Genomic DNA, 144,179 nt, shown 5'->3' with positions numbered 1-144,179 from the left:
TTTAAAATTGCACATAGCTTGTACGAAATTTTGTTCGTATGCACATTAAAGCAGGAATTTATAGATAATTTCCTATTCATGCTAACTCTGAAACAGATGACGAAGCAATACAGTTCCTGAAAGACCTGGATGACTTCTTACAACGGGCTGCTTCTTACATGACATTTCCACTTCTTACAATACCCGAGAATCATTTTTGTATAGGCCTATACATTCCGTACAGTTAATAACACTTACCAAGCATACATATATTTTTTGCATGGAGTATATTTTTGTATTTCGCACTTAGTTTGATAAGTAACGTCACTGCCGCGTTAGGTTCTGTATTCAACTAGTATTCCGTTTAAGTGTTATTATTTGCAACTAAATCCTCCTTTTTGAGGTGATGGCCATTAACGTATATACTTGGAAAACCAGGTTGGGATTTGATATTTTTATCTTTGACAGAAGTAGGCAGTATCATCTCTGATGTATGTGGAGACGTCATTCAAAGAAAAATTTTGTTGTTCATTAAATACGCCCAAGCCGGTGAACTACCTTGACAGAAAAGTATGTCTTGTTGTTTTCATCATTTTTGAAGTTACGTGATTTTGTAGATACATGCTCTGAGAAATTCTCATTAAATTGGAAGTTCGATTGTGATTTTTGTATCCCTGATAACACCTGGGACATTTTTGATAATCAAAAATTATAACTTCACAATGTATGTAGTAATGGATGAAGCAGATGAAGTTAGTATTTCCTATCTCACAACAATTCCCTTTCTACATTCTCCAGTAGGGAATGAATTACTTGATATTGATGTTTCTTTGGATGAGAGTATTCCATTGGCCTCTTCTCAGTACAAATTTCATTTTGACCTCCTGCCTGATATTTTTCCATTCCCGCTATCAGTATGAATAACTGACAATGTGGATATATAACTATTATTCGTTCCACCAACCTACGATGGTGAAGTAGTTACCCTCCTCTACAATTTCCTAGTCTCTGATTTTCGCATGATGTTTGTTGCACCTCGCAACCCCTACACGCGCGAAGGATTTGACTTGTTATATGTAGTCTTACATCCAGGAACCCCTTTATACTTTTTTCTCATTTGTGACCTAATCATGTTTTTGAGACTTGAATTAGCACGCCTCCTCTCTTTCCTTGAGTGAGAACTGGCTTCGAAACTTTTCACTGTCTTTTGACGAAGAATTCGCCGAATTAACAAGTATGCAGGTGACCAATGGACTCTACACACTCACTTAGAATTAAGGGATGGTATTTCCATGTTTTGCCCTTATATCTAGAGGTCTCTGTAGGACTTTATGAGGAATATACATTTGATATCTATCCATTATAAGGTAAATTCCTTAGGTTAAGTTTATTACTACACAATTACATGTGCTACTGTTTTATCTGAATCTATTGTTATTTTCTATATTTAGTATATGTTAATCAATTTTCCTCAGTATTTTTTTTTTTTTTTGCTTCGGTACGATGCAATACCTTCTATGGGGTGTGATTCATAGTGGGAAATGTGTCACGCAAACATTTTTTAGTTCCAGAAATGTCCACGCTGTTACAATTTCTGTTACTTTTTATTTTAGGCGTGGCCCAGGCCGACCAAAAAACCGATGCCTGGATCATACTGGTAGCAGCTCCTGTAGTTTACTTTATACGACGGTAGTGTCCCTCTGACATACGCCGAAGATTTAATGCCGCCTATAGTTATCAGCCGAACAATACTGGACCTCACCAAAGGGGTACAAATATATCAGTTAGACTCATATCAAGGTATGCAGGTATTCTATATGCTGGATAAATTGATAAGTGAATATCAATCTTTAATGTTAATGCATCTAAATACCTCAAGAATAATATTCACCAGTCCTGCAAATGATTTTGGAAGAATTAAAAGAGGCTTAGGTCTAAAATTTATTGGAAACTTTGCAAATTGGTGTTGTGACATCATCAGTGAACACCAATTCGAAAATCTCTAAGTTAACGAACAAAACCATCAATTCACTGCTTCATAAAAATTCTTCAAGCTTATAAGGAGAACACCAAAAATTGCATGTCATAAAACTCAGATTCGTGAATGCATCTGTCAGACAAATGATACAATTATAATCATAAAAAGCAAATAAATTTCCTACTAGACTTTAGGATGTATCTTCAGAACTAATTAGATATGAAAATGTTACTACATATACATATTACTGTCTTGCCTTGCAGTTAGTCATTTTGCACTAACTAATTATAAAACTCCAGAAATTCAGAATTAGGACAAATAAGAACCTCATATTTTGCTAATAAAATTCCTTAAAAAAAGGTAAAGTGCTCCCCTGTGCTTAGCACAACGCAAGAAAAGTAAACGAATTAATTAATTATTTTTTTTTATTCCCAAGGGAAACGTTTTATCGATGCATATGTACTTTTGGTATTATGTGTTGGTACCTGCGAAGATTGCAATCCCGCAGAACGATTTTCATTTGTTTCCATTGTGTGAGAGGACGTGTTGTAAGTTGTGTATACTCGGAGCACAACGTCTTCCAACAAAAGGTATGTATGTGTATTTGTTTTTGCTATTGTTTTCCTCATTGTGATATATCAGTTCCATATATTAAGTTTACCTCTTTTATGAGGTATATGTAGCAACTAACTAAAAAAGTTAACAAAGTTTCTACAGAATGTAAATGGTTGACCCCCCAAAAATAAGGCAGTGGGAACGTACGGGACGGGGTTTCCCAGTAGAAGTTGCTCGAGTATGGAAGCAGTGAAATGTGTATTATGAGTATAATAAAACGCATTCCCATGTAAATAATGCATGATATTTTAATAAAATCATAATAAGGGTGCCAGGCACCCCATATATCTACTTTCTCCCCATATCCAACACCCTCTCTGTCTGCTAAATTCAGTATCAATGCATGTATTCTTACCATGTTTTTGTTTTATTTTTCAGGCTTACTGTTGATGAAATAGCAGCTATTTTGGTAGCTGAAGAGCAACTAGTTGATGCCACGGTATACATAACGCCGCCTGACAACAATGATGCAAGCGATGAGGATAGTGGGGATCAGGAATGTGTAAATGCAACTGTAAATAATATTTCAGGGAATCAGCTTCTTGCAGATGCTGAGCTTATAATGAGAAAAAATACAAATGTTAGTGTGGAAGAGGATAGAACAGTAGCAGAAAGTGAAATTGTTATTGAGGATTCCAGTACGAAAGTAAGCCTCCCGGATGTGTCGGCAAAGAAAAGTAAAACAACTCAACCATTGGTTAGAAAGTGGGAAAAGTTTGAAATTTCTCCACCACCGAAAACATGCTTCAGACAAAAATTTCTGAAAGAGAATATGTGTCCAGTTGATTTTTTTGAACGTTTTTGGGATGACGACATAATTTTACACTTTGTGAACTGTTCGAAACTGTACGCTCTTCAAAAAGACGGTAAATCTTTTGATGTCACTCCAGCAGAAATGTGAATATTCATTGCCATACTTTTGGTAAGTGGCTATTGTAGGTATTCAAGGTATCGTTTGTACTGACATAACGGTAGCGACACACACTCTCCTGGAGTGTCCCAGGCAATGTCTAAAAACCGTTTCAAGAAAATACTTCGTTATCTTCTCGTATGTGATAATTCCAATCTTGATGCTAGTGATAAATTTTGCAAAGTGCTCCCCCTGTGGAAGAAAATGAACGAATGATGGCTACAATTCTTCCCAAGCAACGCAAATGTCAGTGTTAATGAATCTATGATCCCTTACTTTGGTCACCACAGTAGTAAACAACACATACAGGGAAAACCAAAAAGATTCGGTTATAAAGTTTGGGCCATGTGTACACATTATACAGAGTTATAGGCTTATCTGGAAGGCAGTTGCAATTGTTCAGCAGACTTTCTCAGCCCAAAAGTGTCCACTATGAAGCCACCAATACTCATGTTACACTTAGCACTATGCGGAGTTTGAAGTGAGAAGGTCATCTCACGGTATTTTGAAATATTGAAAGTCTTTTTGAGGTGTTTAGGGACATTTTTATCATAAGAGTCATCGCTCAGACGTTTTTTTTGTAATATTCACGCCACCAGGATCTGTAGTCATTTGACCCTTGTGTTTTAGCCAGTACGATTTGCCCTTTCCAATTGACTTGCACTTTCCCTGAAACTTTTCCTTCAATAATTACATTCCTTCTATACATTTGTAAGTTCAAGACTCCTTTCCTTTTCTTAACTACTTTTCCTTCGTCAGCAGAGGTGCTCATTTTCTGAAATCACAATATGATTCACAATCAACGAAGAGAAAACACTGCAATCAACGTCCACACCGAGGGTTTGTGCTGTACTGTCAATGAACAGAGCGTAGTTCGTAAACTGGCCACCTTAGGGCCACTACGAAATCTCATTTACTGTAGACAGGGAAATATTGCGGGACAAGTTCCCTTTCTGTAGCAAACGGAAAATCGAAGGCGTTGCCATGCCCATTGTTAACGAACGGACAGGTGACATTTCTGTGGTAAACGATCCATTGATTTATTTATCTAGTTGACTTTCTGCAGTAAGCGCATATGGGTTAGATACAGCGTGGTCAGAAATATTACTTTCCTAAAAATTACAACTCAAACTGAACCCATAACAAATGACATAAATAATTTAGAAAACTTATAATACATGCTAAATCTTCCTTGCTCTGGAAGCAGTAAAATTAAAACTTCACCTATAGTAATATGGAATATAAATTGAACTAATTTGATTGCATGGACTATATATAAATTTCGACTATTATCCACTCAAATGGTTGATCTTAATCAAATTAACAATGTTGAAGCCCTACGTTTTGGTCTAAACACATTAGATGATATTCTTATCTATGTAATAGACTCACCAATTCTTATTTTGTTTGGTATAATACTTTATTGGATAGAAAAACAGTACAAGAAATATTGCTGCAAGGAAACTTCAACTTTTTAGACTTCACCTATAGTAATATGGAATATAAATTGAACTAATTTGATTGCATGGACTATATATAAATTTCGACTATTATCCACTCAAATGGTTGATCTTAATCAAATTAACAATGTTGAAGCCCTACGTTTTGGTCTAAACACATTAGATGATATTCTTATCTATGTAATAGACTCACCAATTCTTATTTTGTTTGGTATAATACTTTATTGGATAGAAAAACAGTACAAGAAATATTGCTGCAAGGAAACTTCAACTTTTTAGACTTCACCTATAGTAATATGGAATATAAATTGAACTAATTTGATTGCATGGACTATATATAAATTTCGACTATTATCCACTCACTTGGTTGATCTTAATCAAATTAACAATGTTGAAGCCCTACGTTTTAGTCTAAACACATTAGATGATATTCTTATCTATGTAATAGACTCACCAATTCTTATTTTGTTTGGTATAATACTTTATTGGATAGAAAAACAGTACAAGAAATATTGCTGCAAGGAAACTTCAACTTTTTAGACGAATTAATCACTCTCCATTTAATACTATCTTCTTCAAGAACGACGAAATTCCTAGACTCTATATTCCACTAGGAATAGACAAATACCTAAATATACGTCATGTAGACACAATCCTGGACGTATTTCACCACACCACATTTAACCATGACAGCATGACTGATCGTACGTTTACTCCTTATGATGTCCCTATTAACGTACTGACCAGGAGAACTTTTATATATAGTAGCCGATATAAAATCAAGTAAACTCTCCATTCTATACGAAACTAATATATCGATTGCAGTATACTCCTATCACTTCAATCTATCTAAATTGGAACATTTACCCGCTTCACTTGGATCTACTTCCATTTTAACCGACCCAACAGTACAAAGTTGGAGTTATTTTAGAGTGACCAAAACACATAAAATGACTTCATTCTTAACAAACAGAGATATTAATGAGATTTACAACTGCACTTAATACTTTTCAGCTCAAAACTGGATTACAGTTCAGAAATTTGTAGCATATCCGTTCGATTAAGAAATATTGACCCTGACAGACCTTGTCAGCTCCTGCTCAGAAATGTGTAGGGTAAGCCTTTCACAGGAAATTGTAAGAACACTGGCCTTTGGCTAGAGGTGACGAGAGGCCAAGGAGGGTTTAAAAGGTGCGCATGAGAGCGACACGGGGTATTTTAATCTGGAATCATCGGAGAAGCAGGAGCTACTGGTCTTATTTCTAAACCGAACAGGGTAAGCTTATCTGCCATTTGCATTGCTCACTTCAGTCTAAACTGAATCATGAGTTTATTTTAATGATAAGTTAGATATTTGTACCCGCCCGTTCAGGGTTGGCTGTACCACCAATAGTGATAATCGGGAGGTGCAAGTTACATCTCTATTTAAGGTCCCCGCGATCATGTTGGAACGCTACGTGGTGGATTGATGCGGTACTTTTCATTTTCTTTTGGAAAAAAGCGTCATGCCTTGTTTTCTTGAACAGACATGAAAATTGAAAGGTTAGGCATCGCGGTTGGAGTTGCGAAATTTTTCATTTATTTCACTCTGAAATAAATGAAAATTGAAATTCGTTAATATCATGTTAGACTTGTTTTTCGCGGAATTTTTTACTAATGGGGGGTTATTTTCTTTTTAAATAAGGAACATCACCATTGTTTGTAATGCCTTATGTCATTTATTGAGTTGGAGGACGAGCTTGATACCACATTTGATAGGCTCATCATTCTCGCCAATAATGCTGATGGTCCGTCTCTTGATGTGGAGGGCCTACCTTGTGCCTCATCCACCACAATCAGAAGTCTTCCATTAACTAGAAGTCGCGCACGAGCGCAGGCTAACTTTCAAATTGATAATCGTCCCACAGTTCTTGTGGACCCACCCACCATAGCTCAAATACCTTTTGTTCATCCCCTCCTTTTCGAGAGCATTCAGTTTCAGTGTGCCTCGGGGGATGATGTTACTAAATTCATAGATCGTTTCGAAAGTGCGGCGATTTTGAATAATTGCGGGAAGACGAAAAAACGACAAATGTTCCCGGCGTTGTTAGGTGGGGCAGCCCTCCGTTGGTTTAATGCAATTAGGCAGCAACCAGGCGTCAATTTAGTCAGCTATGAGGACGTCAAGAAAAAGCTCATTGAAGAATTCACAGTCTCCCTTGATCAGCTGCAGATCGAGGAGCAGATCAGATATCGGTTTCACAGGGACGATGAACCGGAATCATCTTACGTTAGGGATAAGCAGACCCTCTTGTTTAAGATGGACCCTAACATGGCTGTGAATAAGCAGCTTAAATATATAAACACAGGTCTTCAACCGGAATATATCAGGGAGATATACAAAAAAACAATATAATTCAGTTCCGGAGCTATTGAAAGACCTTAAGGAGTATGAAAAAGTAAAGTTCCTTATGCGCCATAGAACGGTGCAAGACCTCTTGCATACGGCACAGAAGGAAACTCTTTTTCAATCTCCTGCTGAGTTGCGCATTCCTCCCCAGAACCCTGTAGTTAGCACTACGGCGGTTGTTCCGGAACCAGCACCTCGGGCTAATCAAGACATGAGTAATCAGCTGCAAGCCTTGCATGCTGAATTGGACCTTGTCAAACGACAACAAACGTCTCTCCCAACTTCAGAACCGTCCACTGTAGAAGCTTTGGCTAAGCGTTAAAAGTCGAGGAAGTTATACACTCACATGATCATGAAAATTTTCAAACTGTAGGCTAAAATTATCAAAGGAGAAATTTTAATCACAATCGTGGTTCAACCTTTTGCCGCCCAAGGCCTTTTCCACAAGTAAGCCTCTATTGCCCGAGCCAATTTTGAGTATAATACTGAGTTTCAATTAAATGAGAGTAGATCGGAGACTAATTGCCCCAGAGAGATAAGTGATATACCGCTGTACGCGGAATGAACCAGAGATTCAGACTATATGAACTTTTTGAAAATTCGGCGTATATGTGACGAGGGGGAGGGGACTAACTCTCAAAATTCCAAAATTTCGGATAAAAAATTTGGTTCCCCCACCCTCACACAAGAGAAAAGTACGTGACAGTGTCGACATGCACATGGAAATGATCGCTGACATGTAAGGAACACAAAAATATTTTTGTTATTATCATATGGCCAATGTAACTCGAGTTATTCCTCCAAAAGCAATGGTCGGCACGCCACTGATTCAAGCTTCAAAATGCAGCGGTACATTGAAATGACTATAGCTCAGAAACTAAATGCCCTACAGATATGAAAGATATACCGTTGTACGCAGAATTAATCACAGATTTCGACGATGTATAATTGTTGCACATTCGGCGTATATATGGAGGGGGAGAGGGGGGAAATCCCCTGAAAATACTTTTTTATAAAAAACAATGGGGTTTCGCCCCCCCGCCCCCCGAGAAAAGGATATGAAAAGTTCAAAATGACAATAGAAATTATCGCTGGCATGTAAGAAACAGAAAAAATATTTGCATCATTGTCGTATGACCAATGTAACTTGAGTTGTACCCCCAAAAGGAATGTCCACTGATTCAAGCTTCAAAATGCAGCGGTACCTTGAAATGACTATAGCTCAGAAACTAAATGCCCTAAAGATATGAATGATATACCGTTGTACGCAGAATGAATCACACATTCAAGCGATATATAATTAATGTACATCCAGCCTACATATGGAGGGGGAAAGGGGATATCCCCTCAAAAATACTTTTCTTAAAAAAATGGTGTTTACCCCCTCCCCCCTCGCCCCGGGAAAAAAATGTCAAAATGCACAAAATGCAAAATTTATGCAAATTTGGTTTATATATGGAGGGGGAAGGGAGAAAACCCCCAAAAAATATTTTTAAAAATTGTCACATCACCCAAAATATTTCCTTGAGTTGGGCACCAAACGACACCTACGCACAACATTCACGGACGAAAAGCTAGAACGTAGTGACAAATGAGCGCCAATTTTTGCAGCTGCTTGAAATTATATTTTTAGACAATACTGGGTAACCCCTGTTGCCACTTGTGCTAAAAAAACAAAGGTTTCCTTCAGCGCGCTTCGAAATTCCATTCTCACAACGCAGATTCAACAACCAGTCTTCCCTCTCCCCCTCCCCCCTGCTTGCGCCCTCACGGAAAACTTTCATTTTGACATTGGATACTGATAAACAAGCTTCCTTTGAATGCACTTAGAAGCAGGGAGTGAAAAGCATTGCTTTAGAACAACCCGGTCTTCCTTTGTCGGCAAAAAATTGACATTGAAAAGAGACGCAAAAGAGAAGTCCCTTTTCCCGCCTTTCCCCCTCCATTTTCATGAAGACAAGAAAAATGCAAAAAACAATTTCTGTTAAATACATGTGTTAGGAACAATATAAAAAAATAAAATCGAAATTCTAGCCAAAAATAGAAAAGTTATAACGTAAAATCTACGACCCTGACACAGCGTCTCGATCGAGACGCTTGGTCCCCTGAGGGTTACTTTTGGGTATCTAGTCCGAGACGCTTGGGCAGCAAAAGGTAAAACAACAGAAGAGGCTTTCAGGGCAGGGAAAGTAGAGGTGATTGTTCAAGCAACAGCCGGTTTAAGAACCGTTCCAATTTTCAGAATCGCCGGGGGCGAGTGTTACCAGCCCCCCGCTGTCGTCATGATCAAGGTGACCGGCGTGGCCCACAATTTTGTTATAAATGTGGTTTTCCTAATCAATACCAAGAATTTTGTCTTCAAAATCCAGAAGATTTAAATGCCAATTAACCGCAAGTAATGGAGACATACCTGCGGGTAGTAAAAACATTATAGTCTCTACTTTCCCATATGAAGACCTCATTTATGTACATGCCATTTTAAATGTGGAACGTCAAATGTTTATTGTCGATTGTGGGAGCCAAATAAGTGTAACAAGTGACAAGGGTATTCCTGCCCATGCTAGGAGGTTTAAAATCAACACTATAGTTAAAGGTGTCATCGAATAATTGTTTAACAATTAAAGAAATTGTACTTTTAGATTTTTCTCTAAATGGATTTAGAAATAGGCACCCCTTCAGGTTGGAACAAGATTTTGGTCATCATAAAATCCTTGGTAATAACTTTCTCAAACCCAAAATGCAACTTTAGATTTTGAAAGCAATAAATTGGCTTTTAGCAGATTTGGCATTACCCACGCAACCGCATTCGGTTTGATTCGAAGAAAGCTTTTGATGTTTCCGTTAAATTGGCAGGTTTGCTTTTACATACTGTAGAACCTGAATATGTGGCCTCTAAACGAATTGTTGTGAAACCAAGATGACATGTGTGCATCCCTTTAAAACTAGTCAATACAAAAAATTTGAATTTAACTTTATTTGAGCAGGATGCAAATTTTCAGGCTAAATCTGGCATAATGGTACCAAGGTCGACACTCAACCCTGCCACACAACTCGTTTGGGTATACAACCCTTTGAATTATAGAATTGTAATTCGCAAAGGTACTCGGATCGGTGGCGCAGATTCTTGTGAGTTGGCAACGGCGGATCAGGAAAATAGTTCTGTAACAATTATTTTAACTAAGGAAGAATCAGAAAACGACGATATCCCACAAGTGGATATATCCAAATTTGACATTAATCCTCAATTCGAGGAATTTGAGAAAAATCAACTATTAGAGATTTTGTTAAACTAACTAACTAACCTCCCTAGCCTTCTTAAACACGAAGGTTCATGGCTGCAGCAACACAGGCCTTCCATCTTTTCTATCTTGAGCAAGTTCTATATACTCTTTTCCATTCCTTACCGATTTCCCTTAGGTCCGTCTCAACGTTGTCCCTCCATCTTCGTCCTGGCCTTCCTACAGGTCTCTTACCATCAGGTTTCCCAACAAGATTCTTGTAAACTCCCCTTTCCTCTCCCATTCGTGCCACATGGCCTGCCCACCTAAGTCTACTTGATTTTATTATTCTAATAATATCTGGACATGAATACAAATTGTGTAGTTCTAAATTATGTAACCTTCTCCACTCACCTGTCTCCTCATCCCTTTTAGGTCCAAATACTTTCCTAAGGATCTTATTTTCAAATAATCTCAATTTGTGTTCCTCTTTCAATATAAGGGACCAAGTCTCACACCCATATAATACTACAGGCAAAATTACTGTTTTGTATATTTTAACTTTTCATTTCTTAGATATTAAGCGAGAAGACAAAAGTTTATGAAGAGAGAAGTAACATGCATTTCCTGAATTGAGCCTACTTTTTATTTCCTCTTTAATATAATTTTCATTTGTTAATATTACTCCTAAGTATTTGAATTTGGAAACTGATTCAAACGAGTTGTTATCAATAATTAGATTTTGATTATTACCTAACACTTGGTTTCGGCCTGTAAGCATATATTTAGTTTTCTCTTTGTTAACTTCCAAACCTATTTCTTTAGCAGTTTTGAAAAATATTTTAGCATTATTCTTAATTGTATTCACATCATCCTCCAGTAAGTCTACATCATCAGCATATGCTAACAACTGAGTCACACCATTTAATTTTATTCCCTCTTTAGATTCTATTACCTTCCTAACAGCATATTCTAAGGCAAAATTCAAGAGCAATGGAGATAATGCATCTCCTTTTTTTAACCCATCATGAATTGTAAATTTGTCAGACATATTAATACCTACACGAATTTTACTTCCTGTTTCACTGGTGCATATTTTTATCATACTAACAAGCTTCTTAGGTATTCCAAACTCTACTAATATATTATATAATTTCTCTCTTTTGACCGAATCATATGCTTTTTTGAAATCGATGACTAGCTGATGGACATTTTGATTATATTCCCACTTTTTTTCAAGCGTCTGTCTGATGTAAAAAATTTGATCTGTAGTTGATCTGCTACGTTTAAATCCACATTGATAATCACCTATAATTTCATTAGCATATGGGGTTAGTCTTGTTAAAAGAATGTTAGATAATATTTTATATGTTGTTGAGAGTAGACAAATTCCACGGTAATTAATGCAGTTCATTTTATCACCTTTTTTAAAAACAGGAACAATTATGGATTCTTTCCACTGTTGAGGGATTTCTTCTTTATTCCATATTAAACAAATTAATTTATGAATTTGACATATTAATGAATTTCCACCATATATAATTAACTCAGCTGGTATTAAATCACTGCCAGATGCTTTGTTATTCTTTAGCCTTTTAATAGCATCTTTAACTTCAGTCAAGTTAGGTTCTGGAACTAAAGGTTCTGAGTAGTTGTATTGGTGATATTATTGGCGCAACAAATGAAGAGGTCATTTGATTAAACAGCCCGATTTGGCTACACTAAAAACTATGCCAAGATGCCCATATGCCCCAATTGCCCAAGTGTGATATGCTCTCAATCCCAAGAATCCTGAATCCTAGTGTACAAATGAAGAACCCTAACAGACAGATTTGGCTACACTTAAACCTAAGCCAAGTACCCATATGATCTTATTGCTTAGAGTGTGCTACTCTGTCAAAATCCCAAGAATCCTGAATTCTAGTGTACAAATGAAGAAGCTTCAACAGATTGATTTGGCCATGTGTGCAAAGGCTGAAACTGTGAGATTGTTGTCCATAAGTTTGTCAAAAATATGCCCCTCTTGATATTGTTATGGCTACACTTAAAACTAAGCCAAGATTGCTCATATCCTCATGCTCTAACAACTTACAGATCTACTTCAATACAGGATTACCTTGGACAAAGGCAGCTGCAAATTGAACTGTCACCTGTTTTCTTCCTAATCTTTGATCAGTTTTATGCCCGGGGCAGTAATTACTTAGCTCAGAAATGCATTAGTCTGTCAGAAAGTTTCGATCGGGAAGATGGATGTATTTCTGAGCTAAGTAATTACTGCCACGGGCAATAAATTATGCACGCATAGGGGCTTTCGTATTCCATTATTGTTGGCACACATGAGGGGGGAATCTACACGGAAAAATAGGCTAAAAGGTCGCATTATTGATATTTCTGTGTAATTCTAGAGAAAATTTCTTTTGCATGCTCTTATGCAGACCTTGACACATGCCATTGACTCCAATTCACTGGAAGGGCAAGAAACTTCAATTAATATTTCTGAGTAATAGGGGAAATTCTTACTTCTTTGCATAACAGCATGCAAGCCTGAGTCCAATTCTAAAAGGCTTTGCTCTGAAATAATATATACACAAGTGAGACTTTGAAAATATTCACTGCTAGCTGATATCCATCTCAGAGCTCCCGGGTCTGAAGACCAGTAGAGAGTGTGGGCATAGCCCCATAGCTTATATGCTTTGTAATGAAGAGGCTTCTGGGTTTGAGTCCTCCCCATGGAGAAGTGTTAATATTGCTGCCTTGTAATCAAGAGGCTCCGAGGTCTGAAACCTGGTAAAATGTGTAGGCCTCCCTGATGGCAAAGTGTTGGTATTATTGCCTTGTAATCAAGAGGCTCCCGGGTTTGAGACCTGGTAAAATGTGTGAGATTGAAATACATGTTGCAGAATAATATCGCCCCACGTGAGACTTTGAGAATATTCACTGTTAGCTGATATCCAGCTGATAGCTTCCAGGTTTGATACCTGGTAAAGTGTGTTATACAACAGCATAATACAGCAAAACTATTTTATATTGGGATCACCAGAGCCTAGTTACTGCTGTTGTCTGGGTATAAAAGCACCAGCTCAGCCACTAACTGCTGTTATAATTGTGTTGGGCATACTATCCATAGTTCTGTTTTTTTCGAGCAAGAAATTTTATATAAACAAACAATATAAATGCCAAACTTGAAATATTGCAATCAATGTAAAAAAAATATTTCTAGTTCTAATTGGGCTAGGCACTGGCATAATTGTGATCCCGAAAAATGCAGAACAGCCACAAAAATATGCCCAAAATGCCATAGAATATTAAGCAAAGCATATTACAATAGGCATAATTGTACTTGTTATGTACAGTCACCAATATTGCCCTTACAGCCATCTACATCTGGTCTGAAAAGGAAGCATGAAACACCTGTTAATGCTAGAGCAGCAAAGCAGCCACGCTATGCACCACCTATCCATAGCAGTTTTAATGGCCAACTTAGGGACCACTGTTTTGAATCAGAGCCAAGATGTGATATTAAGAATTTTTTGAACAGAATAAATCCTGATGTGCAGGCAATTCTAAATGCACAAAATGGCTCTTATAAGCTATCCCTCAAATTGTTTACACAATATAAGAAATCAAATGGCACAAAATTTACACAGCCCCACATAACAGAAACTGTAGCTGTATATTCAAATACAAATTTAGACAAAATAATAAGCAGTTTGATAGAGCAATTGAATATTAAACACTCTGAATTTGCTGGAAAAGAATCAGGATGGAGCCTATGTGGATCTCCACACAAGCTCTATGTTATTATTTCTGAATTCAGCCCATTACAAGGATCTACATATCTGCTATTACCTGCCAATATCAAAAACAAAAAAGCCGTGGTTCACATAGAAAATAATGATGAGAAATGTTTTCTGTGGTATATTTTAGCTGCTTTGTATCCAGTTTTAAGGGATCCACAAAGAAACACTTATTATAAACAATATGAACATGATTTTGATGATGCTATGGAGGGCTTAGAATATCCAATGTCTGTTCAGAATATTGATAAATTTGAAAAAAAAGGCCAGTGATATCAATGGTAAAAAATTATCTATTAATGTTTTTATTTGTTCTACTGGCCGTAGCAATTGTTTGATAGCACCTCTCAGAATCAGTACACTTGATGATGATGATGCTGTTCCGATTGATCTGCTCTTAATTGAAAGGGATGACAAATACCATTACTCTCTGATACACAGTCTTGAAGCTTTAGTCAGAAAACAACAAGGCAAATCCAATACAATATTTAAGTTGTGCAGAAGATGTTTGACTGTATTTCCTGGTAGAAAAATAATAAATGGTGTTCTGGAACAAAATGCAGAAATTCCTAAAAACAAGTTAATTGAACATTTAAAATACTGTGGCAACCATAAACCTATTCATATGGTGATGCCTAGTCCAAGTGAAAATGCCAAATTCAAAAAATTTGAAGCCTTCTTGGAACACCCAGCATATATAGTATGTGATTTTGAATCAAATCTCAAACCCCTTGCATTCTGCAGCCCAGATCCTGATGAATCTTCAATTACATCATACCAGTTACATGAACCTTCTAGTTTGTATTATGTTGTTGTACAGGATGGTGTTGTTAGTGAAGAATATTTATACATGGGATCAGATGCCATCAAAAAATTTGCACATAGAATAGAAAATAAATGCCATGACATAATCTAATATCTAATTAAAATCAAAACCTATGTTGCCTTTAACAGAGGATCAGATTGAAGATTTCAACAATGCAGAAAAATACCCGGTATGTGATTCTGAATTTTCAGATACAAATATCAAGGTGCATCACCATTCCTATACAGATGGTAAATTCTTAATGGCCCTGTGTAATAGCTGCAATATTAAGATCCTGAGACCAGATTTTATCCCTATATTTTGCCATTGTGAATCTAATTATGATTTTCTTCATTTGATCAAATATGAGTGGTTTGACAAGCAGAATCTAAATATTTTAGCAGAAAATAATGAGAAATATATTGCTATTAGCAAAATAATTAAAATTAATGGTGTTCCCATTCACTTAAGATTTCTTGATTCCTACAGAATTCTGTCTGCTAGCCTGGCTACACTGGCCAGTCAATTCTCTGATGAGCAATTCAAAATCACATGTGCTATGTTTCCAAATCAGGACTTGAAATTAATTAGGCGGAAGGGTGTATACCCATATGACTATGTTACATTTTTTTCTAAATTTGATGAGTGTTCTCTGCCACCACAACAAGAGTTCTACAGCAAACTCAGGTCATCTGGAATCACTGATGATGATTATCACCATGCCCAGTTGATGTGGAACAATTCAAAATGCCAGACATTTGGTGATTATCACAAGGTATATTTAAAACTTGATGTGACTCTCTTAGCTGATATACTTCAGGCATTTGGAAAATCATCGATGGAAAATTATATACTGGATCCAATGTATTTCTACAGTGCACCAGGCCTAGCATGGTCTGCAATGTTTTAAACACTAAAATGCAGTTGGATCTGATCCAAGATCAAGATATGTATCTGTCTATGGAACAACGTATAAGAGGAAGCATGGTGCAATGTTCTCAGAGATAAGCCAGAGCCAACAACAAATATATTCCTGATTATGATCCAGCCCTGCCATCAAATTTTATACTTTATGTGGATGCCAACAGCTTGTATGGTTATGCTATGATGGATAAATTGCCATATGCAGGGCTTGAGTGGGTTGAAGATTTCAATATTGGGGATCTTTAGGATTTTGTTGACAGTAAATACGGCCTGTTCTTAGAAGTTGATCTGACAATTCCTGATGATTTACACAACACATTTTCTGATCTGCCCCCAATTCCTGAGGTTGGGTGTTCACCTGGCTCTAAACAGAAGAAGCTAATGATGACTCTAGAGTCAAAACAAGGCTATGTCATATATTACAAAAACCTCCAGTTCCTGATGCATCATGGTGTTCAAGTGACCAAAGTTGGCAAAGTTTTGAGGTTCAGGCACTCAAGATGGTTGAAGCCATATATTGATACAAACACAGATCTTCGAACATCTGCAATGAGCCAATTTGATAAAACTTTGTTTAATTTGATGGTAAATTCAGTGTATGGCAAAACCATAGAAAATGTCAGAAAACATATTGATGTTAAATTAATTACTGACCCCAGCTTGAGCAAAAAACTGATTGCAAAGCCTAATTTCAATTATAGAAGAATTTATGATGAAAATATGGCACTCTTCAAAATGAAAAAACAAAGATTAAGTTTGATAAGCCTATTTTTGTAGGGGCTGTGATATTAGAATTGGCCAAATTACACATGCTGGAGCTCTATTATGATGTATTGAAACCTTTGTATGGTGATTGTTTAAAACTGATGTACATGGACACAGATAGCTTTATTCTTGATATTCAGACAGAAGATGTTTATCAAGATATGTCACAGGCTGCATTGCTTGAATATTTTGATACCAGTGAACATACAAAGATTCAACCCCACAGCAAAAAGGTGCCTGTCAAGTTAAAAGATGAGACACTTGGTGATGTTATTGTGGCATTTGCTGGGTTAAGGGCCAAGATGTACAGCTTTGAAACATGTAGTGGTGTTGTTGCCAAAAAAGCCAAGGGCATTGGCAGAGTAACTGTTGACAAACAGTTCCAATTTAAAGGTTATGAAGAATGTCTCAAAACCTAGAGATTATTCAGAACATCAGAATGCAGAATTCAGAGTGAGGATCACTTGTTGACTACAAATATTGTAAGAAAAGTGGCTCTGGACCCACATGATGATAAGAGATGCATTTTATCATGAGGCATACATACTGTACCATGGGGTCATTGTGATTTGAAAAGTGGCAAACAATGCCCAATTACAGAGCATGATTTGAAATAAACAAACATGCCTATGAACTTATTTGGGTTCAAAAACAGGCTATTATGGACCTGCCAACACCATCACCCTCTTCTGATATACAATCTGTAATATCTAAACTAAAGTGCTTTGTTAATTATTCATCTGAACAGCATATTTACAGATGTTGATGATGAAACAGGTAAAACATTGTGCATATTTAACAATAATTTAAATCACTACCAGTTACCTGTAGGTGGTCAATTAAAATTTATTACAACCCCCGAGGGTAATGTCAAGATTTCAATAGGGAGAATTATTTATAGAATTAAGCACTCAAACATGATTTCTGGCACAGTATATACTGTTTCTGCTGGTGACTGCTTATATATTGAGATCCCGGGATCCTATGACAAGCTTATACCTTTTTTTATAGAATTAAGAATTAGATATTCAATAATAAATAACCACTAAATCAAAATGCCTAATGATATATTTGGCCATACAAGGCATGAAGATCACAGTGATGAGATTCTGATACTTGATGTCAGAGTCAAAAAATTAAGAAGTGATTTACAAGCTTGACAAACCACACTCAATGGGACCCTCTTCTTAAAATTAACTCAGAACTCAAATTGCTGCTTCAAAAATATACTGACTTGGCTACATTAAATAATTTTCAAAATTTAGAGGAGGCTGTAGCAGCTCTTCAAGCAAAATTTAAGACTCAGGCTACCAACTCTGAGCAATTGAAGCAACAATTGGAAGAGCAGATAAATAATGTCCAGACACAGCTCCAAACAATTGTCAAAAGCATAAAGTCACAAGAAGATTTTGATCTAGTGATTTCCACTCTAAAGGAACAGATTCAATCACTACAGATACCTAATCTGGACTCTCTGAACAATGCCATAGCCGAGGTTAAACAAAAAATTGAGACACTTGAAAATTTTATGAACAACTCGCCATCTTCTGATGCTTTGAGTGCTATAACTCGGAGTGTTGCCAACATTAAGCTGCAACTTGAAACATATGAAGATTTTGGAAAAATTCAGAGTACCATAACCCATCTTGAAGGTACCATAGCAGCAGTGCAAAGTGATCTGACAAATGTACAAGAATCTCTAGAATCCCGCTTGCCTGGTATTGTAGACACCCTTGTCAGTGTCCAGCAACAGACCACAAAACTTGAAAACCTCAACGCTGAATCTGAGCTATCTCATTTTATTCACTTGATCGATGATATCCAAACAAAGCTTGAAATTTTACAACAATCAACACCTACTCAGGCAGACATAACCCTGCTCCAAGATGCTATGCAAAGTGTGGCCGATGCTTCTGAACTGAATAATGTGAAATTGGCACTTGAATCTTTGCAGAACACTGTATCAAATCTGCCTACATCACAGGAACTTAAAAATATTAAGAGAGCTGTGAATCGCATATTGTAATCAGAAGATATCAAGAATATCCAAACAGAGATCAAACAACTTACTCAGACAGTGGACACTCTACCAACTAATCAACATATTAATGAACTGCATGCCCTGTTTGAGGATATCAGAAGACAAGTCCATGATCTTACTGCTCAAAATTCAAAATTGGCAGTTTTTGAAAATTTACAGCAAATTGTAGCTAATATCAAGCAACAGCTAGGAAGCATGGAATCCAACGAAGCGAATGCTCTGTCTGTTTTTGCCACCCAGCTACAAGAAATTGTGCAGCAATACAAAAAGCTTGTTGTGGACATAAAGATCAAGCCAGGCCATGATGATGTTGTTAGGACTATCAATGAGCACCTTGAATCTGTAACAAGTAGATTAATTACAGCAGAAAAAGAAATAACTCGCATAATCGAGAATCCTAAACATACAGTAATTCTTGAATTATACAGTATCCCCAACAAAGAATAAGTTTCACCATTTACACCAGCTGGCAAAATATATATGCTGTCCCCTGCACAATTTTATTACCAGTTTTTTGTTGGGGGCACACTTAGACCAATCAAGATCAAATATTGGCTACAACCACAGGCACACCACTACCCTACCTTATCAATAACAAATGCTGATAACAAAGCAAAGGTCACCAGTGTAGAATTAGAGGATTTTACAGACCCCAACACATTAGAGACATCTTATGCTGAAGATGATGGCTCTCTGGAATTTAATATACAATAGGAGACAAACTGTATTTAGAAAACCCTGTAGTATCAGATGCTGAACACCCTATAGTTGCAATATTCTTGTTTACATACTATGTCTAGACAAATTATTGTTGATGAATTACACGCACAAGCCAGACATAATTATAAGAGACTGCCAGTGGTTACAAAAGGCATTGATGATTTATGGCAATGTGACTTGGTTGAGATGGCAAGTGGACAGTTGATAATCTTAGACAAGATCAACAAGCGCTACAAGTATCTACTCACTGTCATAGATACATTTTCAAAATTTGCCTGGGCTGTGCCACTCAAATCAAAGACTGGATCATGTGTTACAGAAGCCTTCAGGACAATCATCAATCAGAGTGGAAGGTCACCGCGCTATTTGCAAACAGATAATTGCAAAGAATTCTATAATTCTGTGTTCCAACAATTTATTAAAAGCCAGTCAATACAACATTACTCGAGTTACAGTGATCTCAAGGCCTCTATTGTTGAAAGATTGAACAAAACCCTAAAAAATCATATGTATAAACAATTTACATTGCAAGGTAATTATAAATGGCTCAGTATCCTACCAGAACTTCTACATAAATATAACAACTCTGTTCATTCCACAATCAACATGAAGCCCTCTAAGGTAACTTCATCTGATGAGCAAAAATTGATCAGCACTGTTTATTATCCTAGATACCAGCCAACAACAAGAAAAGCCAAATACGAGGTGGGTGATCAAGTAAGAATCAGCAAATATAAGCACTTATTCAAAAGAGGCTTTACCAGAAACTGAAGCACTGAATTATTGACAGTGGTTCAAGTTAAACCTGGGACCCGATACACATATATGATAAAAGACCACCGAGGAGAAATTCTCAAAGGCAGGTTCTATGAAGAAGAACTCAGCAAAACTAAACAGCCTGACACATATCTCATAGAAAAAATCATCCGCAGAAAAGGCAACAAGATACTTGTCAAATGGCTAGGACTCCCAGAACACAGCTGGATCGAGGCAAACAAAGTGACACTATGAACACCTGGGATGATATAAAGAGGCTGCCAGAGCCTGAACAGCAGATTAAGAGAAATGGCAAGCTGTTGCCTGATAATATTAGATGTCTTATTGTTGGGCCATCGGCTTGTGGTAAAACTACATTAATGATTGATAATTTTTTATTGGCACCCAACTGGTTAGACTGGAAAAACAGGCATTTGTGTGTCTTCTCTAAGAGCTTGGAACAATTAAAATATCAGCAGCTGATGAAGCTATATGATGGACTGGATATAGCCACTTTTGAACCAGATGTTAAGCCACTCCATGAATGTCTTGATAACTCTGTTGTTGTGTTTGATGACATTATACTGGATAATCAAAACATGGTTAGACATTTTTTTACACACGGCCGACACAAAAACATATTGCTTCTACCTGGCACAGACTTTTTCTACAATTCCAAAGCAGCTGATTAGAGACAACAGCAATTTTTTATGTGTTTCATCAAGATCATACCAACCTCAAACACATACATGATGAATATGTAGGTGGGGACTTGAGCTACAATGATTTTCCCAAGTTTTGCAGTAGGTGCTGGAACCAGGACAGCTATGGGTTTGTCACAATTGATATGACAAGGAAACCCAATAGTGGCAAATACAGAAATAAAATCAACAATTTTCTAGACATTGAAACATATATAAATAACCATGAAAAGGCCAATCATTGATAATCTTAAATTAAGAGATTATCTTGTAAAAAGATTTAAGGGATGGAAATCAGAGAACCGAGGAATCTGTGAACAACACAAGCAAACAGAACAGCCTATTATTGATGCTATTAGTGAATTAGGTAAAAATATCAAAACTGTTACAGAGCAAAATCAAAATTTGATCACAGAGCTTGTACCTGTAGCTGCTAGGAACATATTATATTATCCTATCACCCCACTTTCTAGTATTCATACACCTAGTCCTGTTGCTCCTCGAAGAATTGAAGCTACTCAGGATTCTATTGATTTGGGTCTTCTTGCTCAAAAATATTTAAGCACACCTAAAAACAACAAAGATGAGGTCTTTGGCTTATATGTTGTCACAGAGCGTTATGGTAGCATCATACATAGAATTGGCAATTTCAGAGTAACATTGATGGGAGATCATCTGATTGTATATTCAGAATCTCATCTTGGAGAAAGAGGTGCTTTTGTTAAGTACCCTGGCACACCTGGATTGTGGTAACTGATGACTAGGAAAAGGCCTGGCAGCTATACAGATCAAGATTATGATCATTACAAAGAAGTATTAATAAAATCAGATGCTCTATACCAGAACAATGATCCCACACAAAAAAGAGTCAAGTCCAGCAGTGGAGCAAAATACAACAACTTAATCAAGCCCATATGGTCACAGATCAAGACAGGTAGTGGAATCAAACAATACAACACCCTGCCTAAAGAATTTGTGTGGGTTGATGATGTCAGGAAACTTGTAGATAGGTTGCTGGTGATAGCTGGGGAAGAAAATGCTGGCAACCACAATTTTTACAATGAAAAGGTTGGAATTATGGACATGATAAGCACCAGATTGTCTAATTTTATAGTTAATGACACCAAGGGCATTGGATATCTTATAAAAAATATTAATAATCTACCACCTAAATTTTGCAATATCTCTGAGGGTCGGGGGCTGGTTAATAAACAAGCTGCCATTTGAACTACACATTCCAGGCTATCAGTATTGTGGTCCCGGTACAAATTTGGACCATAGATTAAACAGAGGTGACCCTGGTGTTAATCCTCTAGATGCTGCTTGTAGAGACCATGACATAGCATACAACACACATGCTGATCTTGAGAAGAGACATGTGGCAGACGAAAAATTAGAAGAGGCTGCATTTGGTATATTTGTAAGCAAAGATACTTCTTTAAGTGAGAGAATAGCAGCATTGGGGACCACCATAGCTATGAACACTAAACAAAAACTGGGGTGGGGGTTGTGATAAATTAAATAAATTTAAGCCACTTAATTAAGCTATGTAAACCCAGAATATATATATATATAATAAACCTAGGATGAAGGCCAAGGGTGTTATGTATCAGATACCTTATGCACGTCTTAAATCTCTTAAAACTATTGAAGGTCTTTTAACCAAAAAACAGCGCAAGAAAAAAAGCTCTTGTCTTGCCAAGGGCCATGGTATTAAATTATTACTTAGTACCCCTCAATTAAAAAAAAATACAGCAATCTAGAAAACAAATATCATACAGGTGGCTTCATGTTTACTATCCCGGCCATCTTAGCAGCTTTGGGGGCTGTGGGGAGCTTGGCCGGGGGATCAGCTGCTATAGCAAAAACAGTAATAGATGCCAAGAAGAATAAGGCAGAATTAGATGAAATCAAGCGCCATAACCTGGCCATGGAAAAACAAGGCAAAGGTGTTAAGAGAGCCATGAATAAGTTTAAAAAAAACAAGAGCCGCTTACAAACCAAGATATTGAAGCTATAATCAAGCCACTGGGCATCAAAAATTTCAGAGGTGTGTACATGTCTGATTCTTTACGAGAACAACCACTCAACAAAGAGTGTGGCATAGTTAATTTGGATAAGTACAAAAATCAGGGCACTCACTGGATTTGTTATCTTAAATATTTAAAAGATGAGGCATTTATGTTTGATTCATTTGGAGGTGTTCCACCTGAAAATTTAGTAAAATATCTAAAATCAACTAATCTTTATTACAATAATGCCCGGGTTCAAAATTTAAAAGATGTTAATTGTGGACATCTGTGTTTATCTGTTCTTAGATATCTGTCTCAAATAAATAAACCATCAATTGAAGATTTTCAAAAGGCCCTGTGGTATCTGAAGCATCATGGGAGTATTCCATCTCACCAGCCAAAATTCAATATTGAAACTTAGATTACATGATGATATAGTGTATCCCAAAACAATAGCTCTCAGAGCATTTTATGGCAAGTACTTGATCCCCAATATTACGCACCACAACAACAAGATTGCAGTTCGGTATCAAAAAATTGTTATCACTCCAGGGCAGTATAATCTGTCCACTCTAAATGCTCAGTTACCTAGAGGTATAGTGTTAACTCAAAATTCTGTTACTCACATAGTAGAGATTGTGTCTGCTACAGAAACAGTGGATCTGGGTACTATAGGAGAGCTGTTAGGCTTTGAGAACAACACAAAACTTGAAGCAGCCATCAAACACACTGCTATTAATATACCTAAATTCTTAGCCATAGAAACTCTGAATATTCACTCTAATGTGGCCGAGGGTATGATCACCAAATCAAATGGCATAGGCACTCACAAACAAACTGGCATCATTGCAAATTTCAAACCTAACTCTGAATTCATGGAACCGATCATCTACACTCCATCACCAACATTATATTTTCCTGTGTGCCATAATAGAATAGATTACATTGAGTTGATGGTCACTAATGAAAAAGAAGAATTAGTTCATTTTGTTGGAGCCACAACAACTGCTATCATAGAGATTAATATTTAAATAAAAATACATACAAAAAAATGGAAAATATTGAGAGTTATGAGCTACAATCATTCCCCCCAAACAGGAGGACATTTGCAAATTTAAATCAACCCAACACAGAGATTGAGGTTGATCTTGATGTAGGGGATGGTTCTATACACCCCCACAGAGCAGAACTATACATCAAATTTGATGTTGTAAAGCTCGATGGTACAAATTATACGGCAAAATTAAAATATAAGATTGGTAGACAATTTTCTGCCAGATCTGTTCTCTGAAATTGAGATCAGAAAACATGGTGTTGTTATAAACAGAGTAGATTACCCTGGCATTACCTCTACAGCTTTGGCCACACTAAAATTATCCAAGACCGAGGCTTCTTACTACAAAATAGGTGGATTTGAGGCTGGTGATAAAATAATATCTAAGAGCCACAGATTATTGTTCCCCAAACGCCTGTTGCCAGGATTCTTCTCAGATTACAAAGATATTATGTGGAAGGGTGGTTTAAGAATTACATTTAGAAGAGCTGCCAATGATAATAATGCTTTTATGAGCTAGAGTACATTAAACTCTACAGGGGAAGCTCTGCCTAATACCCTACCTGATGAGGGCAAGTGCCTTATTCAGACTATGGAGCTAAGAATGCCAGTAGTTGAATATGAAGCCAGCTATGCTCTTAAATACAAAGCACATACCCTAAAAAATCCACAGGTGCCTTTACAATTTAATACTATCAATGTGTGCAGAAGCCTGCCACTGGTAGCTATTATGAATTTGATGCTACAAACTCATTCTCCAGTATACAATATGACATGCCAGATTTTGTGGTTGTACTCTTTCAGACTGGAAAACACAATAATCAGGAAAAAAATTCAAGTAAATTTGATAACTGCAACATCAAGAACATATATCTTAAAAATGGCAGAAATGAGGTGTTTCCTAGAGAAAATTATAATTTAAACATGTCCAAGGATGATTTCCTCAAATTATATGAAGCATTTACAGCATACAAAAGGGTCACCACTGGCAATACCGACATGTATTACACAACAGATGAATTCAAAGCACAGAGACCCACGTTTGTCATCAACACTTCAAGAAGAAAACAAGTTGTCGTTAATGACAGGACAAACATTAAAATTATCTGTGAATTCCATGATACACTCCCTGATTACACCATATGTAGTGTCATTCTTATAGGTGAAAAATCATATGTTTATGATGTAAGAAATGAGAGAGTCACAGAGCAATTCTAGAAGGCCTCTGCATATTGCATTTTCTTAGTACTAGATATGCAAGTAGAGGCTGGTTTCCAATTAAAATATTCGGGTTAACACATTAATACTCTAAACTGAATGTCAAGTATTTAAGCACACTTGACAGAGTATTACACTAGAGGCAATAAGCTCTTATGAGCAATCTTGGCTTAGTTTTAAGTGTAGCCATAACAATATCAAGAGGGGCATATTATTGACAAGCTTATGGACAACAATCTCACAGTTTCAGCCTTTGCACACATGGCCAAATCAATCTGTTGAGGCTTCTTCATTTGTACACTAGAATTCAGGATTCTTGGGATTTTGACAGAGTAGCACACTCTAAGCAATAAGATCATATGGGTACTTTCCTTAGTTTTAAGTGTAGCCAAATCTGTCTGTTAGGGTCCTTCATTTGTACACTAGGATTCAGGATTCTTGGGATTGTGAGCATATCACACTTGGGCAATTGGGGCATATGGGCATCTTGGCATAGTTTTTAGTGTAGCCAAATCGGGCTGTTTAATCAAATGACCTCTTCATTTGTTGCGCCAATAATATCACCAATACAACTACTGTTCTGCTGTGTGGACTTCATTTACATCTGATTTATCTCCTACATGGACATTTAAAAGATCATTAAAGTAGTTCTTCCATATATTTAGAATATCGCTAGGGTCAGGTAGAAAATCACCGTCTTTATCTTTTATCAAGTTTACTTTAGGTTGCCACCCTTTCTAAACTCATTTACACCTTTATATAAATCTCAGATATTTTTATTTTTGCTGTTTTTTTCAATTTCGTCAATTTTGATTTTCAAGTAATCTCTTTTTTTACTTCTAAACGTGCGGTTAACTTCTCGCCTTATTCTATTATAATTGTTTAGATTTGTATCATCAGAGTTATTTAACCACCTAAGTCTAGCCTGATTTCTTATTTCTATTAGAATATGACATTCACTATCAAACCATGCCTTACTTTTTCTCGGTTTATGGTATCCTCTACTTTCTTTAGCTGCTGATTCTATTGCATTACGTATGTGCTCCCAATTCTTAATTACGTCTGTTTCATTTATATTTTCATCATCATTTAAATCCTGCAAAACATGAAATCTATTTGACAGTTTAATTTGGTAATCTTTCTTAATTCTTTCATTAGTAAACTTTCCTGTATCAAATTTTAGAACTTTTAGATTTTGTTGCTTACGATTTATCGCTGAGAGTCTTTCTCTTAATTTAGCAATTACAAAAAAAATGGTCACTGGCACAGTCAGCACATCTATGTGTACGAACGTGAATTATACTAGTATGCCTTCTCTTATTCTCTTATCAATGAGAATATCATCTATCTGATTATGAGTTCTACCATCTGGAGAAGACCAGGTATATTTATGGATATCTTTATGTTTAAAAGTGGTACTTTTCACAATTAAATTCTTTGAGGTTGCAAAAGTAATCAATCTTATACCATTATCATTAATTAAATGATGAGCACTTTCTTTACCAATCGTGGGTTTAAATGTATCTTCTTTGCCAATCTGTGCATTACAGTTACCTAACAGAATTTTCATATCATACTGAGAACGTTTATCAAAAACCTGTTCTAACTCTGTATAAAATTCATCTTATTATTATCTTCTTTATCTTCCGTTGGTGCATGTATGTTTATTAAAATAATTTTACACCACCTACCCTGTAAAACTGCATATGATATCCTACTGTTTTAAAAGCCGAGATAATTCTATTATTTATGAAAAAGCCTGTTCCAAAATTATGATTTTCAGTAGCACCATAGAAAAAAGTATAATTTTTAGTTTTACAATTCCCTTCTCCTGGCCACCTAACTTCCTGGACAGCTACTACATCTAATTTATACTTAACTACCTCATTAACTGTACACTGAAATGACCCAGGCCGGTAAAGGCTCAGAATATTCCAGGTGCCTAATTTAATATCCTTATTCGTAATGTAGATCTTATCCTTAGTCCAGGGACCTCCCAGAGTAGTCCCCACCCGGAGATCCGAACGGGGGACTATTTTACCTCCGGAATATTTTACCTGGGGAACATGCATGGCCTTATATTGATGATTCTTGACATGGCTTTTTACAGTGCAGAATTGTCAGCTCTACGCCTAACCCCTAATATGAGTGGAGGAACTACTACACAAGGCAAACACAAACACATTAGACAGCACAACTAATACACAAGACATACACAAAAACACACACACACACACACAGAATTGTGTGTATATATATATATATATATATATACACACACACACACACACACACACACACACACATAGGAAATTTAAAGCGTAATATTGTAATACCGAAAACTTGACGAAATTTGAATTGCAAAGTTCAAACTTAGTGCATCCAACCTACCTACAACTTTCTTGTGAGCACTGTAGTACAAATATATATATATATATATATATATATATATATATATATATATATATATATATATATTTAAAAAGGGAAATCTGAATGGAACCAGAAGACCATATGACAGATTAGTATTTCTATATTAGTGGCATAGACAGGAAGAACAAAGCATCACTGAAGTATCCAAAAATAGCTTTGAGTTATCATATGTTGACAAATGGGCACAAGATCAAGAAAGCACAAATGAAGGTGAAGAGGAAAATGTAATAGAGAGAAAAGTAGCAGAGACAAAGCACATATACATAAACAGGGGAGAGAAAAACAAAGGTGAAATTGGTGTGAAATGGGTGGAACCGATAAAAAAGCATGTGGAAAGTCAGTTAGTTAAGAGCTTTTGTTAAAATACAAAAATGTTTTCAGTTGGTCCGAGAATGACATGGGCCTTGCCACCAATTATAAACATAGGATAAAGCTTTCTGATCCTACGCCGTTCCATAAACAGATTTATCCGATCCCGGTATATTTGCGAACAGAGATGAAGAAACAAATTGAGACTTTGAAAAAACAGTAAATAATCCGGGATAGTACAAGTCCATATAACTCGCCAGTTATTCTTGTGAAAAAGCGTGACGGAAGTTACCGCTTTATTCAAGACGGTCGCTTTTTAAACAAACGTTCTGTGTTCGATGAGATGGCCATGCCTTCCATTCAGTCTATCTTGCACGATATGGGTGGAAAGCAGTATTATTCTAGCGCAGATTTACGTTCAGGATTCTTTCAGAAATCCCTAACGGAAGACAGTAAACAGTACACAGCCTTCTCTATTCCCAACCTAGGTCATTTTGAATTTAATGTTTTAAGTCAGGGTCATATTACTTCTCCAGCAGCGATGAACAGAACAGTTAAATTGTCGTGTAGCGGAATGCAAAGTGATAACTTTGCCTTTTATATGGATGATTTTTTTACCTGGGGCCATACCTTTAATGAAATGTTGACAACACTGGAACAATTGTTTCAGTGTCTACAATACTCTGGCTTGAAAATTTCTACACACAAATGTAAATTTGGTTATTTTGAGATAATCACCCTTGGACATTTGGTGAGGCGTTATGGCCTACGCTTGAGTGACCGTATTATTTCTTCTATTAAGACTTACCGCACCCCCCCCCCCACAACAAAACAAGTTAAACGATTTTAGGTTTATGTTCATATGTCCGTGGATACGTCCCATCCTTTTCAGAGAAGGCCCAACCTCTCCAGTCCCTCTTGGGCAAAGGCAAAAAAAATGGTATGGGTTTAAGACCAAGAAACAGCTTTTACAATCTTAAAACACTCTTTAATAACTGTCCCAGTTTTGCTACCCTATGACCCTTCTAGACACGCGTCTACTGTGACGCAAGTCTGAAAGGCCTTGATGCTACTTTAACACAGCCTAATACACATAATGATTTCCTTCCTGTAGCATATGCAATTCGAACACTCAAAAAAGAGGAAGAAAAACTGTCCATCATGGAACTAGAACTATCAGCGGTTCTGTATGCCCTCAAAACCTTTAGGTTTTATTTAATTGGGAAACAATTCGAAATTGTAACACATAATAAAGAAGTCAGTTATTTGCGTACTACCCGTAATTTGAGTTCGAAGCTCTCGAGGTGAAGTGCAGAGCTTGATTCATACGATTTCACGGTCGTTCATTGTAAATCTACACAAAATATTTCCGATGCTATTAGCAGGGAATCAACCAAACCCCCGGACGACGAATCGCCAGAATTGGGCGAACCTCGTATATTTCTTCTCCAGGATGAATCAATAGATGTGGGATAAGACCAGCGTGAGGCCTCACTTTTTTTTCAAAAATCATAAAAGTTTTGGAGGGGGCAGATGACGCCCAACCCCCGTTAGAAAGACAGGCTTTTTATTATGTGCTGGAAAATGGTATTTTATACAGGAACCATAAGATGGGTGGGGGAAGTAAGAAATTACTTTGTATACCTAAGTCTTTTCGTCATACTGTAGTAGAACAATTACATTCTCACCCGTGTGGTGGTGGTCATTTAGGGTTTACTAAAACATATTACAATGCGCTCAATCGCATATATTTTCCATATATGAAACGCTTTATACAGGACAAATGTCGCCAGTGCCTATCTTGTCAAACAAACAAGCGCCCTACAGGGTTGCCACAAGGCGAGCTCCAGACCTTTCCAAGCTGTCGCCCTTTTGAACGCCTAGCTATAGATTTCGCGGGACCTTTCCCTCCAAGTGGCCCAAATAAATGTAAATGCATTTTATCATGCATGGACTTTTGTACCCGCTATATGATTTCTGCTCCGGTTGTCGATACCACTGCTCAAACGGCTGCTAACTTTCTCTACGATCACATAATATTAAGATTTGGATGTCCAAAAATTGTCAACTCTAACAGTGGGTGGTTCATTTAATTCCTCTGTATTTGAAGAACTTAGTGCTAAACTTGGTATTCAGTTAAAATTTGTTACTGCGTATCATCATAACACTTTCGGCTTAGAGGAACGAGGTCACGGTATTTAACAGAGTATAATTAAGCATTTTGTAACCCCAAAACATGATGACTGTATTACCTATCTTCAACCAGCAGTGTTTACGTATTATGTTACACGCGGCGAATCATGTCGATTTAGTCCGTTTTACCTCATGCATGGGTTCGAAGCCCGTTTGCACTGGGAAAGTATGCTTCACGCAGATCCCTGCAAAAATAGTGCAAACACTGACAAACTTGAAAGGCTAAACAAGACGGGGCTCATGAAAATTTACGGAAACGATTTGAGTCTCAAAACAAATATTATGACAGGCGTCATCAAGCAACCAGTTACGCTCCTGGAGAATTGGTTCTATTATATAACCCCAGGCAAATACGTCTAAGTGCTTTTCAGGTGTTTATTCTAGGCCCGCGGTAGTAGTAAGAAAGGAAAATATCAATTCCTATTTAGTGGAATACGAAAACAAACGAGGCAAGATTGTGTCCGATTCAGTCGCGGTACATAGGTTGAAACGCTATCACAGCCCTTCAGGGGGTGAGGAAGAAACGAATATTGTATCTCTTCAAGAGGAAGATTTCGAACCAGTAAACGCCAATACGTAGCCCAAAGCACATGTCGTAATTCTTTACTTTCTGTGTGGACCTTATTTTTATAATTTTTTATATATTTTATTTTAATTTTATTTTTCGTTCCATTTCCCTAAATTATCAATACGTCAATTCGTTTTCTCACCAAACGTATAAAACCTAATGTACGCACCATTGCTGTTTTCTCGTACATGTAAAACTATTTTGTTAGAAAAGTGCATGTTTTTATATATGAAGTTATTTAAAAACACGCTCTGAAATATGTGTGAATTTTTCCATCCATGCAAGAGTTATAAAAAGAATTAAATATGTTGTCAGTGAGCGCACTTAGTTAATTAAAGCAACGAAAGTGCGGCACAAGTGTTATTTAGTGTATATTTGTCTTTTCTTTGTAAATATTAAACCTACCGATAGTGTGTGAAAAGACCCGTTATTATAGTTAATAACATAAGAAATGTTAAAGTCCCCATGACATTATCCTTCAATAATGAAAGAAGTCTGCGTAAGCCGACTAAAATGAAGCAGAGAACCAAGTTCTCATTTAGACCATCTAATTTGTGCTAATGATAAGCAAGGTGTGAAGTTTCATACATTTGACGAGATATTTTATTTTTATCTATTTTCAGTTAAAATTAGTCCTGGTCGACAGTTTGACTTTTATCTTCTTGACCATCCTTGTATAATTACTATTTGCATTGCACTAATTCCGTTGTTTTTAAAAGCTAACTAAAATACCCGAGAAAATTTTAATTTAAATTTATTTTGTGTAAGAATATGTGATTTATCAAATTTATTGATTTGACATTTATTGGCCGAAAAGTAATTCATTTTTTCAATAATAACTAAAAATAACAGTTGTGGAAATTTAAGCTAGTTTAGTTTCAATAATTGCTACCTAATTCAACAAGATGCAGTTGTTCCTATATTTATTAATTTTAATTCCATTTATGTCTCACGTTAATTCCCTATCCTTCAAGGAAGTGGTCATAAGATCCTTCCAATACCCGTACATCATTTGTTCAGTAATTACGTTAAAACTAGTTTTTATTTGTATGTTAATTATTGCCTTCATTTGTTGTTAGCGAAGATGTAAAAAGTTGAAATTTTGGAAAATAATTGCCCAAAGGGAAATGGAATATGTTTTCAAATATACAATTTTTAAATATATCCCAGTCGGATAGCGACTCTTGGAATAGTGGTCCCACCCAATCCGTTACTTGTCGAAATCTTGCGTCAGTTTTTACCTTTCAAGACCCCTTTTATGTCCAAGCAGGTACTCGAATCGAAATTTTCCCACTTGAAATTCCCCCCGTCCGTCTAGATACATTTAATTTTGCATGTCAAACTCTTAATCCATTAAAGTTAGATGTTGACACCTCATCTCGTTCCATTCATACTAATCCTGTTAAACTAAAAAGAGTTAAAGGAGTTAAGGTTAAAACACAAAACGTAGATGTGTCTCGAACCGACGAACCCCAGCCCCACTCTGAACCAATTGTCCCTTTCATTCAAAACATGTTTTATGACGACATATAATCAAGCTGCTTTTCCACGCACTCCCCTAGCAGTTATGCAACCGAGTTCGTAGCAGCCTGGGGCGCCGAGCAAACTTATCCCCCTTTTTTTATTTCTCTCCGCTCTATATCTGGCGGAACTCCAGGTACATCAAAAAACAAAAGTTCATGAAAGGTACTCTCTTCCTCTTCCTATTTGGTCCTTGGCACTGCCTGCCTCGTTACCAGTCCTAAGTTTCTATCGTCGTGTTCCTCGCAGAGGAAGAACACGTTCCTGTTATTGGTCATCACTCACGGGAGCTCCGCCAATCCAGAACGGCCGCCATGTACCTTTCCCCCTCCCCCCTTTTCCCCCCGACTCAGATCACACCTCCAGCAGAGTTAAAAGATGTATTTAGCTAGACTCCTCAAGTTCATGTTTTATGCTGAATTACACTTCCCTCGCAGTTATCATCGTCGAGGCCACTTCGGTGCTAAGTTTCTACTCCAGATTTGAGTTAGCAGAAGAAACATATCCTATTTCGGTCTCCGAGAGAGAGAATTTGATGACACTTTTCTTTTCGTCAAGTGTCGGGATGGATGCGGAATTTGTTGTAGATGAATTTACACTCAGGTGGTTTCTACACTGAAAGCCCTAGCCTCCAACCGAGGTGTTAATAAGAGCCTCTTCAAGGGCGCTTATTTATGCGATTTTTTTCTAGTTCCTTCAGAATTTTCAAAAGTTTACCTAATGAAATTTAATTACTTCTTACAGATAAATTTCGTGTTAATCTTCGTAAAGTAGGTAATAGCGAGTAGTTGTGTTTATATTTTAATCTCCCACACGTCATAGACTTTAGTTTAACTAATATCATACGAAAGGAACGTGATTCCCAGGTTTTTTGTATGGTTGAGGAAATTGTAGCACAACATCAACCCCGCTAATTGTGACTGCCCATGCCAAATCTTATTCCTTTCTCCCGGCCCGGCGTCAGATGTTTCGTCTATGGTTCCGTTTCAATTTTTTTTCTTAAGGCGACCATAAAAAAGTAGTATTTTTTTGTTTACCTTATTAGGCTAAAACTCAAAAGAGTGGATTTAGACGCCTACAATTGTCATGGGTCAAGTGTAATCTCTTACGCGGCGAGCATTTATGCAAAGTGACAAAGAAAATACACGGCGGGCTATAGCATGACGTAGAGTAGTTTTTCCTCTTTTCTGTTTAACGCAATGCCTTATCTTTTTTCCTTTATTCTCAGAACCGTAAATTACTTCACAGATAGCCAAGAAATGTTTTCTAAATCGATAACCCAGTTTAGTTTTAGTTTTGAATTTACATTTTACCTAAGAGAGACAAATGCGCCCCCCTATTTTGTCAACGGTTTTAAGACCAGCCAAGGCAATCTCCTAGGTTTACACACCCGGAATGTTTAGTTTTGCTTTATGCAATTTTCATTTAATTTTCTGTCTGTTTTGTTATTATTTTCTTATTATTTTTTCCTCACTTTCTCCACACTCCTTTTTACATTTTATTCCAATTATTTACAAATTCACACCTCCAATACACCATTTTTTACGCTGCGGTACCGCACGCCCGATACCCACATTAATAGTTCAAGTTTTTCGTCCATTAGACGCGTTAGTTCCCGATAGGACTCGCAATAGCGCGACCCATAGCCCGCTCGGGCATCGCATGCTATGGCCGCAACTTCAGAGTCTGCTGCACAAATTCCGTCCATATCCTTAAGGGTGCGAACGACTCTGAGGGTAGCCTTCTACATAACCCTTCTCGTTCAGGTCTCCAGGACCTCCCGCCAACCAGAGGATACTCCTGCCAGGTGGAGATATTGGTGGAGGGCTATCTCCACATCTGGAATCCAGCATAGAATGGCCAGACAAATCTCCATGGGCATAATTTGCATCAGGTTGCTTGTTGGAGTTTAGAGCAAATGATACAAAACGTACATTTATTTCTTTTAGATACCTCACTAAATTGCCGTGGTTTCAGTTTTGAGCTTCTCACCGGCAGAATTCATATAGCACAAAATGCTCATCAATTTTGAAAATGTTTTGCTGATTTTACCCTTTTGGACCCCTGATTTTGTCACTCTGTATTTTATTGGTTTACTAGTGAATTTACATATTTTACATTTGGAGCACCTTTTGTTTACGTCACCAACTTTTCTCTCACTTCCAGATACCAAGCATGGCCGACATCGTGCAATTTTATTGGAGGTGTCTCTTTCTATTCCTGACGACCCTTACCACCTTTCAATATACAGTGGCAACTGAAAATGAGGATATTTTTGTCAGTGGATTAGGTTTAATTTACGAACAACAAGGTCTTATGGTTAACAGTTCCGATTACATACATACAACTGCCAATATTAGTAGTGTATAATACCCTATTATAAACCCGAGAAAGTATGAGCCCCCCCTCAGGCAGATTTGGCTACACTTAAAACTAGCTCAAGATGTGCATATGAGCTTATTGCCCAAGTGTAGTACTCTGTCTAACCCAAGATTTTTGTAAAAATGCCATCGGGAATTTCCCGGGAAAGTATGACCCCCTCAGATTGATTTGCCTACACTTACAAAAGCTACATCTGCCAGATTGTTGTCCATAAGCTTATCAAAAATATGCCCTCTTGATATTGTTTTGGCCACACTTATAACTAAGCCAAGATGCTCATATGAACTTATTGCCTCTAGTGTAATACTCTGTCAAGTGTTAGTCAGTTCAGAGTATTAATATGTTAACCCGAATATTTTAATTGGACACCAGGCCCAACTTGCATATCTAGTACTAAGACAATGCATTGTGCAGAGGCTTTCTAGAATTGCTCTGTGACTCTCTCATTTCTTACATCATAAACATATGATTTTTCACCTATAAGAATAACACTACATATGGTGTCATCAGGGAGTGTATCATGGAATTCACAGATAATTTTAATGTTTGTCCTGTCATTAACCACAACTTGTTTTCTTTTTGAGGTGTTGATGACAAACATGGGTCTCTGTGCTTTGAATTCATCTGGTGAGTAATACATGTCGGTATTGCCAGTAGTGAACATTTTGTATGCTGTAAATGCTTCATATAATTTAAGAAAATCATCCTTGGACATGTTTAAATTATAATTTTCTCTAGGAAACACCTAATTTCTGCCATTTTTAAGATATATGTTCTTGATGTTGCAGTTATCAAATTTACTTGAATTTTTTTCCTGGTTATTGTGTCTTCCAGTTTGAAACAGTACCACCACAAAATCTGGCATGTCATATTGTATACTGGAGAATGAGTTTGTAGCATCAAATTCATAATAGCTACCAGTGGCAGGCTTCTGCACACATTGATATGTATAAAATTGTAAAGGCACCTGAAGATCTTTTAGGATATCTGCTTTGTATTTAAGAGCATAACTAGCTTCATATACAACTACTGGCATTCTTAGCTCCATAGTCTGAATAAGGCACTTGCCCTCATCAGGTAGGGTATTAGGCAGAGCTTCCCCTGTAGAGTTTAATGTACTGTACCTCATCAAAGCATTATTATCATTGGCAGCTCTTCTAAATGTAATTTTTAAACCACCCTTCCACATAATATCTTTGTAATCTGAGGAAAATCCTGGCAACAGGCGCATAGGAAAGAGCACTGTGTGGCTCTTATATATTATTTTATCACCAGCCTCAAATCCACCCATTTTTTAGTATGATGCCTCGGTCTTGGATAATTTTAGTGTGGCCAAAGCTGTAGAGGTAATACCAGGGTAATCTACTCTGTTTATAACAACACCATGTTTTCTGATCTCAATTTCAGAGAACAGATGTGGCACAAAATTGTCTACCAATCTTACATTTGAATTTGCCGTATAATCTGTACCATCGAGCTTTACAACATCAAATTTGATGTATAGATCTGCTCTGTGTGGGTGTATAAAGCCATCTCCTACACCAAGATCAACCTCAATCTCTGTGTTGGGTTGATTTAAATTTGCAAAGGTCCTCCGGTTTGGGGGGAATGATTATGGCTCATAACTCTCAATATTTTCCATTTTTTTGTATGTATTTTTATTTAAATATTAATTTATATGATTGCAGTTGTTGTGGCTCCAGCAAAATCAACTAATTCTTCTTTTTCATTAGTGACCATCAACTCAATGTAATCTATTCTATTATGGCACACAGGAAAATATAATGTTGGTGATGGAGTGTAGATGATCGGTTCCATAAATTCAGAGTTAGGTTTGAATTTTGCAATGATGCCAGTTTGTTTGTGAGTGCCTATGCCATCTGATTTTGTGATCATACCCTCGGCCACATTACAGTGAATATTTAGAGTCTCTATGGCTAAGAATTTAGGTATATTAATAGCAGTGTGTTTAATGGCTGGTTCAAGTTTTGTGTTGTTCTCAAAGCCTCCTATAGTACCCAGATCCACTGTTTCTGTAGCAGACACAATCTCTACTCTGTGAGTGACAGAATTTTGAGTTAACACTATACCTCTGGGTAACTGAGCATTTAGAGTAGATAGATTATATTGCCCTGCAGTGATGACAATTTTTTGATCACCAACTGCAATTGTGTTGTTGTGGTGTGTAATATTAGGGATCAAGTACATGCCATAAAATGCTCTGAGAGCTATTGTTTTGGGATACACTATATCATCATGTAATCTAAGTTTCAATATTGAATTTTGGCTGGTGAGATGGAATACTCCCATGATGCCTCAGATACCACAGGGCCTTTTGAAAATCTTCAATTGATGGTTTATTTATTTGAGACAGATATCTAAGAACAGATAAACACAGATGTCCACAATTAACATATTTTAAATTTTGAACCCGGGCATTATTGTAATAAAGATTAGTTGATTTTAGATATTTTACTAAATTTTCAGGTGGAATACCTCCAAATGAATCAAACACAAATGCCTCATCTTTTAAATATTTTGATAACAAATCCAGTAGGGTGCCCTGATTTTTGTACTTATCCAAATTAACTATGCCACACTCTTTGTTGAGTGGTTGTTCTGGTAAAGAATCAGACATGTACACACCTCTGAAATTTTTGATGCCCAGTGGTTTGTTTAAACCTTCAATATCTTGGTTTGTAAGCGGCTCTTGTTTTTTTAAACTTATTCATGGCTCTCTTAACACCTTTGCCTTGTTTTTCCATGGCCAGTTTATGGCGCTTCAATTCATCTAATTCTGCCTTATTCTTCTTGGCATCTATTACTGTTTTTGCTATAGCAGCTGATCCCCCAGCCAAGTTGTCAACAGCCCCCAAAGCTGCTAAGATGGCCGGGATAGTAAATATGAAGCCACCTGTATGCAATTTTTTTCTAGATTGCTGTAATTTTTTGGGGGGTACTAAGTAATAATTTCATACCATGGCCCTTGGCAAGACAATAATTTTTTTCTTGCGCTTCTTTTTGGTTAAAAGACCATCAATAGTTTTACGAGATTTAAGACCTGCATAAGGTATCTGATACACAACACCCTTGGCCTTCATCCTAAGTTTATTATATATATATATATATATATATATATATTCTGGGTTTACATAGCTTAATTAAGTGGCTTAAATTTATTTAATTTATCACAATCCCCACCCCAGTTTTTGTTTGGTGTTCATAGCTATGGTGGTCCCCAATGCTGCTATTCTTTCACCAAAGAAGCATCTTTGCATACAAATCTACCAAATGCAGCATCTTCTAATTTTTTGTCTGCCACATGTCTCTTCTCAAGATCAGAATGTGTGTTGTATGCTATGTCATGGTCTCTACAAGCAGCATCTAGAGGTTTAACACCAGGATCACCTCTGTTTAGTCTATGATCTATTTTTTCCCTGGACCACAATACTGATAGCCTGGTATGTGTTGTTCAAATGGCAGCTTCTTTATGATGTCATTAACAAATCCCCGACCCTCAGAGATATTCCAATATTTAGGTGGTAGTGTATTAATAATTTATATAAGATATCCAATCCCCTTAGTGTCATTCACTATAAAATTAGACAATTTGGTGCTTATCATGTACATAATTCCAAACTTTTCATTGTAAAAATTGTGGTTGCCAGCATTTTCCTCCCCAGCTATCACCACCAACCTATCTACAAGTTTCCTGACATCATCAACCCACACAAATTCTTTAGGCAGGGTGTTGTATTGTTTGATTCCACTACCAGTCTTGATCTGTGACCATATGGGCTTGATTAAGTTGTTGTATTTTGCTCCACTGCTAGACTTGACTCTTTTTTGTGTGGGATCATTGTTCTGGTATAGAGCATCTGATTTTATTAATATTTCTTTGTAATGCTCATAATCTTGATCTGTATAGCTGCCAGGTCTCTTCCTAGTCATCAGTTCCCACAATCCAGGTGTTCCAGGATACTTAACAAAACCACCTCTTTCTCCAAGATGAGATTCTGAATATACAATTAGATCATCTCCCATAAATGTTACTCTAAAATTGCCAATTCTATGTATGATGCTACCATCACGCTCTGTGTCAGCATATAAGCCAAAGACCTCATCTTTGTTGTCTTTGGGTTTGCTTTAATATTTTTGAGCAAGAAGACACAATTCAATAGGATCCTGAGTAGCCTCAATTCTTCGAGGAGGAACAGGACTAGGTGTATGAATACTAGAAAGTGGGGTGATTGGATAATCTAGTATGTTCCTAGCAGCTACAGGTACAAGCTCTGTGATCAAATTTTGATTTTGCTCTAACAGTTTTGATATTTTTACCTAATTCACTAATAGCATCAATAATAGATTGTTCTGTTTGCTTGTGTTGTTCACAGATTCCTCGGTTCTCTGATTTCCATCCCTTAAATCTTTTTACAAGATAATCTCTTAATTTAAGATCATCAATAATTGGCCTTTTCATGGTTATTTATATATGTTTCAATGTCTAGAAAAATGTTGATTTTATTTCTGTATTTGCCACTATTGGGTTTCCTTGTCATATCAATTGTGAAAAACCCATAGCTGTCCTGGTTCCAGCACCTACTGCAAAACTTGGAAAAATCATTGTAGCTCAAGTCACCACCTACATATTCATCATGTATGTGTTTGAGGTTGGTATGATCTTGATGAAACACACATATAAAATTGCTGTTGTCTCGGATCAGCTGCTTCGGTATTTTAGAAAAAGTCTGTGCCAGGTAGAAGCAATCTATGTTTTTGTGTCGGCCCTGTGTAAAAAAAATTCTAACCTTGTTTTGATTATCCAGTATAATGTCATCAAACACAACAACAGTATTATCGAAACATTCATGAAGTGGCTTAACATCTGATTCAAAAGTGGCTATATCCAGTCCATCATATAGCTTCATCAGCTGCTGTTTTTTTAATTGTTCTAAGCTCTTAGAGAAGACATACAAATGCCTGTTTTCCCAGTCTAACCAGTTGGGTGCCAATAAAAAATTTTCAATCATTAGTGTAGTTTTACCATAAGCCGCTGGCCCAACAATAAGACATCTAATATTATCAGGCAGCAGCTTGCCATTTCTCTTAATCTGCTCTTCAGGCTATGGCAGTCTTTTTATAAGATCCCAGGTGTTCATAGTATCACTTTGTCTGCCTCGATCCAGCTGTGTTCTGGGAGACCTAGCCATTTGACCAGTATCTTGTTGCCTTTTCTGCGGATGATTTTTTCTATGAGATATGTGTCAGGCTGTTTAGTTTTGCTGAGTTCTTCTTCATAAAACCTGCCTTTGAGAATTTCTCCTCAGTGATCTTTTATTATATATGTGTTAGGGGTCCCAGGTTTAACTTGAACCACTGTTAATAATTCAGTGCTCCAGTTTCTGGTAAAGGCTCTTCGAATATGTGCTTATATTTGCTGATTCTTACTTGATCACCTACCTTGTATTTGGCTTTTCTTGTTGTTGGCTGGTATCTAGGATAATAAACAGTACTGATCAATTTTTGCTCATCAGATGAAGTTACCTCAGAGGATTTCATGTTGATTGTGGAATGGACGGAGTTGTTAATCTATCTAAAAGTTCTGGTAGGATACTGAGCCATTTATAATTACCTTGAAGGGTAAATTGTTTATACATATGATTTTTTAGGGTTTTGTTCAATCTTTCTACAATAGAGGCCTTGAGATCACTGTATCTCGAGTAATGTTGTATTCACTGGCTTTTAATAAATTGTTGGAACACCGAATTATAAAATTCTTTCCATTATCTGTTTGTAGATAGCGCGGTGATCTTCCACTCTGGTTGATGATTGTCCTGAAGGCTTCTGTAACACATGATCCAGTCTTGGATTTGAGTGGCACAGCTCAGGCAAATTTTGAAAATATATATATGACAGTGAGTAGATACTTGTAGCCCTTGTTGATCTTGTCTAAGTTTTTCAGCTGTCCACTTGCCATCTCAACCAAGTCACACTGCCATAAATCATCTATGCCTTTTGTAACCACTGGCAGTCTCTTATAATTAGGTCTGGCTTGTCTGTGTAATTCATCAACATAATTTGTCTAGACATAGTATGTAAACAAGAATATTGCAACTATTAGATGTTCAGCAGCTGATACTACAGGATTTTCTAAATATAATTTGTCTCCTACTTGTATATTAAATTCAAGAGAACCATCATCTTCAGCATAAGATGTCTCCAATGTACTGGGGTCTGTAAAATCTTCTAACTCTACACTGGTGATTTTTGCTTTGTTGTCAGCTATTGTTATTGATAAGGTAGGGTAGTGGTGTGCCTGTGGTTGTAGCCAATATTTGATCTTGATTGGTCTAAGTGTGCCCCCAACAAAAAACCGGTAATAAAATTGCGCAGGGGACAGCATATATTTTTTGCCACCTGGTGTAAATGGTGAATCATATTCTTTGTTGGGGATATTGTACAATTCATGGATTACTGTATGCTTAGGATTCTCGATTAGGTCAGTTATTTCTTTTTCTGCTGTAAGCAATCTACTTGTTACAGATTCAAGGTGCTCATTGATAGTCCTAACAACATCATCATGGCCTGGCTTGATCTTTATGTCCACAGCAAGTTTCTTGAATTGTTGCACAATCTCTTGAAGCTGTGTGGTAAGAACAGACAGAGCATTCGCTTGGTTGGATTCCATGGTCCCTAGCTGTTGCTTGATGTTGGCTACAATTTGCTGTAGATTTTCAACAACTGCCAATTTTGAATTTTGAGCAGTAAGATCATGGACTCGTCTTCTGATATCTTCAAACAAAGCATGCAGTTCATTAATATGTTGATTGGTTGGTAGAGTGGCCACTGTCTGAGTAAGTTGTTTGATCTCTGTCTGGATATTCATGATATCTTCTGATTTCAATATGCGATTCACAGCTCTCTTAATATTTTTAAGTTCTTGGAATGTAGGCAGATTTGATACAGTATTCTGCAAAGATTCAAGTTCCAATTTCACATCATTTAATTCAGAAGCATCAGCCACACCTCGCATAGCATCTTGAAGCAGGGTTATGATGCCTGAGTAGTTGTTGATTGTTGTAAAATTTCAAGTTTTGTTTGGATATCATCGATCAACTGATGAAAATGAGATAGCTCAGATTCAATGTTGAGGTTTTCAAGTTTTGTGATCTGTTGCTGGACACTGACAAGCGAGTCTACAATACCAGGCAGGCGAGATTCTAGAGATTCTTGTACATTTGTCAGATCACTTTGCACTGCTGCTATTGTACCCTCAAGATGGCTTATGGTACTCTGAATTTTTCCAAAATCTTCATAAGTTTCAAGTTGCAGCTTGATGTTGGCAACACTAGGAGTTATAGCACTCAAAGCATCAGAAGATGGCAAGTTGTTCATAAAATTTTCAAGTGTCTCAATTTTTTCTTTAACCTCAGCTATGGCATTGTTCAAGGGGTCCAGATTAGGTATCTCTAGTGATTGAATCTGTTCCTTTAGAGTGGAAATTACTAGATCAAAATCTTCTTGTGATTTTATGATTTTGACAATTGTTTGGAGCTGTGTCTGGACATTATTAATCTGTTCTTCTAATTGTTGTTTCAATTGCTCAGAGTTGGTAGCCTGGGTCTTAAATTTGGCTTCAAGAGCTGCTACAGCTTCCTCTAAATTTTGAAAATTATTTAATGTAGCCAAGTCAGTATATTTTTGAAGCAGCAATTTTAGTTCTGAGTCTATTTTAAGAAGAGGGTCCATGCATTGTGATTGTAAATTTGTAATTTCTAGTTGAAGACTGGCATTGAGTGTGGTTTGTAAAGCTTGTAAATCACTTCTTAATTTTTTGACACTGACATCAAGCATCAGAATCTCATCACTGTGATCTTCATGCCTTGTAAGGCCAAATATATCATTAGGCATTTTTGTTTTAGTGGTTATTTATTATAAAATATCTAATTCTTAATTCTATAAAAAGGTATAAGCTTGTCATAGGATCCTGGGACCTCAATATATAAGCAGTCACCAGCAGAAACAGTATATACAGTGCCAGAAACCATGTTTGAGTGCTTAATTCTATAAATATTTCTCCCTACTGAAACCTTGATATTACCCTCGGGAGTTGTAATAAATTGTAATATGTATAATGTTTTATCATCAACATCTGTAAGTATGCTGTTCAGATGAATAATTAACAAACCACTTAGTTTACATATCACAGATTGTATATCAGAAGAGGGTGCTGGTGTTGGCAGGTCCATAATAGCCTGTTTTTTGAACCCAAATAAGTTCGTAGGCATGTTTATTTATTTCAAATCATGCTCTGTAATTGGGCATTGATTACCACTTTTCAAATCACAATGACCCCATGGTAAAGTATGAATGCCACATGATAAAATGCATCTCTCATCATCATGTGGGTCCAGAGCCACTTTTCTTACAATATTTGTAGTCAAAAAGTGATCCACACTCTGAATTCTGCATTCTGATGTTCTCATTAAACTCTGGGTTTTGAGACAATTTTTGTAATCTTCAAATTCAAGCTCTTTGTCCACAGTTACTCTGCCAATGCCCTTGGCCTTTTTGGCAACAACACCACTACGTGTTTCAAAGCTGTACATCTTGGCCCTTAACCCAGCAAATGCCACAATAACATCACCAAGTGTCTCATCTTTTAACTTGCCAGGCAACTTTTTGTTGTAGGGTTGAATCTTTGTATGTTCACTGGTATCAAAATATTCAAGCATTGCAGGCTGTGATATATCTTGATAAACATCTTCTGTCTGAATATCAAGAATAAAGTTATCTGTGTCCATGTACATCAGTTTTACACAATCACCATAAATAGGCTTCAGCACATCATAATAGAGCTCTAGCATGTGTAATTTGGCCAAATCCAATATCACAGCCAATACATAAATAGGCTTATCAAACTAAATCTTTGTTTTTTTCATATTAAAAGTGCCACATTCTCATCATAAATTCTTCTATAATTAAAAATTAGGCTTTGCAATCAATTTTTTGCTCCGGCTGGGGTCAGTAATTAATTTAACATCAATATGTTTTCTGACATTTTCTATGGTTTTGCCATACACTGAATTTACCATCAATTTAAACAAGGTCTTATCAAATTGGCTCATTGCAGATGTTCGAAGCTCTGCGTTTGTATCAATATATAGCTTCAACCATCTTGCGTGCCTGAACCTCAAAACTTTGCCAACTTTGGTCACTTGAACACCATGATTCATTAGGAACTGGAGGTTTTTGTAATATATGACATTATCCTGTTTTGGTTCTAGAGTCATCATGAGCTTCTTCAGTTCAGAGGCAGGTGAACACTTAACCTCAGGAATTGGGGCAGATCAGAAAATGTGTTGTGTAAATCATCAGGAATTGTCAGATCAACTTCTAAGATCAGGCCACGGTCACTGTCATCAAAATCCTGAAGATCTTCAATATTGAAATCTTCAACCCACTCAAGCCCTGCATGTGACAATTTATCCATCATAGCATAACCATACAGGCTGTTGGCATATAATTTGATGGCAGTGCAGGATCATAATTGGGAATATACTTGTTATTTGCTCTGGCATATCTCTGAGAACATTGAACCTTGCCTCCTCTTATACATTGCTCCAAAAACAGATACATATCTTGATCTTGGATCAGATCCAATTGAATTTTAGTGTTTAAAAACATTGCAGACCATGCTGGCCTGGAGCACTGTAGAAATAAATTGGATCCAGTTTATAATTTTCCATCGATGATTTTCTAAATGCCTGAAGTATATCAGCTAAGAGAGTCACATCAAGATTTAAATATGCCTTATGATAATCACCAAATGTCTGGCATTTTAAGTTGGTCCACATCAACTGGGCATGGTGATAATCATCATCAGTGATTCCGGATGCCCTGAGTTTACTGTATAATGCTTGTTGTGGTGGTATAGAACACTTATCAAATTTAGAAAAATCTGTAACATAGTCATATGGGTATACACCCTTCCGCCTAATTAATTTTAGGTCCTGATTTGGAAATAAAGCACATGTGATTTTGAATTGATCATCAGATAATTGACTGGCCAGTGTAGCCAGGCTAGCGGACAGAATTCTGTAGGAATCAAGAAATCTTAAGTGAATGGGAGCACCATTAACTTTAATTATGTTGCTAATAGCAATATATTTCTCATCATTTTCTGCTAAAATATTTAAATTCTGCTTGTCAAACCCCTCGTACCTAATTAGATGATGAAAATCATAATTGGATGCACCATGGCAAAATATGGGGACTAATTTTGGTCTCTGGATCTTAATATTACAGCTATTACACAGGGCCATTTTGAATTTACCATCTGTATGGGAATGGTGACGCACCTTGATATTTGTATCTGAAAATTCAGAATCACATACCGGGCATTTTTCTGCATTGTTGAAATCTTCAATCTGATCCTCTGTTAAAGGCAACATAGGTTTTGATTTTAATAAGATATTAGATGCTATGTCATGGCATTTATTTTCTATTCTATGTGCAAATTCTTTGATGGCATCTGGTCCCATGTATAAATATTCTTCACTAACAACACCATCCTGTACAACAACATAATAAAAACTAGAAGGTTCATGTAACTGGTATGATGTAATTGAAGATTCATCAGGATCTGGGCTGCATAATGCAAGGGGTTTGAGGTTTGATTCAAAATCACAGACTATATATGCTGGGTGTTCCAACAAGGCTTCAAATTTTTTTTAATTTGGCATTTTCACTTGGACTAGGCTTTGAACAGGTTTATTGTTGCCACAGTATTTTAAATGTTCAATTAACTTGTTTTTAGCAATTTCTGCATTTTTTTCCCGAACCCCGTTTATTATTTTTTGACCATCAAAACAGTTAAACATCTTCTACACAACTTGAATATTGTATTGGATTTGCCTTGTTGTTTTCTGGCTAAAGCTTCAAGACTGTGTATCAGAGTGTAATGGTATGTGTCATCCCATTCAATTAAGAGCAGATCAATCGGGACAGCAGAATCATCATCAAGTGTACTGATTCTGAGAGGTGCTATCAAGCAATTGCCACGGCCAGTAGAACAAATAAATACATTAATATATAATTGTTTACCATTGATATCCCTGGCCTTTTTTTCAAATGTATCAATATTCTGAACATACATTGGATATTCTAAGCCCTCCATAGCATCATCAAAATCATGTTCATGTTGTTTATAATAAGATATTCTCTCAGGATCCCTTAAAACTGGAAACAAAGCAGCTAAAATACACCACAAAAAGCATTTCTCATCATTATTTTCTATGTTAACCACGGATCTTTTGTTTTTAATATTGGCAGGTATTGGCAGATATGTAGATCCTTGTAATGGGCTGAATTCAGAAATATTAACATAGAGCTTGTGTGGAGTTCCGCCTAGGCTCCATCCTGATTCTTTTGCAGCAAATTCAGAGTGTTTAATATTCAGTTGATCTATCAAACTGCTTATTATTTTGTCTGAATTTGTATTTGAATATATAGCTACAGTTTCTGTTATGTGGGGCTGTGTAAATTTTTTGCCATTTGGTTTCTTATATTGTGTAAACAATTTGAGGTACAGCTTATAAGAGCCATTTTGTGCATTTAGAATTGCCTGCACATCAGAATTTACACTGTTCAAAAAATTCTTAATATCACATCTTGGCTCTGATACAAAACGGTGATCCCTAAGTTGGCCAGCAAAACTGCTATGGATGAGTTCATAGCGTGGCTGCTTTGCCGGTCTAGCATTAACAGGTGTTTCAAGCTTCCTTTTCAGACCAGATGTAGATGGTTGTGGGGGCAATGTTGATGACTGTGCAGAACAAGTACCCATATGTTTATATGTGAAGTATTCCATGCTAAATTTTCTATGGCATTTTGGGCATATTTTTGTGGGAGTTCTGCATTTGTCTGGATTACAATTCTTTTGTTGCTTAGCCCAATTGGGGCTGGATATATTCTTATTGCATTGATTACAATATTTTTGATTTGGCATTTTTGTTGTTGGTTTATTATATAAAATTTCTTGGGGTTCAAATCAAAATTCTATGCTTAATAAAAAATATCAGTTTGGTTCAGAAGTGTGATTTGTATACTTAGTGTGTGTATATATGTGTGTGTGTTAATATTTTTGGCATTGGTATTTTTCTTGTTGGTTTATTATATAAAATTTCTTGGGGTCCAAATCAAAACTCTATACCTAATAAAACTATGACAGGTTGTATAAAGCTGATAGCCTACATGCACAAAGGTAGAATAAGTATTAATCTACAGAAGCACTAAGCCACCACAGATACATATCTACACAGGCATGTCCTAGAAATGAAATGACCTAATACCATGTGTCATGTATAACAAACTGGGGCAGATATAAACCCTTTGTTCAATATATTAGAAATATGTTTGATATGAATAATAAAAAATTCTGTATATTAAATCAAACAAACCTATAATTCAATTTATACAAATCTGCTATATTTTTGTGTTTTTTTTTAAAAAAAATATGAGGAGCACTGCAACAACATACCCATACTCTTCAGCCACTCTCACAATACTAGCTGATATGTAATGCAATATCTCTTTATATAGCCTAAGCACGGCCCGTATTGAAAACATCTGAAACAATAAGCCAATCAGAATATACCACATCATCACATTATGTCATAACCTACCAATCAGAAAACAACACATGCCTAATAATTTATTGCATAATATTGGATAATAATTTGTTGCACAACATGATGCAATAGAAATAAACCAGAAGTGGGTCACAAGTGGGCCGGAAGTGGACCGGAAGTGACCGGAAGTGACCGGAAGTGGACCGGAAGTAGACCGGAAGTGGACCGGAAGTGGACCGGAAGTGACCGGAAGTGGACCGGAACTAAATATGTGTGGGTGTGGTTGGGTGTGGGTGGTTCTTATGAGCATTTTTGGCTTAGTTTTAAGTGTGACCAAAACAATATGAAGAGGGGCATATTTTTGACAAGCTTATGGACAACAATCTGGCAGATGTAGCTTTTGTAAGTGTAGGCAAATCAATCTGAGGGGGTCATACTTTCCCGGGAAATTCCCGATGGCATTTTTACAAAAATCTTGGGTTAGACAGAGTACTACACTTGGGCAATAAGCTCATATGCACATCTTGAGCTAGTTTTAAGTGTAGCCAAATCTGCCTGAGGGGGGCTCATACTTTCTCGGGTTTATAATAGGGTATTTTACACTACTAATATTCATATTGATATTTACATTCGGACCGATAACCACTCAGGCTGTGTTAAGTGGTTAGCTCAGGGCTGTTTCAGTATTATCAGAGATTGGTTGACCGTAGTTAGTATTCAGTGTTTCTACTGTTCCTCGCGAACCGGCTGAAGTCAAATTCGTGTCCATATTCACGAACCATTTCTTGTACTAAATTTTATTGCGAGAATGTGAGTAGAATACGTGTAATATTTACAAATAGCACCAGCAATGTACGTATTCTACAACTCTTTCATTTACACAATATTTAGTTTCTAATTTGTATAAGTAGCTTTATCCGGCCGACCAGTCTGCTTAAGTTTTGAAATTGTGTCGTCTGGTTCTTGTCATTAGAATAATATTTTGGGGATGCGGTAAGTGTTGCCTAATGTACTTAATGAAATCGTAATTTAACATTGCATGAAATCACTGCGTACTAAGTATCAAAGCTTTTCCAAAGTGATAAAGAAGTATAGCCAAACGAGAACCAAATTCCGTTAATTTCATACATCAGTACAGGCTTGCATACAGTATCGAAATCAAACTTTCTGATTGTAATTGTGTATAATTTGTTGTGTAAAATTAAAACTCAGGAATTTTAATGAAATTATAATAATATTATATACTGTTCTATAAGGGCCAAGTTCCATGTGTATAACTTTATCTGTGATGTTATGCTTCTGCAATAACTTATTTTTTAAATTCCTCGCGTATTTGCTTGCTTGCTTGAGTGGTTTAGATGCACCAGGTTTGGTTCTCTTACTTTTATAATTATACACACGCGCGAAAATAATCAGATAATTAAACAAAATGATCCTAACCTACTTATGTTATGATTCCGGTAATTATTGTGCTAGTGAAAATAACCCTACATGCTATTCTCACCACCTGGTGAAAATAGTCGCAGCCTTTTTTTATTTGTATGTAGCTAATCCTTAGGATCATTTGAGGTAAATGCAACTTTGTATTGAAAGCAGCATATTTTCTCCAAGTGGTCAACCTCGTTTTTGAGCTATTTTCACCTAAATTCATGATTCCTCACAATGTGGGATTTATTTTATAAAACATTCACGTTCTCTTGAAATATTTTGTTTTGCATTGCTTGTTAGGTTCTATGTCTCAAAAAATAATAAATAATCAGCATTTTTAATTTGTGTTAAGCTCTATGGTTAGTTGAGTGATTTAACTTGCAAAAATTGACAATGTGTGAAATATAATAGCATCTCTACTTAATAATAAAGGTACCAGTTTCATAGATCGGAGACACATTAAAATCAGATATTTTGTGTTTTGCATGGTTCGTACCAAATGTGTATTGCGGAACATAGCTCAAGGTGCCATTATGCTTTTTACACAAAAACAAACACTTTTCCTACGCATTTATCTAAGTGCTATCGAATGCACGTAACGGTGCGATATCGCTTCTTTTGTTTTCCAATATCAGTGTTTTCAAACCTTCTTCACCGAAAAATACCTACTATCGTGTTAGTCACGTGTGCAAATTGTACATTGCTGACAAATAGCCCCACGAACCATTCCTATAAAGTTAGGTTTGGTCCGATAAGGTTAGGTTTGGTTAGGTTAGGCAAGCATAGTTAAAAAAAAGGGGGGTTTGGGAACACTGACATGATTTCCCGGTCATATAGATACCACGATGAAAGAAATTACCTTGACTAACGTTGGAAACCTTAGAGAAACTCATTTTCGTAAGTAGTTTCTTCTGTAAAAATGAAGAAATGTGTCTCCGATGGATGAAACTGTTACCATAATAAAAAAAAAACTGCTGAAAATAACTTGTTCTGCTAGTCCCAACACCTCATGAATGTAGTTGCACATTTTTTTTTTCAGAATAATTACTGAAAATCATGGTTACCATTGTGTGAAGTTTTTTAGAAGCTATACAAGAGCATGAAAAGGTACTTTCAGTACTGCAAACAACTGTGGGAATAACTTTTCAGTTCGGAGAAACCTTTCTGTGGGAAAAAAAAACACTTCAGAGTGTGATCATTTCCACAATTTATCTATTTTAAGATGAACATTTTTGTGTTCAGTAACATGCATGTATCATGACACACAGTACAGTAGTTACTGATATAACAGATTAATCAAGTCCAGTGAGATGTATGAAAGTAAGTAGTCTCTGCTGCACACTGTTTATGCTGTACTTCATTAAATACTAGTTGCTCATGTTATAAAACTATGCCTAATAACTACAGAAAGGAGGTATGGAGTAGCAAGGTCCAATATGAATTTTTCATTTTTGTAATGGTGCTCGTATGTCCTTAGGATAAAGCAGCCAAAGTTGATAATGAAGTCATGCATTTCTTAAAGTGAGTACATTAAGTACATTATTTTTGTTTGAAATAGCTTCGGTCGACTTTATTTTTGCAAAGTGTACTCTCATTTATGTGTTGAGCACTCTAGCATGTTGGCTACTGAAATGTTAGTGTCACCAGGGAAACTATGTTACCCATTGGGCAGTTCCCAGTACATATTTTTTTAATAGTATTTGAACATGAAAACGCAAGAAAATTAATCCCACTGTACAGAGTAGTATGATTGGTACTATTACTGGCTCGATAAAGTATGAACCCCCCTCAGGCAGATTTGGCTACACTTAAACCTAGCTCAAGATGAGCATATGAGCTTTTTGCTCAAGTGTGGCACCCTGTCTAATCCAAGATTTTTGTAAAAATGCCCTCGGGAATTTCCCGTGAAAGTATGATCCCCCTCAGATTGATTTGGCTACACTTACAAAAGGCACTTCTGTGAGATTGTTGTCCATAAGCTTGTTAAAAATATGCCCCTCTTGATATTTTTTTGGCTACACGTAAAACTAGGCCAAAAAGCCACCCACACCCACCCACATACACACCCACACACACCCCTCACACACACACATTGACCTTGACCTTGAGATGACCTTGACCTTGACCCTGACCTTGACCTTGACGATGACCTTGACCTTGAGATGACCTTGACCTTGACCACACCTACACCCATATACACACCCACACCCACCCACACCCACCCACATATACACCCACACACACACACACACACACACACATACACACACACATATTTACTTCCGGTCCACTTCCGGTTTAAGTTTAATTGGACACCAGGCCCAACTTACATATCTAGTACTAAGACAATGTAATATGAAGAGGCCTTCTAGAATTGCTCTGTGACTCTCTCATTTCTTACATCATAAACATATGATTTTTCACCTATAAGAATAACACTACATATAGTGTCATCAGGGAGTGTATCGTGGAATTCAAGACAACCTGCAACACTCTGGATGTATGAGATGTTTTATTTTCAGGCTCTCTTGTTACAAACACTTCTTCAATCTTGTTTCTGTATACATGCTCTGCAACATATGGACCCTCGCTACAATAATATCTGCCACATGTTCTGTGATTATATGCTCTAACAACTTCATAGCCAAATCCCTGCCCATCAGTGCTGTAGAAATATATTCCAGGCTCTGTTCTGTGTGCAGGAACAGGCAAGATATTTGTAGGAAATTTTGAAATCTGCTTGGGTACAATTTTCTGAAGCCTGTACCTAATAATAGCATCACAGCATAGCTCTGATAGAGATAGGGACATTGAGTATAAATTTAATTAAATAATATATCTTCTGTTCCCGTGTTTCTTCATAATTATTGATTGTATTCAGAACAAACCTCTATAAGATGAATGAGATGTTTTATTGATTTTATTTTCAGGCTCTCTTGTTACAAACACTTCAATCTTGTTTCTGTATACATGCTCTGCAACATATGGGACATCACTATAATAATATCGGCCACATGTTCTGTGATTAACATTTAATTTATAATAGGCTCTTCACATCAGTGTAACAAATTTCCTGTCTTGTTTTACAAGCCAAATCCCTGCCCATCAGTGCTGTAGAAATATCAGCCAGGCTCTGTTCTGTATGTAGGAACAGGCAAGATATTTGTAGGAAATCTGCTTGGGTATAATTTTGTGAAGCCTGTACCTAATAATACAGCATAGCTCTGTCAGAGATAGGGACATTGAGTATAAATTTAATTAAATAATATATCTTCTGTTCCTGTGTTTCTTCATAATTATTCAGATCAACCTCTATAAGATATGACAACCTGCAGCAATGTGGATGTATGAGATGTTTTATTGATTTTATTTTCAGGCTCTCTTGTTACAAACACTTCAACATTTTTCCTGTATACATGCTCTGCAACATATGGACCCTCGCTCTGCCACATGTTCTATGATTATATGCTCTAACAACTTCATAGCCAAATCCCTGCTCATCAGTGCTGTAGAAATATCAGCCAGGCTCTGTTCTGTGTGCAGGAAGAGGCAAGATATTTGTAGAAAATCTGCTTGGGTATAATTTTCTGAAGCCTGTACCTCATAATACAGCATAGCTCTGTCAGAGATAGGGACATTGAGTATAAATTTAATTAAATAATATATCTTCTGTTCCTGTGTTTCTAGATTGTATTCAGAACAAACCTCTATAAGATATGACAACATGCAACAATATTTTATTTTCAGGCTCTCTTGTAACAAACACTTCAACATTTTTCCTGTATACATGCTCTACATCTGCCACATGTTCTGTGTTTATATGCTATAACAACTTCATAGCCAAATCCCTGCTCATCAGTGCTGTAGAAATATCAGCCAGGCTCTGTTCTGTGTGCAGGAAGAGGCAAGCTATGTGTAGAAAATCTGCTTGGGTATAATTTTCTGAAGCCTGTACCTAATAACAGCATCACAGCATAGCTCTGTCAGAGATAGGGACATTGAGTATACATTTAATTAAATAATATATCTTCTGTTCCTGTGTTTCTTGGTTGTATTCAGAACAAACCTCTATAAGATATGACAACATGCAACAATATTTTATTTTCAGGCTCTCTTGTTACAAACAATTCAACATTTTTCCTGTATACATGCTCTGCATCTGCCACATGTTCTGTGATAATATGCTCTAACAACTTCATAGCCAAATCCCTGCCAAAAAAAAAATTTCTGCATTTTGGGTGAGCTGCCCCAGAAAGAGATACCATATGTAAGTACAGTTTGAATCATCTGTCCAAAATATACTGTCCTTAAAACATTCAAAGTTAAAACATTTCTCAAATTCTCATCATGTAGCAGAGTCTGCTTAACTTTTGAGTTAAATTAGTAATTTGCATGTCCCAAGACAGGTTTGTGTCTGTCAATACTCCTAAGAATTTTATTGCATTTCATTCTTTGACGACTTCATTGTTAATAATTACTAGAGCCCGGAAGTTCAGGCATTTATTTTCGTTAAAATAGGCAGGCAAAAAGGCATTTATAATGTGGAAATACGCACTAAAAATAAAAAAGGCAACATAAACCGAAAAAAGGCACATTTGGAAGTCGCTTAATTTTATCTATAATTTCTGGCAAAATATTAAAATCTACATTGGGAAGAGCATTTCAATTTTCTCCGTCTTGATTGCACATAACTACAAGGTGTCAACATTCATTGATAGTCGTCTTGTCAGAGAGAATGTTTTTCATAATAGAAAATGATCTTTCTACTTCGACAGAAGTTATTGGAGCATACATAAAACAAGCTAATGTAGCTGAGCTCATTTTGGTAACAGAATTTTCACCTTTAAGAATATCACAAATTGTTTTCAATTGTTTGCACTCACTGCCCGTTTGCACTTTTCCGCAACAGCTGACCCCTTTCCTCCTGGCACTTCCATCATCTGCTGCATAGATTCCTCGTAGATTTTCATGGATGCTATAATTGTAATTGTCTCTGGCAATGCACCATAATGTGCAAAAGTAAACTTGAATAGCACAGGAGTTTTTTCACTTCACGAATTGAAGCCGCTTCATTTTCTGGAAGAGCATCGATCACCTCACTGATTTATTCAAGGTTGTTAGCATAATACGAGCTATATATATATATAGCTCGTATATAGTTGCTGATATCCAGGTCCCCATCTTGTCAAGACTGGTTGCGGAGGTAAACTAAGCTCAGGCGCAACTTCCTGAAATTTGGAGAAAATAATAGCTACTACAGTTTTATGTAATTTTTCGCGGAAGACGTCAGTTCAGTCGCATCTAAAGGCAACAGTAAGAACTGACTGTGGAGGAGCGTCGGTACTTAATGGACAAATCGCAGAATAACTAACAACCTCGCAGAATATGTACTAACTATGGACTTAGCATCAAAGTCCTTCAAGAACGTAGTTTCTGAGGCGTATTAGATGGAAGTGGAAACGTTGATATTGGTGTGTCTTATAACAGTTCACTCATTAGGTCCTTAGTTATGTTGTCATTTATATAGGGTGACCGTACGTCTCGTTTTGAACGAGACAGTCCTGTTTGAGAGGCGTGTCCCGGTCGTCCCTTCGATATTATTTAAAAACACTATTTGTACCGTTTTAGAAAAGCCTAGGGGTTGGCTTGAAAACCAAGTATAAAGTTGAGACATTTCATGCTAAAAAAAAAAGTTGTATTGTTTTGCGTGTGTTCCGTTATTTGTAGAGAGTGCATAAGTATGCCCAAGAAACGTATATGCAGTTTCAATATGAACTTGGGACAAACCACAAACTGAAGTGGGAAATCTCGCGTCAGATGTGTGGGGTAAGGTTTTTGAGGAGATTTACAAACGGTTGGTGAAAAATAAAGCCGCTCTCAAGAAGATTGATTGTTCTGATACATACTTCTGGCACTCCCCAACTTCTGCGTAGGGCTAACATCAAAGGTTGATCAGAAGGAACCAGAAATACTGTGTAAGTCACACCGAGATTATAATAAATAATAGCTTTTGACAACGAGAGATCATATTTCAAATAATAAAATAATAATAATACTTTAATTATAACAATAAATTTATAATTAGGCCTAACTGATTTTTCAGGAGGGGAGGAGGTACACTAATCTCCTTGGGATGTCCCGTTTTGGGGTCAAAATATTATGGGCACTCTACTACTAGGGTGCCAAATATCTAGCTCCTGGGTTCTCATTCCATTGTAATTATCATACTCTTACCATGAAAAAGTCTCCTGCGTATTATCTGCGGTCCCGGGTTCGAACTTAGATGAGAGCTCCAAAATTTGGGTGATGACGCAACACAATTAATATAATTCAAAGACTCAATAAGGTTCTCCAGGCGGGGGAGAACCAGAAATTTTTCCACCTGTTCAGGCAGCTCCGACGTCCACCCATTGTCGTATAAAGTGGGTACCTGGAGGAAACTCTGGGGTAAAGGCGGCAAGGGAAGTGGTGCTGATCACATCACCCCCACCTTCGACCGTAATCAAGAAAGTGTGAGGCCCTAACCCCACGCTCCCTATACGCCTTCATGGCGTGTGCATTGCACAGGGGAGCACTTTCCCTTCACTTTTTTTTAAAATAAGGACGATCTGGCTCCTATCGAGAAAGTCTGATAACAGCGTCGATGGGACTGAATGCGATCAACGAAGAACCCATTTGATAAGCTCTGGTCTTCAAAAGGCTGTTGGACTATAGAGTTACTAAATACATGGTAAAAACAGATAACTTGGTCCAAATTTAACAAAGTATATCTTGTCCCAACCCTCCATCCCCGGTCACGTTCCTGGTCTTGTATATATATAAGTGTCACTTCACCAGAAACCGAATTCATTGCCTGTGTGCTTACTGCAGGTCGGTCTGCTTGAGACGATTCCAGACACTTTGGCGCCAGCGGCCAGCTGGGTCGCTCGGAACTTGCTTTTGGCGCGCCACGATTCGGATGGAAACCGACAACTCTGCTAGTGATTCTTGCAGTCTAATTCTCGAATGAATATTTCACTTGCTCTCGTTGCCTTCACTAATTCTATTTAAACCAGCCCAATAATCAAAGAACAAAATAGCTATATTGGGAACCTTTCAACAACTCCCACATTCGCAAAATAGTACATATTGTGCTTGGTTAAGTCCGCTTTATGCACAGTAAGGCTTATTGGGAATGGATCTACAGTTTAAAGTGGAATCCAACCCACAAAGTGCCTCCACCGGGTATCGAACCCGGGACCCTTTGATTACAAGGCGACTAAGCAACCAATACGCCATTTTTTTAAAGGAATACCCCTAACCGGAAGTATCCCCCTTTTTTCACTATATTATCAAGATTTTCATTTCTCGGTTATTGTCAATTTTCAGTTTTTCTCATTTGGACAAACAAATACCCGCGCCTTACCCGGGACTCGCACCCGGAACCCTTGACGTCGTAGCGCTCTGTGATAACCACACGTCACGGAGGTCGACAGGGCCATCGGGGAGGCTTTAAGTGGAACTCGTACCCCTCCTACTTGACTGCGAGAAGAACTACCGAAATAAGAAAGGACCGGGCGTCCGGTAAAAAAGGCGCGAAAACGAAATGCTTGTGGTCCAGGTGCTAGGACGCAAAGAAACACCAGCAGGCTTCATGGGTGACGTGGAAGTAGAGGTCAGGTGATCAACAGTTACTGTGATTGGGTGGTTGCAAGGAATGAGATTTATAAAACATTTTCTTGTTCGCTCCATTCGCGAAACAAACATTTCTCTACGATTCACATCAAGTTTATACGTCAATCATTCATTATTACAATTATGCCCTATTTCAGGGGATCCCAAACTTTGTAGTTTCAAAAGTTTTCCGCGGCGCCTAAGTCAGAATATAGGCGTAGGCCTATCTAAAACTTGCAACGCTAAGTTAGTGTTGTTAGGTTGCTTGCCTTATATTAAAAAATAAGCACATATTTCAAATTCAGAAACATTGTTTATGTAAAAAGTACTAAATAAGCACATGTTTGAAACAATCATATCTAAAACCCTGTGTAGACTAACAAGTAAGTGGCATTTCAGTTAAAATTCCGGAGCATTTCGCGGCACCCCAGGGCGCCGCGGCGCACCCTTAGGGAACCACTACCCTATTCAATATTGAATCAGTTTGTTAAGAAAGGTTTAATTAAAATGTCCATTAAGACTCACACCATTATAAACTTGGATAGTTTTGCTGTACAGGACTTCTGGTAAATTAACACTTAATTCATTTTACAAAGAAATTAAATAAGTTACTTTTCCCTTGCTCCTTTTGTTCAAATGTACAGTCTACATGGAACAGCCATCTGAAGCACCACCCTCCTCCCCCAATCTAATAACTCCAAGAGAAATAACTTTTTTGACGACTATAGTCTCCAAATTCTGTTCTCAACCAGAGAGATAAAATCGTAACAATTCTATTGCGAGTGACCCTTCACAACGATGAGGAAAGTGAGATCCTAGTTCCAGCGAATAATTTGTTAGGGCCGCTTCAGTTGATTATAGTGCACGCTGAGTGTGCACATAAAGTAGAGTTTCAAATATAATGAGTGGCTTCGCAAATGATCTACGGAGACTATATTTGTAAAAGCATTCTCTTCCTTTCCTGAGGAGAATTCAATAAAACAATGGCTTGGTGTAGCTTTCAGAGGGGAGCGGCACGTGACACGCTTAACTTGCAAACCAGCATTCAGAAATAAATGCAACCTTTCGTATCAAGACAGGTCAAGCTGCACGTGTCGCTCTGATTAGGCCGTTTTCTCAATACCGTGCATCCTGTCACCTAGTGCTCTTGTTAGCTCATGCGCGGTGAATGTTTGGATTTAGACTAACTGTGCTAGTGTCGCTTGCCGCTTGCAGCTTCTGTGTGAATTCTCCGTGTCGCTTGTCGCCTGTCACTTGTCGTCTGTCGTTTGCAGCTTTCTTGTCTTGTAAGGGAGAGAAAGCGCCAACCAACACATGTCCCTTGGAAGCGAACCAGCAGTAATGAATTGAACCTTTCGAACAGAACCGACACGACAAGATGCAGGTGTCGCTTGTAGCTTGCGTGTCGCTCTGATTGGCCAGTTTTGTTAATACCGTGCATCATGTCGCTTCGTACTTTTGTTCGCGCATGCGCGGTGAATGCTTTGCCTTATACTGAATGGTCTAATGTCGCTTCTCGCTTGTCGCTTGTCGCTTGTCGCTATGGTATAAAATCTCCATGTCGCTAGTCGCCTGCCGTTTATGCCGTTTAAGCAGATTCCAGACCGAAGCGTAACGCGACAAGCGACAAGCCTCGGTAATCATTGCAACGTTTCGAACTGATACAGCACGGTAAGCTGCAAATATTGTATGTCGCTTGGTTGTGTCACTCAAACTTGCTACTTTATCAATGTTGTGCATCGTGATGCCTCCACTTGTCGTGCACGGACGGTGAATGTTTTAGTCTACAAGACAAAAGGGACCCGTGTCTCTTGTCGATGTGGAAGCACACTGTCGCTTGTCGCATCCGTCAGAATTCTTCCCCTGACCCCTTCAAGGAGACTTCAGATCGAAGCGACAAGTGGCAGGCGACAATCGACAGACAACACTGGCATGGACGTCAGCAGGGTTTTTTTCCAGGGAAAGGCAAGGAAGGTATTTTTTTTTACAGGGGAGCAAATAAGCCACATTTTACCCAATGTTCCTTCAAAAAAACATTGCTTACATTTGAATTTATCATGTTCGTGCATTAATTAACACATATTATTGTGGCTGAAATGGAATTATATGTGTGAAATATATAATTTTTGGTTGACTTTCATTTTCCAAAGGGGGCACGGGTCCCCCTTGCCCCCCCTTCCGGACACCCACGAACACTGGCGACTTCGATCTAAAGCAAGAAATTCACCGCTCATGCGCGAAAAACCTAATGCACCGAGCCGAAAGCGACATGTGCAGCTTGCCCTGTCGCATCAATGCGAAAGGTCGAATTGATTACTGAGGGTTCAATTCCAAGCGATACGTATCTCTTGTCGCTTGTTACCTATTGCGTTTCGCTTTGTTGCGTTCCAATAAAGAGCTTCGTTTCACACAGTTGCGGCATGATAGGCCACACAAGCCTGCTTTGATTTCTGAAATCTTCAAACAACACATAAAAGTATGCAAAGTAAAAATTAAGAGTCAGCGATTAGGGTAAATGTGATTATTTTCTCAATTCCGCAGTGGGGCAAAAACTCCTTAAGTACGCCACTGACTGCGCCGCAGTTAATCCCTTACTAACTCCGCCGCGAGAGGAACTCTTCTTTTTTTCCCCCTCCCCTTCCGAATGATCTGCGCCGAGACAGATAAGTGCAAGCTACGCGCTCTCAATTGACGCCGTAAAGCGCGTTTCACAACTTTTTGCCCAATTCGGTATGGTAAGTAGCTGCTTACACACAGGAAGAAATCATGTGACCTACAAGAATTGTGACTAGTTAAACGGGTTTTGCAATATTGATTGGTACCCACAACGGATGCAATTGTATTAAAATTACAACACGTAAAATAGACAGGTGATATTGCTACCAGGTTCCAACAAGAATAGTATCAATTTTTTCGTGAGGAAAACTGCATAAATGATAATTTTCAAAAACCACGGTGGTATTTGTAATCACATGCATGGTCTCGACATTTTAAAATGAATTTTATTTTGCTAATTTATCAAATTATAGTGGTTCCAACAACATATGTACACTCACTCGGGCCTTATAAGACCACGTTTACACGTATGTGTGTGTGTGTGTGTGTGTTTGTGTGGCAGAGAGATCACATCGTTCCCGAGAGGTTTACAAAGGTCACGATATATAAACATTGGTCCCGGACTTGGAAAATTGCGATAAGGTGCATTCATCCTTCAAGGATGAGAAAGTGCATTTACTCATCACTGCTTTTCTGCGCTGTGAAACATCGTCAGCGCAATAAATGAGGCGCGGAACGTGGAGAGAAAGTGAGTTTTTGAGGTTTTGGTGCGATTTTCGTAGAGGTAAAAAAATCAGGGGTGTGGTAGAATGCACAATTACTATCTACTGGCGTTTAATTACCATGCGAGAGATCTGGGTTAACTCACCGATGGCGGAGAATAGGGATCTTGTCATCTGTTTAACAAAATAAAAAAATAAAGTTTTTACCTGAAAGAAACCGAGGGTCGTAAAGGCGGCTGATCTCATCACATCATCCCACCCTTGGCCTGATCAAGAAAGCTTGGGGCATTATCTCCACACCCCTACACGCTTCCATGACTTGGTGCAAAGCACAAGATAGCACCACAGATAAATATATATATTTATCTGTGGTAGCACATTGCTTCTAAATTTACTATACATCCCGATTTTGTCGGAACAGAACTTTCAAATCTCGACATGGATTTCTTCCAAGTTCCGTAGGGATGTGAATAGGCTTCTATTTATCTTGACACAATTCATACATGTTATATTCGGTATAAAAACGACGACCATTATCTGTTGGATGAGTGTGTGTGTGTGGGGGGGGTATAATTCAAACATCTGAGGTGATCCTTTTCTCACTACTTTATTCTCCAATTCTTCGTATCAGAAATAAATGACAATTCCACATACTGGAAACGTAGCACTTTCTACATCTTGGCATGCAAATATCTAGTAGCAAAGTAATGCGTGGAAAGATAAAACCTAACGCTTCGTAACCCAATCTGGAAAATTTCGTACGTTTTTTTTTAAAAAATTGAACTGATATTATATTATGATGACAAGAGAATAGCTTAGTAGTTCTGTTGCTTTCCATTCTTCATTAGCGTAGTCACGTTAACTCTCTCTCTCTCTCTCTCTCTCTCTCTCTCTCTCTCTTAGCCGTCCCGGTGGCGCAGTGGTAACGGCGTCACCTTGTAATCAAGGAGTCCCAGATTCGATACCCGGTGGAGGCAAACTTTAGACAGTAGGTGCAGTCCCGATTAGCCTTAATGTGCATAAATTCGATGAAAATTAAAAGAGAAAGCAACGTAAATCTCTACAAAGCCAGAGTATCCAGGTTTGAAACCTGTTAAGGCTTAGATGTAGCATTGCATTCGTATAATTACACATCATCTTCATCGTCGCGATTATCGCCAAAGGGTAAATGCGACGCAAAATAAACCAAACAAAAGCTTGTAATGAATCTGAATATTGGTTACGTTGGATACGTGGTAGAATTGTCTTAAAAATCACCTCCTCTGATACAATTAATTTTATGATTAGAGACCACTTGTAGTCTGATAAATACGTCTTCTGAAATGCATTTTCACGTTCAACAGACTCTTCGGTTGTTTAGAAATCGTAAGGAAGAAGGATCTCTAAATATCTGCTTTCACATGTTAATGAAACTTTAAGATAACTTCAGTGTAGGTCAAAAAAGAGATTTATATATTGTCATGATATCTTTTGAAGGTCACGAAATCAAATTCCAATAAAGTGTTCACCATTCTGGCGAAAAAAAATGTAACGAACATTTCCGTGTTTCCTTTAGCAGAGATAAGGAGAACCAACTCCCCAGCTCTTTCGATCAGTGAACTTCAGTGACAGAATGACTCATAGAAGGCCTGCGCTCGTTCAAGGGTACGTATCAAACAGGTATTTTGTTTTTCGTTTGCTGGTTGTATTGTTCCTTTCCACAGATATATCAAGCTGAGACTCTAATATTTTCGTACAATATGTAGTAAACAAGTTGCATACATTATGGTCTTTCTAGAGAGTGCTATTGCCTGTTTTCTACTAGAGGGAAATGGGGGTGTTGTAAACATTTCTGAACACAAAGGTTGAGCACGAAGAAAAAAGTCGTGTAAGCATTGGAGGTAAAAACAATGAAATATAAGTTGAAGGAAATGCTGGAATAAATGATATTAGAAATTGATTAAAACAGTTTCCATGAAACATAGTGCTATCAGATCACTATTCAGCGAAACGTAGGACATTGTCTCAAAATTTCGGACATAACGCATTTGCAGTAAATATATTAGGTTACTAGGACGTATTAGATGTAGTGTTAGCATATATCGAGAATACGACACATCTTCAGCTAAAAAATGAATGTTCAATTGAACTGTTGAGTTCAAAATTCCGCAACTGCTAATTAATAGAACGGCCGTATGTGGTTTAAACTTGTGTATGCAAGACGGAACGTTTTTCGTCGAGACGGAGTCCGGAAGGGAAAATAACCCATGCATTCGGAACGGAAAATGTTCATAATTTCGTAAACAAAGTCCGTACGTTCTTGCGTATTTAAATGTAAAATACTACTATACACTGGAAGAAACCACAATTGTGTGTCTTATCTCTCAAAATGACTGTTTATGTAACTTCTGGAATGAAACTTGTTACTTCGAAAAATTTACCGACACATAGTATCTATTACACTTCACATAATAAGCATTTGTATACATATATCCGGACTTTTTCGGATTTAGAAAATCAGGAAGTAATATCTGAGCTGCGATTATATTTTCTTTTTAAACACCCGGTAAAGTCTTTATTTAAGAATACTTCTCCGAGGAACCACGTTAGCTCAGATTTCCCTGAGATTATCTGTTGCTCTGTCAAATTTGAAGATACGTGATGCCAAAAATATAAGGTATTTGTGATTTCTTTCAAATTCCTTCCGGAGGCCAGACACAACTCTCAAATGAAGGACACGTCAGGAAAAGAATTGTTCCTGTAGCCCCTTTTTATTTTCTTGTTTATCGTTTGTTTCTGTCACCTTTTGCTAATCGCGACGAAAAGGATAAGTGTGATGAAATTGATGAAGCGGCACTCATACAGAACACCCATACCCGTAATATAAGATAGTTTACTTATTCATAATGAGCGGCGGTTTGGTTGTACTTGGTAGATTGTTTCGTTGATTGGTTGTTTTTAATTAATGTTGCATTAATCAACATCAGCTTAAATGGAGGGAAAATGACAATGAAACAAAACGAGTGTGGCCTTGGTTCTCGATTAAAGAAACTCTTTCTACAATCAACTGAGTCGCTGCGTAAAATTGCTGAATATGTCATTTTTTTTTTGATTTTGCTTATTTTGTATTGCTTTTCTAGCACTTGCGTCAACTAAGGCGATGAGGATGATAATGAAGTTATGAAATGGATGATAGGACATGATGATCCATGCCTTACTCAAAATTATAAGTTAGGAATAATTAATATCGATTCATCTTATGATTTGTCAAGTAGTTGTGTTTAAATCTAAACGTTATAATTAAATCTAATCTATTTCAAGGAATTCTGGAATAGCAGCATGTGTTACACGATGACGATTCGATTAAAACAACAACTTCAGTGAACTTTCTTGAGAGTGACTCTAATATCAGTAAAGAAAACATTTTATTTCGAGTAGTTGTTGTTAAAAAACATTTCCTGAAACTTTTTTCTGGTGGTCTCATGGCACCCAGCTGTTGTAATTTATGTCTGGGCTTGGGGGTATGACTCATCCTGCTGTAAATACTCAATCTTTCCCGAGAATCCACGTTCACCAGGCAAACCTAAGGGAGAATTTTGTTATTTGGGTTGCATAGACAACAGGCTTTAATATGTTACAATATCGTAGGTCACTTGGCCCGCGACTACTCTCTCTGGCTGTACAGTCATGGAAAAAAGTTCTTCCCCATAAGGCTTTAATAGGAGCAAGTAATGCAGGAGGGTAGGCAACACATATTTCACCCTTCGATGATCGGGTGATTTTGCCTGTCTTAACACCGAGAAATGTGTTCCACGCGAAGGTCAACATGACAGGAAAGCAAAGAGGGTCACGTGACAATTGGTTACGTGGAGTGTTGTGCTTCTCCACGTCCCCAGTTCTTGATCCACGTTTCAGAAAAAGTAGAGCTGCATGCAATATATGAAAATAGGTTGTTTTCAACTACACGCTTAATTATGATTTTCCCAATTGTAAATCTATCAGACGTGTCTCCCGATTTAGTCGGGACAGTCTTTTACTTTGAATTCCTGTTTGTCATAGGCGTAACTTGACGGGAGCAGAAAGGGCATTTGTAACCACCCCCCCCAAAAAAAATCAGGTTTCTTAAAGCTGCTAAAACAGGAATTAAATACTATGATTTGACGCATCCAAAAAAAGTATTATATTGAAAGATTTTTCCCAAATACGTAGATAGAAATTTAATACTTTGAAAGTGTCTCAGATTTGTTTATTGTCACAACTTAGTGTGGCACAGGTCTACTACAAAAGTGGAATTTCGTAACAGAAATATGAACCCACTCCTTTTATTTCGTAGCCGATTTCATCTTGAAACTGAAATTAAGAATATTAGTTAATAATGTCATTGGTAAACAATAAAAAAATGTGTTAGACCCAATTCTTTAATACCTTATCATAATCTTTATCGCAAGTTGAAATTTTGTTGTAAGTCCACTGTATGCAAAAAAAAAAAAATGGTAAAGTTCTCACCTGTGCTTGGCGCTACGCCATGAAGGCGTATAGGGGGTGTGTGGGTAACGCCCCACACTTTCTTGATTCGTTCGTGAGTGGGAGTGATGTGATCAGCATCACGCCGCCCCACACTTTCTTGATTCGTTCGTGAGTGGGGGTGATGTGATCAGCATCACGCCCCTGACCGCCTTTACCACCAGGGTTTCCCCCAGGTACCCATGTCATTCGACGCTGGGTGGGCGCTGGGGCCGCTTCCAACGTTAGAAAAGTTCCCGGGCTTGAACCGGCCGGGAATCGAACCCGGGACCTATAGCATGGTAGTCAGACGCGTTACCGACTGAGTCACCGGCACAGATAGACTAATCTGAAGTGCATACAGTTTAAAGTGGGATCCGAACCACTATGTGCGATCACCTGGTATCGTACCCCAGACCCCTTGATTACAAGGCCTTACCACTACGCCATCAGTGAGGCGCACACAATCTTTGTATTTTTACCTTTTTAAACCTATATGTATCATATAAGAGGTTGTTTAACGTTGCTATGCCTCTATGGATTATATTTAGCCAGTATTCGAGCACATAGCGTCAGGTTTCATAGAATATAAGCTTCTCTTCCATGTTTATGGTTTCCTGTCTGCAGTAGAAAAACTGGCAGGTTCCCATAGCTTTTCTTTCAATAGTCTTCCAATGGTTGCATATCATATCACTCAAATTTGATTCATTCGTTTCGAACACAATCCCCGATGGCGCAGTGGGATCGTGGGCGCCTTGTAATTAAGGGATCCCGGGTTCGATACTCGGTGGAGGAACATAGTGGTTCGGATCCCCCTTTAAATTATAGGTCCATTCACGATTAGCCTAACAGGACATAAAGTGGACTTAAGACACCAAATCAAGCAACTAACACAATTCCGTTATTGTCCAGATTATCGAATCCAGAACCTTCGTCGCGAATAACATAAGCAGGAAGACAACGTGAAATAACCGAACAGAAACAGAACCTAAAACCTACATCGGATAGATTGGATTAATTCGACGATACAGCACGGGTTCTGAAATGAAAAAGAATACGAAAGTTGAAGGACCTCTATACGCACCCACTTTTCCTCCACTCAATGGGGAAGATATCCTTCTAGCTGAGAAGCCTTTACGTAGGAGTGCCCTGAGGGAACTTCAAGGCCACGACGATAAAGTGCAATGACGGGACCAAAACATACGGCAGATAGCTGTGTTCCTCCTTATTTCGTACGCCATTGATAACTGGAACACGTGACCTCGTCTTTGGTAGAGCAGATGCCTGCTTGCTTGCCACCACCCTTTAGTTGAGTGACCTTCGCCCGTAGTCAGCAAGAGTGAATGACTCACCATATACTTGTCTGTGAAGCTACACAAGAATAGATATTTCGTTAGTGGCTGTAAGTATTGTTTCATCTGCAGTTATATCAGTTACAATTTCAATAGTTTCCTTCCTAATGGTTACTTTAGTGATAAACATGTAAATTAGTTCTCGAGAGTGAACGTTTTATCTATTTGAACGGGGGATTTTTATACAGCCTGCATGTATTATTTTTTTATGAAACAATAAGTAATTCGAAGACGCAAAAAGAGTTGTATAAGAGTAGTTAACAAAAGGAAAAAAAAGAAGAAATCGAAAATGTAAATGCTGAAATAAATTATGGTAGAGATCGAGTGAATAACATTTTGTCATGGGGCCTCCTCGATGGCGTAGTGATAACGTCGTCGCCTTGTAATCAGTGGATCCCGGGTTTGATACACGGTGGATGCACATAGTGGTTAGTATCCCACTTTAAACTGAAGGTCGAGTCCAGATTAGCATATCTGTGCACCAAACCAAAACTAAGAAAGAAATTGTCACAGTGTAAGAAAATTTCATGTTCAACCACATACGAAACACAAGGGAATAATATATTGCAGTTTGGAGTTCACATCTGTAGCATCTAACCAGCACAATTATGAATCGCAACATATCGTATCAGATCCATTTTTATTATACATGTATGATAATATAAGAGAAGTAGAGGAAAGAGAAAACCAAGCGAAACACGGACGCCTTCTCCAGAATTTCAAATCTCGTTACATAAGGTTCTGGGTTGGAGTCCCGAACAGGCATGACTTTCTTGTTCTTGCCCTTTTATCTGCTTCATTTCATCACAATTCATCGTTATGGTTTACCTGCAGCGGAAGAATACTGGCAATAATTGCCAATACAAAGCCAATGACAAACAGAACAACTCGATTACGGAGGTGCCAAGAAGAAACGAGACTTGACAGTTTCTCCGTCTCTCGGTTTGTCGAATTGAAAATTGCTCTCCCGTTCTCGGTCTCGATTAGTTAAATATAGAAATCGAAAATGTATGTGAATGAATGTACATGTATTTTATATATTCCGGTTTTGTAGGAGATTTCGTGAGAGATGAAATAAGTACTCTTCCATCGTATTTATTTTTATAATTTTTATTCCCTGTTCGATGATCGCGACGATAAGGACGAGTGACCATTACATGAAATTGATGACGAAATAGTCAAACACCCCCGACAAGGACGGTACTCAAACCCGGGAACTTTGGCGACGATATCGAATGTCAATCACTTAATGAGCTTGACCACCGAGCCTGCTTAATGTTGTTTCTGTCAGGTAATTCGTAATAATATCCCACATTCACTATTATTTGCTTCATAATTTATCTTATTGTTGTGATTAACCTGAATTCAAAGAATTAGTTGAAAGGCAAAAATGCAAGATTGAATGTCTCTGATGTTACTTCGTGCCGAATAATATGACGTGATATTATGATATGAATTTATTAATCATATAATATGCCTATTCATTCCATTGATTGATCCCAATTGAGCACACAAAATATGCTGTAATATCCACTCCATGGAGGAGTGGTTAGCACAGCGCGCTACGATGCCATGGGTCCCTGGTTAGAATCTCGACTTGGGCCTGGGTGTCCTTGGTAAGTGTCCCTTCATCAATTTCATCATAGCATCACTCATCTTCATCGTCGCTATTTGCCAAAAGTGAAAGAATAGCAAATCTAAATAGCAAACATCCAATCAAATCGAACATCTCTACCGATTTAATTCTATACGGTACCGAATTCCCACTTTATTACTGCATCTTAAGTCATTTTACAGCATCTCAATTGTTTTCCGATTCGAAAACATTTGGAATGTTGTTTTGTGCAGTTGATTGTGCATTGTTTCGTTGTTTGGATTGTTTAATTAACGTCGCATTAATTAGTTTTAGACCAATCGTGACGGGTGAAGCAAGAGCACAAAGAAAGCAAAAAGACAAGGAAGAGACCACGGCTTTCTTTAAAGATAGCATCCCGTGAATACAACTCAAGTGACTGCAGAATATTTTGAATAAAATTTATTTCGCTTTTTCCTTTTATTTCTGTTTCAGTTATTTTACTTCGCTTTTCTTCTACCACTCGCGTTACTCGTGTCGGTGAGGAAGAATTATAAACTCGTGAAATGGACGATGGTAGAAAAAAATATATGCCTCTCCCACGGTTCGAAACTGTCAGTACAAAATATTGTCTTATTTTTAAAATTTACGGGCAAATATGGTTTGTCACGTAGCAATTTTCGCTTATCTCTTTCTCAAGGGGTTCCATTGCCTCTCTGATGTCGTAGTGGTAACGTCTTCGCCATGTAATGAAAGGCTTCCGAATTCAATACCAAATAGAGAGGCATTTGGTTCGGATCCCATTTTAATCTGTAGGTCCAGTGCATGAACTGGACTTAAACAATTAACGTGTGGCATGTGGTCTGTGATGAGAACCATCATTTCAGCGAACCTCTTGACAATGACTCTAATATCACTTCAAAGAATAGTATTTCTTTACGAGTAGGTCTTGTCAAGAAACCAGTTCCTGAAATTTTCTTCTGGAGGCATCGTAGCACCCAGCTGTTTGTTGTGGCTGGGGCACGAGTCATGTGACTCATGCTATCAAAGCTCAATCCTTCCCCAGAACTCAGAATCACCAGGCAAACTTAAGCGAATATTTTGTTATTTGGGTTGCATAAACCACAGGCTTTAAGACGCTACGAAATTCTACGTCCCGTGGCCCAGGTATTTTTTTCTAAGACTGTACCTTAGATATACAAGACACTCCTATCTGTAGAATCTCGACTGCCGTAGAACTTCCGCAGACTGACAAATCATATTCAACACTGACTCTATATATGTGACCCTACTTAATAACTTGTGTCTTATTAAGTTTTATTCTTTGGATTGTATATTGTATAATTGATAGGAAACATAGAAATGTTAATGTTCAGTTTTCAGGAGAGCAACTTCTATGAGGCCCCGAAATGCCCACCTATCTACGAATGTATTATGGAATAACTAAGGAAAAACACCTTATTTATAGATTCTTCTTAGTTACAGATTCCATTTTCATCCCTTTGTTCTTTAGTGGATGATGCTGCCATATTCCAGACTCGGCCAAGCAATGACCTCGGCTTGAAAGAACATACTCTACCCAGTAACACCGACTTCAGTACTAACTTCAGGAAAGACATTTTCCTCCCAATACCCCAGTTGTATTCAGACAACAACAGATTGACCCAGGCACGCTCCAATCTCCCGTGACAACCTGTAGTGTAATGCAGACATATTTTAATTCCGCTGAATGCAGTCTTCAGTTGGAACTTTCCATACAACGATATACTGAATAACATTTAATGATGGGGTGTAAGGGGTACCTTCCACGTAGGAGCCCAAAAGTCAACCTCACTTCCACATAGTGCACCCTGGACTGAAGACTAACGAGGCTCTGGCGACTGGCAATATGGCCAGTATAATTTTGTGTGTTTTGTCCTGTTTTTTGTCCTTATGTGTGCTGTGTGCCCGTTTACAGCCTCAGTTTTTAACGGAAGTCAGAATATTTTAGAATTTTATATATCCAACGCTAGAGTTGTTATATGTAACGATAAGGGGTTGGACCCCGTATAGTGTGACGGGTGCAAAGTGGCCTAAGTGCTGACGCACCCAAACTTTTAAAATCAAAGTCAAAATCAAATCAAATTTAATGATATACAAGATTGAGGAAAAAACAAAAATCTTCAAGAAATGACAGTTGGGTAAAACCAAGCTAATTTGTAATCAATTAGATCAATCAAATGAACATTTATTTACTCCTGTGTTTAATGAAGGAGTAGACCCACTTATATATGGAACTTATTACTGCCATTTATACATACTCAGTATTTGAAACATAAGAAGAAACACAAATGTGCTCTTCGCAACAACTTATTCGACCAGAAATAATTCTAAGTCCCGAAATCGTAAACTTAGCAACATTGCACTTCTGCTCCAGGTGAGAGTAGCCAACTTTGAGTAGGTCCTTCCACTAGACGAAAATCGCTGCGGTGATAGGCTTTCAATTTAACACTTTCCATGAACTTAGAAACTATAAACCGCTATTATAATACACAATCAAACAGAAATAATAATTTGGATAAAGAACCTTGAAGGATATTTACGATTCTGCTTGCTCGACTTGAAATTTAGGGGATTTGAAACACTGAATAGAGTTTTTCTCCACCTGGAGGAAATTGCCATCAAGTTTGTGCAGAAAGAAGCAAATTTGTGAGGAGTTTATGAGACATTTTATTGACAATACCTTCCATAATATCGAACAGTTCTCAAAAACATGTCGAGAAAATGTGCTTGAAACACAGGAAGGTGGTAGTCTCCGTAAACGCCAACATGTTTTTAAGGGCATAACGTCATTAACTTAACATAGAGCAGTTCGTTAGACGCTGCTATCCTTATTTTTAGTCAAACGTAAAAGGTCGCGGGTTCAAATCAGTAGTTATGTTCCCGGATATGGGTCGATAAATCAATTGATTGGAAAAGATCGATGAAAGATCAATTGATGATAAAGGGCAGTGGACAAGCAAGCATTGTTTGGGTTTTGGAGGGCGGCCAGAAATGGGCGGGGTTTGAGATATGGGTCTAGGTTTTGATTGGTTGTTTGGATGAGGAGATGATGACGTCATAGGTGTTTTGAGTTTTGATTGGTTGAAGAGTTTTTTGACCCCGGAACGGGAAATTCCCGAGTTTGATTTCAACAGGAAATTACTGAGTCAGTTGAATGATGATTAAAATGTTGTCTGAGAAAGGTGAAAGGTTATAGATAAGAGGTTGAGGTTTAGAAAATGTTGTGTGAATCACGTGAAAATCACGTGATAGGAAATTGTTGATTCGGGTCGATTCTGAGAATATCCCGCCAAAATCACGTGAAAGTCACGTGACCGGAAATTCCCGGCTCGGGTTAATGTTCGAGTGAACAAGCAGACATTGTTATTATTTGGCAGGGTTCCAAAAATGTGTGGAGTTTGAGATAGAGGTTAAAAGGTTATAGATAATGGATGGGAATGTTTTACTGTTGTTTTTTATTTTATTATGTTTGTTTTTCGGTACAGAGGTTGATTTAGGTTTTCGAATTTAATGACGCATTCAGTATAGAGGTCGACAACCTGTCTTTGAGAAGCCGGGAAAATGTTGCTGACTCATTTGATTCAAAGATCGTTGTATTAATTTAAGAATACAAAAAGTATTTATTTGGACATGTTTAAGGAAAATGACGTAATAGGAAGAAGGGTATATATATGTAGACGGTATAAAAAAGAACGAGAGTGTGTCACAATGGCAGAGTATTACATAACGTTTCCGGAGAAAGCTCTGAATTTCTACGAGATAAGTTACGAAGAGTTTTGGGAAGTCATAGAATCCTGCGGCGATATCGATACCGATCGTGAGGCTGTACAGCGAGTGTTGAAACAGTTCCCGTTTATGTACGTAGCACTACGTGAAGCTCCATGGTGCGGATGTTACCTGTTCAATAGATCGGGAGAAGCAGTCCATCATTCCTGCGAGACGTTGAAGGAGATAGTGGAAAGAAAAAAGTTTACGGATGGGAGAACAGGATTTCCCAGTCACAAATGTTCGTGTGAACTCATTCAGAGGAAGGATGAAGATGAGATTGCTGAAGCTTTAAAACAAAGAGTGAAAGAGTGGCTTGCCGTGTTAGTGAACAAAACTATTTTGTGGTGTACTACCTGCAACCGTTCTCTACTACGTAAATTAGAAGGACATCCCTGTTTTCCAGCGGTATCTTCGAATCGTCTTGGTTTTTCCAGAGCCCTGTTCGATAGTGATGTAGAAGATACTGTGCCGGTACCGTTATCACCAATACCTGGAACCCCATCACCTATTGTATCAGATTGTTTTTCTTTGGCTGATTTATGAAAGTGTTCAGTTACCCCTGCTACCGATTTTCGGGGCATTGTAATAACTACCTATCAGTCGATTCTCGATACAAAACTTACGAAAAGTGGCCTGTAGGATTACAACAGACACCTGAAGAGTTAGTGACTGCAGGATGTTACTATTCACGCCACGGTGATAGAGTACTGTGTTCACATTGTTTTTATGGCTTTTGTGATTGGACACCGGAAGATTGTCCTGTTATAAGACATCTGGCAGCAGTGCCCCATTGTAGTTTTATACAAAGTGTTGCATTACTACATTATAAGGTCGAATGTAAATATTGTGCTAATAGAGAAAAGTCTGCAAAAAAAGTTATTGAAAAAAATGCAGATTCTGTAATGATTTGTAAAATCTGTTTTTTGAATGTTTGCGATATAGTGTTTCTCCCGTGCAGACATTTTGTCAGTTGTCGATCCTGTGCCTCACAACTCGATAAGTGTGCTATATGTCGTGGATCTATTAAAAATACATTGACAGTTTTTACCTGTTGAACAATGGATGTATGTTTTTTGGACGTTCAAGGTTTACGAGGAAAAGACGGTGAATTTGTGTGGAAAGAAGTCGGAATATTGAAGTCTCCTTTTGAATGTACATTTGATTATTTAGTAAAACCTCCATACGGTCTACATTTGTTAAGTGAAAAATATCGTCGTGTGAATTATTGGCTCCGTGCAAACAAACACGGACTCTCCTGGGAAAATGGTTGGGTACCGTATGAGAAGTTAGGAGATCTTTTATATTCTGTACTTGTAAATGAAAATGTGTATGTTAAAGGTACTGAAAAAACTAAATGGTTGGAAAAATGTATCGGAGAAAAACGTATGAGTACGTTAACCGTAGATAATATTGAAGAATTTGGGTGTCCAAAATTGGAGAGTGTGAAACTTTCGGTAGAAAAAAAGAAATGTAGAGAACATAGTGAATCAAAAAATGTGAACAAAACCTGTGCAGTTGAAAATGTTTGGAAAATGTACCATTTCTACTGTAATAGAGAAAAATAAAAAACTGTTTAACCTTTTTTCAAATGTTTTATTTACAATTTAATAATATACATATAAAGATATACATTTACAGTAAAAATACATAATGGATAATAAAGTTATTTATAATATCAATGAATGTCCAAGATTGTGTTGAAGATATATTTCAATCATCAACTCGTTGTACCAGAGAACGTGAAAATGGCTTATCAGGTTTTCCGGTACTTCTTTTCTTTCTGAAAACATATTCTTTTCGATACAATGCACAAAAGTCTGTATATGTGGCTGTAATTTATGATAACGTTCGTTCGTTAATTTTCTTAAGGGTGTGAAAAGTTCACAAAAAAATAAATGTAGTTCCGGGGGTGTAAAAATAAAAGCATCCGGTGAGGAATGTTGATACATGGAAATACAACGTTTTCCGAAAAAATTTACAGCACTGACAGTAATATTCCCTGTGACGAGATAATTAAATCGTCGACCTGTTTCGATGTAATCAAGTACATCAGATTTCAAAACACACAATTCTCTAATCTGTGAAGAATTAATTCGTACGGGTAATCTTCCTTGTTGCGAAAACTCCCGTACCAGATTGAAAGGTGTCTGTTTTTCGAATCCTACTGCTACATATTTGGTTTTTTCGGTGTTCAGAAAGTATATATTTGCAAGATAAAGATCCAAACAGACATCTATGTTGTGCAGTTCCGAACATTCGGTTTTATTTTGGGAAGAACTGTTTTCTTGACGTATTTTTATGAAATCACAATCCTTTGTCACATCCGGTTCACTCTCGATCGGTTCAGTTTTTATAACAGGAATCTCAATTTTGGTAGGGGGCAGACGTCTACGTTTTCTGCATCTAGAAACACCATCCTTATGAGTAATACGGTCTAGAAGCTGATCATGTTTTTCCATTGTAGAATTTTTGACCGGGTCCATGATGTTTTCACTAAAGGTGTCAAGATGATACTGAGAGTGAGCAGAATCATCATACATATTTTATATAGAAATCATCTTATACACTCCCGAACTGGTTTGATGGAACGACACACTTGTGCTCCTTTCGGACACTTTGAATGCGGTAAACATTTGAAGATCTGACGAAAACGGTGTAAAATATATTCATCTTTACTGACACCCGGTGGGAATATCCGGATGAAATCCCTGGTTGTGACGTGATGTGCTTTATAATAAGCATATACACAACAGTAATGTCCGCAAGTTGTAGCAAATATTCCTTGTAAGGGGGTATTATTGTGAATCCAGATAGAGGAATGACGGTTCAAGAATGTTATGAATTCTGGGTAATAGGGGTGGAAACCGTATGAATCAAAATATTCTGCCTTATTGTTTTTGTCGAAATAGAAAGCAACCCAGTGTGTTCCTTTGGAATCGGAAGTATCCGTGTTTGCGATTATCAAAGCAGGGGTGGAGAACGTTCGAGGCAGAAGATCTCTCGGGTAAACACCACAAAAAATTGTTTTGGTGGAACAGTTGTGAGATAAAATATGTCTGATCTGTGATGTGTTCATGTCGGATACGTTTATAATAAAGTACACAAACACGGTAGTCTTTTTCTATTACGATACAGGTAGGTTTCTGTGGCAGAAAACAGGAACACATCAAATTTATAGAGTAAAATTGTTAGGTTTATTAGTGAAGGATAACACCTCTGTCTTTTGTCACATCCAAGGCCACTTCGAATTCAGCATAGAGAAGACAGGTAACATTTTCGGACAGTTGTGGAGAAAACTGCATTTCTACTCCTAAGGTACCTTGTTCCTGTAGACTGATGTGTGTATCGTTTCCTGAAAAATCTGGTGTAATGTCGTAAATTAGAAAAAATGATCCGTTTTCAAACATCTTCCTTGTTATCTGATGTCCATAATTATTGTGATGGATACCTGTGCCGGAAAAGAGAGTTTGGTAGGCACGTGTTACTAAACCGCCATTTCCTCCTGTACTGATTCGTAAAGGTTCAGAAGGTGTGAGCTCTCCATTTTTTACAAGATGGAAAGAAGATAGGTTAAAACTTCTAAAGTCGAACGGATTTTTTTTACTGTCTCCGAGAAAGCTGGCGGTGGATACCATAGTAAAAAGAATAACATTCGGAAAAGGACCTTGAAAAGCATTGTCGATAGAAATCTGCTGCGTTCCTGCAACGTAAGAGTATGCCTTGATAATACTTCTTGTGAACGGATAATGTGCAGGAGCGTAAGAAAGTGTTCTGTCTATAGCCAAACTGGTGCTAGGAGTAGGAATGACGTGATTTATTTCGAGAGCAGCTTTTAAAATTTTTATTTGTACGCTAGGTGAATCTTGATCTCCCCAGATATAAAAAGCATCACGTGACTTGATAAGTTCGATACGTACTTCCACACCATTGAGTAGATATTTAGGCTGATTGAAACAATCTATGTGGAGTTTTCCCATAAGTTCCATTTCGGCTGTTACTTCCATAGGATTTCCTGATGACGGAACGTATTGGAAAACAATTTTTCGGGTGGTAAAACCTTCGTTATTGGTTGTGATTTTATCTTGGTTTCCAGGTGTGTCCAGGTACCATAAAGCATTAGTAAGATGTGTATTTGCAGCATCAGTACCGTAATTGAGAAGTACCTCAAAAATCGATTTGTATGCATAATTGTTGTCAGCATTTGTTACAGATATACCGTTGATAGCAACGTTACATTGTGAAAATATAGTATTGAGGAGATAATTTACTACCCCACAATTTTTTGTGGTTGCATTATCGGTCGGCAAAGCACTCATACGACTCCCATCTTGTTTGACCATCTCCACCTGTAAACGAAGATAAACAGATGCAAGATCCAGAAAATCTGTTGCTGTTGCAGGTATGAGAAATGGTATCACGTTCTGGTTATCGATGGATGCAATAGGTTTGTAGGTAACAGTGTAAGTTTTTTCGACATTTTGTTGAATAGGTTTTTTCCGAAAAAGATCGAACTGTGAAATCATACACGTGTTGTCCTGCATCATTGTGTAAAAATATTTTTGACTTTGATATTCTTTTTGATTTTTCTGATCCTCGAGGTTCTAACACAGGTACCTGAATGTTTTAACATCGAATGAGTATTTTTTCTTGTAATTCTTCTTCTTATACCCGAACCTGTCAGAGAATCGATTTTTGTAGTGCTCTAGTTTTAAGATTCTGACCAGCTTCACGTATTCGCTGCCGAACAATAGTTTTCGGAGTCTGCTGACTTGTTGCAATCTTGGTAACAATATTAGCACCAGTTTTTAAAGCTTTTTGTTCGATAGTTTTTGTATCGTTCCAGAGAAAAGGTTTTATCATTCTGAAGAGTCCAGTAAAAAAAAATATCAGACGGCCGCTGTAAACGAAGATAGACAGGTTCGAGAAACGAAGTTACATTTTGGTTATCGAAGGAAGCAATAGGTTTGTACGGAATAGTATGTTTTTTCTGAAAAAGGTCGAACTGTGAAATTACCCAGGTGCTGTTCTGTATCATGATGTAAAAATATCTCTGACTTTGATATTCTGTCTGATTTTTCTTTTACGTGTTTTCCTAGATTTCGATGATGTTTTTCGACGTTTTACGGATGTACGTTTTTTCTTGATTCTCGAGGTTCTAGCACGGATACCTGAACGTTTTAACACCGAATGGGTATTTTTTCTTGCAATTCTTCTTCTTATACCCGAACCTGTCAGAGAATCGATTTTTTGTTGTGCTCTAGTTTTAAGATTCTGACCAGCTTCACGTATTCGCTGACGAACAATAGTTTTCGGGGTTTGCTGACTTGTTGCAATATCTGTAACAATATTAGCACCAGTTTTTAAAGCTTCTTTTCCGATAGCTTTTGCACCACTCCAGAGAAGAGGTTTCACCATTCTGAAAAGTCCAGCAAAAAGAGAACCTAATCCTCTTCCTTTCTGAATTCTGTTCGAACGAAAAATGGGTCCGATTCCTCCATGTATTTGGGTTGTGTAATATTCTGCTTGCGAATTCATGATGACTCATTCGTTTACCAATATAGACTGAGAAAATAGTGTTATGTCGGTTTTTTAAAAGGATTTTGTTTTTTTACGAAAATGTAAAACAGCGATAGTAGGAACGGAACCGTTTCCTAAAGGTAAAAAGTTTCCTTTTTGATCGTTCAAAGTAATTTATATTGTTTCAAAAGAACTTTTATCCAGAGAAACATAGTGAATCGGATTGAATGTGTGATGAGCTACAGGTATCGTACATGTGGTATCTACTTCTGAACATTGTTTTCGAGTAAGACGTAAAAGACGTATCATTTCTTCACCGACCAACTGTTGTTTTACAATATCTGAATATACAAATATGTAAGGATTTTTATCGACAACGTTATTAGATATTACGTGCGAAGAGTAGATAGATTTTAATATATCATATCGAAATTTAGCATAGTCGTCTGTTAAATCTATCGGTGTTATTGTATTGTCTACAGAGGCATCGGGTTCAGGGTCGAGCATTCCTGTTTCGGACAAGTGTTTATATACGGCAGCTTTAAAATAGAATCGAAGATGAGTAGGAATAGCTACATTTGCAGGGTTGGTTTTCAGGAAAAAAATAAGATCATCTATTGTATAAGTAGCTGCAGGAAAATAAAACGGTTGATCGTTAATATATAGTGTGTTATCTGTAGAAACAGATGACTCGAATGAACTCCATTGCGGGTCAGCCAGAAGATGCCAGAATTTGTAAAGCACAGATTTTCGTATTTCTCGATTATCGGGAAGGGAAGTTACGATCGACGAAATCAAGTCGTCAACATTTGTGTATGTTCGAACAGGAAATGTTAGTTGTCCTGAATCTATTTCCAGAACGTTATCATAAAGAGTTGAATGACATAATTCTGCTAAACCGACTTCCCACAAATCTGGAGGCAGATCGATACGTTTTGCCAATTTTACAGTAAAATGAGTTAATGTGTTTGAAAAATATTTTTCTGATGAAGACGATGGGAGGTAGATGTAGAAATTCTCATCCATTCTGACTGAACAAGAAGAACTCACTGATTCGGAATGGTGATATATTTCGATATATATTGAGGTTTAGTTGTCTGCTATCGGTTTCAGCGATGATGCCTTGATCCATGAATCAAAACTGGAGGGATAACCCAGCCAACGAACAAGGTATTCTAAATTTTTACCTTTACCTCGTGTTTTTAAAATTTTATCAATTTTATACTCTTCGTCAGGATTCGAATATACTTTCTGAACCTCCTGTTTGTAAAATGTTCCTTTTACAGGTTCACCATTTAAGTCGTCCAATATGTAAACAGGTACCGGCTGCCGTTGAACGACGGAATGAATCTTAAAAAGTTCTCGTGACCACGATTGTTCGTATCCTTTTTCGAAATGTCCTTTAACAACAGAAATTCGCACAATGTCCCCAACTTTCAAATCTGAAATTGTGTGTGAGATACGGTTGTTGTGTCTATTAAGATGTTTCCACACTGTGTAAACATTAGTTTCGTTTACATCTTGAGGTGCCATTCCTATGGAACGATGGATCGCAGTATTGTAACCTTCAAGAAGTTGAGGTAAAATATCTATGTAACGTCTTGTCTGTTTTGCTGTAAAATATTTCCACATTCGTTCTTTTAACGTTCGGTTAAAACGTTCCACTATACTTGCTTTTACAGGGTGGTTAATTGCGATCGAAAAGTCTACTTGTTCATTTTTCAGAAAATTCTGGAACACAGAATTCGTAAATTCTGTTCCTTGATCTGTCTGTAATGTGGCAGGTTTTCTTTTGCTTTGTTCAAAAATGGTTCTGAAAGCTTCGGTTACAGAATTACTTGTTTTATTTTTTAGGGGTAATGCATAAGCATATTTTGAAAATACATCGATCACTGTTAGGAGATATTTAAATCCGTCGTTATGTTTTTGTATCGATGTCATATCGTTAAGATCGGCTTCCCAGAGCATATCTATGTTCCATACATTGTAATGGTTTCGAGGAAACCTTTTTCGTGCACTTTTGTGGAGAGTGTATGTTTCCTGGTGCATTAACCAATTTTTTACTGTATCACGAGATATATTCCTATCTCGTACAGCTTTCCATAAACGATCCACAGATGAAAATGAGGCTCTGTGTTGAGGATCGTAATATATTCTAGCAAGAATTTTATCATGTTTTACTTTAGGGACTCCCATGATTGGTCTCTCTGTCTACGACTTTTTCTTAAAGGAACGAGTTTGTATGCATCAGGTGTTCTCAAAAATGGTGAAGTTTTTCTGGAAACACGTAAGACAACATTTTTCTTCTTTTTTTTCGCAGGTTTTCGTTTACGAGACGGACCAGGAACCCCCGTTGGTGATGATGACGATGAAAAATTTAAAGATCTCGGTTCCGGAAGCGTTTTTTCCTGATCTTTTTCGATTAGACGTTGGGCTGTAGATTGATACTCATCAATAATATTTTCTAACTGCTGTCTTGTATTACGTGGTAATGTTTCTACCAGGTTTGGAGGAAAATATGTTGATCCTGGTGAAATACTAGAATCACCATTATCCTGGATAATAGGAATCTTTAATGGTTCTTTCGATTTTCGACTCAACCATAAATACTCATCCAATTCTTTTCTATAAAGACGCCATTTTTGGTCATCTGGTATATTTTTCATTTTAAAAATTTCGTTCATTTTTTATCCAGAACAGATAATTTTTGATTTATAGACTGTTCGGAACCGCGAATACGTGTCAATTGTTCTGGTGAAAGAACAATCATTTTTTTGTAAACAGGTGTCATTATTAATGTGAATGAGAGTTCCGAGAAGACCAGATAGTAGAGATCCTAAAAGTAGGGGTAGAAACCCTCCTTTTTGAACAAGAATTTTTCTTCGTTTTTCGATATCTACTTTAGGTTTTACAAGTCTACGTAAAACAGTTTTGTAAGGTGTTAGACGATGTTTTACAGACGGTCGAAGTTTTATATTACCTTTTAAAACATTCAGACAACATTCACTGATAAAACGGATTGTTTTTTTTGGAGCACTTTTCAATAATGTTTTACGAACTTTTGTTGGGGAATTTTTCAATATGTGCAAAAAAGGTGAATGTGTTTTAAAAGAAATATTCTGTTTAGAACGTAAGTTGGTACGTCTCTTCCTCGTTTTCTTCATCTCGAGGTTTCAGGCATTCCTGAGGAAGATATATGGTTGAATGATCTGTATTAAAAATATCTGCTTGATAACGTAAAGGATCCGGTGTTGACTGGGAAAGATCAATATACAAATAACTGTGAGGTTCTATTGTTGCATCTATATATACTTTTTCAAGTTCCTTCATGCGATGAGGTTGAAGCTGTCGTGCAAAAACAGTAAATTGGTTCATATCTCGTGGATTTTTAAATATAACAAAATGTTTTACGTTCAAAGAAATATCTCTACAATTTTTTCCTTGGTGAAAAAGATTTTGTGTTATAAAAACAACTGAAATATTTTTGTGGTGACTACCTTTTGTAAAAAGGTCTGCAACTTTTTCTCCTTCAGCAACCATCATAAGATCATCTAGCACTATAAGTGTGGGAGTTTTTCCGTTCCATGATTGCCAATTAACAATTCCTTTATGATATTCCACATTACCGATATTTTTTGGGATACTATTTTCCTGATCGTAACACCATACTATTTTTTTAACAGGTGTTTCGACAAAAGAAAAAATGGAATTAACAAGTTTTATTACAAAAGTGGTTTTTCCACTTCCTGATGCTCCACAAACCATCATCGTAAAAGGATGGATAAGTTTAGGAAACATTTTATGTTAAGCAAAAATTTTACAGATGTGTATCCAGGAACTTGAAAGAAAATGACAGTTTACCAGACTATTACTACATTTTATATTTATTTTGTACAAGATTATATAATACAAATATACAATGTTAAATACACTAAAACAAAAAACTTGAACTTTGGACCTATAATATACCTCAGCATCACAATACTGATTCTAACGGTTTTACTGTCTGATTTATAGGTTTCCAGGAAATAAGTAACAATCTTTCCGGTATCTACGACCCCTTTTGTTTTAATGATTTATCTAACGGTTTCCTGGTTGTATTGTAAACTTTCTAGAAATGTGTAACGGTTTCCTGGTTCTTATCTATAAACAAGGTTAAAGTCTTCGATAATGAAAAGATATTTCTAATAAATAGAACAACAATTGTAGAGGTCGAATTGCCTGATAACCTAAAACTTGGCAAAATTTCAGAAAACCTAAACATTTCAAAGGGACATAGTCGTGTTGCTGATTGAGTTAGCCTGAAAACCGTTACAGATTCGGAATCTGCACATCGAGACCTTTTAGTAGAGTGGTCGGAAGGGGAGTCTTCGATTGGTAATAAAGGAAGTAGGAAACTGTTGATCCTAGAATGATGAAACCTTTTCCAATAGAAAGAGGACTTCATTCCGAGTTCAACGACCTATCGATCATCTTTCTATCTCAATTAGGCACGGAGATATAACGATTTGGAAATTTGCCAAAAAATTAAAAAAAAAAAAATAAATAAATAAAAAAAATTGAGGTTCAAAAATCAAAGTTTGGGGTCAAAGGTCATTCACCATTTTTCAAGGGGCCCGGGCCGGCCCTGGTTTTAACATACAGTAATAACTTCACCAAACGTTATTCATCATTTCCTAGGGCCCGGGCTGGCCCTGGTTCTCGATATACATACAGAAATAACGTTACGATGGTTATTCACCATTTTTCAAGGGCCCGGGCCGGCCCTGGTTTTAACATACAGTAATAACTTCACCAAACGTTATTCATCATTTCCTAGGGGCCCGGGCTGGCCCTGGTTTTCGATATACATACAGAAATAACGTTACGATGGTTATTCACCATTTTTCAAGGGGCCCGGGCCGGCCCTGGTTTTAACATACAGTAATAACTTCACCAAACGTTATTCATCATTTCCTAGGGCCCGGGCTGGCACTGGTTTTCAACTTGCAGTGAAAACTTCACCAATCGTTATTCATCATTTCCTAGGGGGCCCGGGCCGGCCCTGGTTTTCGATATACATACAGAAATAACATTACGATGGTTATTAACCATTTCCCAAAGGGTCCGGACCGGCCCTGGTTTTCAACATGTAGTGATAACTTCACCAATCGTTATTCATCATTTCCTAGGGGTCCGGGCCGGCCCTGGTTTTCGATATACATACAGAAATAACGTTACGATGGCTATTCACCATTTCCTAAGGGTCCGGACCGGCCCTGGTTTTAACATGCAGTGATAACTTCAGGAATCGTTATTCATCATTTCCTAGGGGGCCCGGGCCGGCCCTGGTTTTCAATAAACATCATTTGACACAAAACCCGGTTCCATATTTTTAAAATGTCTGTTCTGTGTAGTTTCGTAAAAGAGCGACCGCAAATAACCTCCTTAGGGTTTATTCTTCTTGTAAACCTTTAACCCTCATCTCAAAACTGTTGATTACAATTTTATCCTTAACTTTTAAACATTACTACGTCTACCGAGATATTGAAACACAGAATTTATAAACACCGGAGAATGAAAAAGACTCGAGAGTTTATCGACTCCTTCATTATTTCTCAATACTCTCAAATGTGACAGAGAACCTTCTCGAGACTGCCAATTGCTGCGTAACCTCTAACCTTTAGAATGATACATAGAGATACTGTCAGAGAATGTGAAAACAGCTTGTAAAATATGTTTTCCGATTCCTAATTATAATTTGACCGCTAACCTTTAAATGATACACGGAGGATGTTACAAAATTTGGATCAAACTATACCGTCAATATATGGAATATTTATAGCAGTCTTTCTTCACATTTACCGTCTGCAGCAGAACAGAAATGGAGAACGGAAGCTTGGTAAGTAATTTGCATGTTTGTCTGTTTCAAACTTATTTTATGTAGAAAGACTAATCACAACTAAACCTACAGTTTACACCGGTTCGAATTGCTACGTCTTCCCGATGACGCAGTAGTTGCGTCGTCGTCTTGTAATCAAGGGTCCCGGGTTCGATTCCCGGTGGAGGCACATAGCGGTTCGGATCCCACTTTAAACTGTATGTCCAGTCCCGATTAGCCTTACTGTGCATGTGGACTTAAAACAACCAATCAAAATAGAGGGTTCGAATTGCTGTGTATTTTTACCGGGTATCAAACCTGGGACCTTAATTACGAGGTATGTCATCATAGTGTCACGGAGACCGGACCTACAGTTTAAAATAGGATTCGAACCATTTTTATGGAATAGTAGATCCGGAACTCTGATTATAAAACAGTTATGTCACCAATGTATTATGAGAAAAACGTAACTAACATACAGGTATTTCATATTAATATAAAAATAACATATTCTCTGAATATATTTTATTATAAACATTTCATATCCATCTAGTTATATTTTAAAATATATACATTTCATTTACTAAATCACCTATACACTTTCTCATTTAATTTTTCGGGTGTAGACAAACGAAAATCGGACAAAAGTGTTAGTGTATTAGTGTATTAGTATTTATTTGTCCAATTTTCTTTTCTTTAGAAGTTCTGACATTTTACTCTCCATCTCCTTTTCATCGTTCTTTTTTGTCTCCTCCGTTTTTTGTTTTCTAATATTTTTGAAAACCTCCATCATTTCGAAACATACACGAAGGGATAAATGAGATGGCACATACTGTGCCTGTTTTACATTTTCCAAAAAATCCCCAAATACTGGGGACGTGTTCTTTTTTTCTGATATGTAACTAAACATTTTAGTGAGCGTGTCGATTTGGACTTCCATATCACGGCAGACCTCCTCCAGGTTCTTCATCAGGTTCTCTGCTAATCCGTTCTCCTCGCAGAAATCTATGTAGCATGCGATCTGTCTCTCCACTTGGCGAGCTTGGACCTTGCTCCACAGATTCCTTCGTTCCCCGGAATGTTCTGTATCTTTTAGATTCCCGTGCAATACATTGAATTCAAATGGTAGGGATGCCATATCTGAAAATATAGAAAATGATGTTAGATATATCGCACGTACACCTTGATTACAGTTATACATTTTTATTTTAGAACAACCGGAAGCTGACCCTTTCGAAACCTTCCAGTTATATGAGATGTCTCCTGTTGCTGCGCCACCTTCTCCTGCTGCGCCACCGTCTCCTCCTGATATCATTATCGATATCACCGATGAAGAGGATGGTGATTTATAGCCTAATCAATAAATATAGGTAATATTTTTTCTCACCTTTTACCTTTACACGTCTTCAACTTCTGATGTGTCGGTCTCCTCGATGATATCCGGGAATTCACGGTGAGGTGAGGTCAAAGTTCTCGTAAACTGTTCTTCTACTTTATGAAGACTAGAAATAAAAAAAGATATACCTCTTACATCATCTCGTAGTAATGGGTTGTAACAATAATCCACTAATTTTTGCATTAACATTACAGATGGTCTCTTCGATGGCGCAGTGATAGCGTCGTTGCCTTGTAATCAAAAGGCCTCAGGTTCGATACCCGGTGGAGGCACATAGTGATTCGGATCCTATTTTAAAGTGTAGAGTTAGTACAGATTAACCTTACTGTGCATAAAGTGAACTTAAAACATTAAATCAGTCAATCAATGTTCGGATTCTACTTTAAACCGTAGGTCCAGTAACGATTAACCTTACTGTGCATAAACAGGACTTACATCACTAAACCAATCAAGCAATCGATCAATCAATCAAAACATGACAGCAACGTAATAATTTTGGCGCAGTGGTAGCGTCGTTGCCTTGTAATCAAGGGTCCCTGGGTTCGATACCCAGTGGAGGCACATAGTGATTCGGATTTTACTTTAAACTGTAGGTCCACTCCTGATTAACCTTACTGTGCATAAAGTGGACTTAAAACATCAATCAATCAATGTTCGGATTCCATTTTAAACCGTAGGTCCAGTCCCGATTAACCTTACTGTGCATAAAGTGGACTTACAACACTAAATCAATCAATCAATCGATCAATCAATCAAAACATTACAGCAACGTAATAATTTTGGCGCAGTGGTAGCGTCGTTGCGTTGTAATCAAGGGTCCCTGGGTTCGATACCCGGTGGAGACACATAGTGATTCGGATTCCACTTTAAACTGTAGGTCCACTACCGATTAACCTTACTGTGCATAAGTGGACTTACAACATCAATCAATCAATGTTCGGATTCCACTTTAAACCGTAGGTCCAGTCCCGATTAACCTTACTGTGCATAAAGCGGACTTACAACACTAAACCAATCAATCAATCGATCAATCAATCAAAACATTACAGCAACGTAATAATTTTGGCGCAGTGGTAGCGTCGTTGCCTTGTAATCAAGGGTCCCGGGTTCGATACCCGGTGGAGGCACATAGTGATTCGGATTCCACTTTAAACTGTAGGTCCACTCCCGATTAACCTTACTGTGCATAAAGTGGACTTAAAACACTAAATCGATCAATCAATCGATCAATCAATCAAAACATTACAGCAACGTAATAATCTTGTCGCAGTTGTAGCGTCGTTGCCTTGTAATCAAGGCCCCGGGTTCGATACCCGGTATTAACCTTACTGTGCATAAAGTGGGCTTAAAACATTCAATCAATCAATCAATATTCGGATTCTACTTTAAGGTTAATACTGTGCATAAACGGACTTCAAACACTAAACCAATCAATCAATCGATAAATCAATCAAAACATTACAACGTAATAATCTACCATCATATACTTACTATGATATACCTGCTAGATCACTGATAGTATCTATTCGAAACTGGCTCCGAAAGGTAGTCTCTGGAAGAAGACGATGGCCACACAGGGTGCTCACTGTGATGTAAACATAAACAGATCAATCGTCCTTATATACCTCATCCTCCCTGTTTATCACGCACCTATTTTCTCTGCGCATCCTCTCGCGCAAAGCGTCCAACGCCCACGTACCCCTCCTATCCTCTTCCCACCCCGGAATACTATACACACTATCCTCTAACGCAAATTGTACTTTTTTTCTATTTACTTTATTTACTCCCTGTTTCTCCACAACTTTTTCCTTTTTCACTTCTCCCTCCATCGGTCGTTACCCTATACGGTCGTTACCCTATACCAACCACACATACAATGACGCCACTATCGATAAACACGCAAAAACATCTCCCGGAAACATACAACGAACTTTATCTCCAACCTTTACACCGTCCACAATACCTCCTTTGTTCTACCCCACTTCCATATCACCCAACAGTCCCACACTCACATCCTGATTTCATCATTTCAGACTCTCATCTGTAACCTTTCACCTTTCTCGGGCAACACTCTCACTCATCATCCCACGCCACCAGCTCCCCATACCCCAAAAACCAATCAAATCTCTCACCCATATCTCAAACCCCGCCCATTTCTGGCCGCCCTCCAAAACCCAAACAATGCTAGCTTGTCCACTGCCCTTTATCATCAATTGATCTTTCATCGATCTTTTCCAATCAATTGATTTATCGACCCATATCCGGGAACATAACTACTAAATCCCACTCTCTCCTCTTTTTTCGATTGATATTAGAATATTTAAATAAAGGAATTCGATGCACACTTGAGGGGCGTCCCATCTGCACATTTTCCCCCTTAGAAGTTGCAGTTTTCCAGGACTTAAGGTTAAAACTTTTATTTAGTTATTCTTCGTAAGTTGTGTTAACACACAGATCAAGATTAATTCACAAATCACATATATGTATTCAGGATGCAACATGTAATGCTATTTAAGATATGTATTTTTTATGTTCTTTGCAGACACCAAAAATATTGCTTTTTCGATATACTTACAAAATACGTATACATTTATTTTAAGTAGTGATGTAGTGCATTACTGTAAAGAAGAAGAGAGTTTAAAGAGTTCAAATTGCTAAGATTGGTAATTTAATGTTCGTTCCTTCGTAATGACTGTTGTTAATCACCTCACTACAATCTTACCATGCGTCTAAAACTAATAGTTTTAGTTTAGTTTAGACGCTAATTAACACAAGGAAATGGTTATTGCGACGGACGTCGATGCGATAAGAAACTACTAATTAGTATTTATATAGTGAGTGACAAACAAAAATTCAAAACCTCTTAATGATCGTTAATTCTTTACTGCTTTGTATCTAAAATGTTTGTCTTACTTCAACATAAAGTGCGAGTACCAGATCTAACAAACGTTCCCCACTAACTTTGCAATATTCGAAACCACCATCACAGACTTAGCTCTACGTAACGGGATTCTGCGCATTCCAAGTGGTATGTGATTTCGTCCTATCATCAAAATAACTTCCTATTACTAACTTTCACCTCGTCAAATACAGAGACCAATTTTCACTTGTTAACACGGTGGATAAACTTTACACCAAACGATATACTCCTGAAAGAAATCCTGCCCAGGTGGAGAATGAAAGCTACGATCCGCCTCGTGAGAATCAAGCACGTTACTTCTTCTCCAGATGGCTCATGGTAAAATGTGGTACCTGTTTGAAGAAGGCAATTCGCATATAATGGGATGTCTATAATTTCCTCATGACAATTTTAATGAAGAAACGAATTCGGAAAAATCGAGAAAAGCTGATAGGGAAAAATTATGAACATTTTTATTGGTTTATTGTCATATTTTATAAATTGTGTGTAAATTCCGTGTTTTGCACAAGCAATCATTAGTTAAAAAAGTTTTTATTGTTTGTTTAAAATACGAACAGGAGATCAAAAAGGAGTAATTTGAACCAGACCCCGGTTGCCAAGAAACTTCAGCTTATTTTCCAAATACTGAAGGAAATAAGAGAGGAAAGGGATATGAAATATAAAAATGTGTCAAATGAAAACAATGGAATACCTAGCAAATTCATCATAACCAAATTTAAATTATAAAAAACCTATTTTCATATTCGAAAACTGTACGTCGTTTTCGAAATATGAACCTGTTTTTTTTCTGTATTATAAAGTGGAGACATAGGACTATACGATCCCTCAGCAGAAAGATTTAAGAAAGCTCATCCTTCCCTTCAACTTTTTCAATTATCATAATTAGTAATTAGAGTCTGAAAGTCGATGGAAGACAAACTTATTTTCTGATCCATAAAAACAAATTAAAACTGATATCATGTCAGTTCCCCTTTAGCTAGAGCCTGAAAACACCTCCTATTATATATTATTTTTTTTCTTTTTCGCCATTTTGTGGCTTTTAGTTTCTTTGTCAGTATTTTTAACAGTTCTTGTTGCATTTTTATTTATTTGTGAGATTTATTTATCTCCTCCCTGTTTTTCGTGCATTTTAAATGTTTTACTAGTAAAACGTACATATTTCAATTTATTGACATGGTATTTTTAGTACATTCACCATGAATAGAAAATACGGTCAATGGAAATGCACAATATTATTCTTGATAGATTGAATTGTTGATATAAGTTCATTTTATGCACACAAAGGCTAACCGCGACTGCGCCTACAGTTTAAAGTGGTATCTGAACAACTATGTGCCTCCACCGTGTATAGAACCCGGGGCGCCTTGATTACAAGGCAACGACAATATCACTGCGTCATCTGCGAGGCCCCAAAATATTATTCTTAACTGAAATATTTTGTAATGGATTAAAACATTTTGTGCAAACACTACCTTGACGTTCTTTTTTGGACACTATTATAGCTTTAATCTGTAGTTATAAAGTAAAATTACTCACAATATTAAATGAAATTATACTCTGGTATACGCGAAGCAGAACTGTATTTTCGGATGCTGGGCGACTTCAATATCGTAGAAGGTCCACTCTGAAAGGAGATGAATTGCTTGATTTGGTGTTTTCAGTCCACTTTATGGACAGTAAGGCCAATCGGGACTGGACCTACAGTTTAAGTAGTATCCGAACCAAAATGTGCCTCCACCGGAGATCAGATAAATATTTTTTTTAAAGAACCTACAATTTTATTTTATGTAACCTTGAAGTAAAAAAAGAAAACTATTAGCACCTTTGCTTCAGTAGTTTCAACCACAAAACAAAGGGCTATTTCGACGTATTAGACTACTCTCTTGTAATTTATGAAGAAATCAAGCTCTCATTGTAACAATGGAAAATATTGTATAATATATTTTTAACATTTTTTGGTCATTCTGTAGGTCATCTCTTGAATTCTTTAGCTCATCAACTTCCGATCCCTAGTTATAATGTTGGTAAGAAGAAAGAATGTAGAGAATGTCTCAAATTTCGTCAAAATTAGGTATAGTAATTAATTTTGAACTTCTAATCACGAATCTGTTGTTAACATGCGGGTTCACTTGTGCAAATTGTACGTTATGTACGGGTAGCCCCACGAAACATGCACGGGGAGCCCCACAAACAATTGACGGATAGCCCCACAAACATTTCAAAGAAAGATCCACAATCCATTACCCGTAAGTTTAGGTTAGGTTAGGTTAGACAAGAATATTTAAAATTTTGTTAGTAAAACAATGCTATACAGGGTTGAAGAAAAATAATTTCAACTTACATCACATTTTTTCACGATTTCCAGAGTGATCCCGCATTATGACAACAGATTCGTGATTAAAAGGCCAAATTTAGTGGCTCCGTTACTTTGTAACCCCACATTTTTGTACCATCAAAACCTCATTTGTTAAATTTTGTACTATTTTTGTACTACTCAAAAATGCTAAAAATAATTTTTGTACCACTCAATTTACCGTCGAAAAACAATAATCAATTTTGGGGTTACAGAGTATCGTCTCAACCTCATCATCAGTTTCCGCTAAGTTATCCAAATCAAAATATTGTACAATTTATGTACCATTTTGTACCACTATTTAAACATTTTGTACCCATCAGAAACAGCCAGAAAAAGTGCGGGAAAATTTGGACCTTACAACCATATATTTTTGTACCGTCTCGAGTTGCTTCAAATAATATTATGCTATTTTGTACTAATGTTTAAAATTAAACGTTATTCACACTACTTTGCAACAAGTGGATATCCGATTTTTATACCGTTCTTAAAAATCACCCCCCCCAAAATTTTGAAATTTGTATTTATTTCTTAGAGGCACCGATTCACGGAAAGAAATGGACAAAATGTTATCTAATGTGTGAGGTTTTTGTCTGCTTAATATTTTAATAAAATCTCTAGAATGAGTGCTTTCCAAAAAGCCCCTCTATTATTTTTGTACCGTTACTGAAAACCCGCATATAATTTTCAAATTTTGGATTTTTCACATCAATGTACTAATTCATATGAATACATGGACAAAATATTATTATATTGGTGAGGTTCGGAGCTCCCCAGTACATTATAGATATGTACTTTGTAACAAGTCCCTTTCCAGTTTTCGTAAAAGTCACGAGAAACCCGGGAAATATTTTTTAAATTTCACCTTCCTCGCATAGACACGCACTTCACAAGAAAATATGAACAAAATATTAACGAATGTGTGAGGTCTATATCTGTTTAACGTTTAAATAAATGTTCTAAATGAATACTTTCTTTTGGGTCCCTTTTTCATTTTTGTACCGTCACGGAAAACCCAAAATTATTCTCATATTTTGATTTTTTCACATCGATGAACAAATTCTATCGAATCCATGGACAAAATGTTATTATATTAGTGAGGGTTAGAGCTCTTTAATCCTTCCAAATAACGGTATGGACTCGAACTTTGTATCATGTCCCTTTTTTTATTTTTGTACCGTCACTGAACACCCGGGAAATATTTTTCTTATTCTTACTTCTTCGCTAAGACACGAAGTTCAAAAGAAACCATAAACCAAATTATATCGAATGTGTGAGGTTTGTATCTAACTATTCTGTAAATACAATTTTCTATGTGATTATTTTCTATTAAGCCCTTTTTAAATTTTTGTACAATCACGGAAAACCCAGAAAATCTTTTTGAATTCTTACTTAATCATTCAGACACGAAGTTCACAATAAAGTATGGACAAAATATTATCAAGTGTGTTAGGTTGTATCTAAGTAATCTCTAAATAAAACATTCTATATGATTACTTTCTACTAAGACCGTTTTTGACTTAATTACCGCCACGAAAAACCCGGGAAATATTTTTGAATTCTTACTTCTTCGCTGAGACACGACGTTCACAAAAAACTATAGACCAAATAGTATCTAATCTCTGAGGCTTGTATCTAGGAAATCTTTATATAAAGTCACCTATATAATTACTTTCAATTAAGCCCGCTTTTGATTCCGGGGAAAAAAATTTAAATCTTACTTCTTTGCAGAGAAACGAAATTCACAAGAAATTCTAAACCAAATATTATCGAGAGTGTGAGGTTTGTATCTAAGTAATCTCTAAATAAAATATTCTATGTGATAACTTTCTATTAAGCCCTTTTTTTATTTTTATACCGTCGCGGAAAACCCGGGAATAATTTTTCAATTCTTACTTGTTCTCTGAGACACGTAGATCACAAGAAATTACAGACCAAATTTTATCGAATGTATGAGGATTGTATCTAAATTAATTTTTAAACAAGTTTACCTATAGAATTACTTTAAATTGAGCCCGTTTTATATTTTTGTACCGTCACGAAATATCCGGGAAATATTCTATTAATTCTTAAATCTTCGCCAAGACAAGAAATTCAAAAGAAAATATGGACCAAATATTATCAAGTGTGTGAGGTTTGTATGTAAGTAATCTCTAAATATAATATCCTATATGATTACCTTCTATTAAGACCGTCTTTGACTTAAGTACCGCCACGGAAAACCCGGGAAATATTTTTCAATTCTTATTTCTTCGCTAAGACACGAAATTCACATAAAATTATAAGCCAAATATTAACGGGTTTGTTAGGTTTGTATCTAAATAATCTCTAAATAAAATATGCTATGATATGATATGATATGATAACTTTCTACTATGCACGCTTTTTTTTATTTTTGTACCGGCACGAAAAATCTAATAAATATTTTCAAATTCTTACTTCTTTGCTGATACAAAAAAATTCCCATGAAACTATGGATCAAATATTATCTAATGTGTGAGGTGTGTATCTAAGTATTCTTTATATAAAGTCGTCTATATAATTACTTTGTATTAAACACGTTTGTGATTTTTGTATCGTCACGAAAAACCCGGGATTAATTTTTGAATTCTTACTTCTTCGCTGAGACACGAGGTTCACAAGAAATTATAGACCACATTTTATCGAATGTGTGAGGTTTGTATCTAAGTAATTTTTATATAAAGTCATATATATAATTACATTCAATTGAGCCCGTTTTATATTTTTGTACCGTCACAAAAAATCCGGGAAATATTTTATGAATTCCTACTTCTTCGCCACGAAATTTACAAGAAAATTTGAACCAAATATTACCAACTGTGTAAGGTTTGTATCTAAGTAATCTCTAAATAAAATATTCTATACCATTACCATCTATTAAAAACGTTTTTGACTTAAGTATTTTATTTCTTCGATCACACATGAAATACACAAAAGACTATAGACCAAATATTATAGAGTCTGCTAGGTTTGTATCTATCTAATATTTATATAAAGTCATCTATGTAAATATTTTGTATTAAGCCCGTTTTTTGATTTTTGTACCGTCACGAAAAATCCGGGAAATATTTCATTAATCTTACTTCTTTGCTCAGACACGAAGTTCACAAAAATTCTTAACCAAATATTATGGAGTGTGTGGGGTTTGTACCTGAGTATTCTGTAAATAAAATATTATATGTGATACCTTTATAATAAGTCCGTTTTTGATTTTTGTAGCGTCAAGAAAATCCGGGAAAGATTTTTTAAATCTTACTTCTTCGCTGAGACACGAATTTCACAAGAAATTCTAAACCAAATTTTGTCGAGTGTGTGAGGTTTGTATCTATCTAATATTTATATAAAGTCATCTATGTAAATATTTTCTATTAAGCCCGTTTTTTATTTTTGTACCGTCAAGAAAATCCGGGAAAGATTTTTTAAATCTTACTTCTTCGCTGAGACACGAATTTTACAAGAAATTCTAAACCAAATTTTGTCGAGTGTGTGAGGTTTGTATCTATCTAATATTTATATAAAATCGGAAAACCCGGGAATAATACTTGAATTCCTACTTCTTCCCTGAGACAAGAAATTCACAAGAAATTAGAAACCAAATTTTGTCGAGTGTGTGAGGTTTGTATCTATCTAATATTTATATAAAGTCATCTATGTAAATAATTTCTATTAAGCCCGTTTTTTATTTTTGTACCGTCAAGAAAATCCGGGAAAGATTTTTTAAATCTTACTTCTTCGCTGAGACACGAATTTCACAAGAAATTCTAAACCAAATTTTGTCGAGTGTGTGAGGTTTGTATCTATCTAATATTTATATAAAATCATCTATGTAAATACTTTCTAATAAGCCAGTCTTTGATTTTTGTAACGTCACGAAACATCAGGGAAATATTTTATTAATTTTATTAATTTGCTGAGACACAAAATTCACAACAAACTATGGACCAAATATTATCGAGTGTGTGAGGATTGTGTCTAAGTAATTTTTATACAAAGTCATCTATGTAATTTCTTTCTAATAAGCCTGTTTTTGATTTTTGTACCCTCACAAAAAATCCGGGATAGATTTTCTAATCCTTATTTCCTTGCTGCGACATGAAATACAAAATAAATTTTAGACCAAATATTATCGAGTGTGTGAGGTCTATCTAATATTTATATAAAGTCATCTATGTAAATAATTTCTATTAAGCCCGTTTTTTATTTTTGTAACGTCACGAAAATTCAGGGAAATATTTTTTAAATCTTACTTTTTCTCTGAGACACGAAATTCACAAGAAATTCTAAACCAAATATTATCGAGTGTATAATGTTTGTACATAAGTAGTCTGTAAATAAAATATTCTATATCATACCTTTCTATTAAGTCCTTTTTTGATTTTTGTTGCGTATCGGAAAACCCTGGAATAATTTTTGAACTCTTACTTCTTCGCTGAAACACGAATTTCACAAGAAATTATTGACCAAATTTTATCGAGTGTGTGAGGTTTGTATCTATCTAATATTTATATAAAATCATCTATGTAAATACTTTCTATAAAGCCCGTTTTTTATTTTTGTACCGTCTAGAAAAATCATAGAAATATTTTATTAATCTTACTTCTTTGCTGAGACACGAATTTCTCAAGAATCTATGGACCAAATATTATCGAATGTTTGAGGTTTGTATCAAAGTAATTTTTATACAAAGTCATCTATATAATTACTTACTAATAGGCCTGTTTTTGATTTTTCTACCATCACTGAAAATTCGGGAGAGATTTTTTCAATCTTACTTCTATTCTGCGACATGAAATACACAAGAAACTGTAGACCAAATATTATCGAGTGTGTGAGGATTGTATCTAATTATTCTGTAAATAAAATATTCTATGTGATAACTTTTTATTAAGTCCTTTTTCAATTTTGGTAGAGTCTGCGGAAAACCAGGCAATAATTTTTGAAATCTTACTTCTTCGCTGAGACCCGAATTTCACAAGAAATTATAGACCAAATTTTATCGAGTGTGTGAGGTTTGTATATATCTAATATTTATATAAATTCATCTATGTAAATGCTTTCTATTAAGCCCGTTTTTAATTTTTGTACCGTAATGAAAAATTCTTGAAATATTTTATTAATCTTCCTACTTTGCTGAGACACGAACCAAATATTATCGAGTGTGTGAAGTTTGTATGAAATTAATTTTTATGCAAAATCATCTATATAATTACTTTCTAATAAGCCCGTTTTTATTTTTGTACCGTCACAAAAAATCCGGGAAAGATTCTCTAATCTTTATTTCTTATCTGCGACATGAAATACACAAGAAACTTTAGACCAAATATTATCGAGTGTGTGAGGTTTGTAAATAAGAATTTTGTAAATAAAGTATTCTATGTGATAGCTTTGTATTAAGTCCTTTTTTTTTGTAGCGTCGCGGAAAACCCGGGAATAATACTTGAATTCTTACTTCTTCGCTGAGACACGAATTTCACTAGAAATTTTTGACCAAATTCTATCGAGTGAGTCAGGTTTCTATCTATCTATTATCTACCTATATAAAGTCAATTAAGCCCGTTTTTTAATTTTGTACCATCACTGACAATCCGGTAGAGATTTTTTCATTCTTACTTCTTTGCTGCGACATGAAATACACAAGAAACTGTAGACCAAATATTATCGAGTGTGTGAGGTTTGTATATATCTAATATTCATATAAAATCATCTATGTAAATACTATCTATTAAGCACGTTTTTTATTTTTGTACCGTCACGAAAAATCAGGGAAATATTTTATAAATTTTATTAATTTGCTGAGAAACGAATTTCACAAGAAACTATGGACCAAATATTATCGAGTGTTTGAGGTTTGTATCAAGGTAATTTGTTTACAAAGTCATCTATATAATTACTTTCTAATAAGCCTGTTTTTGCTTTTTGCTGAGACACAAATGTCACAAGAAACTATGGACCAAATATTGTCGAGTGGGTGAGGTTTGTGTCTAATTAATTTTTATACAAAGTCATATATACAGGTAATGGACAAATTAATATGAACACCAATGCAATTGCAGAAAACTTGTATTAGTAGAGGGTTGGGCCCCCCCCCCTTTCCTGAATGACAGCTTGTATCCTACAAATAAAGTTCCTGTACAGTGTGAACTGGAATACGTAGCCACTCCTCGCACAAAACAGTCTAAAGTTCCGAAAGTGTCATTGGAGGTGGAAACCGATTACACACTTTGGCCTCCAAAATACCCCACAAAGGATCAATGATGTTAAGATCTGGCGACTGTGGACACCAGATGAGATGTTCTACCTCATCACTGTGCTCATCAAACCATGCATCAACGCACCTAGCAGTGTGAATAGGGGCGTTATCATCCTGGAAGATTGGGCATGCATCGGGAAACTAAGTCTGAACCATGGGATGGAGGTGGTCACGCAGGATGGTGCAGTACTTCTCTGCGGTGATTCTCCCACGCAGGACGACAAGTGGGCCAACACCATTCCAAGATATAGCCACCCAAACCATCACAGAACCCCCACCATGTTTCACGGTAGGCACTAAGCAGTCAATATCAAATGCTTCAGCAGGAGTTCTCCACACAAAAACACGTCCTGTGGTCTGAAATAATGTGAACGACGATTCGTCTGACCATATCACATGTTCCCATTGCTGCTGTGTCCAATTCTTGTGCTCTTGGCACCACCTTCTTCGTGTCACTGCATTACGTGGAGTCACCAACGGTTTGGGGAAGGCAACAGAATGTTCACAGAATGCAGCTCCCTTTGAATGGTTTTCGTTGATACAGGGTCCTGGAGGTGATTGTTCATCTCTGCGGTTATCTGGGACAGTGTTGTCTTGTGCTTTCGAGTCACTATTCGCTTCAACACACGTCGATCTCTGTTGGATAACTTTGTTTTTCGCCCACTATTCTCCTTTGCAGACGTTGTCTTTCCATGTTGTCTGTAGGCTGTCAGAACAGTTAACACTGTGCTCCGTGCTACACCAACAAGTGTAGCTGTTTTTGTCACAGATGCTCCAGCCAGGCGGGCTCTTATGATCATGCCTCTTTTGAAGTCTGAAAGGTCGGACATACCTGCATTTGAGGGATAGCTGACTGCTCGCATGCAACTCTCACACCAGCTTCTGATAGACTGATAGGTTAGCTTTCATCGCCACTAGATGGTTGAAATCTCTGCTGAGTGTTGTTCCTTTTCCACGACGACGTATATAGGCCTTTGAAAACCAAGGTGTTCATATTATTTTGTCCATTACCTGTATAATTACTTTCTAATAAGCTTGTTTTTTATTTTTGTACCGTCACAAAAAATCCGGGGAAGATTTTTTAATCCTTACTTGTTCGATGAGACATGAAATACACAAGAAACTATAGACCAAATATTATCGAGTGTGTGAGGTTTGTATCCAAGTAATCATTATAAAAGTCATGTACATAATTACTATAAATATAGTACGTTTTTAATTTTTGTACCGTCACGAAAATCCTGGAAATATCTTTCAATTCTTACTTCTTCGCTGAGACGCGAATTTCACAAGAAACTATGGATAAAATTTATCTAGTGTTCGAAATCTTTATCTAAGTAATCTTTATATAAAATCATCTATATAATTACTTTCACTTAAGCTCGCTTTTGACTTTTGTACCGTCACGGAGAACCCGCGAAATATTTTTGAATTCTTACTTCTTCGCTGAGACTCGAGGTTTACGAGAAACTATAGACCAAATATTATCGAATGTGTAAAGTTTGTTTCTAAGTAATCTTTATATAAATAATCTATATTATTACTTTCAATTAATGTCGTTTTTTATTTTTGTTTCCGTCATTGAAAATCCAGGAAATATTTTGTTAACTCTTACTTTCTCGCTATGTCACGCAGTTCACAAGAAACTAAATAGCAAATTCTTCCGAATGTGTGAGGTTAGTATCTAGGTAATCTTTAAATAAGATCTTCTATATGATTAATTGCTATTATACCCCTTTTTGATTTTAGTATACCTAGGTAATTAAATCGGAATACTCTTCAAATGATTTTTCTCATTTACAATTATAATGGGTTGCTTGCCTATTCAATACAGTATAATGTTGTTTATGTCTGGTTAGGAGTTCTATACCCATATAAGCCGTACAGATTCATGATCTTCCAAAATTTCAGTTGTTGTTCTTTTCTTTTAAGGTTGTAGGGTAGTAAATACAGTATACATGTACATATGCAGTATACATATATCAAGGTTGACCGGGATTTTCGTACATAAAAAATCGATGAATAGCCGGAACATGATGAAACGTGCGGGTGACGTAATGTATTCCTTCGCGAGTAACTAGCGCCCGGCATGACGTATTTCGCGCTTGCGCAGCAGTTGCAGCGAACATGGCGGCAAGCAGTGTGTTTGTGGCTGTGGAGCAGCGGTGTGTAATAAAATTTCTCGTTAAGGAGAAAGTGAAACCAGCTGAGATTTTCAGACGATTGCAAGCACAGTATGGTTAACAAACGATGTCGCGGACAAGAGTGTACGAATGGTGTGAGCAGTTTCGCGAAGGACGGGAGCTGGTGACAAATGAAGCGCATGGACCCATTCGCCCGACTGCAGTCACACCAGTGAATATCGAACGTGTTGAGCAAATGATTCTTGAGAACAGGCGAGTAACAGTGCGGGATATTGCTGCCGAGGTGAATGTCAGTGTCGTGAGTGTTGAGGCAATCATTCACGACCAGTTACGCTTCCGCAAAATCTGTGCAAGGTGGGTTCCCCGCCAGCTGACATTCGATCAGAAGTGAACACGCAGGAATGTCTGTGAACAGCTTCTGAATCGGTTTCTTGCAGAAGGTGATGAATTGTTGCAATCCATCATCACGTGTGATGAAACATGGTTGCACAATTCAACCCCAGAGACCAAAAAACGCAGCTTGGAGTGGCGGCATAAAGGTTCCCCGCCCCCCAAGAAAAGCAAAACGCAGCCGTTCGCTGGAAAGATCATGGCAAGTGCCTTCTAGGACATGAAGGGCGTTATCCATGTCGATTTTCTGGACAAAGGGAGCACGATTAATGCCCAGTATTACTCCACATTGTTGAGTGGTGCTGTACGAAAGTCCATTCGCAAGAAAAGACCTGGGATGTTGTCTGGAAATGTCATTCTTCTCCATGACAATGCCCGCCCTCACACGGCCAATGTGACAACAACAACTCTGGCCGACATGCGCTGGAAAGTTCTGCCCCATCGCCCCTACAGTCCGGATTTAGCCCCCAGTGATTATCATTTGTTTGCAATCCTTAAAGACCATCTGGGAGGGAAGAAATTCACGACAGACGAAGCACTGCGGAGCGATGTCATCCAGTGGCTACGACAACAACCAAGTTTTTCTACGCCAAAGGAATTCGGGAGCTGCCAGAACGATGGCAACGGTGCCTCGGCGCGCACGGAGAATACTTTGAAAAACTGACATAGTTTGGTGTTTCTTCTGCTACAGCGTCGAATAACATGGGTACCTGGGGGAAACCCTGGGGGGTAAAGGTGGTCAGGGGCGTGATGCTGATCACATCACCCCCACTCACGACCCGATCAAGAAAGTGTGGGGCTTTACCCCCACACCCCCTATACGCCTTCATGGCGTGGTGCTATGCACAGGGGAGCACTTTACCTTTTTTATTACCTTTACCTATTTCCTCTGCAGAAATAAAAGTCACGGTCAACCTTGAACGACCCTTGTACATGTTATATACACTTAGTTCATTTTTGACATTTTCCAACCTTTGAATAGACCATAGTTTTGAGCTTTTGCATGAAATTTACAAGAGCATTATGTACTTGCACTAAAATTTGACAATAAAATTATCAAAATATGATGCATGTGTTAGGGTGGATAGGAATCTATTTAGTGGCCATGATAACTGCTGCAAATTTAGAATCATTTAGGTAAAATTATTTTTGCAGTTAGAAAATGTGTTTCAAGATGGTGGACGAAAAACTGATGTTCCCAATGTTACACTATGCTATGCTCTACATTGCTTTCTTTCTCTTTTTTCAAAACTGTCTAGAATACAAAATTTCATTAGTACGCAATTTTACAGTAAAACTTTTAAAATAATATTTCATAGATTAGGAAAGGAGTTGTGGTAAAATCACAAACGTTGTATTTATGATAACCATCATAAATGCAAAGCTTTTGAATTGCAATTTATATAATTAAAATATATCTTGAAGGATTGACCTCACATTGTATTTGAGAAACATTGGTCACCCTTTTTAAAAATAGTAGATGAGGGACAGGTTTTATATGTCTTGGAAGAGCTTTAAATTATGCACATTTTAATAGATTAAGAAACACAGGTAATCTTATGGCATCAATTGACATTTAATTTATTTAAATAAAAAATGGTAATCTTATGGCATCAATTGAGATTTAATTTATTTAAATAAAAAATGGGCTCAATAGAAACTAAACATAGAGAATAATTTATTTAAAGATTACTTAGATACAATCTTCACACATTAGATAAATTTTGGTCTATAGTTTCGTATGAACTGCTTGTCCTAGCAAGAAAGTAAGAGTTAATAAAATATTTCCCGGGTTTTCCGTGAAGATACAAAAATAAAAAAACGGGCTTAATAGGAAGTAATCATATAGAAGATTTAACTAAAATATTATTTCGATACAAATCTCATTAAATGATAATGTTTGGTCCATAGTTTATTGAAAACTTAGAGTCTCAGCGAAAAAGTAAGAATTCAAAAATATTTCCAAAGTTTTGCGTGGCGGTACTTAAACCAGAAACAGTCTTAATAGAAAGTAGTCATATATAAAGACTTGGATACAAATCTCAAACACTAGATAATATATGTCCATAGTTTCTTTTAAATTTCGTGTCTCATCGCAGAAGTAAGAATTAAACCATATTTCACGTTTTTTCCATGACGGTAGAAAAATCAAAGAAAGGCTCACATAGAAGATTTTATTTAAAGATTACTTAGATACAAAACTCACACACTCGATAATATTTGGTCCATAGTTTATTGTGAATTTCGTTTCTTGGCGAAGAAGTAAGAAATAACAAAATATTTCCCGGATTTTTCGTGAAGGCATAAAAATATAAAACGGGCTCAGTTTAAAGTAATTATATAGATGACTTTATATAAAAAATACTTAAAAAATATATCACACATTCGATAATATTTGGTCTCGTGTTTCTGGAGAACTTCGTGTCTCAGCGAAGAAGTAAAAATTCAAAAATATTTACCTAGTTTTCCGTGGCGGTACTTAAGTCAAAAACGGTTTTAATAGAAAGTATTAATATAGAATATTTTATTTAGAGATTACTTAGATACAAACCGAATACAATCGATAACATTTGGTCTATAGTGTCTTATGAATTACGTGTCTTGCCAAAGAAGTAAGAAGTAACAACATATTTCCCGTATTTTTCGTGAAGGAACGAAAATATAAAACGGGCTCTATTGAAAGAAATTAAACAGATGACATTCTATAAATATGACATAGATACAAACCTTACACACACGATAATATTTGGTTTAGAGTTTCTTGTGAATTTCATGTTTCAGCGAAGGAGTAAGAAATAAAAAATCTTTCCCAGATTTTTCGTGACGGTACAAGAATCAGAAACGGACTCAATACAAAGTATTTATATAGATGTCTTTATATAAATATTAGATAGATACAATCCTTACAGACTCGATAATATTTGGTCTATAGTTTCTTGTGTATTTCATGGATTCGAAAAACTCTCCCGGATTTTTTGTGATGGTACAAAAATCAAAAACAGGCTTATTAGAAAGTAATTATATAGATGACTTTGTAAAAAAATTACTTTGATACAAACCTCAAGCACTCGATAATATTTGGTCCATAGGTTCTTGTGAAATTCGTGTCTCAGCAAAGAAGTAAGATTAATAAAATATTTCCCTGATTTTTCGAGACGGTCCAAAAATAAAAAACAGGCTTAATAAAAGTATTTACAAAGATGATTTTATATAAATATTAGAGAGATACAAACCTCACTCACTCAATTAAATTTGGTCAAAAATTTCTTGTGAAATTCGTGTCTCAGCTAAGAAGTGAGAATTCAAAAAATATTCCCGGGTTATCCGCGACGCATCAAAAATCAAGAACGGACTTAATAGAAAGGCATCACATAGAATATTTTATTTGAAGAATACTTAGGTACAAACCTCACACACTCGATAATATTTGGTTTAGAGTTTCTTGTGAATTTCGTGTCTCAGCGAAGAAGTAAGAATGAAAAAATCTCTCCCGGATTTTCAGTGATGGTACAAAAATCAAAACAGGCCTATTAGAAAGTAATTATATAGATGACTTTGTATAAAAATTACTTAGACACAAACCTCACACACTCGATAATATTTGGCCCATAGTTTCTTGTGAATTTCGTGTCTCAGCGAAGAAGTAAGATTGAAAAAATCTCTCCCGGATTTTCAGTGATGGTACAAAAATAAAAAAACGGGCTTAATTAAAAGTTTTTTCATAGGTGACTTTATATAGTTAGATATTAGATAGATACAAACCTCACACACACGACAAAATTTGGTTTAGAATTTCTTGTGAATTTCTTGTCTCAGCGAAGAAGTAAGATTTAAAAAATCTTTCCAAGATTTTCTTGACGGTACAAAAATCAAAAACGGGCTTAATAGAAAGTATTTACATAGATGACTTTATATAAAAATTAGATAGACACAAACCTCAATCATTCGATAATATTTGGTCTAAAGTTTCTTGTGTATTTCATGTCGCAGATAAGAAATGAAGATTAGAAAATCTTTCCCGGAGTTTTTGTGACGGTACAAAAAACAAAAACAGGCTTAATAGAAAGTAATTATATAGATGACTTTGTAAACAAATTACCTTGATACAAACCTCACACACTCGATAATATTTGGTCTACAGTTTCTTGTGTATTTCATGTCGCAGCAAAGAAATAAGAATGAAAAAATCTCTATCGGATTGTCAGTGATGGTACAAAATTAAAAAACGGGCTTAATTGAAAGCCTTTACATGGGTGACTTTATATAGTTAGATAATAGATAGATAGAAACCTCACAGACTCGATAAAATTTGGTCAAAAATTTCTAGTGAAATTCGTGACTCAGCGAAGAAGTAAGAATTCAAGTATTATTCCCGGGTTTTCCGCGACGCTACAAAAATCAAAAACGGACTTAATACAAAGAATAGAATATTTTATATTCTAAAGTTTCTTGTGTATTTCATGTCGCAGATAAGAAATAAAGATTAGAAAATCTATCCCGGATTTTTTGGACGGTACAAAAATAAAAAACAGGCTTATTAGAAAGTAATTATATAGATGACTTTGTAAAAAAATTACCTTGATACAAACTTCAAACACTCGATAATATTTGGTCCATAGTTTCTTGTGAAATTTGTGTCACAGCAAATTAATAAAATTAATAAAATATTTCCCTGATTTTTCGTGACGGTACAAAAATAAAAAACGGGGTTAATAGAAAGTAATTATATAGATTATTTTGTATAAAAATGAGAGAGATACAAACCTCAATCACTCGATTAAATTTGGTCAATAATTTCTTGTGAAATTCGTGTCTCAGCGAAGAAGTAAGAATTCAAAAAATATTCCCGGGTTTTCCGCGACGCTACAAAAATAAAAAACGGACTTAATACAAAGGTATCACATAGAATATTTTATTTACAGAATACTTAAGTACAAACCTCACACACTCGATAATATTTGGTCTAAAGTAACTTGTGTATTTCATGTCGCAGATAAGAAATAAAGATTTGAAAATCTTTCCCGGATTTTCTGTGACGGTACAAAAATCAAAAACGGGCTTATTAGAAAGTAATTATATAGATGATTTTGTATAAAAATTACTTTGATACAAACCTCACACACTCGATATTATTTGGTTCATAGTTTCGTGTCTCAGCAAAAAAGGAAGATTAATAAAATATTTCCCGAATTTTTCGTGACGGTACAAAAATCAAAAACGGGCTTAATAGAAAGTATTTACATATATGACTTGATATAAAAATTAGATAGACACAATCCTCACATTTTCGATAATATTTGGTCTAAAGTTTATTGTGTATTTCATGTCGCAGATAAGAAATAAAGATTAGAAAATCTTTCCCGGATTTTCTGTGAGGGTACAAAAATCAAAAACGGGCTTATTAGAAAGTAATTATATAGATGATTTTGTATAAAAATTACTTTGATACGAACCTCACTCACTCGATATTATTTGGTTCATAGTTTCGTGTCTCAGCAAAAAAGGAAGATTAATAAAATATTTCCCGAATTTTTCGTGACGGTACAAAAATCAAAAACAGGCTTATTAGAAAGTAATTATATAGATGTCTTTGTAAAAAATTACTTTGATACAAACCTCAAACACTCGATAATATTTGGTCCATAGTTTCTTGTGAATTTCATGTCTCAGCGAAGAAGTAAGATTGAAAAATCTGTCCCAGATTTTCAGTGATGATAAAAAAATAAAAAACGGGCTTAATAGAATGTATTTACTTAGATGACTTTTTATAAAAATTAGATAGACTCAAACCTCACAAACTCGATAATACTTGCTTCATAGTTTCGTGTCTCAGCAAAGAAGCAAGATTAATAAAATATTTCCCGAATTTTTCGTGACGGTACAAAAATCAAAAACGGGCTTAATAGAAAGTATTTACATATATGACTTTATTTAAAAATTAGACACAAACCTCACACTTTCGATAATATTTGGTCTAAAGTTTTTTGTGTATTTCATGTCGCTGATAAGAAATACAGATTTGAAAATCTTTCCCGGATTTTTTTGACGGTACAAAAATCAAAAACAGGCTTAATAGAAAGTAATTATATAGATGACTTTGTAAAAAAATTACCTTGATACAAACTTCAAACACTCGATAATATTTGGTCCATAGTTTCTTGTGAAATTTGTGTTACAGCAAATTAATAAAATTAATAAAATATTTCCCTGATTTTTCGTGACGGTACAAAAATCAAAAACGGGGTTAATAGAAAGTAATTATATAGATGATTTTGTATAAAAATTAGAGAGATACAAACCTCACTCACTCGATTAAATTTGGTGAATAATTTCTTGTGAAATTCGTCTCTCAGCGAAGAAGTAAGAATTCAAAAAATATTCCCGGATTTTCCGCGACGCTACAAAAATCAAAAACGGACTTAATGCAAAGGTATCACATAGAATATTTTATTTACAGAATACTTAAGTACAAACCTCACACACTCGATAATATTTGGTCTAAAGTTTCTTGTGTATTTCATGTCGCAGATAAGAAATAAAGATTTGAAAATCTTTCCCGGATTATCTGTGACTGTACAAAAATCAAAAACGGGCTTATTAGAAATTAAATATATAGATGATTTTGTATAAAAATTACTTTGATACAAACCTCACACACTCGATAATATTTGGTCAATAATTTCTTGTGAAATTCGTGTCTCAGCGAGGAAGCAAGAATTCAAAAAATATTCTAGGGTTATCCGCGCCGCAACAAAAATAAAAAAGGACTTAATAGAAAGGCATTACATAGAATATTTTATTTGAAGAATACTTAGGTACAAACCTCACACACTCGATAATATTTGGTTTAGAATTTCTTGTGAATTTCGCGTCTCAGCGAAGAAGTAAGATTTAAAAAAAACCTTCCCGGATTCTCGTGACGGTACAAAAATAAAAAAACGGGCTTAATAGATAGTATTTACATAGGTGATTTTACATAAATATTAGATATACACAAACCTCACACACTCGATAATATTTGGTCTACAGTTTCTTGTGTATTTCATGTCGCAGCAAAGAAGTAAGAATGAAAAAATCTCTCCCGGATTTTCAGTGATGGTACAAAAATCAAAACAGGCCTATTAGAAAGTAATTATATAGATGACTTTGTATAAAAATTACTTAGACACAAACCTCACACACTCGATAATATTTGGCCCATAGTTTCTTGTGAATTTCGTGTCTCAGCGAAGAAGTAAGATTTAAAAAATCTCTCCCGGATTTTCAGTGATGGTACAAAAATAAAAAACGGGCTTAATTAAAAGTTTTTTCATAGGTGACTTTATATAGTTAGATATTAGATAGATACAAACCTCACACACACGACAAAATTTGGTTTAGAATTTCTTGTGAATTTCTTGTCTCAGCGAAGAAGTAAGATTTAAAAAATCTTTCCAAGATTTTCTTGACGGTACAAAAATCAAAAACGGGCTTAATAGAAAGTATTTACATAGATGACTTTATATAAAAATTAGATAGACACAAACCTCAATCATTCGATAATATTTGGTCTAAAGTTTCTTGTGTATTTCATGTCGCAGATAAGAAATGAAGATTAGAAAATCTTTCCCGGAGTTTTTGTGACGGTACAAAAAACAAAAACAGGCTTAATAGAAAGTAATTATATAGATGACTTTGTAAACAAATTACCTTGATACAAACCTCACACACTCGATAATATTTGGTCTACAGTTTCTTGTGTATTTCATGTCACAGCAAAGAAGTAAGAATGAAAAAATCTCTACCGGATTGTCAGTGATGGTACAAAATTAAAAAAACGGGCTTAATTGAAAGCCTTTACATGGGTGACTTTATATAGTTAGATAATAGATAGATAGAAACCTCACAGACTCGATAAAATTTGGTCAAAAATTTCTAGTGAAATTCGTGACTCAGCGAAGAAGTAAGAATTCAAGTATTATTCCCGGGTTTTCCGCGACGCTACAAAAATCAAAAACGGACTTAATACAACGAATAGAATATTTTATATTCTAAAGTTTCTTGTGTATTTCATGTCGCAGATAAGAAATAAAGATTAGAAAATCTATCCCGGATTTTTTGGACGATACAAAAATAAAAAACGGGCTTAATTGAAAGCCTTTACATGGGTGACTTTATATAGTTAGATAATAGATATATAGAAACCTCACAGACTCGATAAAATTTGGTCAATAATTTCTTGTGAAATTCGTGTCTCAGCGAGGAAGCAAGAATTCAAAAAATATTCTAGGGTTATCCGCGCCGCAACAAAAATAAAAAACTTACTTAATAGAAAGGCATTACATAGAATATTTTATTTGAAGAATACTTAGGTACAAACCTCACACACTCGATAATATTTGGTTTAGAATTTCTTGTGAATTTCGCGTCTCAGCGAAGAAGTAAGATTTAAAAAAAACCTTCCCGGATTCTCGTGACGGTACAAAAATTAAAAAAACGGGCTTAATAGATAGTATTTACATAGGTGATTTTACATAAATATTAGATATACACAAACCTCACACACTCGATAATATTTGGTCTACAGTTTCTTGTGTATTTCATGTCGCAGCAAAGAAGTAAGAATGAAAAAATCTCTCCCGGATTTTCAGTGATGGTACAAAAATCAAAACAGGCCTATTAGAAAGTAATTATATAGATGACTTTGTATAAAAATTACTTAGACACAAACCTCACACACTCGATAATATTTGGCCCATAGTTTCTTGTGAATTTCGTGTCTCAGCGAAGAAGTAAGATTTAAAAAATCTCTCCGGATTTTCAGTGATGGTACAAAAATAAAAAACGGGCTTATTTAAAAGTTTTTTCATAGGTGACTTTATATAGTTAGATATTAGATAGATACAAACCTCACACACACGACAAAATTTGGTTTAGAATTTCTTGTGAATTTCTTGTCTCAGCGAAGAAGTAAGATTTAAAAAATCTTTCCAAGATTTTCTTGACGGTACAAAAATCAAAAACGGGCTTAATAGAAAGTATTTACATAGATGACTTTATATAAAAATTAGATAGACACAGACCTCAATCATTCGATAATATTTGGTCTAAAGTTTCTTGTGTATTTCATGTCGCAGATAAGAAATGAAGATTAGAAAATCTTTCCCGGAGTTTTTGTGACGGTACAAAAAACAAAAACAGGCTTAATAGAAAGTAATTATATAGATGACTTTGTAAACAAATTACCTTGATACAAACCTCACACACTCGATAATATTTGGTCTACAGTTTCTTGTGTATTTCATGTCGCAGCAAAGAAGTAGGAATGAAAAAATCTCTACCGGATTGTCAGTGATGGTACAAAATTAAAAAACGGGCTTAATTGAAAGCCTTTACATGGGTGACTTTATATAGTTAGATAATAGATAGATAGAAACCTCACAGACTCGATAAAATTTGGTCAAAAATTTCTAGTGAAATTCGTGACTCAGCGAAGAAGTAAGAATTCAAGTATTATTCCCGGGTTTTCCGCGACGCTACAAAAATCAAAAACGGACTTAATACAAAGAATAGAATATTTTATATTCTAAAGTTTCTTGTGTATTTCATGTCGCAGATAAGAAATAAAGATTAGAAAATCTATCCCGGATTTTTTGGACGGTACAAAAATAAAAAACAGTTTTATTAGAAAGTAATTATATAGATGACTTTGTAAAAAAATTACCTTGATACAAACTTCAAACACTCGATAATATTTGGTCCATAGTTTCTTGTGAAATTTGTGTCACAGCAAATTAATAAAATTAATAAAATATTTCCCTGATTTTTCGTGACGGTACAAATATCAAAAACGGGGTTAATAGAAAGTAATTATATAGATTATTTTGTATAAAAATTAGAGAGATACAAACCTCACTCACTCGATTAAATTTGGTCAATAATTTCTTGTGAAATTCGTGTCTCAGCGAAGAAGTAAGAATTCAAAAAATATTCCCGGGTTTTCCGCGACGCTACAAAAATCAAAAACGGACTTTATACAAAGGTATCACATAGAATATTTTATTTACAGAATACTTAAGTACAAACCTCACACACTCGATAATATTTGGTCTAAAGTTTCTTGTGTATTTCATGTCGCAGATAAGAAATAAAGATTAGAAAATCTTTCCCGGATTTTTTTGACGGTACAAAAATCAAAAACAGGCTTATTAGAAAGTAATTATATAGATGTCTTTGTAAAAAAATTACTTTGATACAAACCTCAAACACTCGATAATATTTGGTCCATAGTTTCTTGTGAATTTCATGTCTCAGCGAAGAAGTAAGATTGAAAAATCTGTCCCAGATTTTCAGTGATGATACAAAAATAAAAAACGGGCTTAATAGAATGTATTTACATAGATGACTTTATATAAAAATTAGATAGACACAAACCTCACAAACTCGATAATACTTGCTTCATAGTTTCGTGTCTCAGCAAAGAAGCAAGATTAATAAAATATTTCCGCAATTTTTCGTGACGGTATAAAAATCAAAAACGGGCTTAATAGAAAGTATTTACATATATGACTTTATTTAAAAATTAGACACAAACCTCACACTTTCGATAATATTTGGTCTAAAGTTTTTTGTGTATTTCATGTCGCTGATAAGAAATACAGATTTGAAAATCTTTCCCGGATTTTTTTGACGGTACAAAAATCAAAAACAGGCTTAATAGAAAGTAATTATATAGATGACTTTGTAAAAAAATTACCTTGATACAAACTTCAAACACTCGATAATATTTGGTCCATAGTTTCTTGTGAAATTTGTGTTACAGCAAATTAATAAAATTAATAAAATATTTCCCTGATTTTTCGTGACGGTACAAAAATAAAAAACGGGGTTAATAGAAAGTAATTATATAGATGATTTTGTATAAAAATTAGAGAGATACAAACCTCACTCACTCGATTAAATTTGATGAATAATTTCTTGTGAAATTCGTCTCTCAGCGAAGAAGTAAGAATTCAAAAAATATTCCCGGATTTTCCGCGACACTACAAAAATCAAAAACGGACTTAATGCAAAGGTATCACATAGAATATTTTATTTACAGAATACTTAAGTACAAACCTCACACATTCGATAATATTTGGTCTAAAGTTTCTTGTGTATTTCATGTCGCAGATAAGATATAAAGATTTGAAAATCTTTCCCGGATTTTCTGTGACTGTACAAAAATCAAAAACGGGCTTATTAGAAATTAAATATATAGATGATTTTGTATAAAAATTACTTTGATACAAACCTCACACACTCGATAATATTTGGTCAATAATTTCTTGTGAAATTCGTGTCTCAGCGAGGAAGTAAGAATTCAAAAAATATTCCCGGGTTATCCGCGCCGCAACAAAAATAAAAAACGGACTTAATAGAAAGGCATTACATAGAATATTTTATTTGAAGAATACTTAGGTACAAACCTCACACACTCGATAATATTTGGTTTAGAATTTCTTGTGAATTTCGCGTCTCAGCGAGGAAGTAAGATTAAAAAAAAACCTTCCCGGATTCTCGTGACGGTACAAAAATAAAAAAACTGGCTTAATAGATAGTATTTACATAGGTGATTTTACATAAATATTAGATATACACAAACCTCACACACTCGATAATATTTGGACTACAGTTTCTTGTGTATTTCATGTCGCAGCAAAGAAGTAAGAATGAAAAAATCTTACCCGGATTTTCAGTGATGGTACAAAAATAAAAAAAGGCCTATTAGAAAGTAATTATGTAGATGACTTTGTATAAAAATTATTTAGACACTAACCTCACACACTCGTTATTATTTGGTCCATAGTTTCTTGTGAATTTCGTGCTTCAGCGAATAAGTAAGATTGAAAAAATCTCTCCCGGATTTTCAGTGATGATACAAAAATAAAAAACGGGCTTAATTGAAAGTTTTTACATAGGTGACTTTATATATGTAGATATTAGGTAGATACAAACCTCACAAACTCGACAAAATTTGGTTTAGAATTTCTTGTGAATTTCGTGTCTCAGCGAAGAAGTAAGATTTAAAAGATCTTTCCCGGATTTTCTTGACGGAACAAAGTCAAAAACGGGCTTAATAGAAAGTATTTACATATATGACTTTATATAAAAATTAGATAGACACAAACCTCACTCATTCGATAATATTTGGTCTAAAGTTTCTTGTGTATTTCATGTCGCAGATAAGAAATAAAGATTAGAAAATCTTACCCGGATTTTTGTGACGGTACAAAAATCAAAAACAGGCTTATTAGAAACTAATTATATGCATGACTTTGTAAAAAAAATTACATTGATACAAACCTCAAACATTCGATAATATTTGGTCCATAGTTTCTTGCGAAATTCGTGTCTCAGCAAATTAATAAAATTAATAAAATATTTCCCTGATCTTTCGTGACGATACAAAAATCAAAAACGGGCTTCATAGAAAGTATTTACATAGATGATTTTATGTAGATATTAGATAGATACAAACCTCACACACTCGATAAATTTTGGTCAATAGTTTCTTGTAAAATTCGTGTCTCATCGAAGAGGTAAGAATTCAAAAATTATTCCCAGGTTTTCCGCAACGCAACAAAAATAAAAAACGGACTTAGTAGAAAGGTATCACATAGAATATTTTATTTACAGAACACTTGGGTACAAACCTCACACACTCGATAATATTTGGTTTAGAATTTCATGTGAATTTCGTGTTTCAGCGAAGAAGTAAGATTTAAAGAAAACTTTCCCGGATTCTCGTGACGGTACAAAAATATAGAACGGGCTTAATAGATAGTATTTACATAGATGATTTTATATAAATATTAGATATATACAAACCTCACACACTCGATAACATTTGGTCTACAGTTTCTTGTGTATTTCATGTCTCAGCAAAGAAGTAAGAATGAAAAAATCTCTCCCGGATTTTCAGTGATGGTACAAAAATAAAAAAACGGGCTTAATTAAAAGTTTTTTCATAGGTGACTTTATATAGTTAGATATTAGATAGATACAAACCTCACACACTCGACAAAATTTGGTTTAGAATTTCGTGTGTATTTCATGTCGCAGATAAGAAATGAAGAAAGAAAATCTTTCCCGGAGTTTTTGTGACGGTACAAAAAACAAAAACAGGCTTAATAGAAAGTAATTATATAGATGACTTTGTAAACAAATTACCTTGATACAAACCTCACACACTCGATAATATTTGGTCTACAGTTTCTTGTGTATTTCATGTCGCAGCAAAGAAGTAAGAATGAAAAAATCTCTACCGGATTGTCAGTGATGGTACAAAAATAAAAAACGGGCTTAATTTAAAGCCTTTACATGGGTGACTTTATATAGTTAGATAATAGATAGATAGAAACCTCTCAGACTCGATAAAATTTGGTCAAAAATTTCTAGTGAAATTCGTGACTCAGCGAAGAAGTAAGAATTCAAGTATTTTTCCCGGGTTTTCCGCGACGCTACAAAAAAAAACGGACTTAATACAAAGAATAGAATATTTTATATTCTAATGTTTCCTGTGTATTTCATGTCGCAGATAAGAAATAAAGATTAGAAAATCTATCCCGGATTTTTTGGACGGTACAAAAATAAAAAACAGGCTTATTACAAAGTAATTACATAGATGACTTTGTAAAAAAATTACCTTGATACAAACTTCAAACACTCGATAATATTTGGTCCATAGTTTCTTGTGAAATTTGTGTCACAGCAAATTAATAAAATTAATAAAATATTTCCCTGATTTTTCGTGACGGTACAAAAATCAAAAACGGGGTTACTAGAAAGTAATTATATAGATTATTTTGTATAAAAATTAGAGAGATACAAACCTCACTCACTCGATTAAATTTGGTCAATAATTTCTTGTGAAATTCATGTCTCAGCGAAGAAGTAAGATTGAAAAATCTGTCCCAGATTTTCAGTGATGATACAAAAATACAAAACGGGCTTAATAGAATGTATTTACATAGATGATTTTTTATAAAAATTAGACACAAACCTCACAAACTCGATAATACTTGCTTCATAGTTTCGTGTCTCAGAAAAGAAGGAAGATTAATAAAATATTTCCCAAATTTTTCGTGACGGTACAAAAATCAAAAACGGGCTTAATAGAAATATTTACATATATGACTTTATATAAAAATTAGACACAAACCTCACACTTTCGATAATATTTGGTCTAAAGTTTTTTGTGTATTTCATGTCGCTGATAAGAAATACAGATTTGAAAATCTTTCCCGTATTTTTTTGACGGTACAAAAATCAAAAACAGGCTTATTAGAAAGTAATTATATAGAAGACTTTGTAAAAAAATTACCTTCATACAAACTTCAAACACTCGATAATATTTGGTCCATAGTTTCTTGTGAAATTTGTGTCACAGCAAATTAATAAAATTAATAAAATATTTCCCTGATTTTTCGTGACGGTACAAAAATCAAAAACGGGGTTAATAGAAAGTAATTATATAGATGATTTTGTATAAAAATTAGAGAGATACAAACCTCACTCACTCGATTAAATTTGGTGAATAATTTCTTGTGAAATTCGTCTCTCAGCAAAGAAGTAAGAATTCAAAAAATATTCCCGGATTTTCCGCGACGCTACAAAAATCAAAAACGGACTTAATACAAAGGTATCACATAGAATATTTTATTTACAGAATACTTAAGTACAAACCTCACACACTCGATAATATTTGGTCTACAGTTTCTTGTGTATTTCATGTCGCAGATAAGAAATAAAGATTTGAAAAAATTCCCGGATTTTCTATGACGGTACAAAAATAAAAAACGGTCTTATTAGAAAGTAATTATATAGATGATTTTGTATAAAAATTACTTTGATACAAACCTCACACTTTCGATAATATTTGGTCTAAAGTTTCTTGTGTATTTCATGTCGCAGATAAGAAATACATATTAGAAAATCTTTCCCGGATTTTTTTGACGGTACAAAAGTAGTAGTAAATACAATATTATAAACTCACGAAAGGAAGAGCTCCCCTCAAGCAGAATTGTCTACACTTAAACCTAGCTCAACATGCCCATATGAGCTTTTTGCTCTAGTGTAGAACCCTGAATAATCCAAGATTTTTGTAAAAAAGCCCTCATGGATTCCATGAGAAAGGAAGAGCCCCCTCAGATTGATGTACCTATACTTACAAAAGGCACTTCTGTGAGATTGTTGTCCATAATCCTGTCAAAAATATGCCCCTCTTGATATTTTTTGGCTACACTTAAAACTATGCCACCCACACCCACACCCACACCCACACCCACACACACACATATTTACTTCTGGTCTAAGTTCAATTGGATACCAGGTTCAATTTAATATTAAAATAATGTAATTCTTCTAGAATTGCTCCGTGACTCTCTCATTTCTTACATCATAAACATATGATTTTTCTCCTATGAGAATAACACTACATATAGTGTCATCAGGTAATGCCTCATGGAATTCACAGATAATTTTAATATTTGTTCTGTCATTCACCACAACCTGTTTTCTTCTTGAAGCATTGATTACAAACATGGGTCTCTGTGCCTTGAATTCATCTGGTGTGTAGTACATGTCAGTATTGCCTGTAGTGACCCTCTTGAAGGAAGAAAAAGCCTCATATAATTTAAGGAAATCATTCTTGGACATGTCTAAATTATAATTTTCTCTGGGAAAGACCTCATTTCTGCCATTTTTAAGATATATGTTCTTGATGTTGCAGTTATCAAATTTACTTGAATTTTTTTCCTGATTGTTGTGTCTTCCAGTCTGAAACAGTACCACCACAAAATCAGGCATGTCAAATTGAATACTGGAGAATGAATTTGTGGCATCAAATTCATAATAAGAACCAGATGCGGGCTTCTGTACACATTGATATGTATAAAATTGCAGAGGAATCTGTGGATTTTTTATTATATCAGCTTTGTATTTAAGAGAATAGCTGGCCTCGTACTCAACAACAGGGATTCTTAACTCCATAGTCTGAATAATGCATTTGCCTGCATCTGGTAGGGTATTAGGCAGAGCTTCCCCTGTAGAGTTTATTGCACTGTACCTCATCAAGGCATTGTTATCATTTGCAGCTCTTCTAAATGTGATTCTTAAACCACCCTTCCACATAATTTCTTTGTAATCTGAGAAGAATCCTGGCAATAGGCGCATCGGGAACAGCACAGTGTGGTTCTTAGATAATATCTTATCACCAGCTTCAAATCCGCCTATTTTGTAGTATGAAGCCTCGGTTTTGGATAATTTTAATGTGGCCAAAGCTGTGGAGGTAATGCCGGGATAATCCACTCTGTTTATAACAACGCCATGCTTTCTGATCTCAATTTCAGAGAATAGATGTGGCACAAAATTATCTACCAATCTTATATTTGAATTTGCCGGATAATCTGTACCATCGAGCTTTACAACATCAAATTTGATGTATAAATCTGCTCTGTGGGGGTGTATAAATCCATCCCCTACATCAAGATCAACCTCAATTTCTGTGTTGGGTTGATTTAAATTTGCAAATGTCCTCCTGTTTGGAGGGAATGATTGTAGCTCATAACTCTCAATATTTTCCATTGTATGTATTTTTATTTAAATGTTAATCTCTATGATTGCAGTTGTTGTGGCTCCAGCAAAATCAACTAATTCTTCTTTTTCATTAGTGACCATCAATTCAATATTATCTATTCTATTATGGCACACAGGAAAATATAATGTTGGTGATGGATTGTAGATGATGGGCTCCATGAATTCAGAATTAGGTTTGAATGTTGCAATGATCCCAGTTTGTTTGTGAGTGCCTATGCCATTTGATTTGGTGATCATACCCTCAGCCACATTACAGTGAATATTCAGAGTCTCTATGGCTAAGAATTTAGGTATATTCATAGCAGTGTGTTTGATGCCTGGTTCAAGTTTTGTGTTGTTCTCAAAGCCTAACAGCTCTCCTATGGTACCCAGATCCACTGTTTCTGTGGCAGATACAATTTCTACTCTGTGAGTGACAGAATTTTGACTTAACACTACACCTCTGGGTAATTGAGCATTTAGAGTGGAGAGATTATATTGCCCTGGAGTGATGACAATTTTTTCATCACCAATTGCAATTTTGTTGTTGTGGTGTGTAATATTGGGGATTAGGTACATGCCATAAAATGCTCTGAGAGCTATTGTTTTGGGATACACTATGTCATCATGCAATTTGAGTTTCAATATTGAATTTTGGCTGGTGAGATGGAATACCCCCATGATGTTTCAGATACCACAATGCTTTTTGAAAATCTTCAATTGATGGTTTATTTATTTGAGACATGTATCTAAGAACATACAAACACAAATGTCCGCAATTAACATCTTTGAAGTTTTGAACACGGGCATTATTGTAATAAAGATTAGGTGATTTTAGATATTTTATTAAATTTTCAGGTGGAACACCTCCAAATGAATCAAATACAAATGCCTCATCTTTTAAATATTTAAGATAACAAATCCAGTGAGTGCCCTGATTTTTGTACTCATCCAAATTAACAATGCCACACTCTTTGTTGAGTGCTTGTTCTGGTAAAGAATCAGACATGTACACACCTCTAAAATGTTTGATGCCCAGTGGCTTAATTAAAGCTTCAATATCTTGGTTTGTAAGTGCTTCTTGTTTTTTTAAACTTATTCATGGCTCTCTTAACACCTTTGCCTTGTTTCTCCATTGCCAGGTTATGGCGCTTCTGCTCATCTAATTCTGCCCTATTTTTCTTGGCATCTATTACTGTTTTTGCTATGGCGGCTGATCCCCCGGCCAAGCTCCCCACAGCCCCGAGAGCAGCTAAGATGGCAGGGATGGTAAATATAAATCCACCCACATGTGATTTTTTTCTAGATTGTTGTAATGTTTTTAATTGGGGGGTGCTAAGCAACAATTTCATACCATGCCCCTTTGCAATACAAGAATTTTTTTTCTTGCGCTGCTTTTTGGTCAAAAGACTGTCAATAGTTTTAAGAGATTTGAGACCTGCATAAGGTATTTGATACATAACACCCTTGGCCTTCATTGTAGGTTTATTATATACATATTCACAACCCCCACCCCAGTTTTTGTTTGGTGCTCATAGCTATGGTGGTTCCCAATGCTGCTATTTTTTCACTCAAAGATGCATCTTTGCTTACAAATCTGCCAAATGCAGCCTCTTCTAATTTTTTGTCTGCAACATGTCTCTTGTCAAGATCAGAATGTGTGTTGTATGCAATATCATGGTCTCTACAAGCAGCATCTAAAGGATTAACACCAGGATCCCCTCTGTTTAATCTATGATCCAGTTTTGTGCCTGGACCACAATACTGATAGCCTGGAATATGTAGTTCAAATGGCAACTTGTTTATAATGTCATTAACAAGGTCCCGACCCTCAGAAATATTCCAAAATTTAGGTGGTAGAGTATTAAAAATTATTATGAGATATCCAATCCCCTTAGTGTCATTTACTATAAAATTAGACAATTTTGTGCTTATCATGTCCATAATTCCAACCTTTTCATTGTAAAAATTGTTGTTCCCAGCATTTTCCTCCCCAGCTATTACCAATAGCCTATCTACAAGTTTCCTGACATCATCAACCCACACAAATTCTTTAGGCAGGGTGTTGTATTGTTTGATTCCACTGCCAGTCTTGATTTGTGACCATATGGGCTTGATTAAATTGTTGTATTTTGCTCCACTGCTAGACTTGACTCTTTTTTGTGTGGGATCATTGTTCTGGTATAGAGCATCTGATTTTATTAATATTTCTTTGTAATGTTCATAATCTTGATCTGTATAGCTGCCAGGTCTTTTCCGAGTCATCAGTTCCCACAATCCAGGTGTTCCGGGATACTTAACAAAAGCACCTCTTTCTCCAAGATGAGATTCTGAATATACAATCAGATCATCTCCCATAAATGTTACTCTGAAATTGCCTATTCTATGAATAATGCTGCCATCAAGCTCTGTGTCAGCATATAAGCCAAACACCTCATCTTTATTGTCTTTGGGTGTGGTTAAATATTTTTGAGCAAGAAGACCCAATTCAATAGGATCTTGACTAGCCTCAATTCTTCTAGGAGGACTAGGTGTATGAATACTGGAAAGTGGAGTGAATGGATAATCTAATATGTTCCTTGCAGCTACAGGTACAAGCTCTGTGAGCAAATTTTGATTTTGCTCTGTAACAGTTTTGATATTCTTACCTAAATTATTAATAGCATCAATTACAGGCTGTTCTGTTTGTTTGTGTTTTTCATAAATTCCACGGTTCTCTGATTTCCATCCCTTAAATCTTTTTACAAGATAATCTCTTAACTTATGATCATCAATTATTGGCCGTTTCATGTTTATTTATATACGTCTCTACGTCTAGAAAATTGTTGATTTTATTTCTGTATTTGCCACTATTGGGTGTTCTTGTCATATCAATTGTGACAAACCCATAACTGTCCTGGTTCCAGCACTTGCTGCAAAACTTGGAAAAACCATTGTAGCTCAGGTCCCCACCTACATATTCGTCATGTATGTGTTTGAGGTTGGTATGGTCTTGATGAAACACACATATAAAATTGCTATTGTCCCGGATCAGTTGCTTCGGAATTTTTGAAAAAGTCTGTGCCAGGTAGAAGCAATCAATGTTTTTGTGTCGGCCCTGTGTGAAGAAGTTTCTAACCTTGTTTTGATTATCCAATATAATGTCATCAAACACAACAACAGAATTATCGAGACATTCATCAAGTGGCTTAACATCTGGTTCAAAAGTGGCTATATCCAATCCATCATAAAGCTTCATCAGCTGCTGATATTTTAATTGTTCCAAGCTCTTAGAGAAGACATACAAGTGCCTGTTTTTCCAGTCTAACCAGTTGGGTGCCAATAAAAAATTATCAACCAATAGTGTAGTTTTACCACAAGCAGATGGCCCAACAATAAGACACCTAATATTATCAGGTAGCAGCACTCCATTTATCTTATTCTGCTGTTCAGGTTCTGGCAGCCTTTTTATAACATCCCAGGTGTTCATATTATTATTTTGTTTGCATCGATCCAGCTGTTTTCCGGATGACCCAGCCATTTGACAAGTAACTTGTTGCCTTTTCTGCGGATGATTTTTTCTATGAGATATGTGTCAGGCTGTTTAGTTTTGCTGAGCTCTTGTTCATAGAACCTGCCTTTGAGAATTTCTCCTCTGTGATCCTTTATTATATAAGTGTTAAGGGTCCCGGGTTTAACTTGAACCACTGTAAATAATTCAGTGCTCCAGTTTCTTGTAAAGCCTCTCTTGAATAAGCGCTTATATTTGCTTATTCTTACTTGCTCCCCCACCCTGTATTTGGCCTTTCTTCTTGTTGGCTGATATTTAGGATAATAAACAGTGCTGATCAATTTTTGCTCATCAGATGAGGTTACTTCAGAGGGTTTCATGTTGATTGTGGAATGGACCGAGTTGTTATATTTATGTAGAAGTTCTGGAAGAATATTAATCCATTTATAATTACCTTGGAGGGTAAATTGTTTATACGTATGATTTTTTAAGGTTCTGTTGAATCTCTCTACAATTGAGGCTTTGAGGTCACTGTAACTCGAGTAATGTTTTATTGCCTGGCTTTTAATAAATTGTTGAAACACTGAATTATAAAATTCTTTGCCATTATCTGTTTGCAAATAGCGCGGGGATCTTCCACTCTGATTGATGATTGTCCTGAAGGCCTCTGTAACACATGTTCCAGTCTTGGATTTGAGTGGCATAGCCCAGGCAAATTTTGAAAATGAGTCTATTACAGTGAGTAGATACTTGTAGCCCTTGTTGATTTTGTCCAAGTTTTTCAACTGCCCACTCGACATTTCAATCAAGTCGCTTTGCCATAAATCATCTATGCCTTTTGTAACTACTGGGAGTCTCTTAAAATTATGTCTGGCCTGTCTGTGTAATTCATCAACAATAATTTTTCTAGACATAATATGTAAACAAGAATATTGCAACTATAGGGTGTTCAGCAGCTCATACTGCAGGATTTTCTAAATATAATTTGTCCCCTATCTGTATTTTAAATTCCAGAGTGCCATCATCTTCAGTATAGGCTGTTTCTAATGTATTGGGGTCTGTAAAATCCTCCAATTCTACACTGCTGATTTTTACTTTGTTATCAGCATTTGTTATTGATAAGGTAGGGTAGTGGTGTGCCTGTGGCTGAAGCCAATATTTGATCTTGATTGGTCTCAGTGTGCCCCCAACAAAAAATTGATAATAAAATTGTGCAGGGGACAGCATATATATTTTGCCACCTGGTGTAAATGGAGAATCATATTCTTTGTTGGGGATGCTGTACAATTCAAGAATTACTGAATGTTTTGGATTCTCGATTATGCCTGTTATTTCTTTTTCTGCTGTGAGCAATCTGCTTGTTACAGATTCAAGGTGCTCATTGATGGTCCTAACAACATCATCGTGCCCAGGCTTGATCTTTATGTCCACAACAAGTTTCTTGTATTGTTGCACAATCTCTTGAAGCTGGGTGGCAAAAACAGACAGAGTATTTGCTTGATTGGATTCCATGGTCCCTAGCTGTTGCTTGATATTAGCTACAATTTGTTGCAAATTTTCAACAACTGCCAATTTTGAATTTTGAGCAGTAAGATCATGGACCTGTCTTCTGATATCCTCAAACAGGGCATGCAATTCATTAATATGTTGATTGGTTGGAAGAGTGGCTACTGTCTGAGTGAGATGTTTGATCTCTGCCTGGATATTCTTGATATCTTCTGATTTCAATATCCTATTCACTGCTCTCTTAATATTTTTAAGTTCTTGTGATGTAGGAAGATTTGAAACTGTATTTTGCAAAGATTCAAGTGCCAATTTCACATTGTTTAATTCAGATGCATCAGCCACATTTTGCATAGCATTTTGGAGCAGGGCTATATCTGCCTGAGAGGGTGTTGAATGTTGTAAAATTTCAAGTTTTATTTGGATATCATCTATCAAATGATGAAAATGAGACAGTTCAGATTCAGTGTTGAGGTTTTCAAGCTTTGTGATTTGTTGCTGGACACTGACAAGAGTATCTACAATCCCAGGCAATCGGGATTCTAGTACATTTGCCAAATCACTTTGCACTGCTGCTATTGTACCCTCAAGATGGGTTATGGAACTTTGAATTTTTCCAAAATCTTCATATGTTTCAAGTTGCAGCTTAATATTTGCAACACTCCGAGTTATTGCATTCAAAGCATCAGAAGATGGCAAGTTGTTCATAAAATTTTCAAGTGTCTCAATTTTTTCTTTAACCTCGGCTATGGCATTGTTCAGAGGGTCCAGATTAGGTATTTGGAGTGACTGAATCTGTTCTTTTAGAGTGGAAATCACTAGATCAAAATCTTCTTGTGATTTTATGCTTTTGACAATTGTTTGGAGCTGTGCCTGGACATTATTTATTTGCTCTTCCAATTGTTGTTTCAATTGCTCAGAGTTGTTAGCCTGGGTCTTAAATTTGGCTTGAAGAGCTGCTACAGGTTCTTCTAAACTTTGAAAATTATCCAATGTGGCCAAATCAGTATATTTCTGAAGCAACAATTTGAGTTCAGAATCAATTTTAAGAAGAGGGTCCATGCATTGTGATTGCAAATTTGTAATTTCTAATTGAAGACTGGCATTGAGTGTTGTTTGTAAAGCTTGTAAATCACTTCTTAATTTCTTGACTCTGACATCAAGCATCAAAATCTCATCACTGTGATCTTCATGTCTTGTATGGCCAAAAATATCATTAGGCATTTTGTTTAGTGGTTATTTATTATAGAGTATCTGATTCTTAATTCTATAAAAAAGGGTATAAGCTTGTCATAGGATCCAGGGACTTCAATATATAAGCAGTCACCAGCAGAAACAGTATAAACAGTGCCAGAAACCATGTTTGAGTGCTTAATTCTGTAAATATTTCTCCCTACTGAAATTTTAACATCACCCTCAGGAGTTGTAATAAATTGCAATTGCCCACCTACAGGTAATTGGTAATGATTTAAATTATTGTTAAATATGTACAATATTTTGCCTGTTTCTTCATCAACATCTGTAAATATGCTGTTCAGATGAATAATTAACAAGCCACTCAGTTTAGACAGCATATCAGGAGAGGGTTGTGGTGTTGGCAGGTCCATAACAGTCCGTTTTTTGAACCCAAATAAGTTCATAGGCATGTTTATTTATTTCAAATCATGCTCTGTGATTGGGCATTGATTGCCATTTTTCAAATCACAATGACCCCATGGTAAAGTATGTATGCCACATGATAAAATGCATCTCTTATCATCATGTGGGTCCAGAGCCACTTTTCTTACAATATTGCTAGTCAATAAGTGATCCACACTCTGAATTCTGGATTCTGATGTTTTGATTGAACTCTGGGATTTGAGGCAATTTTTATAATCTTCAAATTGGAGCTCTTTTTCAACAGTCACTCTGCCAATGCCCTTGGCCTTTTTGACAACAGCATTACATGTTTTAAAACTATACATCTTGGCACTTAACCCAGCAAATTCCACAATAACATCACCAAGTGTCTCATCTTTTAACTTGCCGGGCACTTTTTTGTTGTGGTGGTGTTGAATCTCTTTATGTTCACTGGTATCAAAGTATTGAAATAATTCAGGCTGGGTCATATCTTTATAAACATCTTCTGTTTTAATATCAAGAATAAAACTATCCGTGTCAATGTACATCAATTTTACATTATCACCATAAAAAGGTTTCAACACATCATAATACAATGTTAACATATGTGATTTGGCCAATTCCAATATTGCAGCCCCTACATAAATAGGTTTATCAAACTTAATCCTTGTTTTTTTCATGTTGAAAAGTGCCATATGCTCATCATAAATTCTTCTGTAATTGAAATTAGGCTTTGCTATCAATTTTTTGCTCCGGCTGGGGTCAGTAATTAATTTAACATCGGTATGTTTTCTGACATTTTCAATTGTTTTCCCATATACAGAATTTACCATCAATTTAAACAAGGTCTTATCAAATTCGCTCTTTGCAGATGTTCGAAGCTCCGTGTTTGTATCAATGTATGGTTTCAACCATTCTGAGTGCCTGAATCTCAAAACTTTTCCAAGTTTGGTCACTTGAACACCATGTTTCATCAGGAACTGGAGGTTCTTGTAATATATGACATAGCCTTGTTTTGACTCCAGTGTCATCATGAGCTTCTTCTGTTTAGAGCCAGGTGAGCACTGAACCTCAGGAATTGGGGGCAGATCAGAAAATTTGTTATGTAAATCATCTGGAATTATCAGATCAACCTCTAAGAACAGGCCATAGTTACTGTCATCAAAATCCTGAAGATCCTCAATATTGAAATCTTCAACCCACTCAAGCCCTGCATATGGCAATTTTTGCATCATTGCGTGACCATAGAGGCGGTTTGCATCCACATACAATATATAATTTGATGGCCGTGCTGGATCATAATCAGGCATATATTTGTTATTTGCTCTGGCATATCTCTGAGAACATTGCACCATACCTCCTTTTATATTTTCCTCCATAAACAGATACATATCTTGATCCTGAATCAGATCCAATTGCTTTTTGGTGTTTAAAAACATTGCAGACCATGCTAGGCCCGGGGCACTGAAAAAATACACTGGGTCCAGTCCATAATTTTGCATGCAAAATTTTCTGAATGTCTGTATTATATCTGTTGAGATGGTCACATCAAGTTTCAAATATGCCATGTGATAATCACCAAATGTCCGGCATTTTAAATTGTTAAACATCAATTGGGCATGGTGATAATTCTCATCAGTGATTCCAGATCCTCTGATTTTGCTGTAAAACTCATGTTGTGGTGGCAGGGAACACTCATCAAATTTAGAAAAATCTGTAACATAATCATAAGGATATACACCCTTTCGCCTAATTAATTTCAGGTCCAGATTTGGAAACAATGCACGTGTGATTTCGAATTGCTCATCAGATAATTGAGAGGCCAGTGTATCCAGGCTAGCAGGTAAAAATCTGTAAGAATCAAGAAATCTCATGTGAATAGGAACACCATTAACTTTAATTGTTTTGCTAATTGATATATATTTCTCATCATTTTCAGCTAAAATATTTAAATTCTGCTTCTCAAACCCCTCGTACCTGATCAAATGATGAAAATCATAATTGGATGCTCCATGGCAAAATATGGGGACAAATTTTGGTTTCTTGATCTTAATATTACAGCTATTACACAGGGCCATTAAGAATTTACCATCTGTATGAGAATGGTGATGTGCCTTGATATTTGTATCTGAAAATTTACAATCACATACCGGGCATTTTTCTGCATTGCTGAAATCTTCAATCTGTTTCTCTGTTAAAGGCAACATGGGTTTTGATTTTAATAAGATGTTAGATGCTATGTCACGGCACTCATTTTCTATTTTATGTGCAAATATTTTGATGGCATCTGGCCCCATGTATGAATATTCTTTAGTAACAACACCATCCTGTACAACCACATAACAAAAGCTGGAAGGTTCATGTAGCTGGTATGGTGTAACTGAAGATTCTTCAGGATCTGGGCTACAAAATGCAAGAGATTTGAGGTTTGATTCAAAATCACAGACAATATATGCTGGGTGTTCCAACAAGGCTTCAAACTTTTTGAATTTGCAATTTTCACTTGGATTGGGCATCACCATATGAACAGGTTTATGGTTGCCACAGTATTTCCGATGCTCAATTAACTTATTGTTTGCAATTCCTGCATTCACTTCCCGAACCCCCTTCACCGATTTTTGACCATCAAGTACAGTTAAACATCTTCTGCATATTCTGAATATTGTATTGGATTTGTCTAGTTGTGTTCTTACTAAAGCTTCAAGACTGTGTATCAGAGTGTAATGATATGTGCCATCCCCTTCAATTAAGAGCAGATTAATCGGAACAGCAGAATCATCATCAAATGCACTGATTCTGAGAGGTTCTATCAAGCAATTGACACGGCTAGTGGAGCAAATATAAACATTAATAGATAATTGTTTGCCGTTCATATCCCGGGCCTTTTTTTCAAATTTATCAATATTCTGAACAGACATTGGATATTCTAAGCCCTCCATTGCATCGTCAAAATCATGCTCATGCTGTTTGTAATAAGTTATTCTCTCAGGATGCCTTGAAACTGGAAACAAAGCAGCTAATATACACCACAAAAAGCATTTCTGGTCGGTAATTTTTATATTAACCACGGCTGTTTTGTTTTTAATATTGATAGGTAATGGCAAATATGTAGAACCTTGTAATGGGCTGAATTCAGAAATATTAACATAGAGCCTGTGTGAAGAGCCGCATAGGCTCCATCCAGACTCTTTTGCAGCAAATTCAGAGTGTTCAATATTCAATTGATCTATCAATCTGCTTATTATTTTGTCTGAATTTGCATTTGAATATACAGGTACAGTTGCTGTTATGTGGGGCTGTGTAAATTTAGTGCCGTTTGGTTTCTTATATTGTGCAAACAATTTGAGGGAGAGCTTATAAGAGCCATTTTGTGCATTAAGAATTGCCTGCACATCAGGATTTATATTGTTCAAAAAATTCTCAATACCACATCTTGGCTCTGATACAAACCGATAATCCCTAAGTTGGGCATTAAAACTGCTATGGATAGGTTCATAGCGTGGCTGCTTTCCTGCTCTTGCATTAACAGGTGCTTCATGCTTCCTTTTCAGACCAGATGTAGATGGTTGTGGGGGCAATGTTGATGGCTGTGCAGAACAAGTATCTTTATGTGTATATTTGAAGTATTGCATGTTATATTTTCTATGGCATTTGGGGCAAATTTTCGTGGGGGCTCTGCATTTGTCTGGGTCACAAATCTTTTGGTGTCTAGCCCAATTAGAGCTAAATATATTTTTATTGCATTGGTCACAATATTTTTGATTTGGCATTTTTGCCGTTGTTTATTATATACAATTTCCTGTGGTTCAATTCAAAATTCTATGCTGGATCAGTTGGGTTCAGCACTGCGCTGTGTGTGTGTGTGTATGTGTGTATGTGTGTATGTGTGCTAATATTTCTCGCTTTGGTATTTATATAAAATTTTCTGGGTTTTAAATCTAATCTCTATGCTTAATCAGTTGGGTTCAGTACAGACAAAAAAAATTGCATAGCTCTATGTCAATTAGTTCTTGAGATTTGTATTTAGGAACCACTTTGGGCTGTGTGGGGGTGGGGGTGGGTAGGTGTGGGTAGGGGTGCATCTTGGCTTAGTTTTAAGTGCTGTGTTCAAAATAAAAATATAATAGCTGGTATTATAATTTTTGTTTCTCTATTCTGTCACTAATTTTGATCCTAGGATAATTATATTTATGGGGGTGATTCTGCATGGCTGGAGTATTTTCTCCTGTGCATACCTCCCGTTTCTCTGCTGGGTGTATATGCAATCAACACTGCACGCCATGCCCTGGCGCTTGCAGGAACTAATCCATCAAGGCAATTGCTGAAGGCAATAGAACAAATCAATATATTGATTCCCAGGCCGGTTGAGAACTGGGTCTTGAGAAGAAAGCAGCGGCCTTCAGAGGCACTGACCTAGCACAAACATGCATGTCCCAGAAGGCACTGACCTAATGCCATGTGTATTGATTTTTGTATAACAAGCTGTGACAGGTATAGGCCCGACCCTAAATAAGAGTGGATTACAACAAATAAGCTAGATGTAACAAATATCAGATTTTGTATAAAAAAATGCAAAATATCCCAGTTTCAATTCGATCCATTTATCTGAATCGAAGAAACCAACAATTCGCATATCCCCATATCATTGTATGCTTGCCCTACTAGCACCTCTTTTGCTGTTGTGCTCAATTAATTTTCACTAATTGGCAATTTTCTTGAAGAGGCCTAATAGAACAAGATACGGCGGTATGAGAAATATGTGAATTAAAGATATTTTAGTAATATACGACGTCTTAAGAAAGGCATATTCGGCTCCAAAGTACTTTGTCTAATGCTTACTACCATTCCCTATTACTAACAGAAAGAGTTGAAAATATTGATATATTGACTTGTTCCCAAGTGTTCACCGAGTTCAGACATTTGCACATAGATGGCCCTGTTGTTGTTGCTTATCATATGTAGTGTTATTCTCGAAAAAATTGGATCAATACTCAACTCCACGTGGCTGGAGAAAAGGGAAGTTCTGCTCGCAACTCTAATTAGTTCCTGCGAGCCCCGGGGCATGGCGCTGCGGTATTGATTGCATGTACGCTCAGCAGAGAAATGGGATGTACACACAGAAGAAGGTACTTCTCAATAAAAATACCTACAAATCTTATTTTCTCTACAAGATACTCGTAAACAATGCAGATATTTGGAGGCATTACCTGATAGCACAATATGTAGTGTTATTCTCATAGGTGAAAAATCATATGTTTATGATGTAAGAAATGAGAGAGTCACGGAGCAATTCTAGAGAGTCTCTGCATATTACATTGTTTTAATATTGGATATGCAAGTTGAGGCTGGGGTCCAATTAAACTTAAATTGGAAGTAAATATGTGTGTATATGAGTGTGTATGTGTGTGTATGTGTGTGTGTCTTGGCATAGTTTTAAGTGTGGCCATCAAGAGGGGCATATTTTTGACAGGATTATAGACAACAATCTCACAGAAGTGCCTTTTTGTAAGCATAGGCACATCAATCTGAGGGGCTCTTCCTTTCTCATGGAATCCATGAGGGCTTTTTTACAAAAATCTTGGATTAGGCAGGGTTCTACACTAGAGCAAAAAGCTCATATGGGCATGTTGAGCTAGGTTTAAGTGTAGACAATTCTGCTTGAGGGGAGCTCTTCCTTTCGTGAGTTTATAATATTGTATTTACTACTACTTACAAAAATAAAAAACAGGCTTATTAGAAAGTAATTATATAGATGACTTTGTAAAAAAATTACCTTGATACAAACTTCAAACACTCGATAATATTTGTTCCATAGTTTCTTGTGAAATTTGTGTCACAGCAAATTCATAAAATTAATAAAATATTTCCCTGATTTTTCGTGACGGTACAAAAATCAAAAACGGGGTTAATAGAAAGTAATTATATAGATGATTTTGTATAAAAATTAGAGAGATACAAACCTCACTCACTCGATTAAATTTGGTCAATAATTTCTTGTGAAATTCGTGTCTCAGCGAAGAAGTAAGAATTCAAAAAATATTCCCGGGTTTTCCGCGACGCTACAAAAATCAAAAACGGACTTAATGCAAAGGTATCACATAGAATATTTTATTTACAGAATACTTAAGTACAAACCTCACACACTCGATAATATTTGGTCTAAAGTTTCTTGTGTATTTTATGTCGCAGATAAGTAATAAAGATTTGAAAATCTTTCCCGGATTTTCTGTGACTGTACAAAAATCAAAAACGGGCTTATTAGAAATTAATTATATAGATGATTTTGTATAAAAATTACTTTGATACAAACCTCACACACTCGATAATATTTGGTCAATAATTTCTTGTGAAATTCGTGTCTCAGCGAAGAAGTAAGAATTCAAAAAATATTCCCGGGTTTTCCGCGACGCTACAAAAATAAAAACGGACTTAATACAAAGGTATAACATAGAATATTTTATTTACAGAATTCTCAGGTACAAACCTCACACACTCGATAATATTTGGTCTAAAGTTTCTTGTGTATTTCATGTCGCAGATAAGAAATAAAGATTAAAAAATCTTTCCCGGATTTTTTATGACGGTACAAAAGTCTAAAACTGGATTATTAGAAAGTAATTATATAGATGATTTTGCATAAAAATTACTTTGATAGAAACCTCACACACTCGATAATATTTTGTTCATAGTTTCGTGTCTCAGCAAAGAAGGAAGATTTCAAAAATTATTCCCGGGTTTTCCGCAGACTCTACCAAAATTGATAACGGACTTAATAGAGAGTTATCACATAGAATATTTTATTTACAGTATAATTAGATACAAGCCTCACACACTCGATAATATTTGGTTTAGAATTTCTTGTGAATTTCGTGTCTCAGCGAAGAAGTAAGATTTAAAAAAAAACTTTCCCGGATTCTCGTGAGGGTACAAAAATCAAAAACGGGCTTAATAGATAGCATTTACATAGATGATTTTATATAAATATTAGACATATACAAACCACGATAATATTTGATCTATAGTTTCTTGTGAATTTCGTGTCTCAGCGAAGAAGTAAGATTGAAAAAATCTCTCCCGGATTTTCAGTGATGGTACAAAAATAAAGAAAACGGCTTAATAAAAAGCTTTTACATAGGTGATTTAATATAAATATGAGATAGATACAAACCTCACACACTCGATAAAATTTGGTCAATAATTTCTTGTGAAATTCGTGTCTCAGCGAAGAGGTAAGAAATCAAAAATTATTCCATGGTTTTCCGCTACGCAACAAAAAATCAAAAACGGACTTAATGGAAAGGTATGATATAGAATATTTTATTTACAGAATACTTATGAACAAACATTATACACTCGATAAAATTTGGTTTAGAATTTCTTGTGAATTTCGTGTCTCAGAGAAGAAGTAAGATTTAAAAAATCTTTCCCGGATTTTCGAGACGGTTCAAAAATCAAGAAACGGGCTTAATGGAAAGTATTTACATATATGACTTTATCTAAATATTAGATAGACCTCACACACTCGATAATATTTGGTCTAAAATTTCTTTTGTATTTCATGTCGCAGCAAAGCAATAAGGATTAGAAAATCTATCCCGGATTTTTTGTGAGGGTACAAAAATCAAAAACAGGCTTATTAGTAAGTATTAATATATATGACTTTGTAAAAAAATTACTTTGATACACACCTCAAACACTCGATAATATTTGGTCCATAGTTTCTTGTGAACTTCGTGTTTGAGCAAAGAAGTAAGATTAATGAAATATTTTCCGGATTTTACGTGACGGTACAAAAATCAAATACGGGCTTAATAGAAAGTATTTACATAGATGACTTTATATAAATAATAGATAGATACAAACCTCACACACTCGATAAAATTAGGTTTCTAATTTCTTGAGAATTTCTTGTCTCTCCAAAGAGGTAAGAATTCATGTATTATTCCCGGGTTTTCCGCGACGCTACAAAAATCAAAAACGGACTTAATAGAAAGGTATCACATAGAATATTATATTTACAGAATACCTAGGTACAAACCCCACACACTCGATAATATTTGGTTTACAATTTCTTTTGAATTTCATGTCTCAGCGAAGAAGTAAGATTTAAAAAATCTTTCCCGGATTTTCGTGACGGTACAAAAATAAACATCGGGCTTAATAGAAAGTATTTACATAGATGACTTTATATAAATATTACATAGATACAAACCTAACAGACTCTATAATATTTGGTCTATAGTTTTTTGTGTATTTCATGTGTGATCGAAGAAATAAGATTTAAAAAATCTTTCCCGGTTTTTCGTGTTGATACTTAAGTCAAAAACGTCCTTAATAGATGGTAATCATATAGAATATTTTATTTAGAGATTACTTAGATACAAACCTTACACAGTTTATAATATTTGGTTCAAATTTTCTTGTGAATTTCGTGGCGAAGAAGTTATTAATTCATAAAATATTTCCCTGATTTTTCGTGACGGTACAAAAATATAGAACGGGCTCAATTGAAAGTAATTATATAGATGACTTTATATAAAAATTACTGAGATACAAACCTCACACATTCGATAAAATGTGGTCTATAATTTCTTGTGAACCTCGTGTCTCAGCGAAGAAGTAAGAATTCAATAATTATTCCCGGGTTTATCGTGACGGTACAAAAATCACAAACGTGTTTTATACAAAGTAATTATGTAGACGACTTTATATAAAGAATACTTAGATACACACCTCACACACTCGATAATATTTTGTCCCTAGTTTCATGGGAATTTTTTTGTATCAGCAAAGAAGTAAGAATTTGAAAATATTTATTAGATTTTTCGTGCCGGTACAAAAATAAAAAAAAGCGTGCATAGTAGAAAGTTATCATATCATATCATATCATAGCATATTTTATTTAGAGATTATTTAGATACAAACCTAACAAACCCGTTAATATTTGGCTTATAATTTTATGTGAATTTCGTGTCTTAGCGAAGAAATAAGAATTGAAAAATATTTCCCGGGTTTTCCGTGGCGGTACTTAAGTCAAAGACGGTCTTAATAGAAGGTAATCATATAGGATATTATATTTAGAGATTACTTACATACAAACCTCACACACTTGATAATATTTGGTCCATATTTTCTTTTGAATTTCTTGTCTTGGCGAAGATTTAAGAATTAATAGAATATTTCCCGGATATTTCGTGACGGTACAAAAATATAAAACGGGCTCAATTTAAAGTAATTCTATAGGTAAACTTGTTTAAAAATTAATTTAGATACAATCCTCATACATTCGATAAAATTTGGTCTGTAATTTCTTGTGATCTACGTGTCTCAGAGAACAAGTAAGAATTGAAAAATTATTCCCGGGTTTTCCGCGACGGTATAAAAATAAAAAAAGGGCTTAATAGAAAGTTATCACATAGAATATTTTATTTAGAGATTACTTAGATACAAACCTCACACTCTCGATAATATTTGGTTTAGAATTTCTTGTGAATTTCGTTTCTCTGCAAAGAAGTAAGATTTAAATTTTTTTCCCCGGAATCAAAAGCGGGCTTAATTGAAAGTAATTATATAGGTGACTTTATATAAAGATTTCCTAGATACAAGCCTCAGAGATTAGATACTATTTGGTCTATAGTTTTTTGTGAACGTCGTGTCTCAGCGAAGAAGTAAGAATTCAAAAATATTTCCCGGGTTTTTCGTGGCGGTAATTAAGTCAAAAACGGTCTTAGTAGAAAGTAATCATATAGAATGTTTTATTTAGAGATTACTTAGATACAACCTAACACACTTGATAATATTTTGTCCATACTTTATTGTGAACTTCGTGTCTGAATGATTAAGTAAGAATTCAAAAAGATTTTCTGGGTTTTCCGTGATTGTACAAAAATTTAAAAAGGGCTTAATAGAAAATAATCACATAGAAAATTGTATTTACAGAATAGTTAGATACAAACCTCACACATTCGATATAATTTGGTTTATGGTTTCTTTTGAACTTCGTGTCTTAGCGAAGAAGTAAGAATAAGAAAAATATTTCCCGGGTGTTCAGTGACGGTACAAAAATAAAAAAAGGGACATGATACAAAGTTCGAGTCCATACCGTTATTTGGAAGGATTAAAGAGCTCTAACCCTCACTAATATAATAACATTTTGTCCATGGATTCGATAGAATTTGTTCATCGATGTGAAAAAATCAAAATATGAGAATAATTTTGGGTTTTCCGTGACGGTACAAAAATGAAAAAGGGACCCAAAAGAAAGTATTCATTTAGAACATTTATTTAAACGTTAAACAGATATAGACCTCACACATTCGTTAATATTTTGTTCATATTTTCTTGTGAAGTGCGTGTCTATGCGAGGAAGGTGAAATTTAAAAAATATTTCCCGGGTTTCTCGTGACTTTTACGAAAACTGGAAAGGGACTTGTTACAAAGTACATATCTATAATGTACTGGGGAGCTCCGAACCTCACCAATATAATAATATTTTGTCCATGTATTCATATGAATTAGTACATTGATGTGAAAAATCCAAAATTTGAAAATTATTTGCGGGTTTTCCGTAATGGTACAAAAATAATAGAGGGGCTTTTTTGGAAAGTACTCATTCTAGAGATTTTATTAAAATATTAAGCAGAAAAAAAACACATTAGATAAAATTTTGTCCATTTTTTTCCGTGATTTTGGTGCCTCTAAGAAATAAATACAAATTTCAAAATTTTGGGGGGGATTTTTAAGAACGGTATAAAAATCGGATATCCACTTGTTGTAAAGTAGTGTGTATAACGTTTAATTTTAAACATTAATACAAAATAGCATAATATTATTTCAAGCAACTCGAGACGGTACGAAAATATATGGTTGTAAGGTACAAATTTTCCCGCCCTTTTTCTGGCTGTTTCTGATGGGTACAAAATTTTTAAATAGTGGTACAAAATGGTACATAAATAGTACAATATTTTGATGTGGATAACTTAGCGGAAACTGATGATGAGGTTGAGACGTTACTCTGTAACCCCAAAATTGATTATTGTTTTTCGACGGTAAATTGAGTGGTACAAAAATTATATTTAGCATTTTTGAGTAGTACAAAAATAGTACAAAATTTAACAAATGAGGTTTTGATGGTACAAAAATGTAGGGTTACAAAGTAACGGAGCCAAATTTAGTTCGTATAACAAATATTAACGAAATTAGAGATATTCTCTATATTCGTAACTCGCTTTTAATTTTTAATTCTACAAGCATGTATCTGCTATCCTAAAGACTCGAGAAAACACCTAAAACTTTCCCCTTCACACCGCACAACACCACAACAGAAATGCGTGTCTTCATCCCTCGAACCGAGTGCATAAAATAACGCGAACCGTGTTGCGTAGGGGGATCGTGCTTGCTTGCGAAATGGAAGGTAATGGGTTCAAATCTACTTCTTTGCAAAATATTTTTAGGAAAGTAAAAGGCTTTGAACAAAAATGATTATCTACGTTTCTTCGATATTTCCGTTTATATTTATGCAATTTACATTCAGCATTTCCGGATGCAGAAACATGTGATGTAAGTAAATTCAGAGGTGGGTAATTTCAAAAGTTGAATATAGCATAACATTTGTGGTTGTATCATTTGAAAATCCGACGTATATATGAGATCCGCATTGAAAAGCACAAACAAAGAGCATCGTATTTTTGCGTATGTGTGTATGATGGTGTGTATGTGTGTTGATGTTATTTTAAATTTACTTTATGTACAGTTAGCTAATCGGGACTAGACCAAAAGTATCAACACGGATCCGAACCACTGTGCAATGACCCTCCACCTGATATAAAACCCGAGACACATTGACTACAACATCCTGTTAAAGAACATATTTATTATCTGTAAATATTAAAGTGTGTTAACATATCTTTTGGAAGCAAAATGAATAGAAAGGTCTTGCCAAAAGTACTGTCAATCACAGAAAAATCAAGAAGTTAAGCAGAAACATTTCCGAGGTAAGCATTGCGTAAATATTTACAGTGATTTAATATAACCTTATATTACATTATTACAACACACCGTAGCTACTCGGTAAATAACAATACAAAAAATCAGAAGTGGGTGAGATTTGAACCTACGATTTTTCGTTCTTGACGAAAAACTATAAAGAGACGACCCTCTAACTAACATATCTAATGTAAAACTCTCTAAAAGAAGTTGATCGCAGTTAAAAGAACATTTTGCGGATGTTCCGAACCATTTATCGCCAAAAAATCAGGGAAAAGGCGCACTTTGTAGAATCGTTTGGTATTATGAAATTTATCATTACTGTAATTTTGATTAAAATGGTCAAATGTTTTCTTTATTGCATTGAAATGTGATGTCAAATCTCCCCAGGTGGTGTTCAGTGTTTCAAACTGCACATAAATTATTATATTTTCTATTTCACAAGGAATACTCTAGTAGTTATAGAGCGGGCACAAGCAAACAACCCCGCAAAATCTAACAATTTCATAGTGAACTCTCTTAGTGTAATTTAACTGAAAATTATGATTTTAGTTGATTTTCCAAGTATAAAAAACTGAAAATTTGTTTTACGCAAGAGATTAAATTTCAATTTTATTGTATAAAAATTCTAAGATTTAGATAATTTTACCTATGACATCTAATTTTTACGTATCACCCACACCCACCGACACCTACACTTACACCCACACCAACACCCATTTACTTCCGATCCACAACCCGTCTACTTGACAGACACCTGTGGTTTTTTCCAGGTTTTTTTAAGTATATGTGTACAGTAATTTTGCCGATTCAAAGCCACACTTGGTACGAGGCCTATTGTTTTCATTAATTTAACTACAATGGAAAAACTTATTTCGATGATATTTTTGTTGATTTTATACTATTGCAAATCTGTGTTTTATCACATCACACTTGATACGAGTGTCATAATTTCTTTCGAGTTAAAGTACGTAACACCTACACCCACTCACACACACCCACACCCACCCATACCTACACTAACACCCACACAAATTTACTTCTGGTCTACTTCTGGTCTACTTCCGGTCTACTACCGGTTTACTTGAGAGACACTTGTGAGTTTCTCCAGTTTTTTTTAAGTATATAGTTTCATTAAGTATATAGAGTTTGATTTGAGCCCCAAAAAACTATATGTAAATACCAAAACAAAAAATATTAACAGACTAAGTATACACACTAATCGATCAGATTAAGTTTTGGTGTGATCAGATGTTACTTCTTGTCTCCGGAAATTCTGTATATATAACATAGCTGAAAATTTTATTGTTATAGCTACAATTATTTTATTTTGAAGGTGGTTCAAGTTGTTTTTCATACAGATTGAATTTTGACTTGATTGTGTGTTTTGTATTTTTCCCCGAGAATATTAGTAGTCATATAGAGAGTACGAGCGATCTCCCCCCAAAATCTAACAATTTCCTAGTGAGCTCTCTTAGTGTAGTTAATACCAAAAAAATTTATGGTTTTGTATACTAACATATAAAAAAACAAATATTTGTTTTAGTGTATAGAGTATTTTTATATTTTTTTGTGTCTTAAATAACATATATTTTTTAATTATTTTAATTAAAAAGATGGTATTTTAAAAAAATGTTTTTTGTGTATATATAAAACCAATCTCAAATTTTATAATTTTTTAAAATTAATTTAAGAAATCAGAAATAATAAGTTTTATATATTTAAAATTAATTCCAAAAACTTGAGTATAAAAAAATGAATAATCAACATTTTTTAGAACATATTATATATAATACAACTGATATAAATAATGAAGCATTAGATATTCCCCATTTTCTAACAAAATTTAAACCTCAAATTATAAATAAAATAAATAGTCAACTTACAATATGTTCTCTCAAAATAAATTTTATTTTATCATCAAACTATAGAAATTCTTCTAATAATCAAGAAGACATTTTTTACCATTATACTCTTACAAAAATTCTACACTATAGTAACAAACATCAGTTAGATGATATTTATGATAGCTTTTGTGAAGAACTTAAGTTAAAACATGACAATTTTGATAAAAAGAAATTCAGGATGGTCACGTTGTGATACAGACCATAAGCACGAATTGAAAAAAGCAAAATATCACCCTTTTGGAGGGGGAAGTGGATCTAGTTATTTTAGGTTACCAGAACAGATCAGAAATAAAAATGGTATATTGAATATTCAAAATGATGACAATAAATGTTTTCTTTGGTGTATCATACCACATTTTCATCCACCAAAAGATAATAAATATAGTGTTTCTCAATATAAAATTTTGAAATAGAATTTAAAAAAGTTATGAAAGGAATAAAATATCCAGTACACATCTTAGCTATTGAGCAATTTGAAAAACAATGCAAAAAACACAATAATCGATCGATAGCTGTTCATGTTTATGGTTATAATGAAAAAAAATTATGATATTTATGTACTCAAACAGAATCATTCACTACCACACAATATACATACTATAAACTTATTATATATTAAAAAATGAAAAAAAAACTACTCTGTCATACAGGATCTCCAAAATTTGACAAAAAGTCAAGTAACACCACATCATGGTAAAATTACTATATGTGATAGATGTCTGAAAATATTTTATGCAAGGGGTAAAATATCAAGCGAACAAGAATTAGAGCAACATATTACAAATTTTAATACTCATCCTCATGTAACTTTCAAATTTCCAAAGAAAATTATAAATGTTTCTATGTTTAGGGCACTGCTAAAACGTCCATTTATAATCGCTGCTGATTTGGAAACAATACAAAAACTAATAGCAAACAACTTTAACCAAGATTCAAGTACATCACATACAAGTAATATAGCTAAGCATGAAGCTTGTAGTTTTGGACTAAAATTAATAAATACTTATGGGATAAAAGTAGTGTAATTGGATAGTTTCTACGCCATACTTAGTAGGTATGCATTTGTAGCCTCTGTTTTTTACCAATCGAATATCAGTTTTTGACATATTTTGACAATTTTTTGTCGATGTTTTAGCGTTTAGCGATGTTTTAGTAAATTTCCCTTTTTTTCCCACTCATACTTGGTAGGTATGCATTTGTAGCCTCTGTTTTTTACCAATCGAATATCAGTTTTTGACATATTTTGACAATTTTTTGTCGATGTTTTTGCGTTTAGCGATGTTTTAGTAAAATTTCCCTTTTTTCCCACTCACACTTGGTAGGTATGCATTTGTAGCCTCTGTTTTTTACCAATCGAATAAAAGTTTTTTATATATTTTGACAATTTTTTGTTGATGTTTTAGTGTTTAGCGATGTTTTAGTAAAATTTCTCTTTTTTTCCCACCTCACACTTGTAGGTATACCACGATCTTACGTGATATAACTTAACCTATTCATTTTTTTTCGTGCTAAACTACACGAGAGCCTCTACATGCCTTGACCTACTTTAGAGTAGACCCAAATAGAGAATTCAAGAACACCAAGTGGCGTTCACCAAAACCTCAAAAACTCACTTTCTCTCCACGTTCCGCGCCTCATTTATTACGCTGACGATGTTTCACAGCGTAGAAAACAGCACCAAAACCTCAAAAACTCACTTTGACCAATTGGGGATCACCTTAATGGTTTTACGTGATATAACTTAACCTATCTTACGATTTTTTTTACGATCTTCAGTGATATAACTTAACCTATCATTTTTTTTAATTGCGCACCGAACTAACTTACATTATATTTTATATAACCTTGTTGATTTTTTTTAGTATGTGGCAATTTTTTATGAATTTTAAAACTGTTCCGTGACCCTCTCGTTCTTCACGTCGTGGACGAAGGACTTCTCTGCGACCAGGATGACGCTGCATAGAGTATGGGCAGGCAGCGCGTCGTGGAACTCGCAAACGATCTTGATGTTGGTGCGATCGTTGACCACCACCTGTTTTCTTTTCGTGGTATTGATGACGAACATCGGCCTGCGTGTTTTGAATTTGCTGGGCGTGTAGTACATGTCCACGCTTCCCTCGGTTACGCGTTTGTAAGCCGTGTAAGCTTCGTAAAGTTTGAGGTAATCGTCTTTGGTCATGTCGAGGTTGTAATTCTCGCGCGGGAACACTTCGTTCCTACCGTTCTTGAGATAAACGTTCTTGATCTTGCAGTCGTCGAATTTGCTGGAATTTTTTTCCTGATTCTTATCGCGCCTGGTCTGAAAGAGCACAACGACGAAATCTGGCATGTCGAACTGTATGTTGTTGAACTGCGTCGTCACGTCGAATTCCATGTGACTTCCCGACGCCAACTTCTGCACGCACTGTTTCCGGATTCATTATGTACGCCTATATGTAAGTAAAATATGAATAGAAGCTATGATCGGAAATCCAAAATGGCGAGCGGAAGTGGGGTTATCTTGGAAACGGTAAGACTTAGGAAAAAACTGTTGGGGATTCATCATGTACACCTATACGTGAGAACAAATATGAATAGAACCTATGTTCGGAAATTCAAAATGGCGACCGGAAGTGGGGTTATCTTGGAAACGGTAAGACTTAGGAAAAATCTGTTTCCGGATTCATTAAGTACGCCTATACGTGAGTAAAATGTGAATAGAACCTATGTTCGGAAATTCAAAATGGCGACCGGAAGTGGTGTTATCTTGGAAACGGTAAGACTTAGGAAAAATCTGTTTCCGGATTCATTATGTACGCCTATACGTGAGTAAAAGTATGAATAGAACCTATGTTCGGAAATCCAAAATGAGATCTTGAAAAATCCGCAGGTGCCGATTCACTTTCACGGTTACCAGTGCGTGCAGAAGTGGGCGTCGGGAAGTCACATGGAATTCGACGTGACGATTCAGTTCAACAACATACAGTTCGACATGCCAGATTTCGTCGTTGTGCTCTTTCAGACCGGGCGCGATAAGAATCAGGAAAAAAATTTCAGCAAATTCGATGACTGCAAGATCAAGAACGTTTATCTCAAGAACGGTAGGAACGAAGTGTTCCCGCGCGAGAATTACAACCTCGACATGACCAAAGACGATTACCTCAAACTTTACGAAGCTTACACGGCTTACAAACGCGTGACCGAGGGAAGCGTGGACATGTACTACACGCCCAGCGAATTCAAAACACGCAGGCCGATGTTCGTCATCAATACCACGAAAAGAAAACAGGTGGTGGTCAACGATCGCACCAACATCAAGATCGTTTGCGAGTTCCACGACGCGCTGCCTGCCGATACTCTATGCAGCGTCATCCTGGTCGCAGAGAAGTCCTTCGTCCACGACGTGAAGAACGAGAGGGTCACGGAACAGTTTTAAAATTCATAAAAAAATTGCCACATACTAAAAAAAATCAACAAGGTTATATAAAATATAATGTAAGTTAGTTCGGTGCGCAAATAAAAAAAATGATAGGTTAAGTTATATCACTGAAGATCGTAAAAAAAATCGTAAGATAGGTTAAGTTATATCACGTAAAACCATTAAGGTGATCCCCAATTGGTCAAAGTGAGTTTTTGAGGTTTTGGTGCTGTTTTCTACGCTGTGAAACATCGTCAGCGTAATAAATGAGGCGCGGAACGTGGAGAGAAAGTGAGTTTTTGAGGTTTTGGTGAACGCCACTTGCTGTTCTTGAATTCTCTATTTGGGTCTACTCTAAAGTAGGTCAAGGCATGTAGAGGCTCTCGTGTAGTTTAGAACGAAAAAAATGAATAGGTTAAGTTATATCACGTATGATCGTGGTATACCTACAAGTGTGAGGTGGGAAAAAAAGGGAAATTTACTAAAACATCGCTAAACACTAAAACATCAACAAAAAATTGTCATAATATATCAAAAACTGGTATTCGATTGGTAAAAAACAGAGGCTACAAATGCATACCTACCAAGTGTGAGTGGGGAAAAAAGGGAAATTTTACTAAAACATCGCTAAACGCAAAAACATCGACAAAAAATTGTCAAAATATGTCAAAAACTGATATTCGATTGGTAAAAAACAGAGGCTACAAATGCATACCTACCAAGTATGAGTGGGAAAAAAAGGGAAATTTACTAAAACATCGCTAAACGCTAAAACATCGACAAAAAATTGTCAAAATATGTCAAAAACTGATATTCGATTGGTAAAAAACAGAGGCTATAAATGCATACCTACTAAGTATGGCGTAGAAACTATCCAATTACACTACTGATAAAGATACCAGATAACTTAAGAGAATCGTTTATACAGGGTGTTCACACCGAAATTTCAATTTGCTCTATATACAAAATGAAATGAAATTAATTAATTTTTTTCACAAAAATAAGTTGTGTGTGAAGTTAAGTTTTAAAAAAAAATTGTAGCAACAAATGAAAACACTCCCACGCGAGCCCCTGCGGTGACACGAAGAATGTCTAGTCTATATTCAACTTCTATCCAGGTCCGTTGCAGTATGTCCGGAGGGATGATACCAATCACATTTACAATCCGATTACGGAGATCTTCAAGGTCCCGCACTGCAGTGGCGAACACCCTGTCCTTCACGTAACCCCAGAGAAAATAATCTAATGGTTCCGGAGACAGTGGAGGCCAATGCACGGGTTCATCACGTCCAATCCAGCGTCCTGGAAATGTTTCATTCAGAGTTTTCCGAACATCCAGCGACCAGTGAGGTGGAGAACCATCTTGCTGAAACCAAAGGTTTGGTTGCAGGTCTTCAACCTGGGGAAAACAAAACAACTCCAGCATGTTTAGGTACGTCGTTCCTGTGACAGTCTCCTCAGCAAAGATGAACGGTCAAATGATCTTGTCGCAGATGAGGCCACACCGAACGTTCACTTTCGGGCTATCTCGCACCATTTCCCTGATACTGTGTGGATACTCTGACCCCCAAATTCTAACGTTATGCTTATTCACAGTACCAGAGACATGGAATGTGGCCTCATCAGAAAACATTACACTTGACAAGAAGGCAGGATTCCGGTCGATTCGGTTAAGCATGTCACATGCAAAGTCATATCTTCGTTGCTTGTCATCAGGCTTGATAGCCTGCAGAATCTGCACCTTTTATGCATACAGATGCAACCGCTTTCTGAGGACGTTATGAACAGTTGCACGTGCCATCTGAAGTTCCTGTGAAGCGTGACAAATTTATTTGCGTGGACTTCGCTGGAACGCTTGGCGGACATTCTCAACTTGTTCTTCGGAGACACTCCGACCCCCTCCATCAGCTTCAGAATGCTGCCAGTGTCCAGAAACTGTCTGTGCCATCATTTTATCCTCTTGGCGTCTGGTGCTGCTTTCTTGTAAACACAACGAAACTGCCTTTGCACCATCACAATGGATTTAAACTCCGCGTACCAAAGCACAGTTAGTGCCTTCTCCTGCACTGACGCCATTTCGGTTTCGATGGACAACTACACCAAAACCAATGCGCGCCACACGTTAAAAAAATTTAGGCAGCAACTTTAAGACCTTCTGCACACAACGCACAAGTCAGACCTGAATCGAGAAAGATTTACTATTTTTAAACTGCCTCAAAAAAAGGGCATTTCGGTGTAGACACTGTAAGCCCATAGTGTAATATTACTCATGAATGACATATTGAGACTCAATAGACAGGTGACTCTGGAAGGTTCTGGCATTGGCTGGGCTTCTGCGCTGGTCGAGCGAGAAGTTTAGCGTGGCAGATCCTTGCCGACTACGAGAGACTTCTGACGTACTGGACACTGGCTGGACAGGCTGAGTATATTGCATTACGGTCTATCGCCCTTTATAGGCCCTCATGGCCGGGTGTAATTTACCTAAAGTCCATTGATTTATTTTGAGTTCTTAAAAGTGCAAGAAAAGGAAATTGTTTTAGTTTAGATTTTTTAGGTGGATTGCTCCGGGTCATGTTGGCTGTGGGGGGGGGGTTTGGGTTGGGTTGCGATTTGCTCTGACTCGTGTAGCCTTTACTTACTGACTGCAGATTATCAAATGGGACAAATTAAACTAGGTTAACTGGGAGATAATCCATAGACATTTCTGTTGAATTAATTGTATTTGGAAAGTTTAAGTACTAATATGTTTTGTAATAAATATTGGGTTAACGAATATTAAGTTCCAATTGTATACTTTAAGTACCTAATATATGATCATCCACTGCGCCGATAAGACAATCCTCGTCTCACTTCTTTGGTATTAAAGGGGAAACAAGAGACGTAGAGGATTATAAGAGCAGAGCATGGTTACATGCTGGTTCTGTCTCTGTTACTTGTGTACAATTGGCTATCAATATTTCTAGGTAGGTTAGACTGTAAAATGGTGCTGTAATATTGCTAGGAATTATTATACAGTAGATATTACGGGAACAGTGGATGGGAGGAATTTTGTTCAGCCTTTTCCCCCACTTTCTTCAACTCGTAGAGAACATTCTGCTTCGCAGTTGTTAAATGAATTTGTTGGACCCTTACCACACACCCCAGAAAATGCCGAAGGACGACAAAGGGAGGGGGAAGATGTAGGCACGCACGTAAAGGTACCTTGTAAACCCCGGTGGGTGAATAAACGCCCAAGTAAGCCTTTGGAAAGTTCGTCGTCTGATGAAGACGAACGAGTATTATATAATAGGTCCGATTTGAGAAAGTTAAATATGGAAATGGCCAAAGAAAATTTGACTCAATTAATCGCTACTGTACCTATAGTTAAGGAAATTAATGGTGAAAGCCTGTATAGATTTCTGTATGTATTGCAGGGTATTAAAGACAGAAAAATGTTTCCTTCTCACGAGATTATGCTCGCAGTTTTACCAAAATTAAATACTGAAATGGGTAAATTATGGATGAAATGTATAATTGAAAATATCCCTTGGAATGATGTATTTCACATGATCTTAAATAAGTATGCAACTTCTATTGGGAGGCAGTGTTTATGTAATAAGTATGTAATGGGTAATCAAAGAGACAATGAAACTCCATTATAGTATTTAGACAGTAGAGTTCGAGCTGCTAAGATTTTGCAGTATGATATTGGTGAAAGTACATTTGTAAGTTATCTTGTGGATAGACTTAAACCTCAGTATTCCCAAAAATTGTATCTAATGGGGATATCTACTACTTTAAATGACTTACAGAACGAGTTGAAAGTTTTAGAAAAACTTTCTTATTTGTCCAAAGATTTTTGGGGATTGCCTAATATGGAACGACAATTCAAGGCTAAGGGTCATGCATTCAAAGAATATACGCCCAAATATTGTCGTAAATGTTCAGCAAGTGATCATTTTGAGCGATGGTGTCCGATGCAGGTGAGAGGTGCTCAATTTGCTTTGCAAGGATCGCGTAGTGATATAGGACCCAGACAAGGTGGTGAAACTAAAGTGACTGCTGTGTTTGTTGACTGTAAAATCAATAATCTGAAATTTTTGGCCTGTTTAGATTCTGCGTCAACATATAGTTTAATTAGTGAAAGTCTCTTAGAACGAATAAAGACTAGGGGAACTGTTCGAGAATGGGATTTGGATATGCAAGTGATAGTTGGTAACAACAACCTTATGAATATCAATAAAGGAGTTATGTTAAATGTTGGTCTTGGAAATTTATCGTGGACCACAACTTTTCATGTTTGCAAAAACATGCCTTTAGACATAGTGCTTGGTGTGAGATTTCAGAAACAGTGCCACATGGTGATTAACTATTTAGAACAAATTGTTGGTTTTTCCGGAAGTGATGAGAAAATCCCTATTAAATGGACATCTGAAAGCTTATGCAAAAATTTTCGTGTTTTACAGACTATAGGTCAAAGACAAAGACAATATCGTCCTTCATTTCCTGTACGTTCTCCTGCCCAGGGTTCAGCCAGCACGGGCCGATGTGTCGGAGCTCGGTCTTATCAGCGCACGAGAACTGACCAAGGTCAACATGTAGCTTTCCAGCAGGCAGCAGGTGCGAACCAGGAAAACTTCGTCAGAAATGTAAACAATGGTGAGAACTCCTTTCGGAGCCAGTCCAGGACTTCGTGGAGGCCACGAGAGAGAAGACGTGGACTCGAATCCAGAGCTTCTGATGTTTCTGGCGCATCTTTTGGACAGTTTGCATTAGAGGATACTGAACAACAGTTATGTAAGTTGAAAAGTGAATTTTCTGATGCTATTACTTCTAAGCTAGGACGTTTAAAGAACTTTTCGTATAAAACTAAATTATTAGATAATGTTCCTGTACATCGGAGTCCATATTTTGTTCCACCATCTAAACAACAGGAACTAGATGGAGTGATTACTGAATTATTAGAACAAAACATTATTGAAGCATCTTCATCACCATACGCAGCACCTTGCTTTGTAATTCCTTCTTAAGGGGGGACTAAAAGACTTATTTGTGATTATTCTGCAGTGAATAAGAAAATAATCTATGATGCGCACCCAGTGGCTAATATGGAAGAAACTATGGCTCAATTGAGTCAGGGGAGAGTATTTTCTGTTATTGATTTGAAAAGAGCGTTCAACCAATTAAACTTGGATGGATCTAGTAGATATGTAACAGCCTTTGTAACTCCTAATAATCAGTATAGATATAAGGTCATTCCTTTTGGCATTAGTATTGGGCTAAGTTGCATGTCACGAGTTATGAACAAAGTTTTTCACGATTATAAGGGAAGGTTTTTACATTTATTTTGTGATGACATAATTGTTCATAGTGCTAATGAGAAAGAACATCTGGAACATTTACGTTTAGTACTGCAGAGATTACGAGAATATGGGTTAACAATTTCCCCCAATAAAAGTTGCTTTTTGAAAAGGAGAATAAAATTCTTGGGATTTATTGTGGGGCAAGGAAATTGTGAAATGGATCCTGACAGAATTGAAGCTATTCAAAATCTCCCTTCTCCGAAAAATTTAAAAGGATTATTAAGATTATTGGGTACCTTAAATTTTTATTCTAAATTTATTCCAGAGTATTCTACTGTAGTAGCTCCCTTAAATGAAATCCGAACACCCAAAATAAAATTTTATTGGGGTTCTAGGCAACAAGAGGCACAAGAAAAAATTAAAACTCTATTTAGAGAACATGTAATTTTGAAATTGCCTGACTTAAATAAACCGTTTGTTATTCAATGGGATAGGTCCTTGAGAGGATTCGGCTCTTGTCTTTTGCAAGCTGATCAAAATAATAATCTAAAACCAGTGGCGTTCTTTTCTAAAAGATTAAAGGAAGTTGATA

The sequence above is a fragment of the Lepisma saccharinum genome, chromosome 17, assembly GCF_977018435.1.
Source record: "Lepisma saccharinum chromosome 17, izLepSacc3.1, whole genome shotgun sequence".
NCBI lineage: Eukaryota > Metazoa > Arthropoda > Insecta > Zygentoma > Lepismatidae > Lepisma > Lepisma saccharinum.
The sequence above is the reverse complement of the archived record's forward strand: the minus strand, read 5'-3'. Positions refer to the sequence as shown.